This window comes from Arachis hypogaea, chromosome 14, assembly GCF_003086295.3.
Source record: "Arachis hypogaea cultivar Tifrunner chromosome 14, arahy.Tifrunner.gnm2.J5K5, whole genome shotgun sequence".
Lineage (NCBI taxonomy): Eukaryota > Viridiplantae > Streptophyta > Magnoliopsida > Fabales > Fabaceae > Arachis > Arachis hypogaea.
The window spans coordinates 18,600,579-18,744,757 of NC_092049.1; the positions used below are offsets into that span (position 1 = coordinate 18,600,579).

Here is a 144,179-nt window from a genome sequence, read left to right on the forward strand (position 1 = left end):
CTAAAAGTAACATTTTTTTACCAAAATATTTAAGAAATGGATATATAGATAGCATGTTTAATTTATCAGACTAGCTATAAATGGTCTGGCCAAAAAAATTATGGCTCATGAAAAATGAGCGTAAACAAATTAGATCGTTTAACTCGTAAATTTAGACTGATCCTTTTAACAATCTTAGTAACAACCTGCAAGATAATAATTTAAATTAAAATTATCTTTAATTTAATATCTATAATATTTATAATTATACATTTATTATATCTAATATTATACATTTATTTTAAAAGTATTTCATGAATAAAAAAAGAATAAATAAGATTGCCTCTGATTTTCAAACTATAACCCTGTAATTATTAAGTGTTATTGGTATACCCAAGAATGAAGAATGCACTTTATGCAGAGAATATGCAGAGTGTTTTGGAAACTGAATATACTTCTTTATTTGATATGTAATTCACCTATTACAATATAGCATATATATATATATATATATTTATATTCCAGGGATGCATAAGCATAACTAATTGATAGAAATCTAAATTCTTCTTAACAGAATTATAACTAATTCAAACAGATTCTAACTAATTCTAGTTAACTTATCACACACATCACTAATCTCTTCCCTTAACACCCCCTCTCAAGCTTAGTTGGGATTTGATTCCCAACCTAATCTTGGACTTAAAGTGATCAAAAAGCTTAGACGACAATGGTTTAGTCAACAAGTCTACTACCTGATCTTGTGCCGGCAAATTAACAACAAATACTTGTTTCTGGTTGACAAGCTCTCGAAGAAAATGCAGGTCAGTTTCAAGATGTTTACATCTGCTATGCATAACTGGATTTACTGCCAACATACATGTACTTTGATTATCACAGTAGATAGTAGGTGTAATCATTTGTGGTACTTGTAGTTCCTTCAAGAGATTCTGAATTGCCATAATCTCCGTTTGAGCTGATGCAACTGTGCGATACTCTGCTTCCGTGCTTGATCTTCTCACCTTAGAGACTGTTTTCCACACTTCCAGGCTATCAAATTACTCCCTAAGAACACCAAATATCCACTCACAGATCTTCTATCATCTAAATCTGTCGCCTAATCTGCATCAGCAAAAGAAATAATTCGATAGTCAATGCATTTGCAAAATATCACTCATTGATTCATACTACCTTAAAGATATCTCAATATTCGCTTGACTGCTTTCCATTGTTCAACTGTAGGTCTACTCATGAACTAGGAACACTTGTTCACTGCAAAGGCAATGTCTGGCCTTGTTATAGTCAGATATTGAAGAGCACCTACTATGGACCTATACTTCTTTGGATCTTCAAACACCTCTGAATCATTCTTGTGTAACCTTAATGAGGATACCATAGGAGTGGGCATAGATTTAGATTGATGCATCCCTGCCCTATGCAGCAAGTCATTCGTGTATTTTGTTTGCGTAAGTAGGAGTTTGTTACTGTCCAAAAATTCAGCTTCCAGGCCCAAGAAGTAATTAAATTTGCCTATATCCTTCAAAGAAAATTTGTTATTCAATGCAACAATTAAATCATCAATTTCAATAGGATTGGAACCTGTTATAACAATATTATCAACATAGATAATCATATATATAATTGACACAGATGACTTTCTAATAAACAAGGCAACATCAGAAGTAGATGTATAAAAGCCAAACTGCTTCAATGTTTGGGATAGAGTCTTATACCAAGCCTTTGTTGCTTGTTTGAGACCGTAGATTGCCTTATGCAGTTCGCAGACCTGGTTAGAGTTCTGAACAGCATAGCCAATAGGTTGTTTCATATATACTCGATCTTCTAAATGTCCATTAAGGAATGCATTGTCAAAATCAAATTGTCTCATCACCCAACCTTGTGTCAAGGCTATAGTGATGATAATTCTAATAGTTGTAGGCCTCACTACAGGATTGTACACCTCTTCATAGTCAATTCCTTCTATTTGGTGAAATCCCTTAGCTACAAGTCTTGCTTTGTATCTAAGGATTTCACCATTTTGATTCTTTTTAATTGCAAAAACCCACTTACACCCCACTATAGTGGCATTTTATGGTGGTTCAGTCAGAGTCCATTTCTCTGTCCATAGCCTCTTTCCAATGTTTACATTTTAAGGCTTGGTGTACTATAGAAGGAATTTCATTAATCAGATCAATTACTTTAGTTGTTGTAGTCAGAAGCGTTTGGTGTTTGGTGATTCCAGATTTGGATCTAGTCACCATATGATGAATGTTGTTGGTCTCAACTGTTGGGGAAGAAGTTTTTGGTATGAGGGTAAATGGATTTCAATTCCAGATATGGGAATTGGTGATGAATGAGGTAAAGGATTAGGTGTGGTGGCGAAGTGTTGGTTATCAAAGGATGTACTTGTTGAAGGGGATGATGGTGTGAGATTGGTGGCACCAGGACCAGATTGTATATCATTTGATGGTGAGATATTTATATTTGAATTTGATAATGTAGAGTTAGTAAGGGTATTTTCTTTCCTAAAAATAGGTATGCTGTTAGAAAGTGTTGTGGTTGGACTTGTGTGTTGGCTATGGATGGTTGAATTAGTGCTAATTTCTGCAGAATGAGATTCTTTAGTTGAGGAATTATGAAATAGTGTATAATAAGGAAAGACACACTCATCAAAGACAACATTTCTTGCCAAATACAGTTTTCCATCTTTGGAAAGACATTTATAACCACTATGGTTTGCATCATATCCTAAAAAAACAAGCAAAGTTGGAATTTATAGTCAAATTTTCTGTTGTTGTATGGCCTTAGCAAATGATAGCAGGCACAACCATATACTCTAAACTTTGAATAATCTGGTTTATTATGAAATAAAACCTCAAAAGGACTCGTGGACTTGAGAACAGGAGTGGGTAGTCTATTAATCACATGAACGGCAGTGGTAAAGGCAGAATCCCAATGTATTAAAGGCATAGAAGCTGTAGCTAAAAGAGATAGACCAGTTTCAGTGATGTGCCTGTGTTTTCTCTCAATACTTCCTTGTTGTTGGTGTGTATATGGACATGACATTCTATGAAAAATACGATGAACTGATAAGTAGGAACTAAAAGACTTTGATAAGAACTCTTGCCCATGATCACTTCGTAGGGATTTAATCTTACATCCTGTTTGATTTTCTACGTAAGTTTTGTAATGCTTCTAAGGCTTGACTTTTGTTAACTAGAAGGTAAGGACAAGTAAATTTGCTATATGCATCTAAAAAACTGATGTCGTACCTAAAGCCATTAAATGAGGTAAATGGTGCTAGACCCCAAATATCTATATAAACTAATTCTAAGGGAGTGGTGTAAACATGTTCAGAATTATGGAATGGCAATTGATGCATCTTTTCCATGGTACTCTATGTTGTTCATTTTGACTACAGAGGCTTAAACCACACTGATTCATAACTTGAGATACAGTTCTTAAGGCACTATGACCAAGTCTTTTGTGCCATAATTTATTATTACTGAATTTGCTGGTCTGTGTCTTAAAGGCTACAGGAGGGGAATCTAAAAATTTTTTGTCATTAGTCTTATTAAAAACATGGAGTTCAGATATGCTAGAATTAGAAGGAGAATAATTAGAATTAATACAAGAAGATGAATCAGGCACATGCTTTATTGAGTTATGATTTATTATAGCAAAATTGCTATCACATACACAATCAGTAGTAGTAGAAAGAATACATGATTGATTATTATTATATGCTACGGTAGGTGTCTGACTATTATTATTCTTTAAAAAAACAAAATTACACGTGTTATGTAAAGAAGATAAATGAGCAGTAGAGTAATGTCTTGTAGCAGGATTCAAATCAGTAGCTTTAGGTATCACTAAATCATTGAAGGAGTAGATTCCTCCTTTAGCTTTGCCTTGTAGCTAGGAGAAGTTTCCTAGTAACCTGATCACGAATCAAATAGAATTTAGGCCAAAATTCAAAATAAACATTGTTATCCTCAGCAAACTGTGAGGCACTTAATAGATTTTGGGTAATGGTAGAAACATGAAGTAATTTGGTTAATTTAAAGCAGATATTTTGAGATTTATCATAAAGAAGAGTAGAACCAGAATTTAAGATAGGCACTCCCTGACCATTACCAACGAATAACTTCTCAGGGCCTTGAATTGATTCAGTGGTATTCAAGAAATTAGCTTGCTCAGCTGTAATATGATGAGAAGCACCCGAATCTGCATACCAAGCTCCATCATTTGTTGGTGTTGATGTAGATATATAGGCCTTTGGTTGATGAAATGAGGTTGCTGGAGGTGGTGGAAAAGAGTTTGCATATGGAATTGGTGGTTGAGATGAGGTGGAGGAGGAAGGATTTTGGTACTGAGCATCAAAGCGATGAAAATAATTCTAAACTACATGGCCAATTCTTCCACATAATTGGCATTGTGGCCTCTGATTGGTGAACCGGCCCCCTCCTCTCATGAACCTTCCTCCCCTACCTCTTCTTCCATTAATTCCTCTTCCAAAATTAGGGGTTGATGATGCTGAAATTTGAGTGAAGTTGGCTAAAGCTATACTTTGTTCAGACTTCTTGAAATTCTCAAGTATGTCTTCATAGGCCAAAAGAAAAGATTCAGCTTCATTGACGGTGAAATTTGCCATTCGAGATATTACTGAAGTAATGTATTGGTATTCTTCTGTGAGACCATCCATAATAGCTTGGATGTGATCATCTTCCTAAAAATGATAGCCAATTGCAAGAAGGAAATATACCAATTTTCGTATTGTTGAGAGATAATCAGTTATGGTAGAAGTTTTCTTGCACGCTCTCAATTGAGTCTTCAAACTTTGTATTCTTGTTCTTGATGAAGTAGTGAAGATATCAGTGATCTTTTTCAACTGTTCAGAGAAGGAGGTACAATGATGCAAGAAGGAGGACCATAATAATCATGCACCAAGCTCTTGATACCATGTAAGTGTTCTTGGTATACCCAAGAATGAAGAACTGCACTTTATGTAGAGAATACGCAAAATATTTTGAAAACTGAATATACTTCTCTATTTGATATATAATTCACTTAAGATGCATCAACATAACTAATTGATAGAAATATAAATTCTTAACAAAATTATAACTAATTCAAATAGATTCTAACTAATTCTAATTAACTTATCACACATCACTAATCTCTTCCCTTAATAAACCCTAAAACATTTTTTATATAAAAAATATTTGATAACAAAAAAAATAAAATAAAAAATAACCTAAATTTTTTTTATTAACTTCTTTAACTATAACACACACATTTATTTTTCTTTTTCTCACGCTCTATTTTTTCACCCGGACAAATAATAATAATTGAATAAGATATACATTGTGTATTAACAGTAATAATAAAAAGTATATTAATAATAGGTTTAATTACTTTATTGGTCCCTATAGTTTTGTGAAATTTTCAATTAGGTCCTTATACTTTTTTTTCTTTTAATTGAGTCCTTGCACTAATTTTTTTTAATTGAGTCCCTACACTTTTTTTTTCCTTTTATTTAGGTCTTTATACCAATTTTTTTTTTAGTTGGGTCCCTATAAAATTAAGCCAATTACTACTAAGAGGGACTTAATTGAAACAAAAAAATTAGTATAGGGACCCAATTAAAAAGAAAAAAAGTATAGGAACCTAATTGAAAATTTCACGAAACTATAAAAACCAACAGAGTAATTAAACCTTAATAATATTCAATTTAATTTGTGAACTATTATGGCAAAGATATTATTTACTATTAACAATTCTACTAAATCCGGTGGATTTTTTCTACTACGATACTTGTGCCAAATTTTTGTCTATTATGCACATAATTCAATCTATTTTCTTTAATTTTTTTTTGTTTCATATAGTAAAAATAGTTAAAATATATTTAATTTAATATCTATAACTATACATATAACATCTATAATTTCACACAAATAATACCTATAATTTCATACGTATAATATTTATATTTTTATATATAATATTCATAATTAATAAATTTTTATGATTAATATTATCAAATTTTAATATATATATTTTTCGAATTATTATCTCACATGTGCGTTAATATAGATCATAATTTTAAAGTGATGAGTTTGGAAAACTCTAAATTAATATTTGTGATGACTAAACATTATTAAAAAATAATTAATTACAAAATTATTAATCTGATTTTCATTTAACATATATTGATTAAATAATTTTGTTACAGGTTTTAATATTGGACCGAAAAACAAATTTCTGGTGCAAGCCCAAATTACATTCAGCCTTTGGTTTTGATAATATATGATGGATATGGCTGAATTGGTTCTTTATGTTACTTGGGCCAATTTAATCTATTATGGCTACAAGTCCAAGTTGAAAAATGCCTTCCTATTTGCTTTATGCATGTTCTAAAATTCATCAGGAAAGCAAATGTTGCTATTGGGCTTGATTTAATTATTATTGCAACTAAGCCCAATTCCATTTGAGATGAGAATTCCTCGTGCTTTGTCCGAATCCATGAAGCAAAGAAAAACAAAACCTCAATGCTTCCAACGGATTCCATTACACTTCTTGGAAGGATTTCAAAGTTAATTTAAGCATTGGGAATATAAGTAAGTGAGAGAAGATTGATTTGATTGAAAGCATCATTGCTACACGCCACACTAAGGGAAGTAAAATCAAGCTATTTTCAATTAATTAGTTTAACCACTTTGAATTGCTTTTCTTCAGATTCTCTTTTCTCTCTCATTCTTTCTTCTTCTTCGGTCATTGTCCAGGAAACAATGGAAGCTATGTTCAACTATCAAAAGAAAGAAGGAGCTACATGCATCAAGACCATCAAGCTAATGATGGCAAGAAAACATACTAAAATAAAAATGAGCTGTGACTAAGATTGTCACCAAACATGGATAGATTTGGTGAGGTAATCTTGGGTTCTTTATGCTCAAAAAGGAAGAAGAAGATCTCGGCCAGCAAGGAGAGATTCTTGGAGGAGATGGCTTGTCTTTGATTCTGCTCAACTACCACAGGAAGTAGCTAGAGTGGCGAAGTGATGGTAGAGGCAGAGATTGAAGCAGATGAAGTCATCATCATCATGAAGCATCAAGGGCCAGAAATCTATCTTGGAGAGCAAGCCAAGGATGGAGAGCTCGGATTGATGAAGAGTGATGACCAAGGAAGGACTAGAGGTAATTGCATGTTGGTTATTGCATGGTTATCTCTTCCCTCTCTGTGTGGCCGAACCGATTTCTTGAAGGAAGAAGAAGTTGGCTTGGGTTTTTGGCTTCAAGTGTGGAGGCTTCTCTCTTCTATAAAAAAGGAGAACAGCCATTGTTTGGAGCAAGGAGTTAGAAGTAAGCAGTGAGAGTGCAAGGCACAGAATTCTCAGAGCTACCTAAGCTTACAGATTTTCTTCTCCTTCAATGTATTATGTTTAGTATTTTTCTGTTTAATTTTGTCATGTCTTGAGTCTCATGGAAAAAAGCAAACAGTGAGGTTTGTAATGAAAAAGCCATAGAGCGGAAAAAGGCAGAGAGTGCAAAATTAAAAGAAAAAGCCATAGATGTCTTAGAGTTCCTTTGTTCATCTATGTTGTGTTTCATGATTCTGTGGGAATCCCCTTGTAAGTTGGGTTAGCACTTTATAGTTTGTAATCAGTTTGATTATAGTGAAATTCCATCATTGTTGTGATGGAGACTAGATGTAGGCTGCACTGCACTTAGCAGCTGAACCAGGATATATCTGGGTGTAATCTTTCTTCTCTCCTACTCCATTTCTGTTTTCTACTGCACAAGAGCAAAAACAAAAAATGTCTCGTGCCAAGTGACGAGACAAAATGAAAAAGTCTCGTGGCTAGGGACGAGCTAAAAACAGAAAAGTCTCCTCTAAGTCCAGCAAGTGTTAGCAAGCAAAAAGGGGGCTAAGATTCAACCCCCCTTCTCTTAGCCACTGAAACCATCAATTGGTATCAGAGCTTGGTCTCAAAGAGATCAAGCTTTGCAGCTTGGAGTAAAGATCCTCATGGCAGAAAACAGTGGCGTAAATGTGGTGTCCTATAATCTGACTGAAGGTCAATCAAGCAACAGACCTCTTTTTTTCAATGGGAAAAATTATACCTATTGGAAGGAGAGGATGAAGATATTTGTACAAGCAGTGGATTACAGACTTTGGAAGATTATCCTGGAAGGGCCTCAATTTCCAACTACCACAAGTACAGATGGAGTAGTCACTCTTAAACCAGAAGCAAGATGGACTGAGGAAGATAGAAAGAAGATAGAATTAAATGCCAAGGCAGTAAATCTGCTAAACTGTGCTATCAGCTTTGAGGAGTACCGACGGGTATCAAGATGCACAACGGCAAAGGAAATCTGGGACAAATTGCAAATCACCCATGAAGGAACCACCATTGTAAAAAAGACTCGGACAGACATGTTGAATAGAGAGTATGAAATGTTTGCAATGAAGGAAGGAGAGTCCATTGATGAACTGTTCGAACGGTTCAACTCCATCATTGTTGGCTTAGATGCTCTGGGAATTACACATTCAGAATCTGTGCTAGTGAGAAGAGTGTTGAGATGTCTCACAAAAGAGTGGGAAACAAAAGCTTTAATTATTTCTGAGAGCAGTGGCTTAGATTCTATGACAGTTGATGATTTGAGAGGAAATCTTCTTGCTTTTGAAAACACCTATTTGAAAAAAGATTCAAAAAAGAAAGGAATTGCCTTTTCTTCTGTGACTAACCCTCTGGATGATGAATCCAGTGATAACTCTTATGAAAATGAGTTTGTGTTATTTGCAAAAAAATTCAGGAAAATGGTGAAGCTTAAAGGCAAAGACAACAGCTCAAGGAAGATAAAGAAAGACCTGAGCAAAGTAACCTGTTACAATTGCAAGAAAATGGGGCATTTCAGATCTGATTATCCCAAGTTAAAAAAGGAGGAGAAGCCGAAAAGAGTAAAGAAGAAGGGACTGATGGCTTCATGGGAAGACTTGGAGAATGACTCAGATGATGATGATGAAGAAACCGAGACCAAGTCACAACCATATCTCATGGCAGATCACATAGATCAGGTGTGCCTAGCATCCAAACGGAAAGAAAATATGTGGTATATGGACAGCGGATGCTCTAGGCATATGACCAGAAAGACAACCTTCTTCATAAAGCTTGATGAATATGATGGAGGACTTGTCACTTTTGGTGATGATGCAAAAGAAAAAATAGTGGCTGTTGGAAAAGTTGGTAAAAATTTTTCTTCTTGTATAAATGATGTTCTCCTTGTACATGGTTTGAAACATAATTTGCTTAGTGTTAGTCAATTGTGTGATTTAGGTTTTGAAGTTGTTTTTAAGAAGTTTGTTTGTTTGGTTGTTTGTGAGAAAACTGGGGATATTTTATTTGAAGCCAAAAGGTGTAACAATGTGTATGGATTAACCCTTGAGGATTTAAAGGAACAAAATGTAACATGCTTTACATCTCTTGAATCTGAAAAATGGCTTTGGCATAGAAAGTTGGGTCATGCTAGCATGTACCAAATTTCTAAGCTAGTCAAAAAGAATTTGGTTAGAGGAATTCCAAATATTAAATTTGATAAGGATCTTACTTGTGATGCTTGCCAATTGGGCAAACAAGTAAAATCATCTTTTAAATCAAAAGAAGGAATCTTAACCAAAAGGCCATTGGAAATGTTACATATTGATCTTTTTGGTCCTACTAGAACTCAAAGTTTAGGAGGTAAACACTATGGTCTTGTGGTGGTAGATGATTACTCTAGATTTGGTTGGGTACTTTTTCTTGCTCATAAGAATGATGCTTTTCATGCCTTTTCTACTCTTTGCAAGAAAATTCAAAACAAAAAGGATTTGAAAATTGCCCATTTGAGAAGTGATCATGGAAGAGAATTTGAAAATCAAGATTTTGAAAAATTCTGTGATGACTTAGGATTTTCTCATAATTTTTCATGTCCTAGAACCCCCCAACAAAATGGGGTGGTTGAAAGAAGGAATAGAAGCCTTCAAGAGATGACTAGGGCTATGCTATGTGAGAATGAAATTCCTAAATTTTTGTGGGCTGAAGCTGTGAACACAGCATGCTATATTTTGAATAGAACAATCATTAGAAAAGGGTTAAAGAAAACCCCTTATGAGCTATGGAAAGGAACCCCTCCAAATCTTAAGTACTTTCATGTTTTTGGATGCAAATGTTTTGTGCTTAATAATAAAGAAAATCTTGGAAAGTTTGATCCAAAATCCTATGAAGGAATGTTTGTTGGATATTCCACCACAAGCAAGGCCTGTAGAATTTATCTCAAGGGGTATAGGACTATAGAGGAATCCATACATGTTACTTTTTGTGATTCTAACTTAATTTTCAGTACTGTGATAAATAATGATTCAGATGGTAAAGAAGCTGGAACAAGCAAAGAAAATCCCAAATCTGTTCAGAATGATGAATCTGCCAGTCCAGTTTCATCTCGTCAGATTGGAGGAGACATTTCCATTTTGTCTCCTGAGCAGGCACGAGCAACTGAAACAGTGAGACCACCAGAAGTTCATCAAAGCTCTACACCTGTCCGAAAGCCTAGAGAATGGAAGTCCATGAGGGGTTATCCTCATGACTTCATCATTGGTAATTACTCTCAAGGAGTAAAAACAAGATCATCCACCAAAAGGCAAACCGAACCTAGCAATCTTGCTCTCTTGTCACAAATAGAGCCCAACAATGTCAAACAAGCTCTTGAGGACCCATCATGGGTTAAAGCAATGGAAGAGGAGCTTGCTCAATTTGACAAGAATGAGGTTTGGACACTAGTACCTCATCCGGATGGTAAGAAAATTACCGGTACTAAGTGGGTATTTAAAAATAAGCTTGGTGAGGATGGACAAGTTGTTCGTAACAAGGCTAGATTAGTGGCCCAATGTTACGATCAAGAAGAGGGTATAGATTTTGATGAGTCTTTTGCTCCGGTAGCTAGAATGGAAGCAATTAGATTGCTTCTTGCCTATGCCGCCCATAAAGGTTTCAAAATGTTTCAAATGGATGTTAAGTGTGCTTTCCTTAATGGCTTTATTGATAGAGAAGTGTATGTGGCACAACCCCCCGGTTTTGAACAAAAAGAGTTTCCAAATCATGTTTTCAAATTAACTAAGGCTCTTTATGGTCTTAGACAAGCTCCAAGAGCTTGGTATGAAAGGCTGAGTGCTTTCTTGTTGGAAAATCAATTTCAAAGGGGTACCACCGACACTATTTTATTTATTAAAGCATCTAATGATGACATACTCCTTGTTCAAGTTTATGTTGATGATATTGTATTTGGATCGGCCAACATTTCCTTGTGTGAAGAGTTTGGAAAACTCATGACTAGTGAGTTTAGAATGAGTTTAATGGGAGAGCTTACTTTCTTTCTTGGCCTCCAAATTAAACAAACTCCTAGTGGTACTTTTATTTACCAAGGAAAGTATGCAAAAGAACTTACTAAAAAGTTTGGCCTAGAAAATTCCAAAGCAATGGGTACACCAATGCATCCCAACACAAAACTTGAAAAGGATGATGATGGTCAAGATGTGGATGAAACAAGGTATAGGGGAATGATAGGTTCACTCATGTACCTTACCTCCTCTAGACCGGACATTGTCCAAAGTGTGGGTGTATGTTCAAGGTTCCAATCTCACCCAAAAGAATCCCATCTCACGGCTGTTAAGCGCATCATTAGATATATTAAGGGAACTTGTGATTATGGATTATGGTATCCTAAATCTGATGACTTTTGTGCAGTAGGGTTTTGTGATGCAGATTTTGCGGGAGATAGAGTGGATAAACGAAGCACATCCGGCATGTGTTGCTTCCTTGGAAGCTCACTCAATATGTGGTCAAGTAAAAAGCAAGCCACAGTGGCTTTATCCACAGCTGAAGCAGAATACATTTCCGCATCTGCATGTTGCACTAAATTAATTTGGTTAAAAACACAATTAGAAGATTACAAATTAAAAATCAATAGTATACCCTTATTTTGTGATAATATGAGTGCTATAAACATTTCAAAAAATCCTATTTTGCACTCAAGAACAAAGCACATTGAAATTAAATATCATTTCATTAGAGAACATGTGCAAAAGGGAACTATTGATATTCAATTTGTAAAATCTGAAGACCAAATTGCTGATATTTTTACGAAACCCCTCTGTGAAGATAGATTCTGTACCTTGAGAAAGAGTTTGGGAATGTTTGATTTAAGTTTCATTGAAAATTTGTGAATTTTTAACTCTGATCAGTTTTGTCTCATAGGTTTGGACGAGATAAAAATGCAAGCTTGATGGAGGAGCTATGATCAAGGGGCAGGCAACGCAGATTTAAATTTTCATGGGCCCCACCTAATAATTCCTGACCCCACCATGGCAGTTTAGTTAGTTATTCTTTCTTTGAAAAATAAAATCACAAAATCTCTTGGATTGTCTTTTCAAATCTTGTTGGAAGAAGCATGTTGTCAAATCATATATTTTTCTTCCAACTAATCCCTTGATTCAAGGAAAACTCCATTTTTATCACTTTTTGAAACTCCCATTTGGTTAATAACCGCGCCATTATGGTCATTAACTTCCCCATCACCTCTCTCCAATCCTCATTTATTGCACCACTAACCTCCTTCCACCCTCACTCTCTTTCGGCACTCACCCCTTCATATTCAACCTCTTCATTCATCCTACCATGAAAAAGAAAACTGCACTTAGGAAAAGTAGCCGAACCCCCATTTCAAAAAACCCACCTTTTTCATCACCTCTAACCCTTACACATATCTATCTCCATTCTACCTCCTCTTCTACTCATTCCCCTCCTTCCAAAAGGACCGAAACCATGCGCCGTAAGGTTGTTGCTAAGAAAACGTCAGGGAGAGGCAAATCTAGAAAGACCAAGGAACCTAGTGTTGAAGAGGATGAAGACGAGTCACATACCTCGCCCCCTCAATCATCACCGAAAAGATCCACCCCACATGCAAGAAGCTCTCAAAAGAGGCAGAAAAGCTTTGTGTTACATGATACTAAGGAACCTGCGAATTTGGAGTCACTCGAATTCAAGAACAAGTTTCACAAACCTCATTCACATTTTGATCCCTCTAGGTTCTATTCATGTGCGTTCTATGAATTTCACAAAGATGTCTTGCTGAAACGACATCTCTGCCCTTCTTACTTGGTGAATCTTGAGAACCTAGCCACCAAAGGAATCAACTTTTCTTCCCTGTTTGATGCTCTGAAATGGACTCCTCTAGTTCACATTCAGAAACTGGTATACCCGGGGCTGGTCCGGAAATTCTATGCAAACATGCGTTTGATCGAGGGCTCAATCCATTCTTACATCAAGCGTGTCTACATAACTCTAAATCCTCAAACCATAGGTGCTACTCTTGGGTACGAAGATGAAGGACCAAAAATTTACATGATTGATAAATGGGAGGATCAAGTAAGAGTTACACAACAAACTGTCTTGCAACACATCTGTGCAAACCTTTTTGGACTAGATGGATTAATCCCAACCCACAAAGTACTCGGACCGGAGAACTCTCTATTGTACCGTATCATCACTCATATCCTCACTCCTCAAAGTGGTTCTCACCATAGAGTAACAGTTTCTGATTCTATCACCCTATTTGCTCTCATTACTACTACCCCAATTTCATTTGCTTATATTATGATACGTCATATATGGAAAGCAGTAAAAAGTACTAAAAAGGCTAATCTTCCATATGGCATGTTCCTCACATGTATATTTGAGCATTTTAAGGTTGATTTGTTTAATGAATCTGTTGAGAACAAGGTTTCAATGATTAAAGAAGGAGGAGTTTCGGGCAAGAAAGGCAAGCGGTCTGTTCCCTCTGAACCATCTCTCAGCGATCTGGAGAGCCGTCCTGAACCCTCAAATGTCACTCAATCAATCCGGGAAGTTCTCAAAGAGTTTCGCAACATGGCCAAGCTAATGCGGAAATCTCACAAGGCTGCCCGGAAATTGTAATATGAACAGGAAAAGGCTTGGAAGAAATGTCACGAAAGAGTTGGTTTCATGATTAAAAGCTTTGATGATGACATGGGGACAGGGGATTACGAAGATGATTCCGGTTCAGAGTTCAATCTTTCTGATGATTAATGACTGTTTCTTTACTTTTACTTGATATTGGCTCCATTAGGCTCAATCTGTTTTTTGTAGGAGCATGACTTGATACTCACTGCTCTTTGATACTTTGATACACTCTTGTTACTTTATTATGGATATTTTGTTGTGTTGTTCATATTTTGTGCAGGTGCCCCTTGATGACAAAAGAGGGAGGAAAATTAGTTTCCAAAATTGAAATTGAAACTAATGAAACAGGGGAGGATTTGCTGAAACAGGGATGAAATTTTCAATTGAAAATTCATGATCTCCCTTGTTTAAAGAATGCATGTTGTTATTGCATTTGTTTCACTATGGTTACTGCTGCTTGAAATACATTTGGCATTTGGTTTATGGTGATGTGTGACAATATATTTATTATATGAATGTCTGGTTGTTGATTTATCTTGATGAACATGTTTTTATTGAAACTGGAATGTTCTTATTCATCTTGGTAAACATACTGATTTGAAAATTTATTTTTGGCAGTTCCTTTAAACTGTGATATCTGACAGCTGCCATGTTTTGATGTGATCATATGTGATTCAAAAATATTTTCCTTACTTGAATAATATGGCTCTGATATCTTGACTGGAAAATATTTGAAATTTTTTGTGGTAAAGTTTGAGTAGAAAATCAGTTTATGATATCAAATGAGATTTGATTATCAATTTAAAACTGCTCATAAATCAAGCATTTAGCATCATATAACATGCTAAATAACATTGTTCTTGAAGCTTGATTAAAATGTTATAGGTTAGTGCTTCCCTTGGTAAAAATGGTATATATTAAGGGGGAGCCATGTGATATTTAGAAAGGGGGAGAAATTCAATCTTCAAAGGGAGTACTCATACTCAATTTTTTTTAAATCTCTTTCCATTTCAATTTTAATAATGTTTGTCATTAAGGGGGAGATTGATGAGTTTGGAAAACTCTAAATTAATATTTGTGATGACTAAACACTATTAAAAAATAATTAATTACAAAATTATTAATCTGATTTTCATTTAACATATATTCATTAAATAATTTTGTTACAGGTTTTAATATTGGGCCGAAAAACAAATTTCTGGTGCAAGCCCAAATTACATTCAGCCTTTGGTTTTGATAATATATGATGGATATGGCTGAATTGGTTCTTTATGTTACTTGGGCCAATTTAATCTATTATGGCTACAAGTCCAAGTTGAAAAATGCCTTCCTATTTACTTTATGCATGTTCTAAAATTCATCAGGAAAGCAAATGTTGCTATTGGGCTTGATTTAATTGTTATTGCAACTAAGCCCAATTCCATTTGAGATGAGAATTCCTCATGCTTTGTCCGAATCTATGAAGCAAAGAAAAACAAAACCTCAATGCTTCCAACGGATTCCATTACACTTCTTGGAAGGATTTCAAAGTTAATTTAAGCATTGAGAACATAAGTAAGTGAGAGAAGATTGATTTGATTGAAAGCATCATTGCTACACGCCACACTAAGGGAAGTAAAAGCAAGCTATTTTCAATTAATTAGTTTAACCACTTTGAATTGCTTTTCTTCAGATTCTCTTTTCTCTCTCATTCTTTCTTCTTCTTCGGTCATTGTCCAGGAAATAATGGAAGCTATGTTCAACTATCAAAAGAAAGAAGGAGCTACATGCATCAAGACCATCAAGCTAATGATGGCAAGAAAACATACTAAAATAAAAATGAGTTGCGGCTAAGATTGTCACCAAACATGGATAGATTTGGTGAGGTAATCTTTGGTTCTTTATGCTCAAAAAGGAAGAAGAAGATCTCGGCCAGCAAGGGGAGATTCTTGGAGGAGATGGCTTGTCTTTGATTCTGCTCAACCACCACAGGAAGTAGCTAGAGTGGCGAAGTGATGGTAGAGGCAGAGATTGAAGCAGATGAAGTCATCATCATCATGAAGCATCAAGGGCCAGAAATCCATCTTGGAGAGCAAGTCAAGGATGGAGAGCTCGGATTGATGAAGAGTGATGACCAAGGAAGGACTAGAGGTAATTGCATGTTGGTTATTGCATGGTTATCTCTTCTCTCGCTGTGTGGCCGAACCGGTTTCTTGAAGGAAGAAGAAGTTGGCTTGGATTTTTGGCTTCAAGTGTGGAGGCTTCTCTCTTCTATAAAAAGGGAGAACAGCCACTGTTTGGAGCAAAGAGTTAGAAGTAAGCAATGAGAGTGCAAAGCACAGGATTCTCAGAGCTACCTAAGCTTACAGATTTTCTTCTCCTTCAATGTATTCTGTTTAGTATTTTTCTGTTTAATTTTGTCATGTCTTGAGTCTCATGGAAAAAGGCAAACAGTGAGATTTGTAATGAAAAAGCCATAGAGCGGAAAAAGACAGAGAGTGCAAAATTAAAAGAAAAAGCCATAGATGTCTTAGAGTTCCTTTGTTCATCTATGTTGTGTTTCATGATTCTGTGGGAATCCCCTTGTAAGTTGGGTTAGCACTTTACAGTTTGTAATCAGGTTGATTATAGTGAAATTCCATCATTGTTGTGATGGAGACTGGATGTAGGCTGCACTGCACTTAGCAGCTGAACCAGGATATATCTGGGTGTAATCTTTCTTCTCTCCTACTCCATTTCTGTTTTCTACTGCACAGGAGCAAAAACCAAAAATGTCTCGTGCCAAGTGACGAGACAAAATGAAAAAGTCTCGTGGCTAGGGACGAGCTAAAAACAGAAAAGTCTCATCTAAGTCCAGCAAGTGTTAGCAAGCAAAAAGGAGGCTAAGATTCAACTCCTCTTCTCTTAGCCACTGAAACCATCACAAATCATTTAATCCTTTTTTAGTTGATATATATATGTATTTATTGAATTTAATCTGATTAGTTAATAATTTTTTTCATATTTTATTTTTATATTTCATTTTATAATATATAATTTATATATATAACATCTATAATTATTAAAATATTTTTAGTTTAACATCCATAATTTTATATGTATAACATCTATATATAATTTTAAATATATAACATTCATAATTCACGAATTGAAATTGCTTTGTTATTATTTATTATTTTATTTTGTGGGTCATAAATTAACAATTTTTTATGTTTTTTATTTTTATAAATTAAGACTAACAAATTTGATATTTTGAATTTTTTATAAAATATGTTATGATAATTTTAAAATACTTTTAGAACAAATGATATATAACAATTTAAGATTTTTATTTGAAATAAGAATTGAATAATTGTGGATGTAATAAACTAATAATGAGGAAAATTTTTTAAAATTTAATGATTCTTATAAAATTTAAATTAATTTTTGATGTAATTAAATGAAAGAAGATATTTATAAAAAAATTAATTATGTCAATTGGTTAAAAAAAAATAATCCATACTCTTTTGTAAATAAAGATATTATCAAATTTATATTTTTATTTATTATTTATATAACTTTTGACTACATCACATTATTCTTTTTATATACACCATCATCTAATAAAGTCACTATTCTTCCTGACTTGAAGCAGCCAACAAAGGAGGTATTATTATTACACAGATATATGATAAATAAAAGGAAAAAATTTAGGTATAATTAATTTCATATAAAGTTAATTAATAGTTAAAAATTATTAAATAGTTTAATAAATTTAACTAAATTATTATCCAACATCAACTTTCAATTATTAATTTTTACATTAAGTTAATTACATCTAAGTTTTCACTTGAATAAAATTAGCAAAAGACTTAATAACACTCAAGATTAGTATCGTATAAGACTTAGAAAAGATATCCATATTGCACTATGTAGATAATGGATCATCATCATCATCGATTCATGATTGTCCATGATCTGGTTGTGGAACATTTGTAAAGATTGCTTTGATAAGATCCCAATACAAAGGAAACTGAGCCGCCGCATAAAACGTGACCGGCAAACAAGTAGCGGCATAAATGATGATGAACTCCATATGGTGCATTCCATCCTTAAACACAAAGAAATAAGCAGAGCAAAAGCTGATCAACATGGCGGCAATGGAGACAAAGAGGGAGCTCAAGCCCAGGAGGAGTTTCAATGGCAGCTCCCATTTGTAGTATTTTGGTTGTTGCCGTGACGTCAGTATGGAAAGAAACATCACCAGCGCCGTCACAGAGAAGCAAAGTGCCAGCAACGACGCGACCAAAAACATGTTGAATACCGGCTGCCCTACTAGGGTGGGTTTCCCAGTATTGTCGTTCGTGCCGCCCGGCAGGTTGCTTGTTGTGGCATAGGCTACGCCGGCGATTAGCGCAGCCACCACAGAGCAAGACTCTGAGGTGCTCTTAAGCCAATCGCCGGCTTTTACCATGAGCTCGTTGTGGCTTTCACTGAAGATGTCGGCTGGGAGTTCTTTTTTGTTGTTGTATTGGAATATTAGGTGTGGTGGTGCTACCGATTCCAGATACTGCTCGTAAAGAATTGTTTGTTACATTTCTTGTACACATGCAATTCCATCTTTCTGTGCATTTTTTTTAAGATGTAATTTTTGAAAAATTTATATAGATGCATCTCTTACTTTATCACTATCAAAAATTGTCCAGTAAAATTATCTTTTATTATTTTTAGTGAAATATTAGAATAAATAATTTATAATTTTAGTTTGAAAAAATTTAGAAAGTAAAAAAAAAGTTTTGAAAAGACGATATAATTTAAATCATGTTATGCTTATTGTGAAAATTCACATATATTAAAAAAAAAAATCAAACATGTTAAATTATCTAAAAATTTTTACTTATAACATTATAAAAAAAAGTCATCAAATTAATTATCTTATAAAAATATAAAATAAAAAGTATTAAATAAATAAATTATTTTTATAATTAAATTTAATTAAAATTTTTGTTTTTATGATTATTCTTCCCTTTTTGAATTGATTTTTATTATGCTAATAAATTAATAAAAAAACTTATAAATTGAACTCAATTACTAAAATAATTTATCATATATATAATATCACTAATATAAAGTATACTTTAAAAATATACGAAAGAACACTTGAATTACCTGGTACCACTTAACCTCCCAGTGCATTTGCATGGCAGATCCAGCAATGTGCCAAGCTTCATGTTTGGACATCCTAGCTGCCAAATGCAGTATGTTGTTGTTTTCATTATCCGTGGCTCTTATCAGATTCTTCCACACATCTCTACCACGCTGTCTATGCAGTGCCCCAATTATGTGAGGTTGTCTGTTTTCTGCGGCCACTAGCAATATATTCTTTCCATCTCTTGTTACCTCTTGTATGTATGCCGGAGCATAACTCAACATTCCTTCAACCATTTCTAGTATTCCATTCTTAGCAGCGGTTAATATTATTGGCATTGTCTCCCAATTCTCTTCCTCTTCATTCTCCTGCTTTTTTTGGTTAGCTTCATTCTCCTTCTTCAATGCTGCCCTCATGTATCATTTATCAATCAATCAATATAATTAAGTGACTACTCCATAAGTTGTCTTCCCATAAAATAATAATTGACAAACTGTTAAGATAATTTAATATATTGAATAAAATATTATTTAATCTCTAAGTTAAATCATAATCTGATTCATAACGTTTCAAACATTCTATTTTTATCTCAAAAAGTTTTAAATGGATTTAACGTTGTTCTATCATTAAAATTTACATGAATAATTAATAGAATGACTAATGTAAATCTTAATAATATTATTGTTAAGTTATAATTTTATATTAGAAAAACATAATCAAAATCTTTTTGTAACATTTTTTTTGTCGATCTCCTTGTAATAGAATTCTAAATCCCAACAATCAATTATCAATGTCAAAGAAATTTTGATAGATTGATTTTACTTATATACTGAAATAAAATGTTATTGGCTCTTTAATTAATATGTTAATTATTCGTGTCAAATTTAACTGTGAGACAATATTAAACATGTTTAAAATTTTTTGAAATTAAAATAAAAAATTTAAAATTTTTAGAATTAAAATAAAACATTTAAAATTAAAATGTTAAATACTAAATTAGAACTTCATCCAAATATTAGAAATTAAAATAATACTTTATTAACCTTGACATATTTAATTAAATTTTTATTTAATGAATTTAAAACTATATCATCTTTACGTTAAAACAACTTCACATAACAGATTAATTAATTAATTAATTAATATACATATTTATAGGGTGAAAAGTGAACCGAGCATGAAACAAATATTACCAGTTTTCGACTTTTTATCATCACTACTCTTTATAATGGAAAAAATTCTTTCTACCCTCTCCTCGTATATGGGATCAGCAAGAGCAGGATTAGTGCCATGAATAAAGTACCAATTTGCTTCAAGTTTTTCGACAATGTTGTTCATCACTCGGGAAGACCATACATGATTGTATTTCATCTTCTTTGTCTTCTTTATTTCTGATGAATTATTAATTATAAGCATAAATTCAATTAGATTGCTGCCAAAATTGGAGGGCTAAGAAAAAACAAATGATTAATAATCTATCTTCAAATTAGTTTTATAAAAGAAAGACGATTTATTTTCAAAAATATTCAATAACATAATTTACTTTTTATATCTATGAGTTAAATTGGTTATTGTGACGAGAATAGATCTTCTTAATTGTTAAATAAAATTGAGATTATTTTTCATTGTGTTAAAAACGTGACACATGATTAAAAAAACTAACAATTTTAATTCACATTGATATTTTTCAAAATCAAATTAAAAAGTTGATTTCTCTTTTTGGGAATAAGCTAACTTATGTGGATTAACATTAAAAAAAAAAAAAATTTACTACATGAAAAAAGAAATCAAAGAGGGAGAAAACAATAAGAATAATGTACCACGTTGCAGGTGGCCGAAAACACTCATCATGTAGGTCTTTAACATAGTAGATACTGCAATAATCGATATAGATTCAAGTAAATTATTGTTAGAAGGTTAAACTTTGATTACAGAAATATTCCCTTTACAATATATATGTTACTTTAATCATTTACAAACTAATTAAAAAATAAAATCAATAATTGAATTAATATAATAAACTTATTTACTAAAGTATTCCTATCTAAAAAATTTCATTATAAATATATTTATTGTTACGTGAAACGTAGAAGTACAAAATATCTTTAAATATATATATATATATATATATATATATATATATATATATATATATATATATATATATATATATATAAATCTTTTTTACTCATAGTGATGACAAATATGTGCGTACTATAAACCATATAATAGATTAATTAATTAATAACTATCTAATAGTATAAAGCCTTTAATAATAAGTATTCTGCGAACTTAAAAGTCTAATTAATTAGTTTGCCAAACTTTTAAATTCAAATATTATTTTCCCTAAACAAACATACTTTTGAAATAATATAGATGATATAATATATACACGACCTTTCTTTCCAAGATCTGGTTCTTGGTGCTGTTTTTCATCTTCAGCTACACAACAAGAGGAGGAAATGTGTAAGTTTTATTAATTTGATATGTTAAAATTTACATAAAATTATTCTAGTGTCCGAAAAGTTTGTGACATTGGGATCATATAATGTCAAATATTAATCATTTTTATAGAATACATTGATGTTATATATATTTTTCAAAAATTAATTAAGTTGATGTCGCAAATATTTTAGGGCCAAAATTTTTACATAATTTTTTATATATAAATTTGTGAAAATATTATCTATTTTTATGGTTATGTTTTATATATTTTCTAGATTTTGATAAAAATAAAAAATAGTAAAAAGTTGTTTTTTGTTTGTATGTTTCTAATTTACATGTTTATACAGAAAATCTTAAAAAAATAAACATATTAAAAGCATAAAGTGAAAATATTTTACAAACTAATTAAACAAATTCTTATTTATTGTATTTTATTTATTTATACTGTATGTACAGTACTTTTGAAAATAAAATACTAACGCAATCTTATATCAACTACTCTGTTTTCGTCAGAATGATCTGGTTGTTTCGGTGGGAGTGGCTCTATACTGGTAGCTGCACAATGCACACAATACAATGAGAGACATGAAAATTACATTTGACACCATCAATCAAATATTAGTAATTTAAGATTTTTGTTGAATAAGCTAAGACAATGCAATGAGTTTGTGTGTAGGCAATTAATTAAGAATGTAAACTTACAGTGGTATAGGAGTGTTCTCCACAATCCGAAGTTGGTGCTGCTTTTAAAGGCAGAATGCTTGGTAGCAAGTACATGAAGAGGTGTGGTTCCCCTTTCATCCAGAGCGAAAACAATTTTTTCTTCATCGTATAGATGAATGATCTTATATGCTAATGCTGAGAAGTGAGAAACAAGAAAACTATAAAAAGATCAATCATCATCTACATCTGATATTGTGAACTTGAACTTACCAAAGTGCCCTCGTTCAAGGGTGCAATGCAGCATTGTTTCTCCTCGTTCCCTTCTCCATGGCATTCCACTGAAGCTGGATCTGGAGGCTCCGCATTGCTTGCTATGCTCGTGGAGGAGAAGAAAGGTCTCTTCGTAGCCGTGAAGGGCAGCCAAGAACAGAGGCGTCTCGAGTCGGTGGTTGCGAATGTGGACCAACGACGATCGCGAGGAATTATTAGAACCACCTCTCCTTTCTTCTGCGACGATAAGCTTGCAGATCTCAATACACCCGATCTCAGCCGCTAAGTGAAGAGCAGTGTCGCCGTTCTTGTTCTTAACGGACAGGATATCCCTACGCACCTCCACCGAAATCAATCTCAGAAAGTCTCCAAAGAACTTGTGGTTGAAGTGCATGGTAACCACGTGCAGAAGAGTGTCGTTGGATTTTGTCATCGGTTCTTCAAGAATATAAGGCCATAGTCGTTGGTTCTTGTCGCCGGCCAACACTTCCACAGCGTCGTTCCAGTCTTTTTCCAAGGTTTCTCTGTACGTCCTCCTCAACATTTTTTAGTACACACAATATAATAGCTACTTTAATTAATTAACTGATTCAGTGGATTGGCTCTCGTTTCAATGTTACCCAAGATATAGAAGAGATTACTGGAAATTATTCTTTGCTTTTTCCATTCCTAACTACTATATGCTAGAATCTTGGATACTTGTTATTGAATTTCTCACCCTTTTTATTCCCTATACAATATCAGTTTCTTATAGTATTGGGTAAGATACTAAGATTTATCATTATTTATGTACACTACTCTAATTTAGATATTTACTAACACTTTTTATCTAATATTTTTTAAAATATTAGTTATATCAATAAAAATATATTTTTTAAAAATGTTATTTTATACACCAAAATCAGCTAATAAAATTAATCACTAATGTATTTAATTTGTATATAAATACATGTGTGAATTAATTTATTTTTAATGTATATTTATATTCTAATATATATTTTATACTAATGATTAATTTTAGTGACTAATTTTAATGTACACGTAGTATAATCGATTTTTTTTTAAAAGAAAAAAGAAAAACTAGTCCAAATGTCACCAGCTGTGTGTAAACCTGTAAAATTTATGCTGAGACATTATTTTTTAATCCCTTTCACGTTCTTCGCGATGGAGGAAAACCACTTTTATGGCATCTCTTTTCTCTGCACTTCATCTTTTTTTTTTCAATCTCAATCGATATCTGAAACATTCTCCATATTCGGATTCTCCTCTCAATTTTGGTAAGCATTTTCTCTCTTCTTTATTACTCGGAATTATTCTTTACTTCTTCCATTCTTAACTACTATTTTAGAATCTTGTATACTTTTCTCTTTTCGGGATACTTGTTACTTGCACAGAATTTCTCAACTTTTTTATTCCCTATATAGTATCAGTTTCTTACAGTATTGGATAAGATTTTTCATTATTATTGTACACTACTAGAGTTTAACCAGTACTTTTTATCTAACTTTTTTTTAAATGTTAGATATATCAATCAAATTATATTTTTAATAACATTTGTAAAATAAATGTTAAAAAATATATATATTTTTAAAAATATTATTTCGTACACCAAAATCAATTACTAAAATCAGTTACTAAGATAGCATTTGTTTTTGTAGATAGGACAGAATACTGAAACATAAACAATAAAACTAACACACTAAAATTTATCTTTTGTGTATTGTGTTTGGATACAATAGACATGACACTAATGTAATGTCCAGTATTATATTTAAATAGACATAGACAAAACTAAAATATTATGCAAAATAACTAAAATAGACATATCTCTCATATTCTCTTCTCTCTCTGTCATAGTTATTAGAACCGAACCGGTGATCGAACCGGTCCTATGTAAATAAAAAATAAAATATAGTAAAAAATTTAGAATTAAAAATTTTAAAAATATATTTTTACTAATATTTTAAAAATATCTAGCTATTCTAAACAATATGGAATAGAAACAATAAGTATTTTGTTAATTTTACTCTATTATAAATATTTTTATTTTGTTTTTATATTAAAATAACTATTATTTTCAAATTTTAATAATTTATTAATTAGTTTATATCTATTATACTATTATATACTACAAGTATTTATTAAAAATAATATTAATAGATATTATATAATTATGAAAAGAAAATAATAAGTGAGTTTATAATTACTGTTAAATAAAATATAATTAATTTAAGAATAAGTAAACTTATAATTAAAATTAAAATAACTTAAATAAAAATAAATTATTTGCTAAAAGATATTAATATGTATTTTAATTTGCATATATACTTGTAACAAGTAAGTTAGCCTAGTGATTATGGCTACCGTTTATCACCTTGAGGGAGGGGGTATCACTGGAATTTGTGGGAATCCTTTGTTATTTTTAGTTTATTATATCCCTAGGTTTGTTGATAAAAAATTTGTGCAATTGAGTAAATTATGGTAGATATTCGTATCATCATAATGTTTTTAAAGTGTGCCTGCGATCTGCTGGCAGAATTAATTATAGCAAAATTGATTTAGTTTAGAATTAATTTTGATATAACATTATTTATATGACAAAGAAAAAAATTTTCTTTTCGTTGGAGGTGGATCTGGAAAAAAATGTTGGGCTTGACCCTTCAGTTCTTAAGTCCATACCTATGTTGGCGTTCCAACCCCATGAATTCAAAGAGGATTTAGAATGTGTTGTTTGGCAATCGAGGCCTGGGTCAGATGACAATTTTGTTTGCCTCCTATAGAGCTGCACCGGATTCAAATTCTCTTAGAGGAATATTGAATCATTTGTGTGTACTCCCATGTAGTGTGTGTGAGTGGATTATGTGAGTGTGTAATGTATGGGTGTAATGTCTAAGATTGGGGGTTGTCCAGTCAATCAAGAGGCTTTTAAGTAGGGACAAAAAGTCAACTGGTCCTTGTAGTCCCAATTCTTTTAATGTGGAACAAGCATAGAATTAGGAGTTTACTGATGTTATTCATTTCAATTATTATTTATTTCAGTACATATTCTGATATCTCTCAATTGAAACTGTTGTAAAAAAAAGGCAAAATGAAAAGCTGGTGTAATATCTTGTTCTATAATAATTTTCATATGTTTAATTGTGATCTTTATGTTGTAGTTAGCTTGACTCAATACCATTATTACTCCACTAGTCCACTACTTCATATAGTAAAGTAGTGAAACATCTTTCTCTTTTATCTTATTAATTTAAAAGAGTGAATAAATATATAGAACTAATTTTTAATTAGTCAATTTTTTATTATAAATTTTTTTAAACCTTATTTTTAAGAAGATTTAAAGTTGGAATTTTGAAAAATTAATTTGTATATATCTTGGAAGGTGATTGAAGGGTGTGCATGGGTTGGGTGAAACCGGGTTTGATGTGATTTAGACCCGATCTGAAATATATATCGGGCCTATTTATTAGACCCGAACCCGGCCCTAGACCCGATGAAACCTATACACTTTCGGACCACGATTATATCGGATAAAAATCGGGTGAAAACCGGGCCGTTAACATTACATTACCTTGATACCTTCTTATAAGCTAGCATGTGAAAATATCCAAATTTTCAAGACTCCAACTATTATTTGACATGGTAAAATTCACTTAGAAAAATATAACAAGAACCAACTCTTCTCTAAAATTAAAGTATAACCATAATCAATACTAATATTGTCTAATAACACCAAATATTTGAATCAATACAAATAACACAATATTATGCATTAGTCTAAAATCTTATGCATTTTAAACATAAAACATTAACTTATAATCTTATAATAACTAATAATACAAAATATTAAGGTTTACCATACTTAAATTCCACATAAGAATAGTTATCATCCATCACTAATAACACAAAATATTAATTGTATATGATGACCGGACCACCGAGCCGAGTTCGGGTGACCCGAGCCATGGCTCGGACCCGACCCAAAATAATGATCGGGTCTATTTTTGAGACCCTTATTCGGCCCTAAACCCGGTGAAATCACAGCAAAATAGCCCATAAAATATTTGAGACTGGACCGAGTCTTCGAGACGGACCGGACCATGTACACCCCTAGGTGATTCCACCTGGTGCTTCATATGGCTAGCAACTTATCATCATTCCACCGAAGATTATCATGAGTACCATGAAGTTGCTGCTAAGATGTTATATCCAACCAGAGGGGATAATACAAAAATTATATTAGAGAAGTTCAATGAATTATATTCTAAATTTCTAAGTGCTAAGGAGTTGTTAGTGTTTGTTGGCTACATGGAATTTTCATCATAAATAGAAGAAACTTCTGCTCTAATTCTCAAACTAAATCCTGCTCTAATTTTCACACTAAATTTTTCATTTAAACATACAAAAAAAAACTCTCGCACAATTGAATTAAAATCCAAAATTACTTATAACTTATCTGCAGTAATATTAAACAAAATTCTGCACTAATTTTAACTGAAATTCTGCATTAACATTAACAAAAGAAATAATTTTACGCATATTGAAAACTAATTATACACAAAATACTAAATTGTTATAAGTCTAAGATACCAAAATTCTGCGAGTTAAGTCTCTAAGTAGTCCCTGAACTTGCACTCGAGTCTCAAGAAATCCCTAAAGTTAATAAATACTCAAATTCGTCCCCAAATTTATATTCCGGGACTAATAATTGTCCCCAAATTTGTACTCCGGAATTCATAATAGTCCCTCAAGTATTTTTTGTTCATCAAAATCTTAAAACGACGTCGTTTTGAACAAAAAAAAAAGAAAAAAGAAACGTAGCATAAAACATTAAAACCCCAATCCAAAAAAAAAAGAACGCGTAGCCCCCCCACCCCCTCCCAATTCCCAATCTCCAATCTCCAATGTGTTCTCTTCCCTATCCCCTATCCCTTTCCCTCTCCCAACCTTTTCCTTTCCCTTCTCCATTCTCAACCCGTTTCTTTTCCCTCCTCCAACCCTTCCCCTTACCCTTTTTCTTCTGCTTCCCCAATGCCCTTCTCCTTCCCCTTCCTCTTCTGCTCCCCCAACCTGAGATTTTTTCTCTTCCCTTTCTCCTTTTTAATTTGATACCTTCCCTTTTTTCAACCAGACTTTCACACTCATAAGAGCTCTCCTCAACTTTCGCTGCTGCTGCCTTTCGCCGGCTTCCGTTTCACTGCCGCCACTGCTCGACAGCCTCCATCTCCGCTCGGTCTCCCTTTTCTCTCCCTGACACGGCTCTTTCTCTCAGCCATGGTAATTTCTTTTTCTTTAATTTTTTTAGTTATTCAATCATTGTTCTTTAATATTCTTGGTGATTGTTGCTGTTGATCCTATTTTAATATAACAACAATAGTTAATTTTAGTTATTTTTTATTCTGTAATTATAACTGATTTTTTTATTGTTGCTATTTTTTTGTGCTTGTTGCTGTTTAAGTTGATTGATGCATGCTATTTAAGTTGATTGAACTTTTTTTATTAATGCTGATTTTTTTGTGATATTTTGTGGTGTTGGTTTTTATTTTTGTGACCTTTTGAAAAAGAAGAAGAAAAACAGAGTTGAAGAAGAAGAAGAACACAGAGTTGAAGAAGAAGAAGGGAATTCTTTTTTTTCCCTAATATAAAACGACGCGTGCTTCTTTTTTTTGTTTTTATTGTTCAAAACGACGTCGCTTTCTTTTTTTCTTTTTTTTTTTAATTTTTTTTTGTTCAAAACGACGTTGTTTTAAGGTTTCGATAAACAAAAAATCGTTGAGGGACTATTATGAGTCCCGGAGTACAAGTTTGGGGACTATTATGAGTCTCGGAGTACAAATTTGGGGACGAATTTGAGTAATTATTAACTTCAGGGATTATTTTGAGGCTCGAGTGCAAGTTCAGGGACCACTTTGAGACTTAACTCAAATTCTGCCGACAATACTAGTTCTGTATTAACATGTGCCAAATTGATAAGTCTAAAAAACTAAATGTACTATAAATCCAACCTCCAACTTTGTTTCTTGCGAAGAGATTAACTCTAAGTATGCAATATAGCTCTAACAAATTCAGTTTTTTGACTATCTCCTAGTGACCAAAAGGTTTTTTTTCAATTGAGAATTTATGGAGAACTTGAGTGCAACAGAAATAATTTCGTCATCGGTGAACCTAAGCTCGCTAAGCATATCACCAGCCTTTTTTTCCTTACGAGTCTTTACCATGGCTTGAGCAAAAGCATCCAAACACTTTCCCTGTTGATCAAACACATACTTCAGGGTGTCAGTTAACTCCTTCATCATCTTGGTATCCTTTGCCGCTTTAGATGAGTATAGCTTTTTTCCTTGTTTTTTCTCAGAAGATGAAGCCACATAATTCGATTGTTGGAGTAGGGATTCACTGAAATCATGGTTTGAGTTAAACATATCCATATCTTCTGCATCCACTTCTTCATCTTCATCCTGTTGCACTTCTTCTTCTTCAGCATCATTGTCGCATACAGCAGCAACTCCGTTTGCTGTATTCTTACAAAATATTTTCTCCAAACACGGATAAATGGGAAAATGCTTTCTTGGAGTATACAATCTTACTCCTTGTTTCTAAAAAACAAATAAAAGATCATCAAAGAGGGATAGAACTAATTGTCAAGTAGAATAAAATTAAGTGAATCAAATCAAACATGAAAACTAACATTCATATATGCACCTAGAATCTCTTTGTTGTCCACAACCACACATTGCTTCATATCATCCCATCCAAAATCGCTACAGGCTGCCATCTCAGCAGCAAATTGATATTTTTTTTAACCTCTTAACCTTGTTCTTGCAATGAATTATTTGAAAGCCACCACCTGAAAATCTGTCATTCATTTTTGCAGTAAGCTTCTCAAAAGATCCAGGTTTAAACTGACCCAAATCAGCTATTCTTCCTTCACTGACAAGCTCCTTCATAAAACTAATAAATGCCTCGGTCTCTTTATCAGTCCAGACATGTCTATCCATTTATCTCTACAATCTAGATTAACTCAATCAAAATTCAAGTGAGCATCCTAAACACATGATGACATCATTGTAAACAAATTATCATACTAATTCAAAAAATACACATACAACAAATAAACTTATGAATACGATATATTTAAAGCAAGTGGTACATGTAGTCAAAACACAACATCAATAATGATTACAGTCTCACTGTTAGGTCTTACAATAAATATCCAAGACAACAAATTATCAAAATAATTCAAATGAAACACACATACAACAAGTAAACCAACTAATTTATACGGCTATGCATCCACTCAGTGTATATTTCATGTGCTAAGTTGTCTCGCTAAGCAATCCATTCGTTGTTGTCCTCTACACTGTCAATCATCTCATCGTCGCCATCTTCATTACCACCATGCTCCTCTCCAATAAGTACGTGGTCATCCTCAAGTAAGATGTCCTCTTCAGGATCGTAGTCCATATTAAGCTGAATAAAGTTTTGCAGCAGACAACAAGCAATTATTATTCTATTTTGTGTCTTAATTTTGTAGAATCAAGGACTCCTCAAAATTGCCCATCTCTTCTTAAGTAAACCAAAACAACGCTCAATAATGTTCCTAGCTGAAGAGTACTTCTTGTTAAAATATTCTCGAAAGTTTCTAGGTGCATTTCTTCCATGGGTCTATTCTTGTACATGATATCGAGTTTGCTTATATGGTGCTAGAAATCCCTTGCAATTAGTATAACCAACATCCACTAAATAATAATTCCCTATAAATTAAAAGAGATACGTTATGAGGATTAAAAAATTTGTATGAACTAACATTTTAAAGTGTCTTTGTTACCTAAAAATTAACTATTACATACCAATTGGTATCATGAGGTTATTACGACGTGAAATAGCATCTCTAAGGACTCTTGAATCTGATACAGATCCTTCCCATCCACTAAGTACGTACACAAAATTCATATCTCGATTGCATACGCCTAGGACGTTGGTTGATATTTTACCCTTTCTTGTTTGGTATCTTGATTTATCTTCTTCAGGAACAGTCACATCTATATATATTCCATCTAATGCTCCTAGATAACCCTAAACCAAAGAAATTTAAGTGTCAAGACTTGCTCTACAAAATTATACATAAGACAAAACCGTTATTCACTAAATTGACCTTGAACCATTTCCATCAGAGATCTATGCAGTCATCTGGAACAGGAACAACCTTTGCAAACAATAAGCTTTGGACACGTATAATCGAGTACAACACTTTATTGAAATACCTACTTATTGTTTCTCCTGACCTATAAAATCTAACTTAAAATGTGCGATTCTTTTTATGATGAGCTAATATTATTAAAAATGTAATCACTTGCTCAGGTATACTTACACGATATTCATCGCTTAATCCCCCCTGAACTTTATGTAACTCACATAATCTTCCTAATGCGTCTACACTCATCCTTAATTCCCAAATACAATTTCTAGCGCCTCCTCCTATTATGCAGTTTAACACATTTCGTCTTAAGGGATTAGTATTAATTTCTCTATTCCTAATCAACAAATGTCCTCTTATCCTGTTTCTCAAATAAAAAAATACAAACATCAAAACTAATATCGAAACGGCCTCAAGCTCAGACTGAATCATAAAATAAAAACAAGAAATCGTCTAAATTATTCCGAGCAGTCCAATAGTTCCATTGTTCCCTAATCAATAGGTCAAAAATATAAATAATAAATTTTTATAAAATTTACACAAATACTAAAAATAATCACCAGCAATAAGAATAACAGCAACATAACCTACTAATTATTTTACTTTTGAATTCAAACAAATAAGAAGAGTTCAGTATAATTTTTTTTATTCATTCTTCCATTAAGAACAACATACATACAACTTTGTCCATTCATTCATTCACAACATCATTGAGAAAATCACCAATTTTGTCACACATACAATTCAAATGAAACACACATATAATTTTATCTATTCATTCATTCATAGCATAATTGAAAACATCACCAATTTTGTCATACAAAATATAATTTTTCTTGTTCATATTTAATTTTTAGATTTTCAATTCACTCAGCATTATTTGGTTTTTTTTGTAGGATTCTCCTTTTTAGCTTTAGGTTGGGTTATGCAAATGGTCGAATAGGTGGCATGCATAAAAACTTGCAATGCTTTTATAAATGGGAGATTTGAAAATGACTCAAATAGATAAGACCCATATGAAAACAATCGAAGCATTTGAGATTCTTGAAATCCAGAGAGTGTTTTCGAGATTCAACAGGTGCAGAAACTAATTAAATAGCAAGTCTCTTTGATTGAACAAACTACAAAAACGAATTTGAGAGAGAGAGAGAGAGAGAGAGAGAGAGAGAGAGAGAGAGAGAGAGCTGAAAATGCAAAGTGAAGAGGTTGTAGCTGCTACAAGGCAATTTTTGGAGCCAGCTGCAGGAAGAAGATAGAACCTGCCAGAGAAAGAAGAAAAAGAAGAGAAGATGAAGAAAGAACCTGCCAGAGAAAGAAGAAGAAAAAGATAGAAGACAGAGAACAGGGAGAAGAGAATACCGTGGAGGAGATCGGCGTTGCAGAGGAGATGTCAAATTAGGGTTTTTTGATAGGTTTAAAAAAGGGTAATGGTGGAATAATAAAAATATCTATGGGTAGAAAAGGAAAAAAATATTAAAAAATCTGTGTCCATCTTGTCAAATTCCGTGTCCATCAATGTCCTTAAAAAAAAGTGGACACAAAAATATAAAAAAATTGTCCCGGAGACAATGTGTTCAGTGTCCATGTCTTTGCCAACAAACACTTTTTAAACTTTTGTTGTCCATGTCTCTATGTCTTGTCTCCGAAAATAAACGCTACCTAATATATTTGTGTATAAATATATGTGTGGTTTAATTTATTTTCAATGTGTATTTGTATTTCAACATGTATTTTATACTGCTGACCAATTTTGGTAGCTGATTTTGGTGTACACGTAGTATAATAGATTTTTTTTCTTGAAAGAAAGAAGAAAAACTAGATCCAAATATCTCCAGATGTGTAAACTTATGAAAATTATACTGAGACAGTATTTTTTAATCCGCTTCACGTTCTTCGCGATGGAGGAGAACCACTTTCATCGCATCTCCTTCCTCTGCACTTCATCTTCTTTCCCGATCTCAATCGCAATCCGAATCATTCTCCATATTCGGATTCTCCTCTCAATTTTTGGTAAGCATTTTCTCTCTTCTTTAACTTTTTTCTATTCATTCTGTTATTCAATTTCTCATTTCTTACTGATTTCGATCCAGATCTGAATTATGCATATATAATGTCTCTCCGGTGACGCTGCAATTTTTGAACTCATCGCCAACAGTTCGCAAATCAATCACTTATAAATTATGTTATGTTATTTAAGTCACTTGAGTTAACTCATGAGTTTTTGACTTTTTGGTAAATTCAATTTAAGCTTTATAAATAGACTTAATTGTTAATGAGTCGAATTGTGAGCCAAATTTAATTTTTGTGAGTCAAATTTCAACTTGACATGACTCAGTTCAGATTGGCTCACTTCTAACCCTAGTCGCAAGTCCTAATTCTCTGCCGTACATACTCAATCCTAAATTATATATTCTTTTTGATAAGGATATTAGAGCATGTTACAAAACATTAAAAAAAAAAAGAAAACGTTGAACAGATATTCAAACACAAATTATACTTTAAAACTAATCATTTTAAATTAATTAGCTCATATGCGAAAATAATATTTGAAAATTATTATTAGAATAAAAATTTATTAATTTTGGAATGTAATACTTTTACCAATTTGATCTTAATTATTGAATATTAAATAATATAAACAATCATTTTCAGTTAATAAACCAATTATTTATCAACTTATATCAAAAAAATTTTTTGAAATTTCATTTAGACTACCATAATCCCATATTAAGATTCTTTTTGCACACCTCTCTTCCTTCTTTCTTCTCTTTTGGAACCGATAGACTCCCTGATGGCTACTATACCGTGACTACTATCCGACGACTCTCACCAAAATATTTTTAATTTTTTAAAAATATAAAATTACGGTTTAATATTCAAAATTAGAAAATCTTAAACCTAACTAACGTGTATATATATATAAAATCTCAAACTACTACATAAATATCTAAACCCTAATACCAGACGAATTAGAAGTATTCATGTACCGGATAAAATTGAATTTGACTCGGTTCAGACTTAATCTTAGATTATATTTAGGTCTATTTTTCAAATTTACACCCGACCCTAAACTCAACAAAACTTTGACCGTTTAAGCCAAATATTATGTTGGGTTTGTATTGAGTCCGTACCAAATTTAAATCGGGTCTAATTTGACAAAAGAAGCGAGCAACAACCAAAAAAAAAAAATATCAGAACCACCATAGATCACATATATTCAAATTTTTTGATAGTCTCTAACAAAATTAACGGTCCGTTATGGACAAAAAGAATACTCGAGATTATGATTAAATGAGAATACTACGTTACTAGTTAACGGACATGCTATTAAGACTAATAAAGTCACAATCACAAAATTGTCAAATCATAGCGTTAAATATGTACATTAAAGGCAGTAAATGTTTAAGTCGTTACCTCTAAGGTACAAATAAAGGGAAAAGAAAAACTTGGCAGGTAGCTTCTTCTCAATACACTATCACTTAAAACACTACTACTAACTTAAGCATCAAAATGTGTTGCAGGTTGGCTTCCCAGCCTGGTTCCAACGTTGCACTAGGATCTCCGAATCTCATTAGCTTGTCACCTCAGCAAAAGATACGAACATTTGGTGCTGTCTGTGGAGATCCTATGCTGGTGGTTCCATGACTAATCACAAAATACAATTAGTAATCAATCCAAACATTCCTTTCAAAGAACAATAAAATCAAGATGATGAACATGAAATTGATATCACCCCACTTACCAATTAGGAACTACAAGTTCCTTCAGGATTCGAAAATCGTGAGGTTCAGAACACTGGAGTTCGTCATTTTGCTGGTTTGCTAGAAGGTGATTTCAGGAGACACTTGACTTCCAAGGATAAAAAGTTTATGGAGGAAATTCATTAGATTGCCTTGGAATATATGCGAGATGAAGAAGTCTCGAAAGTAATTTCAACTAAAAGGAAAAACTCAGCTTCGTCATCTAACGAGGCCAGAAATTCGAGGTAATCCTCAACCCCAAGGTTGTCAACACCACAAGTTGGGAAGGAAGACAATAAATGTGATCCTAAAGGATTCAACAACTTACATTGGGATCTGGAATGGAAGATAATAAATGACCTGTGAGCATTATACCAACAAAGTTTTGTGATGAAGTCCTAACATCTAAAGGTCGTGTAGTTATTATACGAGGAGATCGGGTAGCTGCGCTATTTATACCAACAAAGTTATGTGATAAAGTCCTGACCTCTAAAGGTCGTGTAGTCACTATTCAAGAAGATCGAGTAGCTGCTGTAAAGTGCAATAAAGCAAGTTTGACCTTAAGGAATGAAGTCAAAGATTTTACTGGAGTATTTTTAGTGGGCTTGGGAAAGAAAAATCCAGCTTCCACTACAAGAAAACATCTCTATTGCCACGTTTTTAAAGTACAACGATAGCTTTCCACCATACTTTTTGAGCTGCTGGCACGCTTTTGAAAGAGTCACATCTGCAAGTGTGCCGGTTGTTCTATTGTCACACTTTTGGTTAACTATCGCCACGCTTTTATAGATGGCCACACTTAAAAGCGTGACCGTATGTGAGAGATATGACCACGCTTTTAAAGCGTGCCAATAACGAGAGATATAGCCACACTTTTAAAGTGTGGCCATATGGAGAGATATGACCACGGTTTTAAAGCGTGGTGTTGATAACTATTATACAATATGGCTACTTTTTTAAAGTGTGGCTATAAGTTTGTTCAGTAACCTATTGTTCTTTTTAATCATCGTAATAAAACCTTACAAAATTCATAGATAATTTTAAAATGTAGACAATGACAAGTAATTTTAAATCAACTAATTCAACTTTCATAAAGTTATCACCAAAAAAGTGTGTTTGATCACATGACATGCTTTAACAAAATACCAAAAATCAAACTCATAACAACTACCCATGAATTCCTAATACATGAATTACAATTCCAACAACTATTACATTATCTACTTCCTTTATATATACTTCATTACAAATATGAAATTTCATGATTACTGATGATCCATTGTGAGCGAAATTGTTTTCACCACTACCCTGCATAATTTTAAATATTGTTGTCTTAGTGCATCTTATATATTTTACCAAAAAATGAGGGAGCATATATTGATAACTACGTTGTATTCACAATATTTATCATTTTGCCATAAATTAACAGTACACAACCAAAAAATTCAACATTATGGTGGGAGTACTCGCTTTTTTTTTTCTTTTCTTTTTAGTCATGTTTAAACCTTCACCACCCACTTTCAAACTTATGCAAAGTTTGAGTATGGTGGGAGTGGCTTCATTGAACACTTGAATAAAACAAAGATCATATATTGATCATATTCTGCTGAAAATTCTAAGTAATAATTTCCAATATTATTTTTCTTTCGATATATTTAAATGCGACTTTAGTACATAAAGCTATTACCTCTTGTTTCTAATTCTCATTCTCTCGCTGGACAAGTGACAATACAACTCTGCTCTATCCCAGCTAACATCATTTGCCCAGTTGATATCTAATCTTCAATTTGTTCATACAAGATTATTAGACTAAAATATAATTTCAGCATTTGATGAAAATATTTTGATGCCATAAAGTAACTAGTGAACAAAGATTTTCTTCCTTTCCAATACGAGAGAAAAAAGAAACCCACAAAAGTGAAAGAACTCATTACACTAAAAAACGGATAACAAAGTAAAAGCAGCCATAGAATCCAGCAACACAACCATTCACACTGAGAAGCGCTAGCTTGGCTCCAAAAAAAGGAGGATGAAGATTTTGTTACCATGGTACAAAGAGTTTAGGAAAGAAACGAGGAATTATTTAGAAAAGTATTATTTTTTTATTCATATTTCTCATTTGATTACAAAGTTCTTACCAATATATAGATTAAGAGTACGCTAAGAGTATACTCGTTATGGAATAATATCCTAATAAATTACATTGATTTTTTCCTAATCCTCTTTGATATTTTCCTGATTTTGTTCTCTAATTATGATATTCTAATACTCCCCCTCAAGGTGAGTAGTGGGATCACCAATACTCAACTTGGTTAGAACTTTAGCAAGGGCTTGTCTTGAAACTGCTTTAGTAAGAATATCAGCCAACTGGTCTTCTGATCTCACAAATGGAAGCTCAATAATTTCATTCTCAATTTTTTCTTTGATAAAGTGTCGATCCACCTCAACATGTTTTGTTCTATCATGTTGTACAGGATTCTCTGAAATGCTGATGGCAGCTTTGTTGTCACATTTCAACTGGCTTGGCGATTGTGGTGGAAACCCAATCTCAGTCATCAATTGTCTTATCCACAATACTTCAGTTATGCCTTTAACAATCCCTCGAAATTCTGCCTCAGCACTTGAAAGAGCTACAACTTTCTGCTTCTTGCTTTTCCAAGTTACCAAGTTGCCTCCAACAAGTGTAAAGTAACCAGCTGTTGATCTTCTATCATTTGGGTTGCCCGCCCAATCTGCGTCAGTGTATGCTTCAACCTTCAAATGGTCATTCCTTTTGAAAATGATTCCACTTCCTGGAGCTCCCTTCAAATATCGAACTATCCGCATAGCAGCTTCCATATGATCTTCTTGTGGCTTATGCATAAACTGACTGACTATTCCCACAGCATAAGCTATGTCAGGCCGAGTATGTGATAAGTAAATTAGTTTTCCAACCAGTCGCTGGTACCTTTCCTTATCTGCTAGGGTGGCACCTTCTACCATCTTCAACTTGTGATTAACTTGCATGGGCGTATCTATTGGTTTGCAATCCACCATTCCTGTTTCTGCCAGAAGGTCCAAAATGTACTTTCTTTGGGAGATAAAGATTCCTTTACTGGATCGTAGAACCTCTATTCCTAAGAAATATTTTAGTCCTCCCAAATCCTTCATTTCGAAGTCTGTAAATAGGTTCCTTCTCAATTTTTCAATTTCCATTCTTCTCTAGAGCTTCCATTTCTGTATTCATGGCTTTTCGCCATTCAGCTTTCGCATTGGCTTCTCGGACAGTTCTTGGAATGTCTTCTGTTAAGAGTCTGACGGAAAAAGCCTTTGCAACATCTGCCATTCCTTCTCTAGCCACTCTTATTGGGTATCTTGAGTTACGGGGAACATGTTCTGGTAAGTACCGATCAGGAGGAATCCCTCTGTTTCTTCTTGGAGGAAGACTAAAGGTATTGGGCTCTGGTTCTTCATGTTCCAGTGCTATACTGTTATTGTTAGTGGCCTCATTAAAAATAGGGAGTAAATTATCAGATTGACAATTACTTACCTCTTGTCTGACATTCTCAAAAGGACTCTCACTGGTTGTATGTACCGAGTTGTTTGCTACGTTGAGTGAAGTATGCTCGGTGGCTCCATCTACTTGCTCTGTTTGAACAGTTTCTGGGCAACAAAGGTTATTTAGCCAACTTGGTGGTTCTTTATTGTTCTCCCCCTGAATGCCATGTTGGCGGCTAAAATAAAATTCGGATTCTAAAAAATCACAATCCATGGTCACATGAATACGACGAGTTATTGGATTGTAGCACCTATACCCCTTTTGGTGTGTAGCATACCCAACGAAAACACATTTTTCTGCACAAGGATCAAGTTTGGTTCTATTGGCTTTGGGAATATGGACAAAGACGGAACATCCAAATACTCGAGGTGGTAAGGTTAGAATAGGCGGGATTGCAGTTTGAGTAGCCAAGACTTGTAAGGGTGTTTTGTGGTGGAGAATTTGGGTAGGTAGGCGATTTAGTAAGTAGGCAGAGGTCGCTATAGCTTCAGGCCAAAAAATTTTTGGAACTTGTGCATCAAAAAGCATGGCTCGGGTCATCTCAAATAACTTACGATTTGCCGCTCAGCCACACCATTTTGTTGGGGTGTATTTGGGCAGGAAGTTTGATGAATAAGACCATTTTTCATAAAAAAATCGCGCATTGACTGGTTTATAAATTCCCCACCATTATCTGAGCGAAGTACTTGGATTTTCTTGTTGAATTGAGTTTGAATCATTTGGTAGAAAGCAAAGAACTTATCAGGTACTTCAGATTTGTGTTTTAAAAAATATACCCAAGTCATGCGAGAGAAATCATCCACAAATAACACAAAATATTGAAAATTATTATGGGAAATAGGAGCTGGACCCCACACATCTGAGTGTATTAGAGAAAAAATAGAATTGACTCTAGTGTTGGTTGGAGGAAAAGAAACTCTGTGATTTTTTGCACGAATACAAGTTTCACATTTAAAGGGTTCAGTACTACTTGTAAAAAGACTAGGAAATAGTAACTTGAGGTACCCAAATGAAGGATATCCGAGACGCCTGTGCCATAACCAAAGTTGCCTAGTAACCGTTCCGTGAGCAAGCATGGCATGACCCTGGTGTGCTACTTCATCAACGTAGTAAAGGCCTTCTCGCTCAGTACCACGCCCAATGATCTCCTTCGTAAGAATGTCCTGTAAAAGACAAAAGGTAGAGTACATGAGTACCACACAATTTAGTTCCTTTGTTACTTGGCTAACAGACAATAATTTTGATGATAGTTCAGAGACATAGAGGCAATTTTTTAATTTCAATTTTTCTGAAAAAGTAATGGAGCCTCCTCCTTTAACATCAATTAATTCTCCACTAGCTGTTTCAATATGAGCTTTTGAGGGTATAGTCAAGCTATTAAAATCATGGAGGTCATGAGTCATAGTATCGGTAGCCCCACAATCGAAAATCCAATCATTTATCTTTTTAATTGGATTTTGATTTTGGGTATCCCTTTATATTGAGTCGCGGTCTGGGCTGAGCAGGCATGGAGTTCAATCCTTGCCCTTACCGCCGTTGCTGCCTTGCCATAGTGACTTGCTTCCTCTCTTCTGACCTCGCCATCGCTGCTGGTAACCTCTGGGATGCTTACGGCTCCCTTATTCTGATTTCTTGATGACTTGGGATTATTTTTCCACCAATCTGGGTAACCCACAATATTAAAGCAATTTTCTTTGGTGTGTTTCTTCTTTCTTCTTCCACCAATTGCTTTTTTCATCAGAGTTGTCCATAATGGATAATCATATCCTTTTAGTTTGAAACCAATTGACAAATTGTCAGAATTGGTTTGTGATGATCGCATTCCAAAACTATTGCGTAGCATATTTGCAATTTGTAAAGAAATGGTTGATTTTGAGTCCCTAGAACCTAACTCTGCTCTGATACCATGTTACCATGGTACAAAGAGTTTAGGAAAGAAACGAGAAATTATTTAGAAAAGTATTATTTTTTTATTCATATTTCTCATTTGATTACAAAGTTCTTACCAATATATAGATCAAGAGTACGCTAAGCGTATACTCGTTATGGAATAATATCCTAATAAATTACATTGATTTTTTCCTAATCCTCTTTGATATTTTCCTGATTTTGTTCTCTAATTATGATATTCTAATAGATTTATCATTTTTTTTTATCTTACATTGTTAATTCATCACTATTCCAGGTAGAATTTGAAATTTATCTCTCCCAACATTTTCACACTCACCAAATCACCATAAATCCCAAGATTTTAAAATTCAAACCTTCACAATGACATGTAATTGTACCAATTCTGCAGAAGCAATTCTCCACAAATGCATGTCACATTTGAACTTCATAATTCACACATTACATCACATTTTTAGAATAAATAAATTGGAAAGGATAAAAAGATTGAGACTTTACAGTTGAAGAGCTTCGAGGAACTTGTCGTGCTTGGGTTCGGTCCAGCTCTCTCTAGATTTAGTTATAGTGTATGGCTTCCGCATCTTCTTGGCAGGGTCCTCAGCCGATTTCCTTATTTATTTTTTTCAATATTATTTTTCAATATTTTGCTGATCATATATTCATCATAATCTTAGCACAATGCAGCAATATATTTTTATTGGGGCAGAAATAACAGGTATAAATGTAAAGTCATTGAGCCAATTGAACCTACTATTAGGGATATCTTTAAGCTGATCACTACGACAAACCCCAAAGAAATATACACAATCAAATCTAAATTACCAATACTTAATTCCTCAAGGTCAAAAATAAATTGTTTCTCAAAGAATATATATATAAACATATCTACAGACAAGTTATACAAATCTATATCCTTCTTAATGGTCTTATCTATAGTTCTGTTTGATCTCGCGCTATCTGAACCTATTGAGCTACATTCTAAAAATATATAGCATAAATCTAAAAATTTCAGAATTCAAAAATTAATTAATTATTTGACAACAAATTTCAAAACCAGTGATAGGTACAGAGTTCAAAAATACATCGTATTATTCCATTTTTTGCTTCTCATAAGCATATTGTCGAAACCAGTGATAGTTACAGAGTTCAAAAATACTAAGATAACAAAAATGCAAAATTTATAGCAATGCCAGTGAAATAATTTAGATTTAGCACCATAGTGAAGTAGATCAGATATTTAGATTTCCAGAAAATTCAGAAAATCAGAATACCTGGGTCACCATTTCAGCTCACCGCTGCCGCTCCTCACTACCGTCGGCGAGTGCAGAGGTCGTCGCAGAGCTCCCTGGCCAAACATCTCCGGCCGTGGCCGAGCGATCATTGTCAGCGTCGGGTTGCCATTTCAGCTCACCGCTGCCGCTCTTTACTACCGTCAGCAAGTGCAGAGGTCGTCGCTCCCTGGGCAAACGTCCCCAGCCGTGGCTGAGCGTTCTTTGTCAGCGTCGGTGTATGATGAAGAGAGAAAGAAGAATAAATTGAAGAGAATGTGCGCGTGTATGTGTCGGGTTGGAGAGAGAAGGAAGAAGATGATGAATTCTGGGAAGTGAAGTAGAGTTAGAGTTAATTGTGGAGTTTAAGGTTCCCGGTGAGGTATGATAGAATTTCGAAGAGTTTGGGGTGAGTGCTGGGGTTCTTTCAAGAGTTAGGATTTTTTGAAGGAGAAAGATAGAGTTTCGAAGAGGGTGATAACTCATTATATCCTTTTCGAAAAGTTTTTTTTTTTTAATCTTTCGGTCATGCTTTTGAAGCATGCCAAAAGAATTACAGAAAACGATCGCACTTTTAAAATGTTACTATAACGAAATCATGTTGCCAGGTTTAAAAAGCGTTCTTGTTTTTTCTATGACCACGCTTCAAAAGTGTGACAAAAATAAGTGTAGCCAAATTTCTAATTAACTGTCACTTTTATAAAAGCGTGGCCATTGACTCTTTTCTCCACACTTTTAAAACGTAGCAAAAAAAAACGTGTCCAAATCTCTAATCAATCGTCACTCTCATAAAAGCGTGGTCATTGACTCCTTTTGGCCACGCTTTAGCATAGCAAGAAGAATACGTGGCTACATACCTTTTCTCTTATAATGTTCGTCATCTAATGAGGCCGGAAGTTTGGGACAATCTTCAACCCCAAGGTCGTCAACAGCACAAGTTGGGAAGGAACACATTAATGTAATCTTAAATGATTCAACACCTTACAATATGATCTGAAAAGGAAGACAATAAACGACCTGTAAGTATTTATACTAGCAAAGTTCTGTGATGAAGTCCTGACATCTGAAGGTCCTGTAGCCACTATCTAAGGAGATCGGGTAGCTCGTGTTTATACCAACAAAGTTATGTGATGAAGTCCTGACCTCTGAAGGTCGTGTAGTCACTATTCGAGAAGATCGGGTAGTTGCTGTTTACACCAACAAAGTTATGTGATGAAGTATTGACCTCTGAAGGTCGTGTAGTCACTATTCGAGAAGACCGAGTAGCTGCTTTAAAGTGCAATAAAGCAAGTTTGACCTTAAGGAATAAAGTCAAAGATTCTACTGGAGTATTTTTAGTGGACTTGGACTCCCGAGTTCAAGAGAAGCCGAGACCAAAACCCAATAAAAATTTGGAGAACCTAGTCTGATATTGCTACTTAGGAATTCCGATCATCGTATGGATCTTGACCTTATTGATGAAGTAAGGTCAGCAACTAATTTAACTGAACAAGTGATGCGTGAGTATCTTCTCTATCTTTTCCTTGTGAATTTGCACTTGAATTGCTAAGTTTAATCAAAATTTAATATATTTTAGCCACTATGAATGCTACTTTGAGTTGTGTGTAATTCTGTTTATTTCAGGTAGCATTTTGGACGAATTTCACGAAGTTTAAGTCAAGGCTAGAGAATGGAGAGAGTGAAGAATGTAAGCTGCCTCCCCCACGTTGAACTTGAAGTTATTTAAGTTCAGCGCCAGCATGAAGACGCTCCCAGGAAATGCACGCGTGACCTCCACGCTGAACTTGATAATGGTCAAGTTCAGCGCCAATGCTTGAAGTTCTAAAAGAATCTGTTCTGCCTCCTCCACGCGGAACTTGAGCTTTCTCAAGTTCAGCGCCAATCCAACGCACCAAAGGAAGTCACGCGCATCACTCCACACTGAACTTGAGAATTCTCAAGTTCAGCGTGGACCTTAATGAAGGAGTGGTCCCCAATGCGTTCCAAAGGCTACGAGAATCAATTAATTTGTTTTGGTTAAACTTTTATTTTATTTATAATTAGGAAAATAAATATTATTTAGTTTAGAAAATATATTTTACATTAATTAGGATTAGATATAAAAGGGAAAAGAATCAGCCATTCGAGATCTTCTCTTCACTTCTACCCCATTCCGCAAATTACAGTTTTTACGAATCCTAGTTATCTCTCTGCACCATGAGCAACTAAACCTCCACTGTTAAGGTTAGGAGCTTTGTCTATTGTATGGATTGATACTAGTATTTTTCTATTTTAATTCATGTATTGATTTATATTTCAAGAATTGTTTTCGTTCTTTATTTTATGAATCTGGGTGGAACGGAAGTATGACCTTGGTTCTAATTGAGTTCTTGTATAACTTAGAAAAGCTCTTTACTTGAACAACAGCTTGAAAACAATTTCTCCTAAACTACTAATTATCTGGACTTAATGGGATACGTGACATATAATCCTCTTATATTTGGGTAATTAGGGTTTTTGTGGAATATAAACTAGAATTGAACTTCATCCTCTAATTGGAATTAAGTGACCAAGGAATTGGCGGTTGATGAATTTTAGAGGAGACTAAAAAGGTCTAAGGAATTAGGGTTTAGTCACATATAGTTTGCCATGAATTAAATCTTGCATGATTAAAATAGTTAGTAAGAAAAGTCAATCTGGAAAATAGATATCTTTGAACCCTTAATTGTTTCTCCATATATTATTCACAACTTGTTTACTGCTTGCTTTATAATATTCTGAATTTACTGTTAATGCTTTTGAATCTTCAAACACCATTTTCTGTTTGCCTAACTAAGTAAATCACTTAACCATTGTTGCTTAGTCCATCAATCCTCATGGAATCGACCCTCACTCACCTGAGGTATTACTTGGTATGATCCGGTGCACTTGCCAGTTAGTTTGTGGACTTTAAATTCCGCACCAACAAGCATTAAAGCAAAGGGTTGCAAAGAGAATAACACCAAAGTAAGGCCTAAAAACTTTCAACTAGCAGACCCAGTATTGAGATAGGCTGACGTTGGTAACTCAAGAACTCAAGGAAAGCTGGGCCCAATCGGAAGGGACCTTTTAGGGTGAAAAAAATACCTTGAGAATGAGGCATACAAGTTAAAGAATCTTAACGATACCGAAATCCTAAAAACATGGAATATTATTCATCTCAAAAGGTACTACTGTTAAGAAGTATCCATGAAAGAATAAGGTATACCCTTTTCTTATTAATTTAGATTTTTAACGAGGTCCTACTATGTTTTTCCACTATTGTTCAATTATAATTCTCATTAAGTTGTATTTGAATTCAGCATTTGATTTCATAATAATTTCATAATGCTAATTTATTTGATACTTTAATGTCATTATTTCAAACGTTGCTGCATGATTCAAAACGCGCTAATATAAAAAAATGGTACAATAAATTAAAGCCCAATTATAACGAAGGCAATAAAGTCTATTAGACATAGCCTAAATAAAAAAACAATCAAAGGTAATTAAGTTTATCAAATAAACTTGCCTCATACAAAACGAAAAAGTTCAAAATATACAGCACAAAAAGTATTTAAATATAAAATATTAAGAATGAAAAGTGTTTTAATCCCAAAGACCCTAAGTTCAAAATACAAAAAAATAAAAATAACTGAGTTTAATGAACTTAGAAAATTTTACAAAAAGCAAACTAAATCATTTCAATGATTTCTCTATTCTTGAAAGCACTAATCCTGAAGGATGGTGTTCTCTTCTTGTAAGGATGCGAGAGAAGCATTGAGACTCTAAATCTGAGTTGTAGAGCTCATAAGCTCCTTCTATCTATTCATATACCAAGATCGGGGATTTGAGATTTTTTTTTCAGCATTTTTGACATAAGTAGCTGAGCAAAAGAGCATCCTCTAAACTCGGGGCAAAGTATCTGCAAGAGGCAACTAAGCCAATCCTTGTTTAATTGATTCGGCGCTGTGACGCGTGCACGTCGTCCATGCGTACGCGTGGGTAAGCAGAAATCTCAGTGACGCATAAGCGTCGGTCACGCATACGCGTTACTACTTGTCGTGCCAGACGTATGATTCCAGCATAGTGCCGGCACAAATCTCGGGTTTTTGTACCAGAGTGCGCCGAAATTACATATGATGCATACGCGTCGCTCAAGTACACGCGTGAGATGATGAAATTGCTGGCGACGCATATACGTGGGGCACGCATACGCGTGGGGTGGGTTGTGCGCCAGGCACCCCACCTGCACAGTTCCAGCCCAACTCTCCGGAAAATGTACTAGAGAGGACCAACATCCCTATGACGCGTGCGTGTCGATGACACGTACACGTGGGATGCGTCTTTTTTTATATAACTCGGTACAGAAGGAAAACATGCTGATTTGAAAATTAACAAAGACAACTAAGGAAACAAACATATGCAAATAAATAAAATAGAACTATAAAAAGGAAGATCATAACATGGTGGGTTGCCCCCCACTTAGCACTTTTCTATAACGTCCTTAAGTTGGACGGTCCATCGGCTCAGTCCTCTTCCTTTGATGGATCCTTCAAGAGGCAGATCTCCAGCTCCTTGTTGTTCTTCACTTTCGCACCATGATACAGCTTCAAATGGTGGCCATTGATTTTAAAGAAGGTAGGACTTGAGGGGTTACTTAGATGGACAACCCCATACGTTTCCACCTTCTCCACCATGTAGGGTCCATCCCACCTTGACCTTAGTTTGTCCGGCATTAACCTCAACCTTGAGTTGTAGAGAAGGGCTTGATCCCTAGCTCTAAACTCCCTTCTCTTAATGTTCTTGTCATGTACCGCCTTCACTTTTTCTTTATAGAGTCTTGAGTTTTCATACGCTTCTCCAATTCCTCCAGTTGTAGTTTTCTTTCGATTCCGGCTCCTCCCAATCCTGAATTACATTTCTTCACTGCCCAGTAAGCTTTTTGTTCCACCTCTACCAGAAGGTGACAAGCCTTTTCGTAGACTAGGCGGAACGGACTCATGCCGATGGGTGTCTTGTAAGCTGTCCGATAAGCCCATAGCGCATTTCCAAGCCTAGAACTCTAGTCTCTTTTATGAGGCTTAATAATCTTCTCGAGTATGCGCTTGATCTCTCTATTCGACACCTCGGCTTGGCCATTTGTTTGGGGATGGTAAGCCGTCGCCACCTTGTGAATGATGCCATATTTCTTCATCAAACCTGTCAATCTTCTGTTACAAAAATGAGACCCTTGATCACTCATGATTGCTCGTGGTGATCCAAAGTAACCAATAATATTATTCCTAACAAAAGAAATAACCACGTTAGTATCATTAGTACGGGTAGGAATTGCTTCCACCCATTTAGAAACATAATCAACAGCTAACAGAATATATAAGAAACCATTCGAGTTTGAAAATGGACCCATGAAGTCAATACCCCAAACATAAAAAATTTCACAAAATAACATAAGTTGTTGGGGTATCTCATCCCTCTTGGATATATTTCCAAACTTCTGGCATTGGTGGCAAGAGTCACAGAAAATATTAGCATCCTTAAAAAGTGTGGGCCACCAAAATCCGCAGTCTAAAATCTTTCTTGCAGTTCTTTGAGGACCAAAGTGTCCACCACTCTTAGAAGAGTGGCATGCCTCTAAAATAGACTAGATTTTAGATTGTAGACACACCTTCTAATTATTTGGTCGGCACCACATCTCCACAATATGGGTCATCCCATATGTAATACTTGGACTCGCTCTTGAGCTTGTCCTTTTGATGCTTAGAAAAACTTAGAGGAAATGTACGACTAACTAAATAATTAGCTATGGGTGCATACCAAGGAACCACCTCAGATATTGCTTGCAAGCTATCAAGTGGAAATGCATCATTGATAGGAGTGGAGTCACTTTTAATATGTTCTAGGCGACTCAAGTGGTCCGCTACCAAATTTTGGGAACCACTCCTATCTTTGATCTCTAAATCAAACTCTTGCAATAATAATATCCAACAGATTAACCTTGGTTTAGACTCTTTTTTAGCTAGCAAGTATTTCTAAGCTGCATGGTCTGAATATACTACCACTTTGGTTCCAAGTAAATAAGCCCAGAATTTATCCAAAGCAAAAACAATGGCTAAAAGTTCCTTTTAGTGGTAGTATAATTAGACTGGGAACCATCTAAAATTTTAGAAGCATAAGCAATAATATAAGGATCCTTACCTTCGCGCTGAGCCAGCGCCGCTCCTACCGTATAGTTAGATGCATCGCACATGATCTCGAATGGCCTACTCCAGTCAGGCCCTCTCATAATAGGAGCTTGGGTCAAGGCAATCTTCAGCTTGTCAAATGCTTCCATGCAGTCTTCACTCAAGTCAAACTCTACATCTTTCTACAGTAGACGGGAAAGGGGTAGTGCAACCTTACTGAAGTTCTTGATAAAACGCCGGTAGAAACCTGCATGACCAAGAAAAGAACGGACTTCCCTCACAGAGGAGGGGTAAGGTAAATCAGAAATAATATCAACCTTTGCAGGATCAACAGATATACCAGTAGTAGAAACAACATGGCCTAGAACAATACCTTGCTTTACCATAAAATGACATTTTTTAAAATTAAGCACAAGGTTTGAACTAGCATATCTTTCTAATACTCTAGCAAGATTATCCAAATAAAGGTCAAAGAAATCACCATAGACACTAAAGTCATCCATAAATACTTCCATACAATGCTCAAGAAGATCTGAGAAGATACTCATCATGCACCTTTGAAACATAGCCGGCGCATTACATAAACCAAAAGGCATTCTTTTATATGCATGCATTCCAAAGGGGCATGTAAAAGTTGTTTTCTCCTGATCTTCTGGAGCATTATGGATCTGAAAATACCCAGTATAACCATCTAAAAAATAATAGTGTGACTTACCTGACAGGCGATCAAGCATTTGATCGATGAAAGGTAGTGGATACTGATCCTTGCGAGTAGCCAAGTTCAAGCGCTTGTAGTCGATGCACATTCTCTAGGAATTCTGCACCCTTGTAGCCATGAGTTCTCCATTCTCATTCTTCACTATTGTGATGCCGAACTTCTTTGGAACCACTTGTACTGGACAAACCCACTCACTATCCGAAATTGGATAGATAATGTCGGCTTCAAGCAGTCGGATCACTTCTTTTTTCACAACTTCCAGAATTGTGGGTTTCAACCGCCTTTGAGGTTGACGGATAGGCTTGGCTCCCTCCTCTAGAAAAATGCAGTGCTCACAGACTTGAGGGCTTATACCTACTATGTCCGCCAAACTCCACCCAATAGCTTTCTTGTTCCTTCTCTGTACATTAAGCAGACGCTCCTCTTGTTGGGAAGTAAGCTCCTTTGCAATAATCACTGGGAGCTTCTGATTGTCTTCAAGATAAGCATACTTGAGGTGAGGTGGAAAGGGTTTCAACACCATGTTCAGCTCATGGCTTGGCACTTGATCATCTAGAATTGAACCACTGGAGGTGGCAAGGTGTCTTCAGTATACTCAGGGGGTTTCCCCACACTTGAACCTTGAACCATGTTCTTTTCATCAACTGTCTCTTGGTGAACTTCAGCCATAGTCTCATCAATAATATCACACTAGAAGATAGAGTAGTCTTTCAGTGGGTGCTTCATACCTTCATCAAGGTTGAAACTCACTGCTCTTCCATCTATCTCAAAGGAGTAGGTACCCAAGAAGGCATCCAATTTAAACCGAGAAGTCTTCAAAAACAGCCTTCCAAGCAAGATGGATGATGGTTTTTCTGAGTCATTAGGGGACATGTCCAGAATTTAGAAATCAACAGGAAAAATCAACCTCTTAATACTCACCAAGACGTCTTTCGCAATGCCAACCACCGAGATTATGCTTTTATCTGCCAACACAAAACAGGCTGCCGACCTTCTCAACGGTGGAAGCTTCAAAATATCATATACAGACAACGACATAATGCTCATACAGGCACCTAAGTCACACATGCAATCCACAAACTGCATACCCCCTATAGTGCAAGTAACCAGCAAGGACCAGGATCACCACATTTCTCTGGTATAGCACCCATCAGAGCAAAAATTGAGCTATCCAGAGGAATAGTTTCTAAATCATGGATCTTTTCCTTATTCATGCACAAATCCTTTAGAAACTTAGCATACTTAGGAACCTGACGAATAGCATCAAAAAGTGGAATAGTTATCTCAACCTTTTTTAAGATATCCACCATCTTGGGATCTAGCTCCACTTGCTTTTTAGTCCTCCTAGCAAGGTGTGGAAAAGGAATGGAAATGGCTTTTTTCAAAACATTGTCTTCCTTAGATACTCCATCCCTTGGTTGAGCAACTTCTTCTTCAACCGCATCTTGTACCTCATTCTCGTCTTCAACATCTTCTACCTCAACAACTTCTTCATCTTGAACGTCTTCTCTTGAGCTTGGCTCCTCGGGACTCCTCTCTTGCAATGTAGTGCTGAACCTCAAAGTGATGGCATTGATTCCACCCTTGAGGTTAGGTAAAGCTTGAGAGAAAAGTGCACTAGAGCTTGAAGGTTGAGTGTTGGAGTTAGAGGGTGGTTCCATACAGGATACAAAAGCTTGTAGAATGGAGTTAAGACTGGTGAGGCTAGAGGTAAGTGAAGTTTGAAGCTCTTTTTGTCCTTGAAGAATAGAACTGAGTGTTTCATCTTGGTTGGAGGAAGAAGGAAGGTAGGTAATTTGTGGGACTTGTGGTTGGTTGAATTGAGGTGCTTGGGCTAGCCTTTGGTGAGGTGGTTGGTATCTTTGGCCTTGGTTTTGTTGTTGGTATGGAGGGTTTTGTTGATACCGGTTTTGTTGGTAGTTATTATTCCACATTTGATTTCCACCATTGTCTTTGCCTCCTTGGTTGTAGTTGTCTCTCCATCCTTGGTTGGGATTGTTTTGCTAACCTTGATTGTAGTTACCACCTTGATTATAGTACCCTTGATTCGGACGGTTGTAATGAGCATTGGTAGCCGCCAAGGTGTTGTCCTCTTGGAGTTGTGGATATTCATCAGTGTAGTGCGAATAACAAGCACAAATTTCACATACTCTTTGAGGAACTAACTGTTGACAGTGTTGTTGTGTAGGGGGTGGAGGTTGTTGCTGATTGAGTTGGAGTTGCTTGAGTATATTGGTCATCTCTTCCAAAGTCTTGGTGAGAGCAGTAGTCTCACTACTAGAAGAAACTTCCGCAATAGCCTTGGGATGATTATTCCTTTGCCTTGCATGTTGAGTAGACTCGGCTAAATCGGTGATCAGTTGCCACGCTTCTATCGCCGTCTTTTACTTTGTCAGAGAGCCATTACTCGCAGCATACAAGAGGGTCTTGTCTCGAGGCTTCATGCCTTATCAGAAGTAGCTAATTAACACCAACTGGTCAATCATGTGATGGGAGCACGAGTCAAGGAGATTCCTAAAGTGTTCCTAATACTCATAGAGAGTCTTTGATTCACTTTGAATGACGTAGGAAATTTCCTTCCTCAATCTATCTGTGACCTCCGGTGGAAAGAACTTGTCCAAAAATTCCTTTCTAAGCAAATCCTAATTAGTAAAAACAGCTTCGGGTTGAGTGTAGAACCACTGCTTTGCCTTTCCCTCAAGAGAAAATGGAAGGCATATAACCAAACGGCAGTCTCATCCACACCATGTCGCCTAGTAGTTGAACAAGCTATTTGAAAATCTCTAAGGTGCTTGATAGGCTCTTGAGTGGGTAAACTATAGAATTTAGGCAGTAGATTAATCAATGCGGTCTTCAGTTCAAAATCAGCAGTCAAATTTAGATGACGCGCTTGAAATGGTTGAAGAGTAAAATCTGGAGCTCCCACTTCCTTGAGAGTAATTCTTCTAGGAGCGGCCATAGTATCTGCACCTAAATTAACAGAAGAAACGTCAATGGACTTAGTAGGAGAGGAGTTAGTTTCTTCCTCAAACGACGCTTCAGACTCAACCTTGGGTAAGGTTGGTGAATTGGGCGAAACCCCTTCAACATCCTCGGAGGCTAACCGGCGCCGAGCTCGCCTAATATGTGAAATAGTTTTTTTCAATTTCAGGATCAAATGTGGCTAGGCTCGGATCCAGTAATGAACGCGTCATTCAATAAAAGAAACATGCTAAGAAAAATAAATAATGAATACTACTAATAAACAAAAAAAAAAAACAAAAATAAAAGATGCAATTATGTAAATATAAATATATTTACACCAACCAATAACTTAGCACACATATGCAACTCTCCGGCAACGGCGCCAAAAATTGATGGGTGGAGAAATGCCGGTTAAGAATTTCTGATAAAAATAGCGTTGCAAGTACAACCTTAACTGACAAAATTTTCACTATCAATTTAAATTGTGTCACAATTAATAATAAATAACCGGGAGTAGAATCCCGTGTCGTTTCCCAAAGAGTTAACACAAGATGCAAATTATTGGCTAGGATTTTTCTGAATATTTTCTTGAAATTTAGAACGGAAAAAAAATAAATGGCTAGGAATTAAAAGCAATGAATAAATAACGAGGTGATATGTATTTAAAATTAAAAGGCCTTGGTTAGGGAGAGAATTTGAGTTTCTATCCTTGTTGTATTCCCCAAGTATAATAGTAAATGTTCATTGCTTCCACTTAGTTATCCTCTACCAATTGAAAGAAAGTCAAGTGGGTATCACTAACTCTAGCTCACAAGTCCTAGTCACTCCATGGGGAAGGACTAGAGTTGGTGAGAAATGAGTTAGCCAACAATTTCCAATTACAGATCAATACTTGAGTATCACAACTCAAGGGACCCCAATTAATCAATCCCCAAGCCAAGTTGGAAGATCTACTCCATTAACATGAATGCCATTTTCATAAACACATAATAATTGTAATTAAAAGACATGATAATTATGAGAAATTAATTAAATCAGAATTGGCACTAATAATAAATAACGACGATCAAACAAGCAATAAAGATAAACATAAAAATAATTCAGTGCATTAATAAAATTAAAAAATGACAAAATCCAAATATGAATTCAAAGCAATCAAGTGTATAAGAGTAATAGGGATAATAGAGAAGAAAACTATGAGAACAATGACTCTAATGGAAGGTAGTAACAGCTCTCTCCAGATCCAATTCAAAGCAAAACTAAGAACATAAAAAACTCTAGAGAAAAGTAGGTGTTTTTCTCTCTAAACTTCAAAAACTAATCAAAAACTAAAGTGAAATTGAAGTCCCCCAGTCTCAGCTCCATCCCTGCCTCTAGTCTGTGTTTTTGAGCTTGGATCTGAGTCCAAATCAGCCCAGAAATTGCCCCCAGCGAGTTCTGTTAAGTGTAGCACGTGACGCTCTGTCATGCGGACGCGTCGCTGAACTTCTACACTGGTCATGTGTACACGTCAATCACACATACGCGTTGCTGAACGAAGCTCTTGATCACGTGCACGCATCGGCCATGCATGCGCGTTGCTCCTCGCTTCCACAACTCTTTAGTTTCTTGTGTTCCTTCCACTTTAACATGCTTCATCTTCACCCTTTAAGCCATTCATGCCCTGTAAACCTGAAAACACTTAACAAACACATCACGACATCGAATGGTAATAAAAGAGAATTAAAAATTAACAATTTTAAGGCCTAGGAAGCAAGTTTTCAATCATATCACAAAATTAGGAAGGAAACTTAAAAACATGCAATTTACATGAATTAGTGTGAGGATAGTTGACAAAACCCACTCAATTCAATCCAAATTATATCATAAAATAGTGGCATATCAGTGGTCAAGCCTGAGGATATCAGGATGGACTACTTGGATAACCTCAAGACTGTTGTATGGCATCTAAATGAACTGCAACATGGGAATCAATTAAAATTTATCGAGATACATAAGTATATACATGCAAGGAAAGTAGCAAATTAGACAATCAGACTTACATCATCCCCACTCATCCTGTCTAATCTGTGTCGGGTTGCAATGACCCGGGGATCTTCATGGTCTGACGACGGCAGAAACCTACCCGACCTGCGAGATACAAAACGCTTAATATTCAACTTACAAAACAAGATACAAACAAGTGCATTACAGACATATTATACATGAAAAGGATAAACCTCGCGGCAAGTGGTCATAGAATGGCATCAAACCCTCTAGGCCTGAACGTCGGAAAACGTCAAAAAATCCAAGATTGAAGCAGTGCTAATGGCCCAGCTAGGTTCTTTACATTTCGGTTAGCAACCCTGCACAAACACCTATACAACCAGGACAAGGTGGCCGAACCCCAGCTATACTTTCCGAGCCCATCGAGGTCCGCAACATACGGAATCCACCGTAAGTGAACCCTAGCACCAGACTTGTCTGCGAAAAGTGCCGTGGACAACAACATCATAATGTAACCCCGTGCATAGATCTGTACCGTTGCCTCCAATGCATTGGCAAGCAAGAATCTGAACTTGTTTTGGAACCAGCTAAAAGAAACCGTGTAGTCATCGATACAATCATCTGGTGGAAGTTCTCCGAATAAGTTTCAAAACCACACCCAGGCAAGCTCCCCCCTCCATCAACAGCTCGAAGTCACTGAGACACCCGCTCACCGCATGTCCGTCAATAGGGAGGCCAAACTGATATGCCACATCCTATAGTGCTATCATGCACTCTCCGAACGGCATATGAAATGTGTGCGTCTCAGGATGCCATCGCTCTACGAATGCACTGATCAACGACTCATCAAGCTTGAACCAATAATCATTCAACCTCGCAACATGCAGTAAATTAGAACGATCTAAGTACAACAGTATGCGATCATGCATGATCATCTTTTGTTGCCTACGAATGCTCCGAACGCATCGAGTTGGCTGATAAAACAAAAATATTAGTGAAATAATTTAACAACTCATTATACAAAAAAAGAATTGCTTAGTATAAAATGTTATCCAATAAGCTTCTGAAATTAAAAAGGCCACATTATCCCTGTTCATAAAAAATATCATACTTCAAGCAACACAAGAAAAAATTTATCATCGCACTAACATCACAACCATAAAATTATTGACCACTTTATCCATGCATCATTAAAAATTTCGAACTCTAACTTCTTTTAACCCAACCAAGAACCTACAAAATCATTAAACAGTAAAAATCACAAAATCCATATTAAAAAATGTTCTAACATGCATATTCAAACGAATATTTATCAACATATGAGTGTAGCCAAAATAGCCATGACATCAACCAACTCAACTCAGTTTATTGTCCAACGACTAACCTCATCGTTGATAAATCCGGCAACATGTGAAATACCATTAAGGCAGTACATATCTCTGTGGTTAGCCGCCATTCTTCTCCCAAGACGGACACCTCCCACTCCGCCGCACAACCCACCGCTCTGTGCTTTAATACGCCGGACAATGGTGGATCTGGCCTTGCCGCTGCTGCACCGTCGCCAGTGAATGCCCGAAGCCTCCGCTCACTGCCACCTCTTCCACCGGTTTGGCCTGCCTTCCTCCCAACCCTTCTCTCCCAAATCTGGCCGAATGTGGTGGCTCCTCCCTCACTAACGTAACTCGCCGCTGTGTGTTGAGGGAATGCCTCAAGAAATAACTCGTTGCAGGCACATTAGGGTTACTCTTCAAGCATTAATCGTCCCTGGGTCTTGAGGGTTAAATCTTCGAACATGAATCGTGGCATGCCTTTGTGATTTAGCCCAACTTCACATGAATCATGGCAGGGAGGAACGATTTATGTGTAACTGTAACCCCTCCTACTCTGGCACAATTTATGGATTTTTCTCCTATGCAATATAGGCATAAATCGTCCTAAGGTGCCATGTTTAACATATTCTACAATCCTTATCACCCTAGGACGATTTACATAATATATGGAAGAGGAAAAACACGTTTGAAAATTTATTTTTAGGGGAATCAAGTAAAATTGATTTGTGTTTCATTTATTTAAGTAAAAAATCCTATATATGGTTTAATTACTTTGCAGGTCTCTATAATTTCACCGAATTTTTAATTAGGTCCCTATACTTTTTTTTATAATTAGGTCCCTAGACATTATTTTTTTTTTTCAATTTAGTCCTTGTTAACGTTAAACGTAAAAAAAACGACTGTGAATTATAAAATTACTTGTATATCCTTGGCTTTCACCCATAAACGTAAAAAAAAAAATGTTAGTGTTGCCGAAGATAGTGACACTGCTCCAAAGCCACAATGTTCCTCAACAAAACTTCAGTGAAATCATCCACTACAATGTGTGGGATTTTAAGGATACCATGCTCAACTTCTAAGTCAAGTATGCAGCCATGACTTGATTTATTTACATGGAACTTCAGTCCTGCTTCAACAACTCAGATACATTATGACCAAGGACTAAGGGTCCACGGTTCTTTGAAGGTCTTTTATGAGATGGTGGTAAGATGAAATATCTAATCAGATCAGTGAAGTGTGCTATACTGCTACTAGCCGATACTAACACTCCTTGTTTGTTGTGATATGAAAAATAACTAACAGCAACCCTCATAAATGAAGGGAATAATAGACCAATATCTAAGCGAGAAGCAAAAGTTAGATTGTATATTTTCTTAAGAACAAACAAAGGAACCTGTTTCTCAAGTAATATCAAATCATTTTTTACCCGATTCTAAAGCCATCGTTTTGAGAAGATAAGATCATCCTCTGTCGTCCTCTCATATTGTCTAAGGAAAAGCTCAATTACAAAACAACAGTCTATGAATATCACCTTCACCAAATTCATCTACCGTGAGCTCGATTTTCTCCGAGTAACATGCACGAATTTGTGGTTTCAATTGTTGCACGCAACTCACCAAATCAGTCAAACTTGCCTTCGATCTTTAACTCATCGCCTGTTTTTGCATAACCAGTTCAGGCAGCAAGGCGAGGCAAGGCACGGCGACGGGTGGCGAGGGAAGTGATGAATGAACAGAACAGCACAGAGCGAGGGAATTAGCGACGGACGGACGACCACCAAGCGACGGACGCTGATGCCGCCACAGACAACGACGTAGATGGATGATGACACCAAGCGACGTAGGAGAAATGCCGCTGCACAGGAATTTCAGAGAATAACTTAGGGCTGACTAGGATTCTCTAATTTTGGGACAAAATGCCAAAGATTTTTTTGGTATTTTGAAAAAATAGAGGTGTCCTCAACTAATTATTCTAACTCAATCATAAGAATATTCGTTTTTTAAATAGAATATTCTGTTATCTTAAACATTATTCTCACGACAAGAACTAAATTGAAAAAAAATTAATGTCTAAGAACATACAGACACATGTAAATCCTCTATCATGTTATATAGACATAAAAGATTAATAACTAAATTAGCTATCCGTATAAGTACGTCGTGTTAAAAATAAAATATACATTAAAAATATATGAAACAATATATATATATATATATATATATATATATATATATATATATATATGCAAATTAAAAAAGTTTTATATTTATGTACATAAAAATTAATTATTAAATTAATAATCATATATTTATATAAATATATGTATTGTTTTATATTTTAAATATATATTTTGTATTTTAATGTATATTATATAAAGATGACTCATTTAACTAATTTTTCATGTATATATAATATTATAGTACATATATATATATATATATATATATAAAATATGACTGATTTAATAACTAATTTTAAGAGTACCTATCAACAATCTTGATAGCTAGTTATTATTAGTAGAAATAACAAAATGTTACATTGAAGAAAATTAAAATTGAAGAAAAGCATTTGTGATAAAATGTTACATAAGGAAAACTAAAGCTGAAGAAAAGCACTTGTTATCCACACACTATACCACTAATTTTAAAGGTTTCCCCAAGTTAAGAAAACTTTTGTTATTCATAGAGTATTTATTGTTGTGGATGCCATTGGAGATAAATATTTAGAAGAAGATGAGAGGTTATCAGAATTTATTATTTTTTATTATTAATTAATTATTAATACTATTTAAAAGTATGAGATAAAATATATTATTAAATTACTAAATTAAAAAAATTAAACTAAACAAATTGATTTGATGACTAAATAATAATAAAAAATAATAAATTCTGATCATTTAATATTTTTCAAACATTTATATATCTTTACCGAATAATTTAAATTTTTTAGGTAAATAATTTATGACATAGTACTAAAAATTTTAGAACCAAAAGATTTAAAGTTAGATCTTTATTAATCTCTTAAGAAAAAAAATCGACCAAAAAGTAAATAATAAAAAAAATTGTGTAAAATATACACATTAAGTCTAAAAGAAGTTCTTGTATAAGAAAACATTTTATATATAACTATTTTAACAAAATAATTTAGGAATATTATTTTCTTACCGAAGATATTTTTTGTATTTAAATTTTTAAAACTACACCTATGAAAATGAAATTAAAAATCAGACCAGTTTTGTCCAATTTATTTTAGTCACAAATGTGTTACTGAATTATTGTAAAAAAAAGAAATCTACACCACTTATTATTATTATTATTATTATTATTATTATTATTATTATTATTATTATTATTATTATTATTATTATTATTATTTTCCAAAACAGAAGGTAAACTTCTATTTCCAAGGGGATTATTGAATTCTTAAGCGTTGTAAACAGGTTCTTAGCATCCAATTAAATAATAAAAAATATTTGGTAACTTAAAAAAAAATTAATCAAAAATAGTCCTAATTTATCTTATTTAATTTTTATTAATTATTATAACAATTAATAATAATTAAATTAAATAAAATTTGGCTATTTTTTTTATCTTTCCGCCGTTATCCTTTAATAATAAAAGATCAATTAACACTTAAATATTTATGTTGTTAAAATTTTGACCTATTTTTATTTATTTGATTCTTTTTTTAAGATTTATCATTTTTAAGGCCACTTTCATTTATTAAACTAACTTGTAATTAATTTATCTATCTATTATATGGTAAACCTTCTTGTAATCATCCTAAAAAAATGTAAACCTTTTTTGTTTTTTTTTTAAACTATTATATTATCGTCATCAACCGTATCATAATTACGATAGTGGATCTTCTCTGATGAAAAAAAAAACTAGATAGTATCAATTGTTTAATTTCATTCTTTATTATTTTTTCTTTTTTATATTTATTTTTGATCTTACTTATAAAATTAATAATAAAAAATTATACTTTATTCTTTTAAATAATATTAAAAAAAATTGAGAGGACAAGTTCACGACGGAGAGGAAAGCCACAATAACGAGCAAAACAAGTAGCGAGAGAGACATAAACGTAGGTGCATTAAAGGTGCATGCTCCGATAATTATTACATATTTTTGGTAACATTTAAAAAGTATTATTTGATATATATAACATCAAACAACATGAAACTAAAATAGTGAAAACTGAGGTGTAATTATTTTTATGTAAAATTAATAATTAAAAGATAACTGCAACTGAGGTTTTTCCTTCACCGGCATGATTATTAAACATACATACTTACATAGATCCATCATATCAAATGACGTAGCACCTCAACGTATATAAATATTTGGACTATTCTCCCGCCTGATTAAGAGCTAGGTTTTGGGTGCATTGTTATCAGCCGATGTACTTGTTGTACCAGTCGAACTTGAGTTGTCGGGAGGAATACTATTACCATGTTGGGGAGCAGGAGTGGAAGAAATTTCTGTATCCTTGGCAGCAGTACCATACTCATGGTTTTGCATTATTCTTCTTTTCAATAAGTACTTCAATCTTTCGGAATACGCAGAGCTCATACTCATCTTCGTAAATCTTTTTCAAGATCCACGACGACCTTGTTAGTGTTTTTGTTTCTTGGATTGGCTAATCAACTATGTGTGCCTTCAATTATATATATATATGGAGGGGAATCCAATGCTAGCTCTTTGATTACCTGATGGTGGTGATGAAGCTAAGTAGCTAGAATTTAATTTGTTAACGTATACCAGCTTGCATTGGATTATGTATATTATTATTCCTTTCTGATAATAAGGATGCATCTTGAGATTTGAGAATATTTATATTCTTCCTTGTTGGTGCAACTTTCAAAGTAGTTATTGGATTCGGTTTGCTAACAAAGGATTCATTTCGATTGGTGCAGGGAAAAGGGAACTATATTCTATTTAAAGGAATAACTTGTTATTGCTGCTGATGGCTGCAAAGAAATTAAAGTTGAGAATCTCTTTCTCACACTGTACAAAAAAGAAAAGAAATGGAATTTTGAGGTATGAATCATGAAACTGAAGGAAGAAAGCAGAAACTTATATATCACTACTCGTCTATAACATAGAGTAGAAAAGTGACTAATTGTTTATACAATATTTACACAAAGCTGATAGTAAATGAGAAAAGCTATCAGTCATGATTTTTATTTTAGAAGTTAAAAACCAACCAAAATTTAGCCAAGGGTGTTGATTGAGTCACATGAAACCACTTTTTTTTTTTTTTTTTAATTTAAATTGATAAGAGCAAACACATGAATAATTATATTTCTAATACATTTTTTTCAGTAAAAATTTTTTGAGTTTTGTTTAAACTTTTGCTTATTTTTTTAGAATTTAGCTAATATATACTCTTATGGCACATAATAAACTTACTATTTATAAAAACTTTTAAATATTTTTAAATAAATAAATTAAAAATTTAAATTTTTTATATTTTTAATAAAAAAATTCAATTTATAAATTTAACATATGTCTTTAAAACACAAAATAGATAATTTTTTTATTTATCTTATATTTTTTTTAAATAATAAAGATCAAATTCTAAACTCTAAATTTTTTTATCTTTATATTATAAAATTACTTTTTTTAAAAATTTAAATTAATAAAAAAATTATATGAATAATTATATCAGAAACGAATTATTACCATAAATTTTTCTCTTTCCCATATTCCTCTATCATTTTTAATAGTACATTGTAATGATTGTACGGACATTTTTCATTATTGAGATGACAAAGCACATTCTTTACTTTTATTTAAAAAAAAAGGATATATAGCTGATGTATAATTAATAGAGTTCTAAATTCGCTTTTTATTTTCTATATGGAGCGCTGGAATGAGTTGAACGCAGTTATGGAGGAGGAGGGAGCTTTATTTTTCTGTGGTGTCAGTGGAGAAGGAAATCGGACCGTGCGAGTGGGAGAGGGGAACTCGGACCCTCCAATTTGCATGCACTTAAGCGGACCGTCCGAGTTGTGCATAAGCAAGCCACGCGTCGCTGAATGCTTGCTCCCCACAAACGGTACTCCTTTAACCCAACCAAACCCAGTGCATGCGTACCAAACGAGAGTTCAGTTTCATTTCCTCCCCCACCAACACACACAACTCCATCTTCTTCCTCCTTCAACGTTCTGGGCAGCTGCTGTGTGAGGAAACAAAGCTAAAATGTCAAGAAAAATTAAACCTAGAAATGTTGATCGTTCGGAACTCCACATTATAAAATATTTGAGCTACTCTGATTATGTAAGTTTTTTTTAAATCTTATTTATTTTTTGCATACTTTAATTTTTTTTAAAATTTAGTTATATTTATGTTTGGTTGTTAGGATATTTATGGTTGTTAGGAGTTGATCTGAAGAATATATATATGAATTAGTGTATAGATTTATTGATAAAAATTTAAAAATAAATTTTTAAATAAATAAGGGGTAAGTGTAGTAGTTTATGGTTGTTAGTTGAGCTGAAGAATATATGTATGAATTAGTGTATAGATTTATTGATAGAAATTTAAAAATAAATGTTTAAATAAATAAGGTGTGTAGTAGTTATTATAATTTGGTCAGAGTAATTTGTAATATAATAAATTATAAAAAAATAGTTTTTAAAAAATTTTGGAATAATTTTAGAAGTTATGATTATTTGTAGAAATTTAGGAATATATGTTTAAATAATAGTTAGAATATATATATGTTTTAAATGTGGTTAGTTGTTGTTTAGATTTTTTTTAATAACAGATTAGAAATAAAAAAATTAATATTAGAAATTTTTGTTATAATATTAGAAATTAGAGTTGTTAACTGTTACAATTAAATTCAGAAATTTAGAAATATGTATTTAAATAATAGTTAGATAAGTGGGTTTAAATATAATTAATTCTTGTTTATAAATTTTTGTATTTTTATAATATCAGTTATCGTACTTAATGTATACTTTAACTATTTATGTATGACTAAAGTATGATAACTACCAACTAAGTATTGTATTTAAATGTTTCAGTTGATGTTCCTTATGTTCATTAAAATACAATGAAGCAGGTTACGATGGCAGTGTTATGAGAACTGTACTGGACCGGACCAGTTCGACCGAAAAACTTTCAAACCGAACCCTATATCGGTCCGGTTCGGCATTTGGACCATGTAAGGATGAAAACCGATTCGAACCGGTATAACTAGGCATGAACCGTTGAATATTCAGTGAACATGTACTTTGACCGGTTCGATCATCGGTTCAGTTCTAACAACTATGTACGACCGTTTAAATCTAATAAAGTACATTGGCACAGGTTACAATGACTCGATCACCGTAAAGTACATTCACAAATGTTACACCGGTTCATACATCATAAAGTTCACTGACACTGCTTCTCTGGAACTGAATTCCATCCCCACGCGAACTCACCATCTGCGATAAAGGGAACTTCTGCCAAGAAAGCAGCCATACCGTAAGTATTTAATACATGATTGTTTAATGACGAAAATTAAATATTAAATCATCACTCACATCATCAATTATGATATAGCTAACATTTACATTAAGTTATTATCTAAATCTCCATTACATAAAAATACAAACATATTAAAACAAATTATGCTGAATAACTAAAAATAAATACCTATACTTCCACATAACCTCATAAATACTATTATAAACAATCAGTTATAATACTCTAATTAACTAAATAACTAAATAAATACAAATTAAACAAATAACTAAAAATAATTATTAATCACCTAAACAATTACAAATAACTACTATAACGAACGCTCATTAATAACTCCTTATTAGCTAAATAAATACAAAGTAACTAAATAACTAAAATTAAATACTGACCGCCTTCATAACTTCATCAAGACTATAATGAATACTCATTAATAAATAAACTAATAAATAATCCCTAATTAACTAAATAACTAAATAAATATAAATTTACTAAATAATCCCTAATTATCTTCGTAAATACTCTAAGAAATACTTATTAATGAATCCTAATTAACATATTAACTAAATGAACACTGGACCCTAAATACTAATTCACTTAAAGTATTTTTATTTTGAACTTGTCTAAATAACCTCTTTTGCAAATGCTAAACGAGTACCTGCACTCATATAGTCTGGAAACTCTGGAGCATGCATGGCTTCCAAATCCAAAACTCGCATGAAAGATGGCTCCTCAAATGGCTCTTCGTTCGCGAGTGCATTTGTAACGTCTGCCACATTCGGAGCCACACTGCCGTCGGCTGGATCTACATCTCCATCTTCACCGACAACTTCGTAATTGCTTTCGAACTCTTCCTCACTGTCACTATTGTAGTCTTCTCGTAAAATATTTCGGTCGGCCTCAGATTGTTCGAATTCAATGTACAACTCGATGAAGGAAATTTGAGCACGACTTTCAATGTACATTGAAAACATCTCTTGCATGCTTGCTTCGTCGGTTACATATTTGGTCTGAAATTGGACGAATCCACCAAATACTAGTACATGATATCTGTATAAAATACATGATATTTTTCTTGACATCTCCGAATCTATCTTCTCACAAATCACTCCTTTAAGCTCTTCAAATAAAATTGTGAAGGGAATAACATCTAATGGATCTTTACAAACAAATTTTACTCCTTCAGGTGTCTGCAACAAAATCTGACTAAAATAATACACCTTCAAAAGAACTCTATCATCCATTCTTCCCACTCACTTAAACAAAAATAGAAATTTTACCATCAATTTTTTTCCCCAATCCAAGTTACCCCATTGCAGGCCAGAGAAAGAAGAAGAGAACTCGAACAAGAAAAAGAAAGTTGGATCTGGTCGGCTGTCTTTGGTTCGCACACTTGAGCAACTATATATATACACACACAATTTGGACGGTTCGAGTGGTGTATACCCTAATTCGAAAAAATTATAAAATAATGAAAACTCACGGTCCGATTTCCATTAGTGTGAATTAAAAAAAAATTTCTACAACCACAAAACGGACCCAGCGATTACTTTAACGAACCAAAAACAAATCACACAAAGAAATCGGACTCACCGTTTTGCTGGGGTCATATCGCACGGTCCGATTTCTCCTATGTGCTAGTGCAAAACAGACCCTCCGATTTGCTTACAAAATTTCCAAAACATAGAAATCGGAGGGTCCGATTACTTCCTTTCCAAATCTGACCAAAACCTGTCCCACATTCCGGTGTAGCACCCCCTCAATCCATATCTCAGCACAACACCAACCCCTCCTCCATAACAAAAAAATGACCCTTCTAAATTAGTTCCCACAAAACATAACTGATATGGTGGCATCCATGAAGCACTTACCCTAGCACACTAATCTTAAGCCTCGTACAATATTAAAATATTAGAGTAAAAGATAAATAGGTTCTTGACCTTTTTTTTGCAGATATTTTTGTTCTTGACCATTGAAAAATACTTTTAAGTCTCTGACGTCCTTAAAAGTTGGACGGATCAGTCCCTCCGTCCAAATGCCTCCGTCAGACCCGACGAAAAGTTCTTGTCACGCGTACGCGTGGGTCACGTGTACGCGTCGCTTGACAGACTTTCCTCTCATCCAACGGAAAGTGCTTGTCACGCGTACACGTGGGTCACGCGTACGCGTCGCTTGGCAGACTTCTCTCTCACGCGTACACGTGTGTCACGATTAGGCGTCGCTATGATTTCTCCACTTCTCCATGAATTCTCCACTTTGCATGCTTTTTTTTTTTTTCATTTCTTTCAAGCTATTCTTGCCTTCAAAACTTTCATGTGAAGCAAAAAATTCTAACTTCTGCATTTACGTTGGGGAAGGTTGATTACAGTTGAGAAATTAGATGAAAAATTCATTCCTTTTCTACCAACTCTACCCTTCATTTTCTTCTATAAAAATGATACCAGTAATCATATAATTTTTACAATAATTCTTTGTTGTTCCAATTTTTTTTCATCAAAATCTTTTAGATTTGTTTCAATAACGCTAAGGTAAATATTTTAATTTTTTTATTATTTTTAATACTCTCTTTCATATTTTGATTTTTATATTTTTTATTTATCTAATAAATATTTTAATATAATTTTTTTGTTCATATAATATTTGTTGTTGGTTGTAATTATTATATATTATATTTGTATGAAATTTTTTTTGTTTTTTTTGTTGTTTTTATTATACTTCTCACTGTACTTTATTTTCGTTTTTATTATATACTAATGATAAGTAACAAAAGAGTCATAAATAATAAAAATTTATAGTCCAAAATGATACTAAATTAAAGAGTACTAACGGTACTAAAAAAATTATAGAACATTTTTTTGTTTAAGTGATTTAAAGTTTTGAAGGCAAGAATGGTTTGAAAGAAATGAAAAAAAAGCATGCAAAGTGGAGAATTCATGGAGAAGTGGAGAAATCATAGCGACGCGTACGCGTGACACATGCGTACGCGTGAGAGAAGTCTGCCAAGCGACGCGTATGCGTGACTCACGTGTACGCGTGATAAGCACTTTCCGTTGGATGAGAGGGAAGTCTGCCGAGCGACGCATACGCGTGACCCACGCGTACGCGTGACAAGCACTTTTCGTTGGGTCTGATGGAAGCATTTGGACGGAGGGACTGATCCGTCCAACTTTTAAGGACGTCAGGGACTTAAAAGTCTTTTCCAATGGACAGGAACGAAAATGTCCACGAAAAAAAGGTCAGGGATCTATTGGTCTTTTACTCAAAATATTATTAGAATTGTTAGTAGTTGGGAGTTAAGTTAGTAATGGTTAGTAGTTAGTAGATGGATATTTATGAGGTTAATTGATAGTATCCCTATAAATAGAATAACTCTTGTATCATGTAACAACAACTTCAACACAACAACTTCACGTATATTATTATCTTCTTATTCTGCTCTTCTCCAAAAAATTTAACATGGTATCAGAGAGCCATGGTGTCCTCCTTAAAAAGGATAGAATATCATTTTTTTATGAAACTACCGTATTTTTTTCACAATGTTCTTTCTCTTCTATGTTGTTTGTTGTTGTTCTTCTTTGTTTGTATCTGTTTTTGATGTTTTCTCACTTTAACAATAAGTCCATCCTCCCCATTTCATCTTTTTGAGTTCAACGGGTCAAAAACAACTGGCATCTGCCATCAAACGTGTGCTCTTTGAAGATAGCTACTTGCTCTCTCTTCTCCCTCAAGCGTAGCGTCTCCTTCTCTTTCTTCTTCTTCTTCAACTCAACGCTAGCAACCCCAGCTCCGGCGCCATTATCCTCTTTTTCCTTTTCTTTTCTTCTATGTGTTACCGCGCCGCACACGTTTTCTTCCTCTGCGTCATTGGACCGCACGTGTCCTCCTCTGCGTCACCGGGCCGTCGCATGCGTTTTTCTCCTCTGCGTCACCGCACGCCGTTCACGTGTTCCCCTAACCAGAGCAGAAGCCCTGTTGCTCCTTTTCGTCATGACAGGCCCACGCCGCACCTCTCTCTCTTCTTTTGTCTTCCTCTGTGTCTCGCGCCACACGCCTCTTTTTCTGCATTACCACGTTGCACGCCTCTTCCTCAACCATCTCGTCGAAACTCATCCAAGTTGGGAATTATTGAAATCTTCATCCACCAGTTTGTGAGAACATATTAAAATATTATTAGAATTGCTAATAGTTGGGAGTTCAGTTAGTAATGACTAGTAGTTAGTAGATGATTATTTATGAGGTTAATTAATAATATCTCTATAAATAGAGTGACCCTTGTATCATATAACAACAACTTTAACACAACAACTTCACATATATTATTATTTTCTTATTCTGTTCTTCTCCCAAAAATTTAACATACAAGTCAATAACTTAATATGATACAACACATATGAAGTTCAGAAACAGTAAAATAGTCCACGTTAAAAATATTTCTTTTCTCCTTTTAGTGTGTGGAGGTCACAAGATTTGAACATACACCTCTAATTGTCACAGTCCAGATTAGATTATTTAAGTGCTATCACTAGCTTATTAATAGGGATAGTAAAAAAATTTTCATCCATGGATATCTACAAAAATTTCTGTAACAGAAGAGTTAATAGAAACCTGCTCCTGTGAATAAATAGAAACGGAAGCGGAAATGAAGGCATCTTACGAAAATTTGTAAAAAATTACTTAAATATTCTTATGTAAGTGTATGTTTAATGGTCTTTTTTTAAGTTTTATCAATAAATAAATTAATTATAATATTTAAATTTGTAACAATTAATTATTTAAATTTGTATTATTACAAGAAGAGAATATTATTACACAGTTATAATTGACCACCAAGAATTATTATATTATTTTGTTAGAAGTCTTTTTATTTTATTTTATTTTAATTTGTATGTTAAAAATTTTGTGTATATTAATTTTTTTGAATTTATATTTAAATTATGTTTTAATTTAATACATTTAATTGAATTGTATTGAATTTTATTGTAATTTTTTTAAAGTTTAATATCTATGAATATTCAAAAATATCTATTTTTTCTATAGTAAAAAAATAAACAGAAATCTATAATAAAAATAGAATACAAATAAAAAGTGTTTTACTAAATAGAGAAAAGAGATGGGAAAGAGGTGTCTCCACTCCCATAAAACTCCATTGTCATCCCTATTTATTAGTGTTTTTGTTTCTTGGATTGGATCGGATGCGTGCGCTAATCAACTATGTGTGCCTTCAGTTATATATGGAGATGCAGATACATAGGGGAATTCAATGCTCTTTGATTACTTGATGGTGGTGATGAAGCTAAGTAGAATTTAATTTCTTAATCTATACCAGCTTGCATTGGATTATGTATATTATTCCTTTTTGATAAGGATGCATCTTGAGATTTGAGAATATTTATATTCTTATTCTTCCTTGTTGGTGCAACTCTGAAAGTAGTTATTGGATTCTTTTTGCTAACAAAGGATTCATTTTCATTGGTGCATGGAAAACGGAACTATATTCATTTAAAGGAATATTTTATCCATCCTAAACAAGAAGTAACTTGGAGATTTCTTCAGTGGTGAAGATCTTAAAGTACCAGGTTACAAATCAAATTAGTTACAATTCATGAGTTAATTCATAAATATTAATTTTTAAGCATATTATTCCAAATTTAGTCGATGGCCTCTTTTCCCTGCTTGGACTTCCATGGCTCATTGCCGTTGGTGTTCTGGGCCGACGTGTACGAGTCTCTTAGCTTCGACTTTGAGCTCCGGAAGGTTAGTCGCATGATAAATCCATATTTAATAATATTTATGTGCTTTAATTAGGTGGAATTTATCAGCTTTTTTTACAATTGATCATTAAAATAGTATGTTTTTATGCTTTTCTCCTATTTGTATTTAAATGACTAAAGAATGTTTTTTGACGCTTTAATTGATTGATTTATTTCACTTATTCATCTCATTTGGTGTTTTGACATGTGTGTTCAACTGTTAAGGATATATAGAGAGAAAATGGCATGAAAAAATAAGAAGATAGCATATAAAAGTGAGGAATCATGAAAATTAGAAGCTTGGGAGTTTTGCCAGCCTGCGTACGCGAGATCACACCCGCATACGCATCGCCTGAGTTTTGACAGTCCCGTGTACGCGAGACCATGGCCGCGTACGTGACCCTTGAATTTTGACAATCTCGCGTATGCATGCACTTGTCGCGTACGCAAGATACCCAGAACGTGCCTTATTAAAGAAATGTGTAAGGGGCAATTTCTGAAAATTTTTAGACCCATTTCCAAGTCCAAATGGAAGTTAATTGATGGAAGGATGGATGGAGATCAACACACATTCTCATAGATAGAAAATATACTTAGTTTTTTATTCTTAGTTTCTAGGGAGAGAAACTCTACATTCTCTCTAGATTTTCTTAAGATTATTACACTTTTGTTATTATATTTTGATTTGGATCTTGTTTAATTTTAGTTTTTTGAATTAGTAGTTGTTGCACTCTCAGTTTCATAGTTGCTTGTTAATTGTTCACTTTTGTTACTTATGATTCTAGTTTGAACTCTTGGGAATATTGAATTTTCTTTGATTGAATTTGAAGTTTTATGTTTTTTTTTTATATTTATTATGGTCTTTGATAGTGATTATATGTAGTGGGTAGTTCTAATTTTTATTTATTTTGCAATCTATTAATGTCTTTTATTAATGCATACCAAGCGTTTTATGAAATATTTTTTTTAATTATGGAGTAGTTTTTCATACTCTTAGTCTAGGTTAAAGGAATTGAGTGACCTTGAGTCATTGTGTCTAATTAGATTGATGATTTGAGAGTCTAAGTTAGTCAATTTGATACCCATTGATACTAATCTTCTACTAAGTTAATTGGTAGTTAGATTGGGACTTATGGGATGATATTGACTATTATGCCTATTTGATGTACTTCAATCATAGAAGTAGACTTAATGGGATTGATTCCTTATAATTGTCATTATATGATTATTAGACAAGGATAGTGATCTCAATTCCCATACCTTAGCCAAGAGTCTTTTGCAACTTATAGATATTAAAACCCCAAAACTTCCTTTGCTTATTTCTTGCTTTAGTTTCTTTTAGTTAGTTTAATTAGTTTTAGAATAGATTTAAACTCATACCTTGTCTTGTTAGATTGATATAGATAATGTTTTGATCACCTTTGATTTAATTTTTTACAACTTAAGTTTCTTGCACATTAAGTTTTGCTAGTTTAAATTTTTGTCTATGCTTATCAACCCTGGATACCTCGACCAACTTTGATACACACAATTGCACATCCTAGGGAGGACGACACAGGAGTAATACTTTCGGTTATTTTTATTGGGTTGAACTTGTGACAATCAAACTAAACTTTGACCGGATAGCTAGTTGTTGGTCTAGAACTATACTTTGATGTAATCATATTCTTGTGAGAAATTCTAGACCGACGATTTGCGTCCGTCAAGTTTTTGGCGCCATTATCGGAAATCATAGCAATGTGTGTCCTATTGTTGGTTTATATGTAGATATTGTACATAGTTTATTTGCTTTTATTTCTACTTTAAGTCTTTGTAATGCATGAGCTTATGGTTTCTAAGTTGAATAACTCGGTCACAAATGGATCCTAGCTTAGCCGAATTTGATCCTAAAATTGAAAGAACCTTACTTCACATTCGGCAAGTTAGGCGTCGGTTGGATTATACGGCTAGTGCACCGGCCTCTTTTGAAGGACCTTCCGAAACACTAGTCCAATCCGATAGTGATTTGGACTTTTCATTCAACGAAGAGACATCTTACTCTTCTGTTGGGACTACTGACATACCTCTGAGTATTGCAGGTGATAACCATATGGTTGAACCTCGAAGGATTACGTTGCATGAGCAAGGAGCACCAGACCTCGTCTTTCAACCACTTCAAGCATGGTACCCTAACTTAGATGCAAACTTTGAATTGAAGAATAGTCTGATTAATTTGTTGCCTAAGTATCATGGGTTGCCAGGACAAGATACTATTAGACATCTAAGAGACTTTTAAGTGGCATGTTCTACTGCTAGGAGACATGGGTCGGATGAAGTGGCCGTCATGGTCTTTGCTTTTCTCTTGAAGGGCAATCAAAAGAATGGTTCTATGATCAATCTGATGCTGTGGTGGCTGATTGGGATTTGTTGAGAAAGGAGTTCTTGGATAAATTCTTTCCTCCGAAAAGGACTGATTACATCCGGAAGAAAATCTATGGTATTATCCAAAGGGACCAAGAATCACTTCACGAGTATTGAACTCGGTTCAAGAGATTGCTAGATTCTTGCCCCCATCATAGGGTGGATGATCCTTTGCTTATTAGTTATTTTTGTGGAGGCCTTTGTACACAAGACAAGAGGCTCCTTAATGCATCTAGTAGTGGCTCTCTTGTGAAATACAAGATGACAGATGAAGTATGGAGGTTAATTAATGATGTTGCGGAGGCCACTCAACATGATAGAGTGAGCAACAATCACCCAAAGAGTGTGGCAGAAGTGTCTTCTTCTGATTTGGCATCGACTAAGACACTTGGGGAGATGACTATTCTTCTCAAACAAATTCATCAAGGGAAAAATTCTTCTTCATCCATGCAATCTATCTAAGCTCCACCTCAAATCTTACAAATTGAGGGACCTCCTAGAGTGTGTGGTGTATGTTCTTGCACTTCACACTACACCGATTAATGCCTTCAAATTCAAAGAGATTACACTCTTGCAGTGGCTAACCCTTATAACAACAGTTCTTCCTACCACCCTCAAAACCAAGGTTCCTACTCTTATGAGGCAATTACAATTAAGGGTGGTGGGATAACTCCCACCAAAGGTGAAACCAAGGACCATTGATAAACCACTATTTTATGGTATATTTTGTACTGAATTGAGTGGATTTTGTAAACTATTCTCACACTTATTCATGTAAATTGCATGTTTTTAAGTTTCCTTCCTGATTTTGTGCTATGAATGAAAACATGCTTCTTTGGCCTTAAAATTTCTAATTCTTAATCCTCTTTTATTACCATTCGATGCCGTGATATGTTTGTTAAGTGTTTTCAGGGTTATAGGGATGGAATGGCTTAGAGGATGGAAAGGAAGCATGCAAAAGTGGAAAGAACACAAGAATTGAAGTTTTGAGAAGCTGGTGTCTACGCGCACGCATGGCTGACGCGTACGCGTGACCGAGCCATAACCAAATGACGCGCACGCGTGGCTGATGCCTACGCGTGGCTAGTGCAGAGTTCAATCGATGCATACGCGTGACGAGCGCCACGTGCCTCAGTAAATAGAATTCGCTGGGGGCAATTTCTGAGCTGCTTTTGACCCAGTTTCAGGCACGAAAATGAAAACAAGAGGCTGTAGAGTGGAGCGGGGAAAAGAGGATTCATTCATTCACACTTTAGGTTTTAGATGTAGGTTTCTAGAGAGAGAGGCTCTCTCCTCTCTCTAGGTTTTAAGGTTTTTAGTCTTATTTCTTCTTAGCTTCAGAATTTTATCTTGCTTTAATTTAGTTTTCTTCTACCTTTTATTGTTCTAGTATCTTAGTTTATCTTCTCTTGTTGATTTCTTTATTTCCCAATTTAGTTTATGAACTCTTCTTGTTAGATTTAATTTTTTTTAATGCAATTTGAGGTATTTCATGTTTATTGCTTCTTTCTTTAATTGTTGGTTATTGATTCCTTACATTTGTTAATCTTAGATTTTACTATTTCTTGTTACTTTTCTATACTTTTATTTTGTACCTTCCAAGTGTTTGATAAAATGCTTGGTTAGATTTTAAAATAGATTTTTATGTTCTTGACTTGGATTGATTAATTAGAGACTCTTGAGTTGTCAAAATTATTTTGTTGATTGGTGATTGAAAGTTGCTAGTTGGCTTGAACCTCACTAATTCTAGTCTTTGATTAGGACTTGTGAACTTAAGTCGATTTTGCTCGCTTAACTTTCCTTCATTTGTTAGAGGATAACTAAGTGAAAGCGATTTGCACTTACCATCACAATTGAGGATGATGATAATGAGGATAGGAATTCCAATTCTCGATCCTTGCTAGGACCTTTCTTCGTTGTTTGTTTATTTTTCTCGCAATTTATATTTTCTTGTTCCTTATTTCAAAACCCCAAAAAGAAGTACATCATAACCAATAATAAACACACTTTCCTGCAATTCCTTGAGAGACGACCCGATGTTTGAATACTTCGGTTTATTTTTATTGGGGTTTGTACTTGTGACAACCTAATTAAATGTTGGTTGAGGATTAATTGTCGGTTTAGAACTATACTTGCAACGCGATTTTATTGAAAAATTCTTTACCGACATTTTTTCTCCGTCAAGTTTTTGGCGCCGTTGTCGGGGAATTGCAAACGTGTGCCTTGTTATTGGTTATTGTGAATATTGTGAATATGTTTGCCTTTTGCTTCTTTGTTAGTTGTTGCTAGTTTTAGGAGTTTATTTCATTATTTCTTGTTAGTTTTTGCTTTTATTTTCTCTTGTTACTATGAATTCTCACCACTTTGGCTATGAGTTTGGTTCAAATTATGTTGTAGGGAGTGGAAGCTACAATGAGAACATGCATCAAAGATGGGACAATCAAAGGTGGGAGGAACCTCGAGCATATGCTTATGGACAACCCTCATGGCAACAACCACCACCATATGCCTATGAACCCCCTCCTCAACATAGTTTTGAACCACCATACTCACAAGCCTCATACCACCAAACACCTCCATATGATCCTAATCCATATCCTCCATACCAAACACCATATGAGCCATGTGAACAAGCACCCATTGAACCACCACAAATCCAACATCATTACCTTCACAACTCTTCTTTTCCCTCCAACTAAGCTCCTATGGATGATACACTTAGTATCATTCTTCAAGAGCAAGAAGAGCTTCAAACCACACTCACCTCTACCCTTCAAGAGTTTATATCCCGTATACCTCCACATTCTACCAACAACCAAAGCACCTTCCAACCTTTAAGCTCTAATGCATCTCCTTTTCAACCACAAGATGAACTCTCTTTTCCACCACAACCCTCCATAGAAGAGTGTCCATATCCATCATTCCAAGAGCAATATGATCCTGCTTATGTTAGCCAAGTGGAACAAGAGCAATATGATCCTGCTTATGTTAGCCAAGTGGAGCAATATGATCCATGGAAGAGTGTCCATATCCATCATTCCAAGAGCAATATGATCCTGCTTATGTTAGCCAAGTGGAACAAGAGCCAATGGATCGTCTCAAGGAAGCAATGGATCGGCTCCAAGCAATCATTCGTCAAAAGGAGCAAGAGGAAGCCCAAAGGATGCGCGAAACTTTCATGGCTAACATTGCTAAAATTCAAGCCACCGTAGACTCATGGGATACATGTCACAAGCAAAGTATTTTCACGGATAAATGTGGAAAATCAACCGAAGAGAGGAGCATGAAGGAGATTTTAAAATCTCAACATGAGAACAAGGAGATGGAGTGTGTTGTCCAACAAGTGGAAACTATGGAGATTGTTGAAGAAGAAAAAGAAGTGGTTGAAAGTTTAGGCGAAGTTGAACAAAAGGTGGATTCCAAGTTTGAGAACACTTCCACACCAAGTGATGTTATTGATGATTTTGTGGAACTTATTGGACCTTCTTCCATTAAGTGTGAATTTGATGTTGAAGAGGATAATATGCAACCTCTTAGGCATATTGTGGATGATGAGAGATTGAAAGAGGTTGAGCAAGCGATAAACCCTATTATTGAAGATGATTCCACACCAACTAATATTCTATTCGAGTTTGTTGAACCTTCCTCATTGTGTTGTGAAATTGATGTCGAGGAGGCTAGAGCACAACCTCCAACACATGACTTGAACAATGTGGAATGTATTGAAGAAGTTGGTGAGCAAGGAATTGAAATCGAAGAAGCTTGCCAAAAGGTGGAGGTAGTCAAAGAAGAGCACAAGGGGGTGGAACTAGCAAGATCCTTGGGACCACCCCTACCTAAGTCACCATCATCCATCCTTTCATTCAAGTGGGTAAATCTCTTATCGCTAAGCTTTACTTTCCCACTTGAATATGGTTTGCTTGAAACGGATGGCCCGCTTAGAACTCTTTATGGATTGAAGAGTAAAAGAGAGTTGTGTAGTGGTCCGCAAAATGATGTTAGGCTCATCAAGGTTGAACCCCCAAGTCATAGGTCTCATGGTTGGAGGAATGCTAAATTGTATGGATCTAGGAGGGGCATTTGGTGCCTAAATGAGAATTCGGCTTGCTTCTCACCCAATTGGAACTATGATGCTCAATTTGAAGAAGGGTGTAAAAACAAAGTGTCCCCGGATCACAAAAGGAGGATTAATTTTGGGAGCTCAAAGCTTGTGAAAAACTTCATCAAGGTTTGGTGAATTTATTTGGCAATGTTGGAGCTTATTAGAAGTCCAAGCATTGGTGGGAGTTTCAAGATGAGTTCAAGCACAAGCCACCATGACAAGGAGCTCACCAAATATCCAACTTAAGGACTTTAACTAAAAGTGCTAGGTGGGAGACACCCCATCATGGTAAATTCTTCCTATTTTTCCTTTTGTTTATATTAGTAATAAGCATGGTTCTGAAAACCGGACCGGACCGGCCAGTTCAACCGGAAAAACCGAGAACCGGTTACTTAGCCGGTCCGGGTAACGTAGAAAACCGCCTGGCAAAAAACCGATGAAAAAACCGATCGAACCGGTGGTTAACCGGCGAACCGGAAGAACCGTCCAGTTTTTTGGCGGTTTAGTGGTTTGCAACTTCAATGCCAAAACGACGTCGTTTTGGCTTTAAAAAAAAAAGAGAGAGAAAGGCGTACGCGAAAGTCTCCTAACCTAACTCTGTAACCCACTATGCCACTAACCCTTTCTTCCCCTTTCCCCTAACCTAATCGGTGCCAGCCTCCATTCACCCACCAAGGCCACCATTGCCACCCACAACCATCCACAGAAGCCGTGACCACCACCGGCCGAGCTCGCCTCCTCATTCGCCACCCACAGCCATCCACAGCAGCCGCGACCACCACCGGCCGAGCCCGCCTCCTCGTCGCCGAACGTCACCTAGGCCGCCTCCTCATTCGCCACCCACAACCATCCACAGCCGCCGCGACCACCACCGGCCGAGCCCGCATCCTTCTGAATTCGGTAAGACTCTGTTCTATGCTCGCCTTCTTGAATTTGGATTTTGATTTTCTAAGGTTCTGTGAGCTCGCCTGTTCTATGCTGCCTTCTTGATTTATGTTATTGATTTTATGAGGTTATTTTGATTGTTGTTTCATTATTTTCATGATTGCTGTTTTTGATTTTGAATATGTTTTGCTGCTTCTGTTAGCTGCTTCATGAATCATGATGAATTTTTTTGCTGCTTCTAATATGTTTGCTGTTTCATTATTTTCAATTTTTCATGATTGCTGTTTTTGATTTTGAATATGTTTTGCTGCTTCTGTTAGCTGCTTCATGAATCATGATGAATTTTTTTGTTGCTTCTAATATGTTTGCTGTTTCATTATTTTCAATTTTTCATCATTGCTGTTTTTGATTTTGAATATGTTTTGCTGCTTCTGTTTGTTGCTTCATGATGAATATTTTTTGCTGCTTCTGAATATGCTTGCTGTTTCATTATATTCATGGTTTTCTGAAGATATTTTCTAGTCTTTGATTTTCTGATTGTTATAGATGGAACAATCACAAAGTAACCCACAGCCACAAGATAATGCTGTTCAAGATTCTCAAACTGGTTGAGTTGCTAATTGAGTTGCTGATTTAGGGTTTGTCATTCTGAGTTACTGATTTTGTTAATTTGTGCTTATTTTATTAAATTTTCTGGAAAGAATTTGTTGTTGATCCTCAGATATTGTGTTACTGATTTTGTGAATTTGTTATTTTATTCTGAGTTGCCAATGTTTATGAAACTTGTGCTTATTTTGTTAAATTTACTGGAAAGAATTTATTGTTGATCCTCAAATATTTGTGTTACTGATTTTGTGAATTTATTATTTTATTCTGAGTTACCAATGTTTATGAAATTGGAGTTGATTATAATGATCCTCAGATTCTGAATTGCCCTTCTGTTGAATTTGGAGTCTGATTTCTGGACAGAACTTTTGTTGCTGTTGCATTTTTTTTGGTTGATTGTAACCATTGTGAGTTGCTGTTTTTGTTTTTTTTTTTGTTGATTATAATTATTATGAGTTGTTTATTAGAATGATTTTGAAATAATTTGATATTTTTTGGATTAAGTCTGAGTGGTTGTTAATTATGATTTGTGATGAAGAGTTTCTTTATTTTGGTTTACAAAGCATGAATCCCAGAACATTTCAGTTCTATTGGTAAAAATTATAGGATGAATATATATGTTTAAAATTATATATAATTTTTTAATAATTTTTTTTAATATTTAATTAAACCGGTCGAACCCCGGTTGAACCCCGGTCGAACCAGTAAACCATTGAACCAGTGACCTTACCGGTTTATTGACCGGTCCGGTTCTCGCAACCTTGGTAATAAGTTAAATTTTCATTTTTAGTTAAAATTATTTAGTTTAAGTTGTGGTTTAGCTTATTTAATATTAATTAGCATTGCTTTGGTAGCTTGTTAGTTTATTATAAAAAAAAAGGTCCACCCCACGCGTAAGCCTCGCTGACGCGTACGCGTCATCTACAAATTTTCCTTGTCCACGCGTGCGCGTGACCGATGTGCACGCGTCGTATGCTCTTGCTGCAATCCCTGGTACAAAAATAAGAGAGTTGTGCTAGAACTGTGCGGGTGGGGTAATAGGAGCACAACACAACCCACACGTGCGCCTCGCTGACGCATACACGTCATTTGAATTTTCGACCTTCCACGTGTGGGCGTGGCCGACGCGCACGCGTCGTCTCTTAATGCTGCCTCTGGTACAAAAACCAGAGAGTTGTGATGAAACTGTGCAAGTGATGTGCGAGTAGCACGAAAACGTATCACGCGTACACGTGACCGACGCTTACGCGTCACCTTCGCTTTTCTGCTTCCCACGCGTACGCGTCGCCTCCTGAATCTACTATCTTCACGTGTGCGTGGACGACGCTTACGTATCGCTTCTCTTTTCCTTTTTTCTTCTTTTTTCTCTCATTCTTCTTTCTTTCTACCTTTTTTCTTCTTCATTCCCTTCACTTCTCATCTTTATTCTCTTTCATTCTGTTTTGTTTATTGCATTTGCAAACCTTCATTTATTGCATTTTAATTTTGCTACTTGTTCTTATTTTCTTTTCTAAGTTCGCTATCTTTCCATTGGTGTTGAATTCTCCTACTTAACTGTTGAATATTTCTTGCATTGTTTTGGTGCTTCGTGACTTGTTTTGTATTATTGGGTGATGATATTTATAGGTCAATGCTTATCTTTTGTGACACTTGCATTCTTTGTGCATTGATATGAACTCATATTGTCTTTCATGACCCACTCTTTCCTATTTGAACTTGATGCTCCCGAGTGCTCTCTTCATGCTATTTACTTATGCTTAAACTTTACTCTTGCATCAAGTTTTAGTTGATATGCAATTCGCTTATATTGCTTTCTCACTTACATGTTGTAGCTACCATGTAGTTGAGAATCCCACTCTTATTTGGCATTAGCCCACCTATATTTTATTTATTTTGACATCTTTGTTTGTGGGCTATTCTTCTTCCTTCTTCTCTCCTTTTAGGCTGGCCACCAAGAGGGGAATGGAAAAGCTTCTAAATGGGGCAACAAATAAGTTCTTCTGCACAATCTTTTAAAAAAACTCATCAGTTGCAGCAACCCACCTAGTCCACTCTGCTCATCTTTGTATGCACCGAGGATGGTGCAATTTTTAAGTGTGGGGAGGTCGACAACCGACTTCCGTGGGGAACTACTACCTTTCACCAACACCAATTCTTAATCTTCTTTGTTAGCTAGTTGTTGCATTGCATGATAGATTTCATGTGTAGTTAGTTGTTTGCATTTAGGTACTACTTGGTTGAAGTAATGATTTCCTTTTCAAGAAACTATTCTAGGGCATTTCACTAATTTGAATTAAATTTTTGTTGAACTTGCTTGAAGAACTTTATTTTGGAACATGGTTTTAGAGCTAGAACATACAAACCCAGTAAGATTTTGAGCGTATTGATTAGTTGCATCTTATCAACCAATATTTTGATTCAGTGTGTATTGTTTTCTCTAAGACTGTGATCTTTGTCTTGCTTGATTCTATATTTTTATTGTTTGATGTATGCATGCACTTATGTGATTGAGGCCTTTGTTTCACTAAGCTCACATATCCATATGGCCTTGACCTTTCATCATCCTTTGCAAACCAATGTTGAGCCTATTTTACCCCATTTGTTCTCTATTTTAACACATCACTAATTCTAAGCGGAAAACAATAAATGTCTTAATTTGAATCCTTGGTTAGCTTAGACTAGTGAGAGTGTGCTCAGTTTAAGTGTGAGAAAATTTGGTTGGGAACATCTGGTTTGGGAAATGGGTATTGTATATTTTTGTGAAAATGTAAAAAAGATAGTTGAGCACATATTCTTGTATTCAATACCTTAATCATATGCATTAAAAGAAAGCAATAAAAGGGGACAAAATACCCCAAAATAAATGGTGGTATCCATGCATATGTATTGTACTAAATTTGGATGCATGAATATGTGGCAATAGATAGTTAATAGGTAGTTAGGTTTTGCATTGTCGGCTTTTCGCACAACTGTTCATTGAAATCGCATGTTTTTATGATTTCCTCCTATTTGTGCTTCAATAACTAAAGCATGCTTTTTGAGGCTTTGATTTATTGATTTATTTCACTTATTCACCCCATTTGGTGCCTTGACATGTGTGTTCAAGTATTTTAGGATATATATGATGAAAATGGCATGGAAGAGTGAAGAAGATAGCATGCAAAAGTGAGGAATCAAGAAGATTGGAAGCTTGGGAGTTTTGCCAGCCCGCGCACATGAGATCACACCCGCGTACGCATCACCTGAATCTTGACAGTCCCACATACGCAAGACCATGGCCGTGTACGCGACCCTTGAGTTTTGACAATCTCGCGTATGCATGCACCTGTTGCATACACGAGATAGCCAAAACGTGCCTCATTAAAGAAACACGTGAGGGGCGATTTCTAAAGACTTTTGGACCCATTTCCAAGCCCAAATGGAAGCTAATTGATGGAAGGATGGAGGGGGAGCAACATACATTCTCATAGATAGAAAATGTACTCAATTTTTGGTTTTTAGTTTTTAGGAAGAGAAATTCTACCTTCTCTCTAGGTTTTCTTAGGATCATTACACTTTTGTTAATGCACTTTGATTTGCATCTTGTTTAATTCTAGTTTCCTTTTTGAATTACTAGTTGTTGCACTCTCAGTTTCATAGTTGCTTGTTAATTGTTCACTTTTATTATTTATGATTCTAGTTTGAACTCTCGTGGATATTGAATTTTCTTTAATTGAATTTGAAGTTTTATGTTCTTTTTATGTTTATTATGGTCTTTGATAGTGATTATATGTAGTGGGTAGTTCTATTTTTCATGTTTGTTATTTATTCATGTCTTTGATTAGTGCATACTAAATGTTTGATGAAATATTTTCTTTAATTATAGAGTAATTTTTTATACTCTTGGCCTAAGTTAAAGGAATTGAGTGATCTTGAGTCACTGTGTCTAATTGGATTGATGATTTGAGAGTCTAAATTAGTCAATTTAATACCCATTAACACTAATCTTCTACTAAGTCAATTGGTAGTTAAATTGGGACTTATGAAATGATATTGACTATGCCTATTTGAATAAGTCACCAAAAAAATATATAATTATATGGTAACACTTGTTGATGTTTTTTTTATCATATACATTGTAATATCAAATTATATGTTATTTGTTCGGTTGGTCGGTTACCGGACGGTTCGGGTTGGACTTTTGGGAAGTGGTAGGGGCTCGTCAGGTTGTGGACTGCTGGGCAGGTGTATGCGAGGTCCCGAGTACTTCGTATAAAAGGGGGGGTGTCACCTGCAAAGACACTCCGACGCTCTTGTTAGTAAATGTGTAGGCGGAAAAGGGTGGTGTGATATGTGACGTACCTTGGGGGAAGGGTAAATTCTTCCCCTTATATATTGTGTCAGGGATGGGCCCTACAAGGACAAGCCCACTTTCTCTGGGACGTTCTCCTACAGCCGTGAATGAGCTGTCTGGGACGCGCGTCCGGGTTGGTTGCGGGGCGCCTCACTATGACCGTCTGGGTCTGGTGGCACTCGGGTCGGGCCGACCCGTGGAGGGTTTGGGCCAGGCCGTAACAGTGCCCCCACGCGCCAGTGATAGTCGTGGGAGCTATCAGTGGTGTGTTACTTCGCATTTCATTCATCATCGTTAGGTCGGCCGCTCGTGGAAGGGACATGCCCCCTGCGCGCGTGTCTCTTGGTTGCTGAGGCAACCGTTTGTCACTTCGTTCCTCGCGCTGCGCATTAAATGCTCATAATGGGTTGCAAAACCCCGTGTGTAAATACTATTTTACCTCCAAGTCTTTCGCGCTTTCTGAGTGGCAGTTTTAAATAGTTTACCTCCCACTTTTCTTTCTTTTTACGCTCCTATTTCTTCCATTTCCTTGTTATCTCCCTCTTCTTCCCTCAGAAATTCCAGAGTGCTATTACAGTTTCTTCGAACATCTTCCTCTCATCCTTCTAACTTTCGCAACAAATTCAGGTAATCCTCGGACTTCTCTCTTTTCTTCTCTGTTATTGTATGCTTGTTGCTTGTATTTGCTTGTTCTTGCTGTCTTGTTTGGAATTTGTTGCTATATGACCTTTTGATGCTAGGTAGACGTGTTAGGGGAGGGGTACCATTCCAGGGTAGGTTTTTAGGTGGCTTTCGGGATAGGTGTAGCTTTGGCCATACTTGATCTTAACTGTTGAATAGGATAAACGTAGTTTTTGGGTTTTTTCCGGGCTCCCGACCTCATAGACTAATGGAGTGGTACCCCCACTGTAGGTATGCCTCGCATCGTCTCCCGGGCTTCTACCTCCGCGGCGAACTATGACCCCTACGCCTGGGTGACCTCAGACGTAAAGGACTCGCCGAACCAGATGGATCTGGAGGAGTTGACGGAGTTCCGGCAAGCCGGGTATCTGTGCGGGGGGACAGATGAGGAGACCAATTACGAGACCTTCGTCCCTGCACCCAACGAGCGATTGTACGAGATTAATTTCCGTTCTCCCCGGGTCGCCGACTGGATTTGGTTTTACAAAGCCATGTTCACCCAGGTCGGCATCCGTCTGCCATTCTCCGATTTCCAGATGTCTCTCCTTAATCGGATATCCGTGTCACCGTCGCAACTCCATCCGAACAGCTGGGCTTTTATCCGCTGTTTCGAGATGGTTTGTGAATATCTCGAGCTGCCGGCGTCAGTGGATGTCTTCCTCTTCTTCTTCAACCTTACCAACCCCTCCAAACAAGGGAAGGCGAGGAAAGGATTTTTGTCTTTCCGGTCTGCCCAAGGCCGGAGGATATTTGGCCTGTTCGAGGACTCTTATCATGGGTTCAAGGACAAATTCTTCAAGGTTCGTCCTGTTAAGGGTTGCCATCCTTTTTGGTTATCACTAGAGGGGGAATGCCTCATCCCGACTTATTGGAGCTTCGGGGCAGGGTCGAATTCTTTCATTAAAGTGACCTACAAGGGGATGTCCCCTGCGAATAAAAGGATTGCTGATGTGTTGTTCACTCTTTTTGGGAAGAACCCCGTGAACCCCCACCTCCTCATGGGCGAACAGGAGTCCGCCCGGAATTATATTTGTGAGTTGTTCTGTCTTTATGTATTTGCATTGTTTATTGCTTGGTTTGTTCTTCCCGACTTCACGACTAATGCATTTGCTTTTCTATTGTAGTGGAGATGTCTGCTTCCGTGACTGGGCTTGAAAACTTAGTCAAGACCTTCTTGGAGGATAGTGATGAGGAGAAGGCCGGCGAGGACGCCGGGAAGCCAGAAGGCCCTTCTGTGGAGAAGGGGGATCAGGCTGTGCCCTCTCCCCAGGACACCGCGATGTCCGAGAAGAATCCGGCCGAGCTGCAGGCTTCCCCCCTTCCCGAAGAGGTGGCCGTTGCTGGGCACTTGTCTCCTACCCATCAAGCCTATGACGATGTGGAACTTATTCATACTTGGTGCACGAAATTGTGATCTCAGGCAACGGCGCCAAAAAACTCTGTACGCACGTCTTAATAAATTGTTTTTCATTCACAACTTCGATACAACTAACCAGCAAGTGCACTGGGTCGTCCAAGTAATAAACCTTACGTGAGTAAGGGTCGATCCCACAGAGATTGTTGGTATGAAGCAAGCTATGGTCATCTTGTAAATCTCAGTCAGGCGGATAATAATTGATTATGGAGTTTTCGAAAATCATAATAAATAAACAGAAAATAAAGATAGAAATACTTATGTATATCATTGGTGAGAATTTCAGATAAACGTATAGAGATGCTTTCGTTCCTCTGAACCTCTGCTTTCCTGCTGTCTTCATCCAACCAATCCTACTCCTTTCCATGGCTGGCTTTATGTAAGGACATCACCGTTGTCAATGGCTACTTTTTATCCTCTCTAGAAAATGGTCCGATGCGCTGTCACTGCATGGCTAATCGTCTGGAGGCATCACCGTTGTCAATGGCTGCATCCCATCCTCTTGTGAAAATGGTCCAAATGCTCTGTCACAGCACGGCTAATCATCTGAGGTTCTCGATCATACTGGAATAGGATTCACCCTCCTTTTGCGTCTGTCACTACGCCCAGAAAATTGTGAGTTTGAAGTTCGTCACAGTCATTCAATCCCAGAGTCCTACTCAGAATACCACAGACAAGGTTTAGACTTTCCGGACTCTCATGAATGCCACCATCAATCTAGCTTATACCACGAAGATTCTGATTAAGAGATCCAAGAGATACTCATTCAATCTAAGGTGGAACGGAAGTGGTTGTCAGGCACACGTTCGTGGGGAATGATGATGATTGTCACGTTCATCACATTCAGGTTGAAGTGCGAATGAATATCTTAGAAGCGGAAAAAGTTGAATTGAATAGAAAAATAGTAGTACTTTGCATTAATTCATGAGGAACAGCAGAGCTCCATACCTTAATCTATGGAGTGTAGAAACTCTACCGTTGAAAAATACATAAGTGAAAGGTTCGGGCATGGCCGAGAGGCCAGCCCCAAAACGTGATCACAGGATCAAAAATACAATCCAGGATGTTCCAAAGATGTCTAATACAATAGTAAAAGGTTCTATTTATAATAAACTAGCTACTAGGGTTTACAGAAGTAAGTAATTGATGCATAAATCCACTTCCGGGGCCCACTTGGTATGTGCTTGGGCTGAGCTTGAATGTTACACATGCAGAGGCTCTTTCTGGAGTTGAACGCCAGGTTGTAACGTATTTCTGGCGTTCAACTCTGGTTTATGACGTGTTTCTGGCGTTTAACTCCAGACAGCAGCGTAGAACTGGCGTTCAATGCCCTTTTATGTCGTCTAAACGCGGCCAAAGTATGGACTATTATATATTTCTGGAAAGCCCTGGATGTCTACTTTTCAACACAATTGGAAGTGTGCCATTTTGAGTTTTGTAGCTCCAGAAAATCCACTTTGAGCGCAGGGAGGTCAGAATCCAACAGCATCAGCAGTCCTTCTTCAACCTCTGAATCTGATTTTTGCTCAAGTCCCTCAATTTCAGCCAGAAAATACCTGAAATCATAGAAAAATACACAAACTCATAGTAAAGTCCAGAAATGTGAATTTATCATAAAAACTAATGAAAACATCCCTAAAAGTAACTAGATCCTACTAAAAACATACTAAAAACAATGCCAAAAAGCGTATAAATTGTCCGCTCATCACAACACCAAACTTAAATTATTGCTTGTCCCCAAGCAACTGAAAATCAAATAGGATAAAAAGAAGAGAATATACTATAAATTCCAAACTATCAATGAAACATAGCTCCAATCAGATGAGCGGGACTTGTAGCTTTTTGCCTCTTGAATAGTTTTGGCATCTCACTTTATCCATTGAGGTTCAGAATGATTGGCATCTATAGGAACTCAGAGTTCAGATAGTGTTATTGATTCTCCTAGTTCAGTATGTTGATTCTTGAACACAGCTACTTTATGAGTCTTGGCCGTGGCCCTAAGCACTTTGTTTTCCAGTATTACCACCGGATACATAAATGCCACAGACACATAATTGGGTGAACCTTTTCAGATTGTGACTCAGCTTTGCTAAAGTCCCCAATTAGAGGTGTCCAGGGTTCTTAAGCACACTCTTCTTTTGCTTTGGACCTTGACTTTAACCGCTCAGTCTCAAGTTTTCACTTGACACCTTCACGCCACAAGCACATGGTTAGGGACAACTTGGTTTAGCCGCTTAGGCCAGGATTTTATTCCTTTAGGCCCTCCTATCCACTGATGCTCAAAGCCTTGGGATCCTTTTTATTTACCCTTGCCTTTTGGTTTTAAGGGTTATTGGCTTTTTTTTGCTCTTGCCTCTTGGTTTTAAGAGCTTTTGGCTTTTTCTGCTTGCTTTTTCTTTTTATTTTTTTCGCCCTTTTTTTTCTGCAAGCTTTGTTCTTTGCTGCTTTTTCTCGCTTCAAGAATCATTTTTGTGATTTTTCAGATTATCAAATAACATGTCTCCTTGTCATCATTCTTTCAAGAGCCAACATATTTAACATTCTTAAACAACAACTTCAAAATACATATGCACTGTTCAAGCATTCATTCAGAAAACAAGAAGCACTGTCACCACATCAATATAATTAAACTAAGTTCAAGGATAAATTCGAAACTCATGTACTTCTTGTTCTTTTGAATTAAAAACATTTTTCATTTAAGAGAGGTGATGGATTCATAGGACATTCATAACTTTAAGACATAGTTACTAAATACTAATGATCATGTAGTGAAGACACAAACATGGATAAGCACTTAACATAGAAAACGAAAAACAGAGAATGTAAGAACAAGGAATGAGTCCACCTTAGTGATGGTGCGTTTCCTTCTTGAGGAACCAATGATGTCCTTGAGCTCTTCTATGTCTCTTCCTTGTCTTTGTTGCTCCTCCCTCATTGCTTTTTGATCTTCTCTAATTTCATGAAGGATGATGGAGTGCTCTTGATGTTCCACCCTTAATTGTCCCATGTTGGAACTTAATTCTCCTAGGGAGGTGTTGATTTGCTCCCAATAGTTTTGTGGAGGAAAATGCATTTGAGGCATCTCCGGGATCTCATGGTGATGAGCTTCATGCGTCTCTTGAGCTCCATGAATTGGCTCTCTTGTTTGCTCCATCCTTTTCTTAATGATGGGCTTCTCTTCCTCAATGGGAATGTCTTCTTCTATGTCAATTCCAGCCGAATTGCATAGATGGCAAATGAGGTGAGGAAAAGCTAACATTGCCATAGTGGAGGACTTGTCAGCCACCTTGTAGAGTTCTTGAGGTATAATCTCATGAACCTCCACCTCTTCTCCAATCATAATGATGTGGAACATGATGGCCCGGTCTATAGTAACTTCAGACCGGTTGCTAGTGGGAATGATTGAGCGTTGAATAAACTCCAATCATCCTCTAGCTACAGGCTTAAGGTCCAGTCTTCTCAGTTGAACCGGTTTGCCTTTTGAGTCAATCTTCCATTGAGCTCCTTCCACACATTTGTCCATGAGGACTTGGTCCAACCTTTGATCAAAGTTGACTCTCCTTGTGTAGGGGCGTGCGTTCTCTTCCATTATTGGCAAGTTGAACGCCAACCTTACATTTTCCGGACTAAAATCTAAGTAATTCTCCCGAACCATGGTGAGATAATTCTTTGGGTTCGGGTTCTTACTTTGATCATGGTTCCTTGTGATCCATGCATTAGCATAGAACTCTTGAACCATTAGAATTCTGACTTGTTGAATGGGGTTTGTTAGAACTTCCCAACCTCTTCTATGGATCTCATGTCGGATCTCCGGATACTCATTTCTCTTGAGTTTGAAAGGGACCTCGAGGATCACCTTCTTATTGGCCACAACATCATAGAAGTGGTCTTGATGAGCTTTGGAGATGAATCTTTCCATCTCCCATGAGTCAGAGGTGGAAGCTTTTGTCTTCCCTTTCCCTTTTCTAGGGGATTCTCCGGTCTTAGGTGCCATCAATGGTAATGGAAAAACAAAAAGCTTATGTTTTTACCACACCAAACTTAGAATATTGCTCGCCCTCGAGCAAAAGAAGAAAGAATAGAAGAAGAAGAAGAAAATATGGAAGAGAGAAGGGAGAGGTGTAGTCGGCCAAGAAGGGGAAGAGAGGGTTGTGTTGTGTGAAAATGAGGAAGAATGGAGGGCTTTATATAGGGAAGGGAGGGTGATGAGCGGATAATTTATACGCTTTTTGGCATTGTTTTTAGTAGAATCTAGTTACCTTTAGGGATGTTTTCATTAGTTTTTATGTTAAATTCACATTTCTGGACTTTACTATGAGTTTTTGTGTTTTTCTGTGATTTCAGGTATTTTCTGGCTGAAATTGAGGGACTTGAGCAAAAATCAGATTCAGATGTTGAAAAAGGACTGCTGATGCTGTTGGATTCTGACCTCCCTGCACTCAAAATGGATTCTCTGGAGCTACAGAATTAAAAATGGTGCGCTTCCAATTTCGTTGGAAAGTAGACATCCAGGGCTTTCCAGCAATATATAATAGTCCATACTTTGCTCGAGGATAGATGACGTAAACTGGTGTTCAACGCCAGCTCTCTGCCCAATTCTGGAGTTCAGCGCCAGAAATGGATCAAGAACCAGAGTTGAACGCCAGAAATGGATCAAAACCTGGCGTTCAACTCCACAAATGGCCTCTGCACGTGGAAAGTTAAAGCTCAGCCCAAGCACACACCAAGTGGGCCCCGAAAGTGGATTTATGCATCAATTACTTACTTCTGTAAACCCTAGTAGCTAGTTTATTATAAATAGGACTTTTGACTATTGTATTTTCATCTTTGGATGCCTAGTTCTTAGATCAGAGGGGCTGGCCATCTCGGCCATGCCTGGACCTTTCACTTATGTATTTTCAACGGTAGAGTTTCTGCACTCCATAGATTAAGGTGTGGAGCTCTGCTGTTCCTCAAGGATTAATGGAAAGTACTACTATTTTCTATTCAATTCAACTTATTTCGCTTCTAAGATATTCATTCGCACTTCAACCTGAATGTGATGAATGTGAAAATCATCATCATTCCCTATGAACACGTGCCTGACAACCACTTCCGTTCTACATTAGATTGAATGAGTATCTCTTATATCTCTTAATCAGAATCTTCGTGGTGTAAGCTAGAATGATGGCGGCATTCAAGAGAATACGGAAAGTCTAAACCTTGTCTGTGGTATTCCGAGTAGGATTCAATGATTGAATGACTGTGACGAGCTTCAAACTCGTGAGTGCTGGGCGTTAGTGACAGACGCAAAAGGAGGGTGAATCCTATTCCAGCATGATCGAGAACCGACAGATGAATAGCCGTGCCGTGACAGGGTGCGTTAACCATTTTTACTGAGAGGAGGGGATGTAGCCACTGACAACGGTGATGCCCTTGCATAAAGCCAGCCATGGAAAGGAGTAAGACTGATTGGATGAAGATAGCAGGAAAGCAGAGATTCAGAGGAACAAACGCATCTCTATACGCTTATCTGAAATTCTCACCAATGATTTACATAAGTATTTCTATCCCTATTTTCTGTTTAATTATTAATTATATTTGAAAACCCCATTACTATTTTATATCTGCCTGACTGAGATTTACAAGGTGACCATAGCTTGCTTCATACCAACAATCTCCGTGGGATTCGACCCTTACTCACGTAAGGTATTACTTGGACGACCCAGTGCACTTGCTGGTTAGTTGTGCGAAGTTGTGAACCATGGTATTGGCATCATATTTTTGGCGCCATTACCAGGGAAAGAAAGAGCAATGAATTTTACATAATCAAAGTGTAATCACAATTTCTGCGCACCAAGTTTTTGGCGCCGTTGCCGGGGATTGTTTGAGTTTTCGGCAAGCTTTTGGTCCGGTAACATCAGTGCCTAGTTTGGATCCGGCAACAACACCAAGTTTTTGGCGCCGTTGCCGGGGATTGTTCGAGTTTGGACAACTGACGGTTCATCTTGTTGCTCAGATTAGGTAATTTTCTTTTTGTTTTCTCTTCAAAAATTTTTCAAAAAAAAATTTTAAAATAAAAATGTTTTCAAAAATATATTTTTCTTCAGAATTTTTAAATATGAATTCTAGTGTTTCATGAAGCATGTTGAAGCCTGGCTGGCTGTAAGCCATGTCTAATTTTTTGGACTGGGATTTCAACTTGCCATCACAAATGAAGAGATTCTCACACACTTAGTTGCTCTATACAGAAAAAAATTATCAATATCTTCTAAAGCTTGGCTGGCTATTAAGCCATGCCTGACCCTTTGATTGGAGCTTTAGACTAAAGAGCATAAGATTCCTGGAATTCATATTAAAAATTTTGGAATCCTTATTTTTCTTTTTCATAATAAGTTTCGAAAAAAAAATACAAAAAAATTAGAAAATCATAAAAATCAAAAATATTTTTTGTGTTATTGTTTGAGTCTTGAGTCATGTTATAAGTTTGGTGTCAATTGCATATTCATCTTGCATTTTTCGAAAATTCATGCATTCATAGTGTTCTTCATGATCTTCAAGTTGTTCTTGGTGAGTCTTCTTGTTTGATCTTTGCATTTGCATGTTTTGTGTCTTTTCTTGTTTTTCATATGCATTCTTGGATTCTTAGTGTCTAAGCATTAAAGAATTCTAAGTTTGGTGTCTTGCATGTTTTCTTTACATTAAAAATTTTTCAAAAATATGTTCTTGATGTTCATCATGATCTTCATCGTGTTCTTGGTGTTCATCTTGACATTCATAGCATTCTTGCATGCATTCATTGTTTTGATCCAAAATTCTCATGCATTGCATCCTTTTTCTTGTTTTTCTCTCTCATCATAAAAATTCAAAAATAAAAAAAAATATCTTTCCTTTTTTCTCTCATCAAATTCAAAAATTTGGATTGACTTTTTCAAAAATTTTTAAAAATCAAGTTGTTTCTTATGAGTCAAATCAAATTTTCAATTTGAAATCTTATCTTTTTCAAAATCTTTTTCAAAAATCAAATATTTTTCAAATTTCTTAGTTATTTTCGAAAATTCCAAAAATATTTTTCAAAAATCTTTTTCTTATTTTATCTCATAATTTTCGAAAATAACATCATCAATTAATGTTTTGATTCAAAAATTTCAAGTTTGTTACTTGCTTGTTAAGAAAGATTCAAACTTTAAGTTCTAGAATCATATCTTGTGATTTCTTGTGAATCAAGTCATTAATTGTGATTTTTAAAAATCAAATCTTTTTCAAAACTAATTTCTATCATATCTTTTCAAAAATATCTTCTTATCTTATCCTTTTCAAAAATTTGATTTCAAAATATCTTTTCTAACTTCCTAACTTCTTATCTTTTCAAAATTTGTTTCAACTAACTAACTAACTTTTTGTTTGTTTCTTATCTTTTTCAAAACTACCTAACTAACTCTCTCTCTCTAATTTTCGAAAATATCTTCCCCCTTTTTCAAAATTTCTTTTTAATTAACTAATTATTTTAATTTTTGATTTTAATTTTCGAAAAACTACTAACCTTTTTCAAAAACTATTTTCGAAAATCACTAACTCTTTTTTAAAAATTATTTTCGAAAATCCTCTCTCTCTCTCTCATCTCCTTCTATTTATTTATTCATCTACTAACATCTCCTCATCTCACATCTCTGCTCTCCTCACCCTTGTGTTTCTTTCCTTACATTACATTCTTTGTCCCCTTCTTTTCTTCCACTCACACAGGGACCTCTATACTGTGGTATAAAGGACCCCTATTATTATTATTATTATTTTTTCTGTGCCCTCTGTTTTGTCATATGAGCAGGAGCAAGGACAAGAATATTCTTGTTGAAGCAGATCCAGAACCTGAAAGGACTCTGAAGAGGAAACTAAGAGAAGCTAAAATACAACAATCCAGAGATAACCTTTCAGAAATTTTCGAACAGGAAGAGGAGATGGCAGCCAAAAATAATAATAATGCAAGGAGAATGCTTGGTGACTTTACTGCACCTAATTCCAATTTACATGGAAGAAGCATCTCCATTCCTACCATTGGAGCAAACAATTTTGAGCTGAAACCTCAGCTAGTTTCTCTGATGCAGCAGAACTGCAAGTTTCATGGACTTCCATCTGAAGATCCTTTTCAGTTCTTAACTGAATTCTTGCAGATCTGTGATACTATTAAGACTAATGGAGTAGATCCTGAAGTCTACAGGCTCATGCTTTTCCCATTTGCTGTAAGAGACAGAGCTAGAATATGGTTGGACTCTCACCCTAAAGATAGCCTGAACTCCTGGGATAAGCTGGTCACGGCTTTCTTAGCCAAGTTCTTTCCTCCTCAAAAGCTGAGCAAGCTTAGAGCTGATGTTCAAACCTTCAGACAAAAAGAAGGTGAATCCCTCTATGAAGCTTGGGAAAGATACAAACAGCTGACCAAAAAGTGTCCTTCTGACATGCTTTCAGAATGGACCATCCTGGATATATTCTATGATGGTTTATCTGAGCTATCAAAGATGTCATTGGATACTTCTGCAGGTGGATCCATTCACCTAAAGAAAACGCCTGCAGAAGCTCAAGAACTCATTGACATGGTTGCTAATAACCAGTTCATGTATACTTCTGAGAGGAATCCTGTGAGTAATGGGACGCCTATGAAGAAGGGAGTTCTTGAAATTGATACTCTGAATGCCATACTGGCTCAGAACAAAATATTGACTCAGCAAGTCAATATGATTTCTCAGAGTCTGAATGGAATGCAAGCTACATCCAACAGTACTCAAGAGGCTTCTCCTGAAGAAGAAGCTTATGATCCTGAGAACCCTGCAATAGCAGAGGTAAATTACATGGGTGAACCTTATGGAAACACCTATAATCCATCATGGAGAAATCATCCAAATTTCTCATGGAAGGATCAAAAGCCTCAACAAGGCTTTAATAATGGTGGAAGAAACAGGTTTAGCAATAGCAAGCCTTTTCCATCATCCACTCAGTAACAGACAGAGAATTCTGAGCAGAATCCATCTAGCTTAGCAAATTTAGTCTCTGATCTATCTAAGGCCACTGTGAGTTTCATGAATGAAACAAGGTCTTCCATTAGAAATTTGGAAGCACAAGTGGGCCAGCTGAGTAAAAGGATCACTGAAATCCCTCCTAGTACTCTCCCAAGCAATACAGAAGAGAATCCAAAAGGAGAGTGCAAGGCCATTAACATAAGCACCATGGCCGAACCTGTAAGGGAAGGAGAGGACGTGAATCCCAAGGAGGAAGACCTCTTGGGACGTCCAGTGATCAATAAGGAGTTTCCCTCTGAGGAACCAAAGGAATCTGAGACTCATCTAGAGATCATAGAGATTCCATTGAACCTCCTTATGCCATTCATGAGCTCTGATGAGTATTCCTCTTCTGAAGAGAATGAGGATGTTACTGAAGAGCAAACTGCCAAGTTTCTTGGTGCAATCATGAAGCTGAATGCCAAATTATTTGGTATTGAAACTTGGGAAGATGAACCTCCCCTGTTCACCAATGAACTAAGTGATCTGGATCAACTGACATTGCCTCAGAAGAGACAGGATCCTGGAAAGTTCATAGTACCTTGTACCATAGGCACCATGATCTTTAAAGCTCTGTGTGACCTAGGTTCAGGTATAAACCTCATGCCCCTCTCTATAATAGAGAAATTGGGAATCTATGGGGTGCAAGCTGCTAAAATCTCATTAGAGATGGCAGATAATTCAAGAAAACAGGCTTATAGACAAGTAGAGGACGTGTTAGTAAAGGTTGAAGGCCTTTACATCCCTGCTGATTTCATAGTCCTAGATACTGGAAAGGAAGAGGATGAATCCATCATCCTAGGAAGACCTTTCCTGGCCACAGCAAGAGCTGTGATTGATGTGGACAGAGGAGAATTGATCCTTCAATTAAATAAGGACAACCTTGTGTTTACAACTCAAGGATCTCTCTCTGCATCCATGGAGAGGAAGCAGAAAAATCTTCTCTCCAAGCAGAGTCAACCAAAGCCCCCACAGTCAAACTCTAAGTTTGGTGTTGTGAGGCCACAACCAAACTCTAAGTTTGGTGTCAAACCCCCATATCCAAACTCTAAGTTTGGTGTTGGGAGGTCTCAACAAAGCTCTGCACATCTGTGAGGCTCCATGAGAGCCCACTGTCAAGCTATCGACATTAAAGAAGCGCTTGTTGGGAGGCAACCCAATGTTTATTTATCCAATTTTGTTTTTGTTTTTCATGTTTTCTTAGGTTCATGATCATGTGGAGTCACAAAATAAACGAAAAATTTAGAAACGGAATCAAAAACAACAGAAGAAAAATCACACCCTGGAGGAAGCACCTGTCTGGCGTTCAACGTCAGAACAGAGCATGGTTCTGGCGCTGAACGCCCAAAATGGGCAGTGTCTGGGCGCTGAACGCCCAGAACAAGCATGGTTCTGGCGTTCAACGCCAGAAATGGCCAAAAAATGGGCATTGAACGCCCAAAATGGGCACCAACCTGGCGCTGAACGCCCAGAGTTGTGTGCAAGGGCATTTTACATGCCTAATGGGTGCAGGGATGTAAATCCTTGACACCTCCGGATCTGTGGACACCACAGGATCACCTCAAGATCTGTGGACACCACAGGATCATCTCAGGATCTATGAATCCCACAGGATCCCCACCCACCTCACCCTCTCTCTCTCCATTCATGGTCATCCCTTCTGTTTTCCATTCACCACTCACATTCATACACACATCCCTCCATCTCCTCTATATCTTCTTTTTCTTCTTCTTCTATTCTTCTTCTCTTGCTCGAGGGCAAGCAAAGTTCTAAGTTTGGTGTGGTAAAAGCATAAGCTTTTTGTTTTTCCATTACCATTGATGGCACCTAAGACCGGAGAATCCTCTAGAAAAGGGAAAGGGAAGACAAAAGCTTCCACCTCCGAGTCATGGGAGATGGAAAGGTTCATCTCCAAAGCCCATCACTAAGAAAAAGATGGAGCAAGCAAGAGAGCCCATTCATGGAGCTCAAGAGGCATAGGAAGCTCATCACCATGAGATCCCGGAGATGCCTCAAATGCAATTTCCTCCACAAAACTATTGGGAGCAAATCAACACCTCCCTAGGAGAATTAAGTGCCAACATGGGACAACTAAGGGTGGAACATCAAGAGCACTCCATCATCTTTCATGAAATTAAAGAAGATCAAAAAGCAAGGAGGGAGGAGCAACAAAGACAAGAAAGAGACATAGAAGAGCTCAAGGACATCATTGGTTCCTCAAGAAGGAAACGCCACCATCACTAAGGTGGATTCATTCCTTGTTCTTATTTTTTCTGTTTTTCGTTTTCTATGTTATGTGCTTATCTATGTTTGTGTCTTCATTACATGATCATTAGTAGTTAGTAACTATGTCTTAAAGTTATGAATGTCCTATGAATCCATCACCTCTCTTAAATGAAAAATGTTTTAATTCAAAAGAACAAGAAGTACATGAATTTTGAATTTATCCTTGAACTTAGCTTAATTATATTGATGTGGTGACAATGCTTCTTGTTTTCTAAATGTATGCTTGAACAGTGCATATGTCTTTTGAAGTTGTTGTTTAAGAATGTTAAATATGTTGGCTCTTGAAAGAATGATGACTAGGAGACATGTTATTTGATAATCTGAAAAATCATAAAAATGATTCTTGAAGCAAAAAAAGCAGCAAAGAACAAAGCTTGCAGAAAAAAAATAGGCGAAAAAAAAAATAGAAAGAAAAAGAAAAGGCAAGCAGAAAAAGCCAAAAGCTCTTAAAACCAAGAGGCAAGAGCAAAAAGCCAATAACCCTTAAAACTAAGAGGCAAGGGTAAATAAAAAAGGATCCCAAGGCTTTGAGCATCAGTGGATAGGAGGGCCTAAAGGAATAAAATCCTGGCCTAAGCGGCTAAATCAAGCTGTCCCTAACCATGTGCTTGTGGCGTGAAGGTGTCAAGTGAAAACTTGAGACTGAGCGGTTAAAGTCAAGGTCCAAAGCAAAAAAAAGAGTGTGCTTAAGAACCCTGGACACCTCTAATTGGGGACTTTAGCAAAGCTGAGTCACAATCTGAAAAGGTTCACCCAATTATGTGTCTGTGGCATTTATGTATCCGTTGGTAATACTGGAAAACAAAGTGCTTAGGGCCACAGCCAAGACTCATAAAGAAGCTGTGTTCAAGAATCATCATACTGAACTAGAAGAGTCAATAACACCATCTGAACTCTGAGTTCCTATAGAAGCCAATCATTCTGAACTTCAATGGATAGAGTGAGATGCCAAAACTATTCAAGAGGCAAAAAGCTACAAGTCCCGCTCATCTAATTGAAGCTATGTTTTATTGATAGTTTGGAATTCATAGTATATTCTCTTCTTTTTATCCTATTTGATTTTCAGTTGCTTGGGGACAAGCAACAATTTAAGTTTGGTGTTGTGATGAGCGGATAATTTATACGCTTTTTGGCATTGTTTTTAGTAGAATCTAGTTACTTTTATGGATGTTTTCATTAGTTTTTATGTTAAATTCACATTTCTGGACTTTACTATGAGTTTGTGTGTTTTTCTGTGATTTCAGGTATTTTCTGGCTGAAATTGAGGGACTTGAGCAAAAATCAGATTCAGATGTTGAAAAAGGACTGCTGATGCTGTTGGATTCTGACCTCCCTGCACTCAAAATGGATTTTCTGGAGCTACAGAACTCAAAATGGCGCGCTTTCAATTTCGTTGGAAAGTAGACATCCAGGGCTTTCCAGCAATATATAATAGTCCATACTTTGCTCGAGGATAGATGACGTAAACTGGCGTTCAACGCCAGCTCTCTGCCCAATTCTGGAGTTCAGCGCCAGAAATGGATCAAGAACCAGAGTTGAACGCCAGAAATGGATCAAAACCTGGCGTTCAACTCCACAAATGGCCTATGCACGTGGAAAGTTAAAGCTCAGCCCAAGCACACACCAAGTGGGCCCCGGAAGTGGATTTATGCATCAATTACTTACTTCTATAAACCCTAGTAGCTAGTTTATTATAAATAGGACTTTTGACTATTGTATTTTCATCTTTGGATGCCTAGTTCTTTGATCAGAGGGGCTGGCCATCTCGGCCATGGCTGGACCTTTCACTCATGTATTTTCAACGGTAGAGTTTCTGCACTCCATAGATTAAGGTGTGGAGCTCTGCTGTTCCTCAAGGATTAATGCAAAGTACTACTGTTTTCTATTCAATTCAACTTATTTCGCTTCTAAGATATTCATTCGCACTTCAACCTGAATGTGATGAACGTGACAATCATCATCATTCCCTATGAACGCGTGCCTGACAACCACTTCCGTTCTACATTAGATTGAATGAGTATCTCTTAGATCTCTTAATCAGAATCTTCGTGGTGTAAGCTAGAATGATGGCGGCATTCAAGAGAATCCGGAAAGTCTAAACCTTGTCTGTGGTATTCCGAGTAGGATTCAATGATTGAATGACTGTGACGAGCTTCAAACTCGTGAGTGCTGGACGTTAGTGACAGACGCAAAAGGAGGGTGAATCCTATTCCAGCATGATCGAGAACCGACAGATGAATAGTCGTGCCGTGACAGGGTGCGTTGACCATTTTCACTGAGAAGAGGGGATGTAGCCACTGACAACGGTGATGCCCTTGCATAAAGCCAGCCATGGAAAGGAGTAAGACTGATTGGATGAAGATAGCAGGAAAGCAGAGATTCAGAGGAACAAACGCATCTGTATACGCTTATCTGAAATTCTCACCAATGATTTACATAAGTATTTCTATCCCTATTTTCTGTTTAATTATTAATTATATTCGAAAACCCCATTACTATTTTATATCTGCCTGACTGAGATTTACAAGGTGACCATAGCTTGCTTCATACCAACAATCTCCGTGGGATTCGACCATTACTCACGTAAGGTATTACTTGGATGACCCAGTGCACTTGCTGGTTAGTTGTGCGAAGTTGTGAACCATAGTATTGGCATCATGTTTTTGGCGCCATTACCAGGGAAAGAAAGAGCAATGAATTTTACATAATCAAAGTGTAATCACAATTTCTGCGCACCAGAGGGGGTAAATTTCGGCCATATAGGGTGGGTTTGGGTGGGAAATTGGTTTTGAATTTTGAAGGTAGGTGGAGTTTATGAGGTAGGTTTATGGGGAAGAGTAGATGGACGTGAGTGGATGGATGTGAGCGGGAAGAGAGATTGAGGTGATTGGTGAAGAGTTTTGGGGAAGAGTGTTTATTGGGAAGAGAGGATGAATATTGAGAAGAGGGAAGAGAGTGAGTGGTGGTAGGTGGGGATCCTGTGGGGTCCACAGATGCTGAGTTGATCCTGTGGGGTCCACAGATCCTGAGGTGTCAAGAAATTGCATCCCTGCACCAATTAGGCATGTAAAATGCCTTTGCATGCAATTCTGGCGTTTAAACGCCGAATTGATGCTTGTTCTGAGCGTTCAACACCCAGATGCAGCATATTTCTGGCGTTGAACGCCAGCCAGATGCTTGTTTCTGGCGTTCAGTGCTAGCTCTTCTTCACTGTGCATTTCTAGCGTCTGAACGCCAGGATGCTGCTTGTTTCTGGCGTTCAGTGCCAGATCCATGCTCTATTCTGGCGTTGAACGCCAGACAGATGCTCCTTACTGGCGTTTAAACGCCAGTGAGATCCTCCTCCAGGGTGTGATTTTTCTTCTGCTGTTTTTGATTCCGTTTTCAATTTTTATATTTATTTTGTGACTCCACATGATCATGAACCTAATAAAACATGAAAAACAATGAAAATAAAAATTAGATAAATAAAAATTGGGTTGTCTCCCAACAAGCGCTTCTTTAATGTCAATAGCTTGACAGTGGGCTCTCATGGAGCCTCACAAATGTTCAGAGCATTGTTGAGACTCCCCAACACCAAACTTAGAGTTTGGATATGGGAGTTCAACACCAAACTTAGAGTTTGGTTGTGGCCTCCCAACACCAAACTTAGAGTTTGACTGTGGGGGCTCTGGTTGACTCTGTTTTAAGAGAAGCTTACTATGCCTCTTTTCCATGTTTACAGAAGGATGTCCTTGAGTTTTAAACATAAGGGAGTCCTCATTCAATTGAAGGACTAGTTCACCTCTGTTAACATCAATCATAGCTCTTGCTGTGGCTAGGAAGGGTCTTCCAAGGATGATGGATTCATCATCATTCTTCCCAGTATCCAGGACTATGAAATCAGCAGGGATGTAAAGGCCTTCAACCTTTACTAACACGTCCTCTACTTGTCCATAAGCCTGTTTTCTTGAATTGTCTGCCATCTCTAATGAGATTTTAGCAGCTTGCACCCCATAGATTCCCAGTTTCTCTATTACAGAGAGGGGCATGAGGTTTATCCTTGAACCAAGGTCACATAGAGCCTTCTCAAAGGTCATGGTGCCTATGGTACAAGGTATTAGGAACTTTTCAGGATCCTGTTTCTTCTGAGGCAATGTCAGTTGATCCAGATCACTTAGTTCATTAGTGAACAAGGGAGGTTCCTCTTCCCAAGTCTCAATACCAAATAATTTGGCATTTAGCTTCATGATTGCACCAAGGTATTTGGTAACTTGCTCTTCAGTAATATCCTCATTTTCTTCAGAAGATGAATACTCATTAGAGCTCATGAATGGCATAAGGAGGTTCAATGGAATCTCTATGGTCTCTAGATGAGTCTCAGATTCCTTTGGTTCCTCAGAGGGAAGCTCCTTATTGATCACTGGACGTCCTAGGAGGTCTTCCTCCTTGGGATTCACGTCCTCCCCTTCTTCCTTGGATTCGGCCATGATGGTTATATCAATGGCCTTGCACTCTCTTTTTGGATTTTCTTCTGTATTGCTTGGGAGAGTACTAGGAGGGATTTCAGTGATCCTTTTACTCAGCTGGCCCACTTTTCTAATGGAGGACCTTGTTTCATTCATGAAACTCACAGTGGCCTTAGATAGATCAGAGACTAAGTTTGCTAAATTAGATGTATTTTGTTCAGAGTTCTCTGTCTGTTGCTGAGTGGATGATGGAAAAGGTTTACTATTATTAAACCTATTTCTTCCACCATTATTAAAGCCTTGTTGAGGCCTTTGTTGATCCTTCCATGAGAGATTTGGGTGATTTCTCCATGAGGGGTTATAGGTGTTTCCATAAGGTTCACCCATGTAATTCACCTCTGCTATTGTAGGGTTTTCAGGATCATAAGCTTCTTCTTCAGAAGATGCCTCTTGAGTACTGTTGGATGCAGCTTGCATTCCATTCAGACTCTGAGAAATCATATTGACTTGCTGAGTCAATATTTTATTCTGAGCCAATATGGCATTCAGAGTATCAATTTCAAGAACTCCCTTCTTCTGAGGCGTCCCATTACTCACAGGATTCCTCTCAGAAGTGTACATGAATTGGTTATTAGCAACCATGTCAATGAGTTCTTGAGCTTCTGCAGGTGTTTTCTTTAGGTGAATGGATCCACCTGCAGAAGTATCCAATGACATCTTAGCTAATTCAGACAAACCATCATAGAATATATCCAGGATGGTCCATTCTGAAAGCATGTCAGAAGGACACTTTTTGGTCAGTTGCTTGTATCTCTCCCAAGCTTCATAGAGGGATTCACCTTCTTTTTGTCTGAAGGTTTGAACATTCACTCTAAGCTTACTAAGCTTTTGAGGAGGAAAGAACTTGGCTAAGAAAGCCGTGACCAGCTTATCCCAAGAGTTCAGGCTATCTTTGGGTTGAGAGTCCAACCACACTCTAGCTCTGTCTCTCACAGCAAAAGGGAAAAGCATGAGCCTGTAGACTTCAGAATCTACTCCATTAGTCTTAACAGTATCACACATCTGCAAGAATTCAGTTAAGAACTGAAAAGGATCTTCAGATGAAAGTCCATAGAACTTGCAGTTCTGCTGCATCAGAGAAACTAATTGAGGTTTAAGCTCAAAATTGTTTGCTCCAATGGTAGGGATGGAGATGCTTCTTCCATGTAAATTGGAATTAGGTGCAGTGAAGTCACCAAGCATCCTCCTTGCATTATTATTATTTTCGGCTGCCATCTCCTCTTCCTGTTCGAAAATTTCTGAAAGGTGCTTGCTGGATTGTTGTAATTTAGCTTCTCTTAGTTTTCTCTTCAGAGTCCTTTCAGGTTCTGGATCTGCTTCAACAAGAATATTCTTGTCCTTGCTCCTGCTCATATGAAAAAGGAGGGAACAGAAAAATAATAATAATAGGGATCCTTTTTACCACAGTATAGAGGTCCCTGTGTGAGTAGAAGAAAAGAAGAAGAAAAGAATGTAATGTAAGGAAAGAAACACAAGGGTGAGGAGAGCAGAGATGTGAGATGAAGAGAAGTGTTAGTAGATGAATAAATAAATAGAAGGAGATGAGAGAGAAAGAGAATTTTCGAAAATAATTTTTGAAAAAGAGTTAGTGATTTTCGAAAATAGTTTTTGAAAAAGGTTAGTAATTTTCGAAAATTAAAATAATTAATTAATTAAAAAGAAATTTTGAAAAAGAGGAAAGATATTTTCGAAAATTAGAGAGAGAGAGTTAGTTAGGTAGTTTTGAAAAAGATAAGAAACAAACAAAAAGTTAGTTAGTTAGTTGAAACAAATTTGAAAATCAATTTTGAAAAGATAAGAAGATAAGAAGTTAGAAGGGATATTTTAAAATCAAACTTTTGAAAAAGATAAGATTTTTTTTAAAAAAAAAAAGATATGATGGAAAAGATATGATTTTGAAAAAGATAAGATAAAAAGATATTTTTGAAAAGACATGATTGAAATTAGTTTTGAAAAAGATTTGATTTTTAAAATCACAATTAATAACTTGATTCACAAGAAATCACAAAATATGATTCTAGAACTTAAAGTTTGAATCTTTCTTAACAAGTAAGTAACGAACTTGAAATTTTTGAATCAAAACATTAATTGATGATGTTATTTTCGAAAATTATGTGATAAAGATAAGAAAAAGATTTTTGAAATTTTTTTTTTAAAAATTTTCGAAAATAACTAAGAAAAATGAAAAAGATAAAATTTGAAAATTTGATTTGACTCATAGAAAACAACTAGATTTTAAAAATTTTTGAAAAAGTCCACTCAAATTTTCGAATTTTATGAGAGAAAAAGGGAAAGATATTTTTTTGATGTTTGAATTTTTAATGATGAGAGAGAAAAACATGAAAATGATGCAATGCATGAAAATTTTGGATCAAAACAATGAATGCGTGCAAGAATGCTATGAATGTCAAGATGAACACCAAGAACACTTTGAAGATCATGATGAACATCAAGAACATATTTTTTGAAAATTTTATATGCAAAGAAAATATGCAAGACACCAAACTTAGAAATCTTTCATGTTCAGACACCATGAATGCAAGAATGCATATGAAAAACAAGAAAAGATACAAAACAAGAAAACATCAAGATCAAACAAGAAGACTTACCAAGAACAACTTGAAGATCATGAAGAACACTATGAATGCATGAATTTTCGAAAAATGCAAGATGAACATGCAATTGACACTAAACTTATAACATGACACATGACTCAAACAAGAAACACAAAAATATTTTTTTTTATTTTTATGATTTTATTAAATTTTTTTTTGTATTTTTCGAAAATTATTTGTGAAAAAGAAAAATAAGGATTCCAAAATTTTTAATATGAATTCCAGGAATCTTGTACTCTTAGTCTAAAGCTCCAATATGAGGGTTAGACATGGCTTAATAGCCAGTCAAGCTTTAGAAGATATTGATACTTTCCATGTATAGAGCAACTAAGTGTGTGAGAATCAACAAGCTCTTGTGATGATAAGTTGAAACCCCAGTCCAAAAGATTAGACATGGCTTACAGCCAGCCAGGATTCAACAAATCATCATGAAACACTAGAATTCCTTCTTAAAAATTCTGAAGAACATAATAAAAATTTTTGAAAAGAATTTTTTTTTTTCGAAAATAGATGAGAATTTTTTTTGAAAGATTTTTGAAAAATTTTTGAAAATAAAACAAAAAGAAAATTACCTAATCTGAGCAACAAGATGAACCGTCAGTTGTCCAAACTCGAACAATCCCCGGCAAACGGTGCCAAAAACTTGGTGCACGAAATTGTGATCTCAGGCAATGACGCCAAAAACTCTGTACGCACGTCTTAATAAATCATTTTTCATTCACAACTTCGATACAACTAACCAGCAAGTGCACTGGGTCATCCAAGTAATAAACCTTATGTGAGTAAGGGTCGATCCCACGGAGATTGTTGGTATGAAACAAGCTATGGTCATCTTGTAAATCTCAGTCAGGCGGATAATAATTGATTATGGAGTTTTCGAAAATCATAATAAATAAACAGAAAATAAAGATAGAAATACTTATGTATATCATTGGTGAGAATTTCAGATAAACGTATAGAGATGCTTTCGTTCCTCTGAACCTCTGCTTTCCTGCTGTCTTCATCCAATCAATCCTACTCCTTTCCATGGCTGGCTTTATGTAAGGACATCACCGTTGTCAATGGATACTTTTTATCCTCTCTGGAAAATGGTCTGATGCATTGTCACTGCATGGCTAATCGTCTGGAGGCATCACCGTTGTCAATGGCTGCATCCCATCCTCTTGTGAAAATGGTCCAAATGCTCTGTCACAGCACGGCTAATCATCTGAGGTTCTCGATCATACTGGAATAGGATTCACCCTCCTTTTGCGTCTGTCACTACGCCCAGAAATTGCGAGTTTGAAGTTCGTCACAGTCATTCAATCCCAGAGTCCTACTCGGAATACCACAGACAAGGTTTATACTTTCCGGACTCTCATGAATGCCGCCATCAATCTAGCTTATACCACGAAGATTCTGATTAAGAGATCCAAGAGATACTCATTCAATCTAAGGTGGAACGGAAGTGGTTGTCAGGCATACGTTCGTGGGGAATGATGATGATTGTCACGTTCATCACATTCAGGTTGAAGTGCGAATGAATATCTTAGAAGCGGAATAAGTTGAATTGAATAGAAAAACAGTAGTACTTTGTATTAATTCATGAGGAACAGCAGAGCTCCACACCTTAATCTATGGAGTGTAGAAACTCTACCGTTGAAAAATATATAAGTGAAAGGTTCGGGCATGGCCGAGAGGCCAGCCCCCAAAACGTGATCACAGGATCAAAAATACAATCCAGGATGTTCCAAAGATATCTAATACAATAGTAAAAGGTTCTATTTATAATAAACTAGCTACTAGGGTTTACAGAAGTAAGTAATTGATGCATAAATCTACTTCCGGGGCCAACTTGGTGTGTGCTTGGGCTGAGCTTGAATGTTACACGTGCAGAGGCTCTTTCTTGAGTTGAATGCCAGGTTGTAACGTATTTCTGGCGTTCAACTCTGGTTTATGACGTGTTTCTGGCGTTTAACTCCAGACAGCAGCGTAGAACTGGCGTTCAACGCCCTTTTACGTTGTCTAAACACAGCCAAAGTATGGACTATTATATATTGCTGGAAAGCCCTGGATGTCTACTTTCCCACGCAATTGGAAGCGCGCCATTTTGAGTTCTGTAGCTCCAGAAAATCCACTTTGAGTGCAGGGAGGTCAGAATCCAACAGCATCAGCAGTCCTTCTTCAACCTCTGAATTTGATTTTTGCTCAAGTCCCTCAATTTCAGCCAGAAAATACCTGAAATCACAGAAAAATACACAAACTCATAGTAAAGTCCAGAAATGTAAATTTAACATAAAAATTAATGAAAACATCCCTAAAAGTAACTAGATCCTACTAAAAACATACTAAAAACAATGCCAAAAAGCGTATAAATTGTCCGCTCATCAATACCCCTAAGAAGCGGAGGGCATCTGCCAGCCCGGAAGGAACTCTCACCATTATGGAGAGAAATTTTGATGCTACGAATTTCATCGACTCTCAGCTGATCCCTGGGACGGAGGAGCATTTTCTTGGAACCGACCTGGCGGGGCAGGCGAGGTGGATGTACCGGACTTTGCTTCGGGGGGCAGTGATAGCTCGAAAGGCCGAGTTCGAGTTGTCGGGAATGCAGGCTCTCCGAAGGAAACTCAAATCTTCAGGCAAGGCGAACAATGACTTCAAGGTGCAAGTCGAGCTGCTCTAAGGTCAGTTGTCCGAGATGGGGGAGAAGCTCAAGGCTGCTGAGGAGAAAGCGACATCTGCCGGGGAGAAATTAAAGGCTTCCGACGAGACGGTGGCCCGTTTAGCCGAGCGAGAGATGACCTTAGAGAGCCAGCTGAACGCTGCTCAGGGTCGGGTGGCGGCCTTAGAGAAGGAGCGCGACCAAGCCGTTTCGTCGGCTAAGGCTGCTAAAGTCGAGGTCGAAGAGCTTAAGAGGAAGCATAAGGCGACCAAGGAGCAAGGGAAGAACGCAATCTTCATGACCGAGGAGGCTCTGAAGGCCCAGGTGAAGATCGTGGCTCCTGAAATGCAAGATTGGGGTAAGATTGTTGACATGCCTCGGAAATGATTTCTTGTAACTTTGGTTTGGTGTGGATTTGTTGAACATTTCGTTGTGACTTTTTAACTTTATGCTTAATCGGTCGCTTGGTCGACTTATCATTATTATCGTTTATCTTGCTTGGTGTTTTGTTTTCGTTACCGTCTTTTCGGGGCGGACTTATTGCTTGTGTCCGTTTTGCCGTTTGTGTTGGTAACCCGATTGGAACCGTTGTGGTTTTATTTTTGAAACCGTTGTGGTCTTATTATCGCGGCCGTTCGATATGGCTATGGTTCCGTTGGCTTCCCGGGGTGATCAATCCCGGGTTGCCGTTTACGAGCACGATCTCGTGGGGTACGCGTTGGAAGATAATAGAGGGAAGAATTTGGACAAGTAAGAATTAGTCGTTAGCTAGACAAGTTTATGAACACAGTAGGCATTTGATAAAAGTAAATAATTGGGAATTAACATTTGATTAAAGTGAATCTCTACCCAGCTTATCAGGCCGCTTGGTCGGTGCACCCAAACTACGAATAGAACCTCCTCAGGTTACCTGTGTTCCATGTTCTTGGGATCTCTCTGTCGTCGAGTCTTTCCAGCTTGTAGGCGCCTTTGCCGAGCACTTCTTTGATTCTGTAGGGACCTTCCCAATTTGCCGCCAGTTTTCCTTCTCCTGGGGTCGGTAAACCGACGTCGTTGCGTCGCACGACGAGGTCTCTTTCCTCAAAATCCCTCCTGAGGACTTTTGTGTTGTAGCGCAGAGCTATTCTTTGTTTTAGTGCTGTTTCTGACAAGTGGGCCATCTCTCTGGTCTCTTCCACCAGGTCCTTTTCCACTGCTTCGTCTACTCCTGCGAGAAGTAACCGTGGACTCGGTTCGCCAATTTCCACGGGTATCACTGTGTCTCGTACGTTAGGCGAAAGGGGGTTTCCCCGGTGGAGCTTTGCTCGGTTGTCCAATAGGACCAGAGGACCGAAGCGAGCTCGTCGGCCCATGCGCCTTTCTTGTTGTCTAAGCGCTTCTTGAGGCCTAGTAGGATGACTTTGTTTGTGGACTCCACTTGTCCATTCGTCTGGGGATGTTCTACTGAGGAAAACTTTTGTTTTATCCCCAGGCCGGTGAGGAATTCCATGAACTTCTTGTCAGTGAACTGCGTCCCATTATCCGAAATGATGACCTCCGGGATACCGAAACGGGTTATCACCTGTCTCCACATGAACTTCCTGCAATTGGATGGGGATATGCTGGCTAGTGGTTCAGCCTCTATCCATTTGGTATAGTAGTCGATGGCGACTATGAGATATTTAACTTGTCCTGGGCCAACCGGGAAAGGCCCTAAGAGGTCGACTCCCCATTGAGCGAAAGGTCGTGTAGACGTCAGTAGGCTCAGCTCGGAAGTCGGCGCTTTGTGGAAGTTGGCGTTTTCTTGACACTTTACGCATTTTCTGACAAATTCTTTGGAGTCTCTCATCATTGATGGCCAGTAATATCCAGCTCGGATGAGCTTCCTTGCTAGGGCTTTGCCCCCGATGTGGTGGCCGCAGCATCACTCGTGGACTTCTGTAAGTACATAGTCCGTCTGGTCGGGGTGTAAGCACTTCAATAGGGGTTGGCTGAGCCCCTTTCTGAACAGTTGTCCTTGTATGATTGTATATTTGGCAGCCTCCCTTCTCAACGTTTTGGTCGCTTTCTCATCATCAGGCACCTTGCCGTGTTCTAGGAAGTTTGTGATGGGGTCCAGCTAGGAGGGGCTTGACTCCGTCAAATGGAGGGCAACCGTCGGTTCCTTCACCATGCCCTGGATGAGAGACCGGTTGCCCACTCCCGGCTTCGTGCTTGCTAATTTAGATAGGAGGTCTGCCCGTGTGTTCCTTTCTCTTGGAACGTGTTGGACCGTGACCTCTTGAAACTGCCTAGTCAATTCTCTAACCTTTTCCAAATACTTTTGCAGTAGGGGGTCCCTGGCTTGATAGCTTCCGTTTACTTGCGAGGTGACGACTTGTGAATCGCTGCACACTTCCATCCTTGTTACCCCGACTTCTCGGGCTAGGGTTAGTCCACCTAAGAGGGCTTCGTATTCCGCTTGGTTGTTCGACACCGGAAATTCGAACTTGGTCGATTGCTCGTAAATGACTCTCGCCGGGCTCTCTAAGATGACCTCGGCTCCCCCGGACGTCTGGTTGGAGGCCCCGTCTACGTGGAGCCTCCACCGTGTGCCCGTTTCCTCGTGGGGATCACCCGTTACCTCTACCAAGAAATCTGCCATCGCCTGCACCTTGATTGCATGTCAGGGCTCATACTGCAAGTCATATTGGGAGAGCTCGATGGCCCAGGTCATCATCCTTCCAGCCAAATCAGGTTTTTGGAGTACTTGGCGAATTGCTTGGTCCGTTCTCACGACTACACGATGGCCCTGGAAGTACTGCCTTAACCTTCGGGAGGAGGTTAGGAGTGTTAGCGCCAGCTTTTCCAGTTTACTGTACCTCAGCTCTGCTCCTTGTAGAGCTCTGCTTACGAAGTAAATCGGTTGCTGAGCCTTCCCTTCTTCTCGTACGAGTACTGCTGCAAGCGCTTCCTCTGTTACTGCCAGGTAGAGGTAGAGTGGCTCTCCGGCCTTGGGCTTCCTGAGCACCGGAGGTGCTGCTAGGATCTCCTTGAAGTGGTTGAATGCTTCCTCACACGCTGGGGTCCATTCGAATGCTATCCCCTTTTTCATCAGATTAAAGAAGGGCAGAGATTTTGCTGCCGATGCGCCAAGGAAACAGGATAATGCAGTCAGCCTTCCTGCCAATCGTTGGATGTCTTTGATACAACCCGGGCTCTTCATCTGGAGAATTGCTTGGCACTTCTCAGGGTTGGCTTCTACTCCTCTTTGGGTGATCATGAACCCTAAGAACTTCCCAGTCTCCATGGCAAATGCGCATTTGAGCGGGTTGAGCCTCATGCCGTGTTGCCGAAGGGACGCGAACACGCCCCCAGGTCGCTTAGGAGATCGTCGGGCCGTGTGGTTTTCGCAAGGATGTCGTCCACGTAGACTTCTACTGTCTTGCCTTTGAGCTCGCTGAATATCTTGTTCATCAGTCTCTGGTACGTGGCGCCAGCGTTTTTCAGACCAAATGGCATTACCTTGTAGCAATAGATCCCTCCTGGTGTTATGAACGCTGTTTTGTCCTCATCGAGTCGGTGCATCGGTATCTGATTGTACCCAGAGTAGGCGTCCATGAAGCTCAGATACCGGTACCCCGCCGCCACGTCGACGAGCGCGTCAATGTTGGGAAGGGGATAGAAGTCCTTGGGACATGCCTTGTTGAGGTCGGAATAGTCTACACACATTCTCCACCTCCCATTGTGCTTTTTTACCAAGACCACGTTCGACAGCCACGTCGAGTAGTCGAGTTCTCGGATGAACCCTGCTTCAAGGAGGCTGGCCGTCTGCCTGGCCACCTCCTCTGCCCTTTCTTGTGACATCTTCCTCCTCCTCTGTGCCACTAGCTTAGCTTCCGGCTTGACGGCTAGATAGTGTGACATGAGCTGGGGATCTATCCCTAGCATGTCGGCTGGCGTCCAAGCGAAGAGGTCGGCATTGGCTCTGATAATCTCCATCAGAGGTTCCTTTAATTCATGGGGGAGATTTCTATTTATGAATGTGAACTTCTCCTCCCCATCACTGACCCTAAATTTTTCCAAGTCCCCCTCTGGTTCGGGCCTGGGCTTGTCGTCTATTCTGGCATCCAGGTTGGCAAGGAAAACCCCTTATGCTTCTTTAGATTTTTTCCTAAGAGAGAGACTGGCGTGGTCGCAAGCGACTGCCGTTTCTATGTCCCCTCTGATGGATCCCATGGATCTGTCATCAGTAACAAACTTCATTACGAGTAGCTTCGTACTAATTGCTGCCCCAAGGTCGTTGATGGTTTTTCTCCCCAGGATGATGTTGTAGGCTGTGGAATCTCGCAAGACTACAAAATCGGCCATTACTGTCCTTCGCCTCTCCCCTTGTCCCATGGAGGTCGGGAGGGAGATGATTCTGTCCAGCTTGATGAAGTGGTCTCCCAACCCTACCACACCGTGCTGGCGGGTCGCTAGGTCGGCATCACGCAGTCCCAAGGCATCAAAAACGTTGCGAAACATGATGTTCGAGTCCGCCCCTGTATCCACTAGGATCCGTTTGACGAGGCCGGTTTCGACTCTGGCCGTGATGACCATGGGGGGCTTTCTGGTACCTCTTCGAATCATTGGTCCTCGGGGCCGAAGGAGATGGATGGGAGTCCCCGGGAACTTCTCGCGGATGAGGAGGAGACAGCCAGGACTTTGGCGTCTTTCTTTTGTGCCGATCTCGACCTCGGGGCGGAATTCCTCGCTGTTACCACGTTCACCACCGTGAGACCGTGGTCGTCTCCCTCTGGTTCTTGGCGTCGTCTTGTCGCCCGGGATCTGTCCTCGCCTTCGTGATCGCGATTCCGTCTCCTCGGCTCCCTTATGAGGTGAGAGAATTCGGCAAGCTTTCCATCCCTGATTGCTTGCTCCAGGGCATCCTTCAGGTCGAAACAGTCTTGGGTCTTGTGCCCGTATCCCTTGTGATATTCACAGTAAAGGCTTTTGTTTCCCCCCCGTTCTGTCCTTCAGAGGTCGGGGTCTCGACAGTATCCCTTTTTCAGCTATCTGTTGATAAACTTCCGTGATTGGTGCCGTGAGGGGGTGTAGTTGGTGAATTTCCCGACTCGGGGAAATGGCTTTGGCGTCTTACTCGGACCGCCGTCCCTGGCGTGTTCCTTTTGTCTTTCTCCACCCTCATAGTGGCGGGTTTGGCTGTAGGGGGTTGCCGTTTATTGGCAGCCACGACCCGACTGACTTCTTCATCGTTAATATACTCCTTAGCGACGCATTGGATCTCCTGCATCGTCCATACTGGCTTTGTGGTAAGGTGCTTCCTGAAGTCCTCGTTCAGGAGCCCGTTCGTCAAGCACAAGCTCACCACCGAGTCTGTCAACCCGTCGATTTTCAAGCATTTGTCGTTGAAACGATCTAGGTATTTTTTGGTCGGCTCCCCGGCTCTCTGGGTCACCCCCAGCAAATTGATCGGGTGCTTGGCTTTGGCGATCCTGGTCGTGAACTGAGCCAGGAAGGCATGGCTGATGTCTGAGAAGTGGATTACCAAGCCCTGCGGGAGGTTGTTGAACCACCGTATTGCAGGTCCCGCCAAGGTGACCGGAAAAGCGCGGCACCTTACCTCGTCTCCCACTCCTTCTAGGTTCATCCTAGCCTCAAAGGCCGTGAGGTGTTCCAGTGGGTCTTGCATTCCATCGTACCTCATGTCCGTTGGCTTGTCAAAGTGTTTTGGCAGCCGGACCTCGAGTATAGAACGGTGGAATGGGGTTGCTCCCATTATTACGGGTCCCCGTGTTCCCGTCGTTCTTCCCTCGTCGTTCTCCCGACGAGTGTCCTCATCCCCGCGGTTCGTGGTACGCCGCCTCTCACGTCTGGCGTAAATGACCGGGTCATGACGTCTTCTCGCGCGCCCTCTCTCCCCGGTGCTTTCGGACTCAGCTTGGGGGCTAGGCGTGCGTCTGGAGCGACTCCTAGAGTGAGAGCGGGAGTGACTCTGCTCTGGGGTGTGTTGGTCGCGTTCCCTATCTGCTAGCCGGCGTTTCAAGTCTTGCATTCTATGGCGTAGCTCTTGCATTATTCTGGCGTGGTTGTCGCCAGTCCCCCCAAAGGGGCGTCTCTCGTGTGACTGTGTTGCATTCCTCGGAGGCGACCTTGGATGTTGTCGGGTTTCCGTCGCGGCGGCGTCGCCTCCGGGCACGGCCTCGCAGCCTGTCCCAGTTTGGACTAGCACGAAGTCCATGGACGAGTCCCCACAGACGGCGCCAATGTTCGGTTGGTCGGTTACCGGACGGTTCGGGTTGGACTTCTGGGAAGTGGTAGGGGCTCGTCAGGTCGTGGACTGCCGGACAGGTGTATGCGAGGTGCCGAGTACTTCGTGTAAAAGGGGGGTGTCACCTGCAAAGACACTCTGACGCTCTTGTCAGTAAATGTGCAGGCGGAAAGGGGTAGTGTGATATGTGACGTACCTTGGGGAAAGGGTAAATCCTTCCCCTTATATATTGTGTCAGGGATGGGCCCTATAAGGACAAGCCCACTTTCTCTGGGACGTTCTCCCACAGCCGTGAATGAGCTGTCTGGGACGCGCGTCCGGGTTGGTTGCGGGGCGCCTCACCCATGACCGTCCGGGTCAGATGACGCTCGGGTCGGACCGACCCGTGGAGGGTTTGGGCCAGGCCGTAACATTATTAAATAAGTATTGCAGAATATTTAACAAAAAAATTTTAACTTTTAAATATGTAAGGACCGAAATGTTTCTAATTTACCATATTTCTTAGGAAAAACTTTAGAAAACCATAAATAATGGTACGGCGTCATTCTTCATCAGTAACATAATTTGAGAGCGTGCTTCTTAAAGGTCCAGCTTTTACTTTTTCCACCATAGATAAATCAATATTGCTTTAATATATTTGCACGAGGGAGTCACTCAAATAAAAATATTTAAAACGTTTTTTTTAAAGATATTTTCTAGTAATTAAAATTCAATACATATAACTTATTAAACTGTATTATTTTTGTCAAAATTATATCAGACAAATTGATTTGACCAAAAATCGATGAACTAAATCTCGAACCGGTCTAAATTAATATTTTTTTTATAAAAAATGACTACAATGCTCTTATTATAGAAAATGATAGAATATATAGGAGAACCCTAAATCCTAACCCTTATCTTCTCTCTGTGCCGTCATAGGGTTAAGATTTAGGGTTATATATATAATACGAGTATTTTAGTCATTTTTTATAATAAAATATTATAGTCATTTTTTTATAAAAAAGAATATTAATTTAGACCAATTTGAAATTTGGTTCATTGATTTTTTGTCAAATCGGTTTGCTGATTTAATTATGACAGAAATAATACGGTTTAATCGATTACATATGTAAAATTTTAATTGTTAAAAAATATCTTAAAAAAAAGATATTTTAGGCATCTTTATTTGAGTGACTCCCATTTATACAAGCTGACCGTAAATGAGAAAAGCTATAGGTCATGATTTTTAGTTTAGGAAGTTAAAAACTAACCAAAATTTAGCCAAGGATGGAGATTGTTTCATTAAACCATTTTTTTAAAGTTTAAGTTGAGAGAAAAAATACAATAATAGTTATTATCTCTAGTATACTTTTTTAAAAGTGTTTTTTTAGGTTTTGCTTAAAATTTTGCATAATTTTTTATTTGGCTTTACACTATTTTTTAATAAAAATGTTATTTGTATACTAAATCAACCACAAAAATCAGCCATTAATACAAAATACATGTTAGAATATAAAATTTGATTTTGTGCCTTTAGAACTTGTACTTATTCTCCATATTATCGACTTTGTTCTTGTATTGTTGTCATGTAGGAAATTTCGTTAATTATTTAACTTTGACCTCACAGTGGGACTACATTGAAGCTAAATGAAACTTTTTTGGATTCAAATAGGACACTTTAAACCTTAAGGACCAAAATAGGATTACACCCAAACGTAGGGGACCAATTTAATACTTTACCCTTAATTTAAAAAAAAAGTATAAAAGTAAAACTAAAATTAAGTGAATACGATGACGATTTCTGATTTGAGGGAATTTATATAATGATTAGTTTATAGAATACTAAAGATAACATTGGTCTAGTGGAGAGGTCATCCTTGTGTAGCCTACAGTCTGCAGGTTTGAATGCTACTCACATTCTTTTGCTATTAATTCCAAAGCAAGAGAGGCCTCTCCTAGTTTCCTGTGTGTAGTAGAGCGCTTGCCCACTCATAGACCCGCACGGTTCTTGCAAACAGTTTGAAACCGGCTGGTTTTTAACGAATTTGATCATCGTTGATCAGTTCGATTACAAGTCTGGTACTAATGAAAATTGAACTAGTCAAATCTTCGGTTCATTAGTTTTTAGATGAATCGGTCGATCTGGTCCGATTCAGATAACTATGATTTATACACAAATACATGGTGACTGATTTTGATGTATACTACAAGAAACATGATAATTATCGACGCTAAAAATCGACGGTCAAATTTTCCGTCGATAATTTTTGACGACTTGTCGTCGATAAATGAAAAAAAATTATTAGAAATAAAATATTAAAATCGACGACATGGTCGTCGATTATTTTGGCAACTTTCTAGTCTTTTAACTTTATCGTACACCTTGCATGATTGATTTTTTTTTTATTTGAGGAATAACATGGATCGAACTGTAAACCTTTTGATTATAAAAACTCTAATATCATATTATGAAATTACTTATCCTAAAAATTTAAATTAATAAAAAGAGGTATATAATAGTTATATATCTAAAAGATTGTGACCATACATTTTTCTTCTCTCCATCTTCCTCTACCATTTTTAGTAGCACATTGTAATGATTGTAGGGGCATTTTTCACCATTGAGATGATAAAGCATTCTCTTTATTTTTAATTTAAAAAAAAATGAGTAAATAGACAAAAGTACACACGAAAGATTTTAGGGTGAACATATGTATACCTTAATCAATCAAAATACTCAATGTACCTCAAATGATTGGTAACGATGAACAAAAGTGACACGTTGTTAGTGGGGCTCCGTTTTCGTTAAATTTAGTACCTATGTGACTGTGTAGAGTATGATAAAGTGGACTCTTTAGTAAGACTTAGGTAAAAATAATCTAATTTAACAAATTAAAAAAATTCCAAATAAAATTGAATGTCCTAATTATACATAACTTTAACAAGTTATACAAGTTCATCAAACCCAATATCTCTAGACCAATGTATCCAAACCAATTATTAATGTCCTTTAGTTACTAATTTCTAAATTCATCCTAGCAATCAACTTCAACGTTACTTTTATATTGGAGTCATTTATATTCATCTCTTCACTGATATTTGTATTATCTTCTCATGGTTGTGACTAGTGGAATAAGCTACCATAAACCATGGTCTTCTCTGTGAATTCATCTTTAAATTTATCAATCCAAATAAAATAATCACATCTCATCTCTAATTTCTACTCCACATAAGATTAGAGGAAGAAATAATAAATCAACATCAATCAAGATTTTTTATTGACAGTGGAAACACATAGTTAGTGTACACATATCTTATAATGCAGACAATCGTAAGAGCTATCTATCTGGGTTCTCCACTATTCGTAACTTTAGGAGCACAATATCCATGCCATGGTAGCATTTGCCACCATTAAAAAGGTATTTCTTCTTATTTCTCTTCATCACACCTCTAACAAAAAACCTACTGATATCACTAAAGTTGTTCTCCAAGCATTGTAGTCTCGATTTTTCCTCATATTTGGACCGAGTTTCACCTCTCATCCCTTGATTTTATAAGCCATTGTAATTGGGATAAGAGATAGAGTTCCTTCAGATATTAGGACACCTAATTTTATTTGGGATTTTTTTAATTTATTAAATTATGTTATTTCTACCTAATCCTCACTAAAGAGTCTATCTTGTCACGCTATACAGCTACGTAGGCACTAAACTTAACGGAAATAGAGCCCTACTAATAACGTGTCACTTTTATCTATCATTACCAATTTTTTAAGGGTACATTGAGTATTTCGATTGATTGAGGTGTATATTTGTCCACCCTAAAATTTTTTATGTATATTTTTTTCATTTACTAAAAAAAAAGATAACTTATGTCTGATTAACATAGTTCTAAATTAGTGCCCACAAAACATAACTAATACGGTGACATCCATGAAGCACATATTCTAACACACTTATCTTACGCATAGTACAAGTTAATAACTTAATAAAATACAATATGATAGGAATAAAACACACAATTTTCTACTTGCAAGAATTAGAGGAGAAACAACAACCACTCACAAATAAATGATAGCAGCAATAACACACCAATATCAGCAGAAAAATGCACAGAAAAATAAAAAATAGAGAAAGAACACATTAAGATTTTTAACGTGAAAAACCTCCTCAATGTGAGAAGTAAAAACCACGAGTCACCAAGATCAGAGAAATAGCTTCACTATGATTAAAATAGAGTATAAGAGAGTCACAATTTACTACACAAAATATGCATATAACAAGTCAAACAATCCAAGCATCAAAGCTTACATAACAAGAAACAAGAAGATGAAAATACTACCAAATAGAGTTGCTACTGCGTGGCCAATATCTTCAGCTACAAAACTTGTCTTGAAGATCCGAATGGTGAAAATAAAGAACTAGGTGTTTAAAGCACACTCTCCAAATTTGAGTTTGATCCAACGGTTAATAAAGTTGCAGCAACTAGTTTACAGAGATAGCTTTGTGTATGTGCGAAAATACTTTCTCTCTTCTCTTCTTCTAGTGTTTGGTGTTTTCTCATAAATGAGAGCTCTCTCTACCAACCCTAACTCACCTTAGCTACTTCACTCTCGGCCAAGAGAAACTATGGACTTGAATACTAATATTTGAAGTTTTTTTCGACATAGGAAGGGAGCCTAAAACCCAACAAATCTCCCCCTCACGACTATGTGGAGGTAACCGCCAATCCGGTGATTAAGCAACAAACTTTAAACTTCCATCTTGGTAATGTCTTGGTATCATATCAAAGCCATTCTCATTAGTGTGAACCTTTTCAACTTCCAACAATTCAGCATCTAAAATATCACGTATTGAATGATACCTCACATCAATATGTTTGGATCGAGAATGAAAAGTAGAGTTTTTACCAAGATGTATAGCATTTTGACTATCACAAAATAAGGTATACCTCTCTTGAGCAAATCTGAGTTTCTTCAAGAATTTCTTCATCCAAAGCATCTCCTTACTCGCTTTGGTAATAGCAATAAATTCAGCCTCAATAGTAGACAAAGCAACACATTTTTGTAATCTGGATTGCCAAGACATAGCTCCACCCGCAAAGTTGATCAAAAAGCCTGAAATAGGCCTTCTAGAATCGATATCTCCTGCTATGTCTGAGTCAATGTAACCAATTAGAATAGGCTTCTCACTTTCATAACAGAACTTCATGCAAGAAGTACCACGAAGATATCTCATTATCTATTTTATAGAATTCCAATGCTCTCTTCCTAGGTTTGAAACAAAACGGCTAACACAACCAACAGCATGAGTTATATCTGGTCTTGTGCACACCATAGTATACATTAAACTACCCACAGCTGATGTATATGGAACTGTTTCCATGTCTTTCTTCTCTTCTTCACTTGATGGACTTTACTTGCAACCCAATTTGAAATGTGTAGCAAGAGACGTACTAACGGCCTTTACTTTTTCCATTTGGAACCTGTGCAACATTGTCTCTATGTATTTGTCCTGTGACAGCCAAAGTTTCTTCTCCTTTCTATCACGCTTGATTGTTATACCAATAATCTCCTTTGCTGGCTCAAGGTTCTTCATTGCAAATGAAGTTGCTTCTTCAACATATCAATCCTAGAAGCATTCTGACCAATAATAAGCATGTTATCAACATATATCAAAAGGATAATAAAATCACTGCTAGCAAACTGTTTAACAAATACACAATGATCAGAAGTAGTCTTCTTGTAGCTTTATTCTGCCATAACAGACTCAAACTTCTTGTACCATTGTTTCGGAACTTGCTACAAACTATATAAGCTCTTTTTCAGTTTGCAAACATAATCTTCTTTGCCTTTTACCATGAAACCTTCAGGTTATTTTATGTAAATTTCATCCTTAAGATCACCATAAATGAAAGCAGTTTTCACATCTATCTACTTTATCTCTAAATCAAGACTTGCAGCCAGAATTAAAATAGTTCTAATAGAAGATCTTCTCAAAACTGGTGAAAAGATTTCATTATAGTCAACTCTCTTTGTCTGTCTATAGTCCTTGACCATTAATCTAGCTATGTACCTTGGATACTGAGAATTTTTTTCATGCTTCAACTTATAAACCCACCTGTTTTGCAAAGCTTTATTCTCTTTTGGCAACTTTACAAGCTCAAATATTTGATTATCATGCAAAGATTTTATTTCATCTTACATTGCATCAAACCATTTCTTCTTATTATCACCTTCCGTAGCTTTGTCATAACATTCAGGTTCTATTCCATTAGTCAAGGTCACATACCCATCATTAAATGTCACATACTCATTAAGAGGATACCTTGTTGAAGGTCGTCGCTCTCTAATAAACCTCCTAGGATGGAAACCTAGTGGATTTTCAGGTAAGTCATGTTGATTGTCAACACCATCATTAACTGGAGCATTAGTTTGATCTCCTATCCCCTGATCATCAGGAACTAAAGGCTCATTTTACTGCATATGATCCTGATCTTGATTCTCTGGTAGTTCTGGTGAAGAATATAAGAATTGGAGTAAACGCTTTAATAAAATAATAATTTTTAACTGCCCAGAATAGGTTCAAAACTATAGAAATGATATTTTGAAAATAAAAAGGTGAAATTTGAATTCAATAAATTATTCTGAATGGAAAAATGTATCTTTTATGAAAATTTTTTGTAAAAATGCGTACCGACTCTAGTATGACCGGTACTGCATATTGAGAAAAATAAGATTTTGAAAATTGAATTTATTGTTTTGAAAGGACAAAAATAATTTAGAATAAAAAACTGGGCACTAATCTTAAAGGTTTTGGCCCATCGGACCTAAAACGCTAACGGGTTGGGCCGGACCTAAGTTGGGCCCAAGTCCAACATATATAACCCTCATTAATGAGCATTTCAGCTCATTCCTTACAGCCAAGAGAGGGAGCACAGTGAGAGTGAGAGAGGGGAGCAAAGAAACAAAAACACTATTCACTTCTTCACTACTTTGCTTGTATCTTGAGTTACGGTGCTTCGATTGACGAGCTGTTTGCGGCAACGCGAAGCTCTCGTCAAGCCCGTCATTTCTAACTAAGGTTTGTAGGTAGGAACTCAAAACTCATAGTCCAGTTTCCTATCCTAAAATTTTCACATTTTTACGTTTGGTCTTTGAGTAAATTTGTGATTTTGGTTGTTTAGAGGTGATCTAGCATTGGAATATTGTTGGATTTTGCCCCTAATCTCTTTGGGTAAGGTAAGTCTCTTTAAACTCTTATGGTTTGATGTTTTTGTTAGCCATAGTATTAATTTTGGTATGTTATATGTGTATAGCTTGATAGTTGGTGAGTTTTGGAAGTGGTGTTGGTACTTGAGGCTTGTTGATCTTGTTGGAATCAAGCTTTTAGGTGTTTTGAGTTGCATAAAAATTGGTCAAGGTATGGTTTCGGTTTCCTATATGTAATACGTAATGTTTCTGGACACTTGGGCTAGTGGATCATAGGATAGGATTGAAATGGTTGTTGATAATTGTTGGATTGATGATGTATGATGATTTGATGAATGTGATAATTTTGATGAGATTATTATGTTATTGTTAATGAATGATGCTGAGTATTAATACTGGGATTGAATAATGATAATTGTGAGGATTGAAGAAGATATGGGATGAATGATGTTTATGATTGGTTGAATTGTGCAAAATTATTGATATTGATATTTTGATTTGGAAGATTGTTGATGTTTGTTAAGTTATGGTAGAAAGATTGAGTGAAATGGAGGTTGATTTGATTGAAGTGTAATGGAATGATAAAGTATAGTATGTGGTAGTGTTATGTGATGAAATTGGGTATGTTTTGGTTTAGTTTGGTTTTGGAATTTGGAAACTAGAGAACTTTGATGTTTTTGTGTAAAATTTGATTTTTGGTGAATTTTGGTGGATTGTAACTTGAGCCTCAGATATTGGAATTAAATGATTTTTATTTTAAATTAAAGATGATTTCAAAAGATTTAAAATGATATAAAGTTTGAAGAAAATGGAGTTTTGTAGAGAAAGTTATAAGCGTTTGAAGTTTGATATAAAAATCTAATTTTTGCAGCTTTAAGATTTTTTTAAGTTTATTACAGCATGCGTACGCGACAAAGGTGCCGCGTACGTGGACACGTTCTTTTTCAACGTGTGCGTACGCACGGCAGGGGTGTGCGTACACACATACCCTGTTTTGTTGAAAAATAGTTTTTCTTCGTTTTTCAAGGATTCTCCAGCCTTCCAAACTTCTTTATCTACTGTATAAGATTGCAAATTAGTAATTAGGCCCTAAGATTGATAGATATAGTCTGGTGGATCAAATTAGTGAAATTCCGTGTGAGTTTAGAGCCGATAACTTAGGTTCTGGAAGATTGTGGATGAAATTAATGTATGTTGAGTGGTGAAGTATGTCTTTGAGGAGATTTTGAGAAAGGAGAATGATTATGATGAAATGGAAAATTGATGATGGTTATGACGAGTTAAGAACTTGGGAAGGAATGATGAGCTTGATGGATATTGATAGATAGTGTGCCAGGTACTATATCCTTCGGGCACTATATCCCTGGAATGTTGAGACTTAAAAGTTGAGAATGGATTGAGAGGAGAAATTGGTGGTGACTGACGATGATTTGAGGTTGATGGACTTGTTGGATGTTTAAAGCGAAGGATAACAAGGCGTCACGACAGTTCTAAAGCTCATACATTAATAAATATGGAAGGAAATAGTAATACTAGGAGTCTGATGAAGGAATAAAGTTCAAAATCGCATAAGCAGAATTATAAAGCGCAAAGCGTACACACACGATAACTAAAAGCGTGAAGGTACAAGATACAATATATAACATAATATAATAGTCAGGATAGATATATATAAGTATAATAAACATAGAGTACTAGCCACAGCCCGCGGAGTTTAGGCCGACTAGTCATATACAGACATAACAGGGTTTTTGAGTTAAAACAGCTTAAACAACTTATCTCTCAAAGTAAGCCTCTAGGGAAACAGGGTATAATAACAAAAGTGAGAGAGAGCTATAACATAAAAAATATAAGATAGCAAAAGATCCTCCGCTCTGTCACCACCCGCAACTCACTGAGGTAGGTTGCGACTTGCATCTGAAAAACAACAACAATATATGGTATGAGAACCGGAGGTTCTCAGTATGGTAACTGTGCCCAATATATAAGATATAAGGTTCTGGGATGCCAAAGGCAAATCCTAGAACTTTGCATCAACAGATATTCAAGCTTAACAAAAATAAATAACTTAAACCAAACACCATAAATAGGGTTATCTAAACTTAGGGGGATTTCTAACAAATACCAATTACACCGCTGTATCTCACAGCCTTCACCAACCTATCCTCTATGCGATCTCATCGCCACCGCCTACCGAGCCTCCCCTAAAAAAAAGAAAACACAAGTAATGCAAACAATTAAAGCACAATTAAAGTTCATATACGGCATGTAGAACAATTAACAAGTAGGCATATGAGACATTTAGACACAATAGAAATTAAGTAAAGCATACAAACAGGTAGAAGATGCATATGATGAATGCCTGTCCTATTGGCTCGTGATATCACTTGTCGGTCCATAAATGCCAACCTGACACATCCTTTTGGATGTAGCTTTTCTGCCACACCAAGGATATAATGTCCTGCACACTCTCATACTTAACCCAAGGATATAGTGCCAGGCACACTTGCATGTTTAACCCAAGGATATAGTGCCTGGCACACTCTTGCAGCCAAAAAGGTTATCAATCATCATTCAACACAGGGATATAATGTCCTGTACACTGTTGTACTTAACCCAAGGATATAGTTCCTGGCACACTCTCACCATTCAACAAATTTATCATTCTTTCCTGAGTCCTCAACTCATCATAACCATCATCAGTTTAACATTTTCACAAATTTACCATCAACTATCATCACCTTTCAAGTCCTCTTAGTCATCCCCAATATAGTATTCCGCCCGCTCACCCACAACTTCAGAAACCTAAACCTTCGTTTTCTAAACTCATAATCAAAAATACCCCTTTTAATTCACTTATTATGTTCTCCCTTGACTCAAAGTCTAAATACTAGCAAAAAGATTTTAAACGAGTGTTACGGATGTTTCCAAGCTTGTTGGGAAGGTAAAACGGTTAAAAACAAAGTTTTTATTGAAAAACAGGATAGTATGCGTACGCAACAAAGTAAAATTTCCCATTTTGTGTGCACGCTTGAATACATACGCCCTCAACAGAAGGCACTTCCCAGTTTGTGCATACGCATAATGTTGTGCGTACGCACAACTTACAAATTTCACAGAATGTGTGGGCGCACCAGAGTGTGCGTTTGCACGTTTTATAAAAATCACAGGGTGTGCATGCACACACTAGTGTGCATACGCGCAAGTGAAAACATGGCCCCTGCTCGGAGCATGCGCACAACAGTGTGCGTGCGCACACAAAACAGAACTCACAATTTCTGCAACATCACAGAATTCAGATTTTTGACACCAATTTTCAACGATCATATATTTTTTTACAAAATTCCTATTTCCACAAAATCTATACCGTTTTAAAGCTCTTTAAATTATCTTTAATTTGATACAAAATTCAATTAATTTCAAAAACTATAGCTCAAGATATGATCTGCCAAAGTTGGCCCAAAATTCTTTTTTACCAAAAATCTTAAAAATTCAATTTTACCAAATCTCTCAATTTACAACCAATTATTCACAACTCCAACAATACCAAAATCACTCAAGAATTCATACCAAACATTACTCAACCCAATCAAGCATTCAATCATCTAAACCATTTAATACTCACCTCATCCAACTCTAAATTCAATCTAAATTCATATCACAATTCCTCAATACCACCATTCAAAATTTCCAACAATCATCAATGTTACTTATATTAAACCTTTCATCCAAATAGTCCCATTATCATCAATCAATCCATACAACTCATCAAGCTTCCTCATTTATTAATTTTCAACATGAACCATAATAACCAACAATCCAAAAATCATCATCAACATCCATGATCCATCTTTATACCTCAACACCCACCATCATAACTCATCAAAGTTATCATACCCATCAATAATCATCATCTACCAACATATATGTCATCACATTCAAAGTCATTCAACCTCCATCCAAACCAAACCATCATCAAGCATAACATTTATATACAATTAATCATACAATCACATATTTCAAACCTATCTTAGGGGCCACTAGCCTAAGTTTCATGAAACATTATATATTACATAAAAGAAACTGAAATCATACCTTGGTGAATTATACTCCACGCAAAAAACCACTTTACCACAAGCGTTCAAGCCTTCACCCAACACCAAACAACACCAAGAACACTCTACATCATGCAAAACAACAAGAATCAAAGCTAGGGTTTATGACATTCAACTAAACACAAGGGTTTAGTGATATCTTACCTTATCCAATGAGTTTTGGGGTAAAACCCACTACTCATCCAAGCTAGATTACACCTAAATAACAAGAACACAAAGAAACTCAACAACCCAATAAGCCATTTTCGAAAATGACATAGGCTAGAGAAATTGGGAAGAAAAGAGTGAGTTTCTTACCATTTTTTTTAGATAGAAACAAAGAGCTCGATGAGAGTTTCGCGTGGCCGCAAACGGCTTGTCAATCGGAGCTCCGTAGCTCAAGATATGGCCAAAAGAAGGAGGAGATGAATAGAGTTCTTCTTCTTCCTCTCTTCTCTCAAAACCAGCGCCTCTCTCCCTCTATGTGCTGAAAATGAGCTTTCTTGGCTCATTTAAGGCTTTATGTATGTTGGGCTTGAGCCCAACTTGAGCCCGGTCTAACTACGTAGCGTTTTTGGTTCGTTTGGCTCAACTTTGGGCCAAAACCTTTAGAATAAGCGTCCGTTTGCCATTTCAAAAACTCTTCTAAGGTTTTCTACTGTTTTATTCTCTCTCACACAGTACTAGACAAACTTAAGGCGGTACTGCCAGCTAATCTATTGGTACGTATTTTTACGCAAAAATTTTCAAAAGATAACTTTTTTCCACTCAGAAAAATCCAATGAATCCGAATCTTACATTTATATTTAAAAAAAAAAACACTTTTATATTTTCGAACCTATTTCGAAAAATTAAATTATTCTACTCTACTTAAGCGGTTTTACGTAAAAATCTCGGTTCTTACAATTTGCCTCTCAACCAAAGCTTGGAATTGTTTGAACTTTTCCAAAGCTTGGTTCTTTGTCTTCAAAGCATAAGTCTAAAGTTTTCTTGAATGATTATTAATAAAAGTAATAAAGTAAATAGCTCCATCAAAAGACTGTACTTTCAAAAGACCACAAATACCAGAGTGCACCAATTTTAAGAAGTCTGATTTTCTTGAAGGTTGATACTTCTTGAAAGGTAATCTTCTTTGTTTGCCAGCCATGTAATGAGAACATTTCTCCAACTCTGCATTCTTCAAACTGGAAAAAAAATCCTTTCGAGCTAAACAATTAAGTCATTTTTCACTAATATGACCAAGTCTTCTGTGCCACAAGTTACAAACTTCTTTACTTTCAATCGCATTCACACTACCTTTTGCAATCATGGCATGCATCACATACAAACTTGAAGTATCTTTTTCATGAGCTACCACTAAGTTGTCTTTAGTAAGCTTCCATTGTTCAAAGCCGAAAGTGTTTACAAAACTTTCATTATCAAGTCTTTTAACTGAAACTAAATTCAAACCAACATCTGGAGCATTCTAGCATCTTTGAATAGCAATTTTATTCCCATATTAGTCTCAAGACAAGCATCTCCTATACCAATCACCTTGGCCAAGCCATCATTACCCATCTTAAGCACTTTAAAATTGCTTGGAGTATAAGAAGTGAAGAACTCCTTCTTCTGTGTAACATGTATTGAGGTGCCACTATCAATTACCTAGCTGAACTCATCATCAAAAATAAGATTGACCTTGTACTCATAATCAGCAATGTCAATAATGAGAAGATCATCTAAAATAGCAGATACACGATCATTACCACATTATTCTTTCTTTTCTTGCTTACCTTTGTTCTCTTTTTTCCAAAGAAAGTAATATTTTTTTATGTGACCTATTCTGTGACAGTAATGACACTCAAGATTTTTATATCTTGACTTGAATTTACTCCTGCATTTACCTCTATCCTTTTGACTTTTTCTCTCCCTTGTTTTCAACGACTAACATTTCAATCTGTGACAAAGAACTCTATGTCTTCCTTCTCATTTCTTCATTTAAAATGCCACCTTTAACAAGTTGCATGCTCAATTTATCATTCGGAGCAGAATTAGTAAGATAGATACAAAATATCTCCCAAAAATCAGGTAGAGTATTTAGAAACCACAATTCTTGAACCTCATCTTCAAACTTGATTTCCATACTTGACAACAATCAAGAACCACTTGAAATTCATTCAATTGATTTAATACTTGTGACCCCTCCTTGTAACTCAAATTCATCAGCATATTCAACTAGTACAATTTATTATTGCTGGACTTGAAAGCATACAAGGATTCAATTTGATTCCACAAAGTTCTAGCATGAGTCTCATTAGCAATGTGATTGTAAACATTATCGTTCACCTATTGCTTAATAAAATCACAAATTTGTTGGTGTTCAAACTCCTATTCTTTATCGGTTTTAGACTCTAGTTTCTGTGTAGAAAATACGGATAAATGTAGATTTTTTTGACAAACAATAAATCTTTTATTTTATCCTTCCATAGATGGTAATTAGTGTCATTCAAACTTATTATCCAAGTAAAATTATTTACCTCCATCTTTTAAGCAAATTATAACCAAATGTCCAAAATTGAGCTTTGATGCCAAATGATAGGAATAAAATACACAATTCTCTACTTGAAAGAATTAGAGGAGCAATAACAACCACTCACAAATAAATGGCAACAGCAATAACATAACAATAGTAGCGAAAAAATGCACAGAAAAATCAAAAATAGAGAAAGAACACACCAAGATTTTTATCATGAAAAACCTCCTCAATGTGAGAAGTAAAAACCACGAGTTACTAAGATCATAAAAATAGCTTCACTTTGATCAAAATAGGGTACAAAGAGTTACAATTTACTGCACAAAACGTGCATACAACAAGCCAAATAATCGAAACATCAAAGCTTACAAAACAAGAACCAAGAAGATGAAAATACCACAAAATAGAGCTATTGCTGCGTGGCTAATATCTTCAGCTACAGACTTCGTATTAAAGATCTGGTTGGTGAAAACGAAGAATCAGGTGTCTGTAACACACTATTCAAATTTGAGCTCAATCCAACGGCTAACGAATCCGCAGTGACCAATTTATAGAGACAGCTTTGTGTATGTGCGAAAATATTTTCTCTCTTCTCTTCTCTCTAGTATTTGGTGTTTTCTCACAAATGAGACATCTCTCTGTCAATCCTAACTCACCTCAACCACTTCACTCTCGATCAACAAAAATTATAAACTTAAATACTAATATTTGAATTTTTTTTCCCCACATAAGAAGTAAGTCCAAAATCTAACACAATACATAAGCAATTTAAAAATGGTAAAATAGTTCACGTTAAAAGTAATTTTTTTTTTTAGTTGTGGATTTCATCACATTTAAACATATACCTCTAATTATTATTATTATTATTGTCATCGTCATCGTCATCATCTTAGTATTTAGTTTTCAAACTTCATGTTTTTGTAATTAGTATTCAGTTTTCAACTTTTTTTTTTTTTTTTTGGTACTATTCAGTTTTCAACCTTACTTTATATATATCTGTTGATACAAGGTCAAATATTTTTTGGCCTTTTTTCTTTTGGATATCTTAACCAAACTATTTAACGCCCTTACCACTGGCCAAGCTTACGAATGGGCCTATACCTATATTTTTTTATTCCTTAAATGAAAAAAAAGAAGAGTAAATTAGGTCCTTTTTGGTTGAACACTTGTGAGCCTAAAACTCTGAATGTTAATTGAGAAAGTTTTTGGAGATACAACAAAAATTTTGAAGAAATTCACCACAAAATTATTAGGAAATTTCAAATACAATATATGCTTCACAGTTCAATTATAGGTGTTGGTTTGACGTTTTTGGTAAATAAAAACGTGTACTTTATTCAAGTAAAAATGTTTGGTAAACAAAAGATATTTAGCCAAAATCAATCAGAATTTATTTTATTTTTAATATTTATTAATTATTATAATAATTAATGAATATTAAATAAAATAAATTTATTTTTTATCTTTTTAGTATTACTAATCCTAGCATTACCGATCTAAGTAATATAGACCTGTTATAATTAAAAAAAAGGAGAGGATAATTATATAATGTTGAAGTTCATTTCCTTCTCCACATGCAAAACTGAGGTGGATCACCTCCACAATTTTTTTATGATTGTTCCTTTTTACCATATGTATATGCATGTTGGAAAAGGCACAAAAAAAAATGAAAGCCACTGGTTTTTTTTAAATCGTTTTACAATCTCTTTCTCAATCTATAAGTGTTGGTGTCTATATTAAATAAGAGTTTAAAACTCTAAATATCTTGCAGCTGAGACTTAGCTTAATTGGTAAAATTATATACTTTTTAATATGTTGAATGTGAGCCTTTTAGTATTGTGTGGGTGAGTATATTGTGTGAATATGTTGTGGTACTTAGAACTGAGAGTTGTTCAATTTATCTCACTTAAAAAAAAACTAAATATCTTTTTTTTTTCTAAAAGGATTAAGCTGATTCAAGTAGTTATTTCCGTTCCAAAACAACACATGAACGCACTAAATTATACTTTAGCAGCATATTCCTTTACTTCCAATGTCAGAAACTTAGAATCAACACTAAATACTTATAACTCCACAGCTAATTGAGACGCTTTGATATTTGCGGCATATTTCTTGGTTGATAAAATGACAAGTTTCAACATGCCAAGCCACTGAGGTGGAAGAGTACGGTTCAAATCAAATGTATTTGTTTTTTCTTGTCATATTCCATTTTTGGTCTCTTTCGGCGTCTGCTACTTTTTTAAGAAAAAACTTTTTGTATGATTGGTATCGTCTCGTCTTATTTACTAGATAAATGTTGTCCTATTTTGATCTAATTTTTTTTATATGTATTTATACGTAAATATATGATAATTAATCTATATATAATTTTATTTTATGTACCAGTACAAAATACAAATATTATGTAATTAACCCTAACAGTTTCTAAAATACATAACGTCCCACATAGACATAGAATTTACACAACCACCCCAAAAATAAAGCCTAAAGAGAGTTCTTTAAAACTCTCGCAGCTTTTCTGTTTCGATCTTTAATGCTCCCAATTTTCTCCTATTTCTTTTTGTCTTAACCTTTAATTCTAATAAACATTGTGCACCACATTTTTGGTAACTGGACCTAACTAGTGAGTATTTATTTAAGGGAGACATTTAGATAAAGATGCTTAAAACGTTTTTTTTTTAAGATATTTTTTAGTAATTAAAATTTAACATATATAATCGATTAAATCATGTTCTTTTTGTTAAAATTAAATTAGACAAATTGATTTAACCGAAAAAATGATGAATCAAATTTTGAATTGGTCTAAATTAATATTATTTTTTATAGAAAATGACTATAATATCCTTATTATAGAGAATGATTAAAATACTCTTATTATATATATATATATATATATTTTAAAAATTCTAAATTCTAACCCTACGATAGAAAAATAAAGGACTAAAATTTAGGATTCTCAAAATTAATATATATAATAAAAGTATTTTAGTCATTTTCTATAATAGGATAATTGTAGACATTTTTTATAAAAAATAATATTAATTTAAACCAATTCAAAATTTGATTCATCATTTTTCAATTAGATCAATTTATCTAGCTTAATTTTGACAAAAATAACACAATTTAATTGATTATATATATTAAATTTTAATTATTAAAAAATATATTTATAAAAAGACGTTTCAGCATCTTTTATCTAAGTGACTCCTTTTATTTAAATGACCCTCTTTTATTTTGGATGGGTCCATTACTTCTCTATAGATATTTTCTTTGACGAAATTCACTTCAGTTCATTAGTGAATGTGCAGTTTGTTTTTCTCTTATCAAAATTTGACATTGTCCACATATATAAATCACAAATAAAATAAAAAAAAATCTTAACGCTGTCAACCAAATCTTTTTAGGTACATATCTAATATAAGAACAGTTTCATATAAATTACATATTATCTTCGCTAGGGAACATGACAATTAACAAAGTAAACATTACCAAAAAACAAAGTATGACAAAGAATCCCCCGCAGAATATTAAAATTAAATACATTAAATTTTGAATAAAAATTGATATTTAAATAAAATATTTAACTAAATTTAACCAAATTGTTATAATTACTTTTTAAATTACGTATCTTTTTTTTCCTCCTCCTCCTCTTCCTCCTCCTCTTTTTACTAATATTTCAGTTCCTATTTTTTCTTCTCTTTCTATTTTCTCTTTTTTTTTTCTTTCGTTATTGTCATCACTACTACCATCACTACTTTCTTCTCCTCCTCTTTTCTTTTTTTATTTGATTTCTTTTTTTCATTCGTTTTCGTCTTTTTCTTTCTCCATCATCATTATCATCATCGTCATTTTCTTTATCGTTATTATTGTTATTATTGAATTTTTGTCATATTAATGACTTATTGACGTTGTCTGATCCAAAATTAATTTGGATGTGTTTTTATTCATGACTCAATCTTGTTTGTGTGCTTGTTTTCGAATTGAATTTGCGTGTCGCAATCATTAAGTAATTTCGGTATAAAAACTAAGAAATTTATGTGTATTTGTTACGAAATTTCTGTGTATTTTTATTCTGATAAGTTCTGCATGATTCAAAACTTAGTACAACGATGAGAGGTCCAACCCTTCCTTTTTCAAAGTGAGGGAGAATATTATTTACAATCCGACCAAAAAGCACACAATTTATCCGATTATTCTTGCAAATTAACTTGCTAATGAGATGTAGCAGTACTAAAATGTTAATCATTCTATAACTTCATGCGTTGGGCCATAATAAATTACTCTAGGTCTTGCAATGGAAATTGATCCTCTCAAATTTTTTTAACAATTGAGGGAGTAAAGTGTGATCTCTCACCATTAATTGTTATAAGTGAGACCAAAAGAAAACATGAGAGAGAGTGTATTGAAGGGTTATAGATCACACTTTACTCAATTTTTTTCAACAATTGAGAGGATCCATTCCTGTCTTGCAACTGCTTCTTCTTCTTCTTTTCATCATCATCATCTTTTTTTTTCTTATTCATCTTTTTCTTCTTGTTTTATCTTCTCAAGTTTCTTCTTGTTTTACTCTCTTAACAAGAATAAAAATAATGAATTTACATTCATTCAACTAAAAAAAAAGAAAGAAATAAAGAAAAAAGAAGAAGAAAAAAATACAGCATTAAAGAAGACATTTTTGTGTATTTGTAGCAAAGTTTTGGTGTAAAAACTAAGAAATTATGTATATTTGTTAAAAAATTTCGATGTATTTTTATTCTAATACGTTCTGCATAATTCAAAACTCTTCTTCTTCCTCCTTCTCATTTTTTACTTCTTATTTTTTATCATCGTCCTTTTTTTTCTTATTCATCTTTTTTTTGTTTTATCTTCTTAAATTTCTTCTTGTTTTTCTCTTTTAGCAAGAATAAAAACAAAAAAAATCAAACAAAGAAAAAAAAGAAACACATAATGCTGTAAAATTACTAGGAAGAGGATAAACCTACATTCATTCAACTAAAAGAAAGAAAGAAATAAAAAAAAATGCAGCATTAAAGAAGTCATTTTTGTGCTTTTGTACCAAAATTTCGGTGTAAAAACTAAAAAATTTATGTGTATTTGTTAAGAAATTTCAATGTATTTTTATTTTGATAAGTTTTGCATAATTCAAAACTCTTCCTCTTCCTCCTTCTCTTATTCTGCTGTCATCTTCTTCTTCTTATTTCATTTTCTCATAATTCTTCTTGTTTCACTCTCTTAAGAAGAATAAAATAAAATAAAATAAAGAAGAAGAAAAATCAATGCTGCAAAATTACTAAGAAAAAAATGAGAAAAAAAAATGCAGGAACAACAACAATAATAAAAAACGACGATGGAGAGAAATCACGCGAAAAAGAAGAAGGAACACGACGAAGAAGAAGGAGGAATACGAAAAAGAAGATGAAAGAATTGTGAAGAAGAAGAATATATTCGCGTTAGTAAAACGTGCGTATGTACACGCTGCAGGTAATAAAAGTGAATTTTATTGAATTTGTGCCTATTTAATTATACTTAATTAAACAAAAAACTTAAATATGTAACAGAATTGTTGAATTTTAAGTACGAATTAAAAATACAAATCAACAGATTATATTATAATGGGCTAATTTTTTTTGTTATGGAGAAGGGGCAGGTGTTGTGCCGGGTTATGGAATGAGGGGTGCTACACCGAAATGTGGGATAGCTTTTGGCTCAGATGTGGTAGGAAGAAATCGGATCCTCCGAGTTCTTTGTTTTAAAAATTTTGTAAGCAAATCGGAGGGTCCGTTTTGCGTGTAGTAAACGAAATTCACCTAAAAGAAATCGGACTGTGCGATATGTCCTCACCAAAACAGATGGTCCATTTTCTTTGTTGATTTTTTTTATTTGGTTATACTAGTCTCTGGGTCCGATTTGTGCTTGAAAGAATTTTTTTTTAATTTACAAAAAATCGTAAGGTTCGAGTTCCTATCAGCAACTCGTAGGGTCTGATTACTGTGTTCCTAACACTACAGCCTGATAAAACTTTCCTCATCTCTATATTCGCGTCCTACACTAACGTTGCCTCCATAATAAAATTAATTTGCGTATTATAATGATGCATGCCAAGAGAGTACCTCCGAAGATGTATCGTAAAAATAAAATATAAAAAATATAGAATACTAAAATTAACCGCAGAAGAAGATCCTAACTTCCTAATTGAAAAGGAGTACCTAAGTTGTTTTTCTTTCATAAAAAATAATAAAAATTCTTTCAATAATATAAAATTTAAATAAATTCTGTTAGAGAGCTAATAAAAAATATTGACAATGTGTATAATGAGTTGGTTATTTAATCCAATGGAAATAAATAATAAATTCAAAAATTCTCATTCAATTATTTCACATCAAATTTCAAATTTCAAATTCTCCAATTTCAAATTTTTAAAAAATCCAGTTAGTTATTTCAAAAGAATAACCATCTGAAATCTTAATTTACTAAAAGTCTAAAATATTTCACTCCAATACTCTCTTCTTTTTCAACCGGCGGCCACCCCACCTTCATCAATAATCATCCCATTTCACCGTTACTAGTTGGCTTGCCACACGCCACTCACCCTTGGTAAAAATAACCATCCACTTAAGGATAAAAAATAATCATCAGCATACCTAATGAATTGAACATCTAACATATTTTAATTATATATAACTAAACTCAATCCAATCAAAATAATCATCTATATAAAAATTAAAATAACCATCTACATACCTACTAAAATGATTATCCTAAATTGACTATTAAAATAGAAAAAGAAGAAGATGAATACACAGAAGAAACAACTATTGTGGTGAAACATAATTTTGAAGGACTAGGCATGACGAAAGCGGCATGTTGTGAAGCATAGAGCTCAAATCTAAAAGAAGCTAACCATGCTTGGATTCGAAGAAGAAGAGCATGGTGGTATCATCGGTGAGAAGAGGCTTGAAGGAATTGGAGAAAGCGAAACCGGTTCGGAAGAGAGGCGCGCGAAAAAGCGGCAGCCAGTGGCGGATTTACGGGGCCTAAGGTGGCCATGGTCACCCCCAATTTTTTTAAAAAAATTTATTACTATTATTTTATTATTAATTTATTATTATAGATCAAATATACTTTTGTATATTACACACTAAAAAAATTTACACGTTAGTAACTTAATATGTATAAATTATAATGTATATTATAATATATCAGTAGCAATTAACAATTAGGTTTAAAAAATAATAAAAGCGTATAAATATATAAATAATTGAAAAGTTATTGAAAAATATAGGTTTGGATTAATGTAAAAAGTAACAATTATAAAAAAAAATAATCTTATTTTGACTCTTTCTATAACAACAGTAATAACTGAATAGATTTTTTAAATAATAAAAATTATAAAAATAATACTTTAAAACAAGATAAAAGACGAATTTTAACAGATTATATGATTGTATATATTGAAAAAGAAAATGTTTCAAAATTTATTTCAGATGGCAAATTGATAATTTTAGTTATATGGAATATGGCAGAACAAATTCAAAAATACCAAAATCTTAAAATAGGTAGTTGAATATTAATTATTATATAATATAATTATTAATTTTGATTTATATACTATAAATTATATTTTGTTAATTTTTTGTTATATTTTATTTTAATTTATTTTGTATTTAATTTGACCTCCCTCTTATAAAATTTCTGAATCCACCATTGGCAGCAGCAACGTTAGACTGAGTGTCGAAGGGCGAGGCGCGTCGGACTGACCGGCGGAAGTGAGGACGGTGTCGGTGGGAGGATGCGGCAGCGTCGGTATGGCCGGTAAGGAATTCAGTGACGCAAGGTGAAGATCGAAAAAGATGACGGTGAGTTTTGAACGTATATTAGAAGTTACGGTAAGATTAAAAATAGCGTACGTAGTGTGAATGAATTTAAATATTAATCCTAATTTTTCAAATTTTAAAATTTAAAATTAAATAATTAATTAATAGTCTAATTTTTAATTATAATTTTATTTTTTTTAATTTATTATACACATTATAGTATTGTAAATTGTATTGTTTCCAATACTTTCTCAATTTGAATTTAGAAATCAAGTTGTCCAATTTCACATTATTTATCTGACTGGTCCGTATTTATAGAAGGAATCAAATAACGCCGCGATGTGCAATTATTTTAAGTTTATAATCATACACTATATGTGTATCAATTGAATGATACAAAACATAAAATAAAATAAAAGTTTATAAATCAAACATATAAAATAAACTACAATAATGAATGTAGTACAGGCTATGTAGCATAATCGTGACACACAAATGACAGGAACCAATCTCAAAGATTTGCTGAATTTTTCGTTTATTGAGAATTGTATTTCTTTATTATTGGTTGCTTTTAGTTTAGACCTAACTCTTCAGGAAACAAATGGACACAAACAATGTGAACCCATTTTTTTCTAGAAAAAGGGGACAAATTTGTTGAATCATTAATTATGCCATCAGCATCATTTACCTTAAAAATAAAAATTTTGTTATATCAGCTAAAAATAATAAGTAATACAGAACAAATGATTTCTTTTAACAAAATTATACATATATATAATTAATTATTTTATATTCATATATAAATATATATATAATATTTAATTTATTTTAATTTATTTATATTTTAATATATATAATACAAATAACTAATTTTATAGTTATTTTTTATACATAACAAGTGTTCTTTTAATATTTTTCTAGTTTGTGATATTATTTTGTACTCGAAGATTTTGAAAATTGAATAAATTTAAAAATTGAATATAAACAATATGTTAAATTTTAAAAACTAAAAAATACGTATATACGAAATTCGAAAAAAAAATAGAAAACAAAATTACAAATATATGTTAATTAATTTTATCAAAACAATAATTTTGACTGATCAGTCATACGAAAATTTGAATATATTATACTAGCATATTATTCATATACTTATTAAGAAAAACGATATTTAGGTGAATTTTATACGAGTATCATGATATTATGATTATGAAAATATTGACAATATCTAAAAATTTAATTAAACTTAAAATTATAATTTTTATTATTTGATAATAATATTTTTAATTTGATTGAATTATTTTTAAAAAATTAAAAATATTATCAAATAATAATAGACTATAACTTTAATTTTAATTATATTTTAAAATATTACCATAATCTCATAATTACTATAACCACTGTGATAACAAATATTGTAGCATTCACCAACATAATTATGCGATCAATTATTTTTCACATACAAGTTTTTTTTTATACAAGTCCATATATTCTATTTTACTTCAGACGCGCCTTTTCTAGCACGTCTATTCCACGCGCCTCTTAATTTAATAGATTTTTCAATCAACACGCGAATATATAACTTCCTTTTTCGAAAGAATTTCGTTTTCTTTTTCGAATTTTGTTTGCGTTTTTCGTGCCTTCTCTCTACGTCCTCTTCTGTGCGTTCTCTTTCGGTGTTTTCGTGCGTTTCTCTCTGCTTTCTTTTTCTTCGTGTTTCTCAATTTTCATTGTTTTTGAAATCAAGCTCTGAAATCGTTTTGAAATCAATCTTTAAAATCGTTTTGAAATCTAGTTCTAAAATCGTTTTGAAGATAATGAATAATTCAAGTTCAGATTGTCAATTCAACCATAGCAAAGTGGACTTTGAATTTGAATCTAATAAAGTCCCTGATGTGTGGTTCAATTCCAGTAAATATTTTTGTTAGTAGTTTATGATTCTGAAGGTGAATAATGTTATGAACCTTGCCTGAAATTTGCTGTTCATTGTTGATTGTTTGAATTGTATATAATGTAGTAGTTCTGATGAATCTGTTACAATTTATATTAGACTTTTGGGTGTAAATCAGGAATATTTGGGTGTAATGTGGGAACGTTTGGGTGTATTTACAGGTTTTGACTTTTTCAATTGACCGAAGGTGAATTGTCTTATTGCTTTAGTTTGATGATGAGTCATGAATCTGATTTTTGTTATTTTTAATGATGGTTTTATAGTTGTAATTGCATTCTATAGTTTATGCTAGCTTTAATATGGTGTATTGTAGACTTTTTTGGGTATATTTTGCAGTCTCTCTGCGATGCTGATGAGCAGTTTGTTTCCAAGGTTGGGATGACTTTTAAGACTCTTGAAGATGCAACAAAATTCTACAAGGATTATTCGAAAGCTACAGGTTTTTCTACAAGAGTTCGGAGCACAAATAAGAAAGGAAACGAAATTAAGAACCAATTGATTGCATGTAGTCTAAAGGGAAAATGGAAATAAAAAATATCTCTGACGGAGAAGACAAACCCCTCAGCAAGATTAAATTGTCCCGTAAGAATTTATATATGCATATTGAAGGACATCGGTGTTTGGATCATTTCAAAGGTCAAGTTGCACCATTCACACCCCTGTTGTGCAAATCAAGCAGAGATGCTCAAACTGCACAGAGAACTAAGCATGTCCGTGCGTCGTACAATAGAGAATAACGAGGAAACTAGAATTAGACCAAGCAAAACATACCAATCATTTGTCGCAGCAGCCAGGGGTCACCGCGAGTTAAATTTTATCGAAAAATATGTGAGAAATTACATCACGAGAGAAGTGCGGAATGTTTTGGAACTAGAGGATGCAAAAGAATTTGGTAAATACTTATAAGAATGAAAGAGAAGAATTAGAATTTCTTTTTCGAGCTCGAACTCGAGGACGATCATTCGATTAAGATTGCTTGGGAGAACACAAGGAGCAGGGCCGCCTGTGAGTATTTTGGAGATGTTATTTCATTCGATACCACCTACAATACAAACAGGTAATATTCTGTTCTGGTTTAAGGTGTCCAGGTTTTTAAATCTGCAGCAGAGGTGTACATTGCATGTTTTTGGGTGTAGAGAGATATTATTTAGGTGTATTTAACGATTTTGTTTCTGTTTCGTCGTAATCAGGTATAATATAGTTTTTGGTTCTTTTGTCAGAGTGAATCACCATGGTCAGTCAACACTTCTGGGATGCACTTTGATGAAAAACGAGGATACTCAATCATTCAAATGGTTATTCGAATGTTGGCTTCGTTGCATGGGAGAAAATGCTCCGAAAGACATTCTCACCGATCAATGTGCATCGATGCAAAGGGCTATCGAGGCTTGTATTCCCACAACAATTCACCGTTGGTATATTTGGCACATCATGAAAAAGATTCCAATCAAATTAAACGGTTACAAGAGACACCAAGAAATCGAACAAGAGAAGAGCCATGTTGCTTGGAACTCTCTTACGAAAGAATCATTCGATAAGAATTGGAATGATTTTCTAATGAAGTACGGTCTTGAGGACAACAAGTGACTTTCAGGTAATGTTGTTTTTTAAAAATCTGCAGCAGAGGTGTAAATTGTAAGTTTTTTGGTGTATCCTAGTTCTGATTTAGGTGTTTTTTGCAGAGCTTTTCGAAGACCGTCATATATGGATTCCAGTTTATTTCGATCACCACTTTTGGGCCGAGATGAGAAGCACACAAAGGAGTGAGAGCATGCATGTTTTTTTTAACAAGTTCATTACGCGGAACAGCTCACTTATCTAATTCGTCAAACAATACGACAATTTCCTAGGAAGCAGGGAGCAAAGAGAGAGAGAATCAGATGCTGTAGATTTTCATACCATCATACCGTGTGCAACAAAATCCTCAATATAAGCTCAGTTTCAACATGTATATACTCATGATAAGTTTAGGAAAGTTCAAGCACAATTCAGAAGAAAGGTAAATTGCATCACAAGATCAAAGCACTCTGCTCTAGGCTATATGGTATACAAAGTTATAGAACAAGTTTCCAACTCAATATTCAACAAAAGTTTGCGATTACATACGACGTAGTAGTAGCCAAAGTTAAATGCCAATGCTTACTATTCGAGTCAAGAGTGATATTGTGCCGTCACGCTCTAAGCGTGTTAAGCTTTGAACGAGTAAACAAAGTGTCACCGAGATACATATTGGAACGATGGAGCAAGAACATAAAGAGGAGACACACACACATCAAGAGCAGCCATGATGAGCCTCTGTTGGAGCCAAGAAGCAAGAGATTTGACGAATTGGTGTTTCGTTCACAAAATATATGCGAATTTATATCAGAATCCGAGGAGCTCACTGCAATTCTGCACCACACTTACGATAATTCCATAGTTGAGATGTAAGAACACAAAGCCAAAAGCAACGGAAAATGTTTATTATCTCACGAAGATGCTAACTTGGAAGCAATTAACGAGCTTTAAAGCCCTCCACGGGTGAGAACAAGAGGATGTCCCAAAAATAGACTAGGTTCAAAGATGAAAAAATATATTGCAAATGCTTCAAAGAAAAAGAAAACGAAAGCTCTAAGCGATGTAAAAGTGATGTTCTTTAAACAAGGTGGGGTAATTTAGTTTATTATTGTTAATAGTTTTGCTAATATGTGAGTTTATTTTTTCGTAGTTGAACCTTTTTTATGGCGGATCAGTGGTGCAATCAAATTCCAACCAATATCATGGACATGTTATGAATTATTAGTTCAGAGATTCAGTAGCACAGGACAGGTTTTGGGGTGTAGAGTGACACTATTGGGTGTACCGATAAATATTTTTTGGTGTAATCTGCATGCTCTTGTTTTGACATTCTCTTTATATATATATATATATATATATATATATTTTGAGATGTTGTTGTTTGTGTTGGAAATTAGTGTCTTGAAGGGATTTATTTTAAATTTACAATACATATACAATTCAATTCATAAGAAGGGTAACAATTCAAGTTTCTGAATTCCCATAACTCCTGGTTAGATTTTCCATGGAAATATGTAAGTACGCAATTTGGGTGTATTCCGGTTATTTTTGGGTGTATTATAAAAGTAATTCGACGTATTAGTATGTTTGGGTCTGTTTCCCTTGATTTTTTTGAACCTGTAATTGACTACCATAAAAGTTTTTCATAGACAGCAGAGACAGCTTAATAGAAGTTTATTTATGCAAACAAAATTTATAATAAGATTGGATTAAATATTCACAAACTATACAAAAAAATGTTCAAACTATTCACAAAATACACAACATTCAAACTAATCACTGTCAATATTATCTGAATCTATTTTGACAATATAGACTCAATAATGTTGCAGACAGCTTGGACAATCTTATTGCTTTGCTTTCTCGAATGGCTGTATCTCTATCTTGATTCATCTCATCAAAAAGAATCCGCGAAGTGTATTCAACTCTGAAGTGGTCCACCTCCGCCTACAGTTTAAAAAAATTTCTTTTATTGAACTCCGTTAATTTAGTAAAGTAATAGAGTTTTATATTTTAAACACAATTACCTGTGTCCAATTCTTCTAGTGATATTTCCCCTTTTTAATGTTTTCCGACTCGATTATCACGAGCCATTTCATTACATAAATGGCACAATAGAAACTAAAAATAAAAAATAAATTAGGACAATAAAAAAGGACAGTAAAAGAAAACACAAAATTTTCAGAGAGAAAGATTTATACCTCATTTTCTGGCTGGCAATGTTGATATATGGCGGTTTAATTTGATCATCATCTTTCCTGAGAGGTTTCCGCCGGCATATATCCTCATTCTAGAAATCACATACCCCTAAAAACAAAAAACAAAGCAAAATATAAGAAAGACTATATTTAAAACTTGATTACACCTAAAGGATCCCATAGTACACCTTATTTTGAATAGCAAGACACCCAAATATTATAATGCTAACAACAGACTTATACCAAAGATTTTTTAGAGAAAACAGAATCAACTTACAACAAATATATTAAGCTTCATTCTGGCTGGAGAGGGACACTTTTTGTTATATGGGTCAAGAATACGAATTTTTTTCTTTCTAACATCAGCCATCCATATCCACCAATGATTCGCATAGCATACATGTTAAAATATCTGAAGTTTGGCTAGATCGCACAGTGTTTTAGTTTAATTGGCACATAATGAAAGAATCGTGATAAGAAGTTTTTGAAACGAAAACTTACAAATGGATGGGATGCCAATTTTTTTAGGTCCAAAAAAGGGATGAATATTTTGTAGTCTTCAATGTCAAATGGCTTTTGTGTTTTTGTATGTAAGAACTCGCCGCCGACATGATTTCTAATAGCCATATTCTATAGAATTTGTATAACACCAAAAGAAATAGTTACTACACCCAATACATTACATAAATACACCCAAAATTGAGTTCAATACACCTTACCACAATACTAGGGGGAGACAGTAAACTTGTTCTTCAAATCTTTTAATTCTTTGTTTGTTCAAAATTAGACACATAGCAATCACAATCTAAAAAAACAAAAAATCCAAGTTAATTACATTAATATTGCAATCACAGCTCATAATAAAATTATTAATATTATTCTAAGATTACCTCACCTTCAGTATGTAAACCAGCTTTTAAAGGTGCGAAGTGGATTTTTGACATTTGCATTGGTTGTTGAGCATTGAGGATACACATTGGCTCCCACTCATTATTACTTCCATCCTCGTAGGTCTTTACATTTGTTGCCCAGAGGAAGTACTTTTCTTTCAGGTCGCCCGACAATTCCCTCCTCCTCGAAGGAGTTTTAAACTTTTCAAAAAAGTGGTCGGCAGGCTGCACCTTTTGGAGCGGGGGAGTTTTATCCTCTGCGAAATTCAAGGCCACTGCAACCCCTGTGTTTGCAACTTGCTCCGCCAGTTCCTCTAAATCTTCAACCTGAATCGGGCTCTCTTGACTCTTTCCTTTTTCAAATCCCGCCTGCCCTTCCTGAGTTAGAATTTCCTCCTGACTCGAATCAGTAAAGCCAAGGCTGAATGATGGTGCCGAAAATTCTTTCGGTACATAGGATGATGTCATGGCCATCATCATCAATGCAACAGTGGCTTAAGGGGGTGGTTGACTTCACGGTGATATATAAAATACTATAAGAATAAGAATTATGAATGATATCAAAAAAGAGTTATATTGTGTATAACTTATATTTTAGAAGGAGCTGCTAGCACTGCAAGTGTGTCATCAGCAGGTTGATGGGGTTGTGGAGTGCTGCACGGTTAAAGAAAAGTTTTTAAATAAGAAAAAAAAACTAAATCCACCTTAATTCACTAGAGATACACCCAAATAAGAACCAAATACACCTATATATAAAAGACATGTAACCAAATATTATTCCTTACCCCTTAATTATTTGTTCTCTAATTTCTTCGCTTGAAGACTTTGGAGGGGTTGGTTTACTCTCCAGAGGGCATGGTGCGCTTGTCTCTGACGGAGGCATATATATTTGAAGCGGAACTCTAACCAAGACAAAATTAAAAAGTTAACAAACTCCTTTAAAATAGAACATTAAAAGGTTGAAATTTAGTTGTAGAACTTACATCTCAAGCGGTTCAGATTGCGAATGTGTCTCCTTTCGAACAACGATCATCTGTTGTTGAGCCGGGTCAGTGAATGATTCTTCTTCTGCAGCCAACCTGAAATCTACCAAAATCATGTCAGAATACACCCGAAGCATTGAATAGAAACACAACCTCTATTTTTTTGAGAACTTACATAGTTGCAGATTTTTCTTTTTTTCTTGCCTTTTCAGAAGACGAATCCTCAACAATGTGCTTTCTTTTTCTGGATTACATCTTGGAAATGAAAGAACTATCAATCACACAAATATAAAATTGACGATAAAATACTCCCGAAAGCAATGCATACTTTTTGGGTGGAGTCTGAACTTTTTTCTTTGATTTTTGTTTTATTATTGGTTCCGATTCTTCACTTCTGACAATAAATGAGAAACACTCTGTTAATACATAAAATTTTGATATAAACAGAAAAGAAAGCAATGCAATGACAATTTCAGAATTTTACTAATCATCAGATTCGCTTTCACTTTCCGAAGAGGAATCCTCCACAATCTGCTTCCTCTTTCTGGATACCATTCTGGACAGCAAACAATCATTAGCAAAATACACCCAAAATATTACTTACATTTTAGCTGTCCTGGTGGGTTGTTTTCTTGTTTTTGTTGGTTCCTCTGATTCTTGTTCAGGCTCAGACTCAGAGGAAATAGCAAAGTCACTCTCTGATGAATCACTCTCCGATGAACTTTCCTTCTTTTTTTGTCTTTTTCTTTTTTTTCTTTCTTTTCTTCCTCTTTCATTTTCTTCAATTTCTTTTTCAGTTCTAGCCTCTTGACGATGTCCTGAAACAGTTAAAACGTTAGTTTACACCATCTACATAAATCAAATACACTTAAATTAGAGAAAGTATTATGTTCAGTTACCATATGACTATCAATTTCTGCTCTGATCCTATGAACCAGTAGCTCCCTATTCCAATAGCTAACCCAGGGCGGTCCAGGGATTGCATCTGCTTTCTTGTCTCTATGTTTTATTTCTTGAAAATATACAATCATCAAAGCATAGAGGTAGCCATCAATGGATTTTTCTTTTTCAAGTGGTAATTGCTTATGCCCTTGATGATGAAATCAAGGACATGGCTGCCCCAGTTCCACTCTATTATGTTGTCCAGTAAAAAAAATGGAGCCATGTGGACAGGAGATACTTTGTTTATGGTAGTCGGCAACAAGAACGCCATTTGAATATAGAGGATGAAAATTCTCTTAAACATTAGGCAATCTTGATCATTGTCAACATCAATATCCACCAACTCGTCAGTCAGATTCTTCAATGTTTTTTCCTGGAACCTTCTATAAATTTTTTTTGTTCTGCTTAGATAGCTCTTTAAAACTAACTTTTTCAAGAAATAGGTCCCCCTATAAAAGCAGCAAAAAAGATCACCAATTACACTCCAAATCACTTAAAATACACCCAAATACCATTCATATACACCTCAATTTATTTCTTGATTACTGATGAGCGGATAATTTATACGCTTTTTGGCATTGTTTTTAGTAGGATCTAGTTACTTTTAGGGATGTTTTCATTAGTTTTTATGTTAAATTCACAATTCTGGACTTTACTATGAGTTTGTGTGTTTTTCTTTGATTTCATGTATTTTCTGACTGAAATTGAGGGACTTGAGCAAAAATCAGATTCAGAGGTTGAAGAAGGACTGCTGATGCTGTTGGATTCTGACCTCCCTGCACTCAAAGTGGATTTTCTGGAGCTAAAGAACTCGAAATGGCACGCTTCCAATTGAGTTGGAAAGTAGACATCCAGGGCTTTCTAGCAATATATAATAGTCCATACTTTAGCTAAGAATAGACGACGCAAACTGGCATTCAACGCCAGCTCTCTGCCCAATTCTGGCGTCCAGCGCCAGAAAAGGATCCAAAACCAGAGTTGAACGCCCAAACTGGCACAAATGCTGGCGTTCAACTCCAAGAAGGACCTCTACACGTGCAATACTCAAGCTCAGCCCAAGCACACACCAAGTGGGCCCCGGAAGTGGATTTATGCATCAATTACTTACTTCTGTAAACCCTAGTAGCTAGTTTATTATAAATAGGACTTCTTACTATTGTATTTGATATCCTGGATTGTATTCTGATCCTGTGATCACGTTTTGGGGGCTGGCCTCTCGGCCATGCCTAGACCTTTCACTTATGTATTTTTAACGGTAGAGTTTCTACACTCCATAGATTAAGGTGTGGAGCTCTGCTGTTCCTCCAAGATTAATGCAAAGTACTACTGTTTTCTATTCAATTCTTCTTATTTCGCTTCTAAGATATTCATTCGCACTTCAACCTGAATGTGATGAATGTGACAATCATCATCATTCCCTATGAACGCGTGCCTGACAACCACTTCCGTTCTACATTAGATTGAATGAGTATCTCTTAGATCTCTTAATCGGAATCTTCGTGGTATAAGCTAGAATGATGGCGGCATTCAAGAGAATCCGAAAGGTCTAAACCTTGTCTGTGGTATTCCGAGTAGGATTCAATGATTGAATGACTGTGACGAGCTTCAAACTCGCGATTGCCGGGCGTAGTGACAGACGCAAAAGGATAGTAAATCCTATTCCAGCATGATCGAGAACCGACAGATGAATAGCCGTGCCATGACAGGGTGCGTTGACCATTTTCACTGAGAGGATAGGATGAAACCATTGACAAGGGTGATGCCTCCAGACGATTAGCCGTGCCGTGACAGGGCATTTGGATCATTTTCCCGAGAGAAGACTAAAAGTAGCCATTGACAATGGTGATGTATCACATAAAGCCAGCCATGGAAAGGAGTAAGACTGATTGGATGAAGATAGCAGGAAAGCAGAGGTTCAGAGGAACGAAAGCATCTCTATTCACTTATCTGAAATTCTCACCAGTGATTTACATAAGTATTTCTATCCCTATTTTATTAATTATTTTCGAAAACCCCACTACTATTTTATATCTGCCTAACTGAGATTTACAAGGTGACCATAGCTTGCTTCATACCAACAATCTCCGTGGGATTCGACCCTTACTCACGTAAGGTATTACTTGGACGACCCAGTGCACTTGCTGGTCAGTTACACGGAGTTGTGAACCATGGTAGTGGCATCATATTTTTGGCGCCATTGCCAGGGAAAGACAGAGCTATAAATTTTACATAATTAAAATGTAATCACGATTCCGCGTACCAAGTTTTTGGCGCCGTTGCCGGGGATTGTTCGAGTTTGGACAACTGACGGTTCATCTTGTTGCTCAGATTAGGTAATTTTCTTTTTGTTTTCTTTTCAAAAATTTTTCAAAAATATTTCAAAATTTTCTCACCTGTTTTCTAAAAAAAAAATGTTTTCAAAAATCTATTTTTCTTCAGAATTTTTAAGAATGAATTCTAGTGTTTCATGACGCATGTGAAGCCTTGCTGGCTGTAAAGCCATGTCTAAATTCATTTGGACTGAGGCTCCCAATTTGTTATCAAGAGCAAGCTAGTTGGTGCTAATCCACCTACTGCTGATTCATGATCTACCTGCTACATGCTAAAGCTTGGCTGGCTATTAAGCCATGCCTGACCCTTTGATTGGAGTTTTAGACTAAAGAGCATAAGATTCCTGGAATTCATATTAAAAATTTTGGAATCCTCATTTTTGTTTTTCAAATAATTTTCGAAAAAAAAAATCCAAAAAAGTTAGAAAATCATAAAAATCAAAAATATTTTTTGTGTTTCTTGTTTGAGTCTTGAGTCATGTTATAAGTTTGGTATCAACTGCATGTGCATCTTGCATTTTTTTCGAAAATTTCATGCATTCATAGTGTTCTTCATGATCTTCAAGTTGTTCTTGGTAAGTCTTCTTGTTTGATCTTGATGATTTTTTGTTTTGTGTTGTATGGTGTTTTTCATATGCATTCTTGAATTCTTAGTGTCTAAGCATTAAAGAATTCTAAATTTGGTGTCTTGCATGTTTTCTTTGCATTAAAAAATTTTTCAAAAATGTGTTCTTGATGTTCATCATGATCTTCATAGTGTTCTTGGTGTTCATCTTGACATTCATAGCATTCTTGCATACATTCATTGTTTTGATCCATAACTTTCATGCATTGCATCATTTTTCTTGTTTTTCTCTCTCATCATAAAAATTCAAAAATAAAAAACATATCTTTCCCTTTTTCTCTCCTAAAATTTCGAAAATTGGATTTGACTTTTTCAAAAAATTTTAAAAATCTAGTTGATTTTATGAGTCAAATCAAATTTTCAATTTAAAAATCTCATCTTTTTCAAAAAAATCAAATCTTTTTCATTTTTCTTAGTTATTTTCGAAAATTACAAAAATATTTTTCAAAAATCTTTTTCTTATTTTTATATCAAATTTTCGAAAATAACAATAACAATTAATGTTTTGATTCAAAAATTTTAAGTTTGTTACTTACTTGTTAAGAAAGATTCAAACTTTGAATTCTAGAATCATATCTTGTGATTTCTTGTGAATCAAGTCATTAATTGTGATTTTAAAATTCAAATCTTTTTCAAAACTAATTTCTATCATATCTTTTCAAAAATATCTTCTTATCTTATCTTTTTCAAAAATTTGATTTCAAAATATCTTCTCTAACTTCCCAACTCCTTATCTTTTCAAAATTGATTTTTGTTTCAATTAACTAACTAACTTTTTGTTTGTTTCTTACATTTTTCAAAACCACCTAACTAACTCTCTCTCTATTTTCGAAAATATCTTCCCCCTTTTTCAGAAATTTCTTTTTAATTAACTAATTATTTTATTTTTATTTTGAATTTTCAAAAAAACTACTAACCTTTTTCAAAAACTATTTTCGAAAATCACTAACTCTTTTTTAAAAATATTTTTCGAAAATTCCCCTTCTCTCTCATCTCCTTCTTCTTATTTATTCATCTACTAACATCTCTCCCTCACCCATCAAAAATCCGAGCTCTCTCTCTCTCTCTGAGTTCAGATTTTTTCTCTTCTTCTTTTCTTCTACTAACAATAAAGAACCTCTTTACTGTGACATAGAGGATTCCTCTTCTTTTCTTCTTCTCTTCTCTTTCTTATGAGCAGGGACAAAGAAAAAGGCATTCTTGTTGAAGCTGATCCAGAACCTGAAAGGACTCTGAAGAGGAAATTAAGAGAAGCTAAATTACAACAATCCAGAGACAACTTGATTGAAAATTTCGAACAAGTAAAGGAGATGGCAGCCGAACCCAACAACAATGCAAGGAGAATGCTTGGTGACTTTACTGCACCAAATTCCAATTTACATGGAAGAAGCATCTCCATTACTGCCATTGGAGCAAACAACTTTGAGCTGAAACCTCAATTAGTTTCTCTGATGCAGTAGAACTGCAAGTTTCATGGACTTCCATCTGAAGATCCTTTTCAGTTCTTAACTGAATTCTTGCAGATATGTGATACTGTAAAGACTAATGGAGTAGATCCTGAAGTCTACAGGCTCATGCTTTTCCCTTTTGCTGTAAGAGACAGAGCTAGACTCTGGTTGGATTCTCAACCTAAGGATAGCCTGAACTCATGGGATAAGCTGGTCAAGGCTTTCTTAGCCAAGTTCTTTCCTCCTCAAAAGCTGAGCAAGCTTAGAGTGGATGTTCAAACCTTCAGACAAAAAGAAGGTGAATCCCTCTATGAAGCTTGGGAAAGATACAAACAGTTGACCAAAAAGTGTCCCTCTGACATGCTTTCAGAATGGACCA

The 144,179-nt window shown here is 35.7% G+C and overlaps 3 protein-coding genes, 2 long non-coding RNA genes and 1 other non-coding gene across 6 annotated transcripts; 2 read left to right on the forward strand and 4 right to left on the reverse strand.

The window, feature by feature from the left end:
• Positions 1 to 17,637: 17,637 nt before the first annotated feature.
• On the reverse strand, positions 17,638 to 23,169 carry LOC112741749 (uncharacterized). Its single transcript, XM_025790847.3, has 8 exons — positions 22,476 to 23,169; positions 22,245 to 22,400; positions 22,023 to 22,097; positions 21,495 to 21,539; positions 20,918 to 20,971; positions 20,291 to 20,488; positions 19,118 to 19,503; positions 17,638 to 18,518 (listed from the first exon to the last, which is right to left on the reverse strand). The coding sequence occupies exons 1-8, from the start codon at positions 23,017 to 23,019 to the stop codon at positions 17,910 to 17,912; spliced, it is 2,067 nt and encodes a 688-aa protein (XP_025646632.1). The 5' UTR covers positions 23,020 to 23,169; the 3' UTR covers positions 17,638 to 17,909.
• A 28,899-nt stretch (positions 23,170 to 52,068) lies between these two features.
• Positions 52,069 to 59,068, reverse strand: LOC112741751 (uncharacterized). The gene is made up of 4 exons (XR_003171592.3): positions 58,599 to 59,068; positions 53,204 to 53,944; positions 53,027 to 53,114; positions 52,069 to 52,940 (listed from the first exon to the last, which is right to left on the reverse strand). It is a non-coding gene; the product is annotated as an uncharacterized lncRNA (long non-coding RNA).
• Positions 59,069 to 66,548: 7,480 nt separating this feature from the next.
• LOC112740304 (uncharacterized) lies at positions 66,549 to 68,352 on the forward strand. Its single transcript, XR_003171075.3, has 2 exons — positions 66,549 to 67,533; positions 67,755 to 68,352. It is a non-coding gene; the product is annotated as an uncharacterized lncRNA (long non-coding RNA).
• Positions 68,353 to 98,484: 30,132 nt separating this feature from the next.
• On the forward strand, positions 98,485 to 98,592 carry LOC112745953 (small nucleolar RNA R71). Its single transcript, XR_003173857.1, has one exon. It is a non-coding gene; the product is annotated as a small nucleolar RNA R71 (small nucleolar RNA).
• A 6,538-nt stretch (positions 98,593 to 105,130) lies between these two features.
• Positions 105,131 to 105,655, reverse strand: LOC140178516 (uncharacterized). Its single transcript, XM_072215686.1, has one exon. The coding sequence runs from the start codon at positions 105,653 to 105,655 to the stop codon at positions 105,131 to 105,133; it is 525 nt and encodes a 174-aa protein (XP_072071787.1).
• Positions 105,656 to 107,142: 1,487 nt separating this feature from the next.
• LOC112742350 (uncharacterized) lies at positions 107,143 to 109,234 on the reverse strand. The gene is made up of 2 exons (XM_025791588.1): positions 108,061 to 109,234; positions 107,143 to 107,960 (listed from the first exon to the last, which is right to left on the reverse strand). The coding sequence occupies exons 1-2, from the start codon at positions 109,232 to 109,234 to the stop codon at positions 107,143 to 107,145; spliced, it is 1,992 nt and encodes a 663-aa protein (XP_025647373.1).
• Between the last annotated feature and the right edge of the window lie 34,945 nt (positions 109,235 to 144,179).

Excerpts from the sequence above, each read along its gene's own strand:
- LOC112741749 (XM_025790847.3), bottom strand. The coding sequence starts at position 23,019 with ATGTTGAGGAGGACGTACAGAGAAACCTTGGAAAAAGACTGGAACGAC. Across the intron at positions 22,401-22,475 it reads CCTTGAACGAGGGCACTTTG|CATTAGCATATAAGATCATT; the intron begins GTAAGTTCAAGT and ends CTCACTTCTCAG. Across the intron at positions 21,540-22,022 it reads AGTAGTTGATATAAGATTGC|CTGAAGATGAAAAACAGCAC; the intron begins GTTAGTATTTTA and ends CTTGTTGTGTAG.
- LOC140178516 (XM_072215686.1), bottom strand. The coding sequence starts at position 105,655 with ATGGCAGATTTCTTGGTAGAGGTAACGGGTGATCCCCACGAGGAAACG.
- LOC112742350 (XM_025791588.1), bottom strand. The coding sequence starts at position 109,234 with ATGGACTTCGTGCTAGTCCAAACTGGGACAGGCTGCGAGGCCGTGCCC. Across the intron at positions 107,961-108,060 it reads TCACGGCACCAATCACGGAA|GGATACGGGCACAAGACCCA; the intron begins GTTTATCAACAG and ends GAATATCACAAG.